General features: G+C 39.8%; 1 protein-coding gene across 1 annotated transcript; it reads left to right on the top strand.

Moving 5' to 3' along the window:
* Positions 1–66,645: 66,645 nt before the first annotated feature.
* Positions 66,646–121,440, top strand: PNPT1 (polyribonucleotide nucleotidyltransferase 1). Its single transcript, XM_032179134.2, has 27 exons — positions 66,646–66,826; positions 72,225–72,285; positions 73,478–73,552; positions 74,852–74,957; positions 76,088–76,137; positions 78,972–79,035; positions 79,130–79,177; positions 80,081–80,194; positions 86,822–87,008; positions 87,934–87,985; positions 88,604–88,661; positions 92,038–92,134; positions 92,893–92,995; positions 98,403–98,473; positions 100,182–100,218; positions 103,941–104,007; positions 104,091–104,180; positions 105,360–105,413; positions 111,264–111,370; positions 112,234–112,305; positions 112,398–112,461; positions 113,530–113,613; positions 114,242–114,325; positions 115,543–115,649; positions 115,755–115,810; positions 118,269–118,347; positions 121,357–121,440. The coding sequence occupies exons 1-27, from the start codon at positions 66,666–66,668 to the stop codon at positions 121,438–121,440; spliced, it is 2,232 nt and encodes a 743-aa protein (XP_032035025.1). The 5' UTR covers positions 66,646–66,665.
* Positions 121,441–122,121: the final 681 nt, after the last annotated feature.

The following is a 122,121-nucleotide window of genomic DNA, read 5'->3' on the forward strand; positions in this document are numbered from 1 at the left end:
TTAAATTAATGAAACCAGAGCTCAGGGCACTTATCTGTGGTTCCCAGAATTGTACTTTTTAGCAGATGGTTAACAACTTTACATTTTAAGATGGTATTTTAGCAGTCCATTAAAGCATTTAAATTCATTTGATTTGACAAGTATCATACCAAGCTAGTTGGCATGAGTTGTACAATAAAAGGCTTCCACCCATTTCAGAAAAAGAACAGTATCAGAGCATGGTCTACAGTGAAACTAGGAGAGTGATACATCCCATCCACGTCAAAGGTTTCTCCTCCCTTGACTCCAGAAATCCCAACATCTGGATTGAACTGTAGAGGATCATCCCTGGGTCAGCAAGTTAGCAAGTTTCTAAGCCCCTTCAACTAAAATGGTTCCTTGATGTAGGCTCTACAATGTTGTATTTTCTATGGCTGCCATAGAAATGATCACAAACACTGTGGTTTAAAATAACAGAAATGTATTCTGTCACAGTTTTTGGAGCCACAAGTTTAACATCAAGCTATCAGCAAGATTTGATTTCTTCTGGAGGCTCCGAGGGAAAAATCCATTCCATGCTTCTCTTCTAACTCCTAGTGATTGCTGGTAATCCTTGGAATTCCTTGGCTTGTAAGTGCCAATCACTCCTATTCTCTGCCTTGTTCTTTAGACCTCCTTCTTATCTGTGTCTTCTCCCCTTCTCTTCTTCTATAAGGACACTTGTCATTGGAGTTAGGGCCCATGCTAATCCAGGAGGATTTCATCTTAAGATCCTCAACTTAATTACATCTGCAAAAACCTTTTTTCCAAATAAGGTTCACATTCACATGTTGTAGTTGGACCTATCTTTCAGGGGATGACCACGCAACCTACTCTCGGGGCTGAAGCAAGACTAAAGCTAAAAAAAAAATGTGCAATTCTAATGAGGCAGTAATCTAAATATGACTAGAGCAAGATTTTTGCAGGAAAAAAAGGCAAATTGTCTTCGTTTTGTGTTGTTTCATGTTGTTTTAGTTGAGCATGAAGTCATAACTCTTTTTTTTCCAATACACAAAGAAAGAAAGGAGGTACCCACTTATTTAATTAATTCTGATGAATCGGTATCAGAGTCCCTTTGGGGGAACCAAGTTTAGGTGGCGGGAGGCGCTGATAATGGAAGTAGGTAGGTGAAGGAGGAAGCCTTACTAGGTATTCTAGGCACAGCACCAAGCTCTCCTGGGCATGTCAGGTCCATCAGCTCTGGACTATGTTGCTTTCCCTGCCCTCAGGTTTCCAATCTGGGTTTGCAAAGGCCTTCTCCAAAACTCAAGCTCATCCCTGAATCGCAGGGTACCCAACTAGCAACCTGTACCTGACTAGATGTTGACCTCTTGTATAATCCCTTGATTTAGAGTGCTTGATACTGAACTACATCCCTACTGGGATAAACCCATCATAGCGGCTCGAGGTGAAAGACCTAATCACTTTCCCCGACCATCAAATCCCAAACCTCATGTTTTCTCTTTGATCTGTAGATGCAATAGATTGTACCAAATTCAACAGATGCTTGCATGTTGTCCAGAACCTCTTCCTTTACACACTTCCTTGCAACTTGATGTGGAGGAAATAGCCAACCTTGGCTGAGAGCTTGGGAGACGTTACAAGGCACATGAGGCAGAAAGAAGCACTGCCAAGATTTCATTTCTGTTTGTGCTGGTCTCTACTGTGGTTTACAATGAAAAGAACAATTTTAAGAAGGTAAAGTTGGCAGAGCAAAACTGTGTCAATGGGCTACTTTCAGCTTTGCGGAGCACAGCTTTCTTTTTCTTTCCCTAGGGGTACAGTCCTCTGGAAGGTTGAAATTTCTCTCTGGCATAGTGCTTTACTAGAATCAATTGTGCATGTTTAAAATTGTGCTTTTAATGTTATTTTAAGTACCTGTTTTATAATTTCAATAAAACCACTCTCAAGCATGAGATAATGCTGATTAATGACACTTCTCTGGTATACCAAGAGCTCTCAGTTCTGCCTTGTGCCTCTATGCTCACCTGAGGCATCCCATTAATCACTGTTATGCCATAGTCTGTCCTATCATATTGCTTAATTACCATTTCTGTTACTCATTCATCTACTCTACTAATCCCCACAGAACAAATTCATCAAACCCTGGGGCTCTGAAGCAACAGTGTTCCTGGTCTTGCCAGAACCTGGCCCTAGAACCAGCTTCTTTAGAAAATAGGGGAGAATCCCAAGTCTCTTGATGCTCAAGAAAAACCAATCGTAATACATATTGTCTGCACATGGGAATCTTGTCTCCCTTCCTTTTTTACAGACCCGAACCTCATCTACCTTTCAAGGCTCAGCTAAATCTCTGCATCCTCCATGAATTCCTCCTTAGTTAAAGGTCTTATTGCCAATATCATAATCTATATCACTTAATTATTTTTATTCTATTCTTTGTGGCTTGTTTATAAATATTAATTCAGCGAGACTGTACATTTGTTTAGGACAGACTTCATGTTAAATTATCTTTGGTAATAATTAATAAAGTAAATAATAAATAAAAATAACACCAACTATTGTCTCTTCATTATATACCAGGAACTGGGCTCAGTGGTTTACAAGATTATCTCAGTGAATTGTATCAACGATCTTTGATGGAACCTCTTTTACTGTCATCTTCACTTCACAGAGGTAAATTGCCAATGTTCACATAGTTAATGAATAGTAAAGCCAGTGTACAAACCTAGGCAACCTGAGTCCAAAACCCAAGTGCTAAACCACTAAGCAGCACTGCCTCTTGTAACCTTCACAGTGCTGGGCAGTATGTTAATCACATTACTAATTACTAATTGTTTAACTTAGATGAAAATTCTTACTCTGCAGAGTTGAAAAAAGGAGAACAAATATGTGGGTCTAGAATAGAATAAAGACAAGAGAGGGGAAAAATTCTAAATCTGAAAGACAAAAATAACGGTCAGGTATTTGAAGTGGGAGAAAAGTATTCAAGAGACCAGGTATACAGAATTCTACCTTCTAGAGAGGATATTTCCATACAAAAATTTAAATAAAGTTTTGAAATTTAATAGTAGTATAGTGAAGCCATAATCTTCCTTGATAACAAACTTTTGTTCTAGGAGACCTAATATGAATGGACTAATAGATTAGAACCAGGATGTTTCATCACTGATGAAGTGAACCAGTCACTTCATCACTGACTTATAACCAACATCTATCAATCCTCTTCCCCATGCAATCAACAGGAATCATACTTTGCTACTTCTTGTGAGGACCTAAAGGCAAAAATGCAAGTGCTCTGTTCTCTTCCACCAAAAACTGTGCAGGAATATGTGCCAAAACACGAATAAACTTTCTAGTCCTGACAATTTATATTCCAATATTAAAATCATCAGGAATAACCATTTGTATTTCACAATATTTAAGACAGACATTCATTAAATCACAGAAGATAACTGTATAATACAATGTATTTTAAGTTTCTGAACCCTTATGCAAACTGTCTTACCATTAGGCAAAACAAGTTACATAGTTGTTAGGATAGGCTACCTGACAGAGGACTTCAATTTTACCAGCAACAACTCATATCCCATTTTTGTGCATATGTATGCATGTATATACACATAGGAAGAATTTTCACCAAAGTGTTTGTAGTGGTTATCTTTGGGAAATGGAATGTGGGATGTACTTACTTATATGATTTGAATTTTTATAATGATCATGCATACATTTTTACAAAAATAGTACATCTATAGACCTTTGGCTTGGGAAGTGGTTTAGACCAGTTGACCAGTTAAAATTAAAAACCTGCTTCAACACCTATGAAAAGAGGAGAAAAAAAAATTGAAAACCTGCTGGATATCTGGAACAGTCGAGGCCAGCATCAGACCCATATGCCTTATTATGAAGGTTGAGAGAGTGGGTTTTGTCAGGAATTATAGGAAAAGTACAAGAAGACTTTGACTTCTGGGAGTGAGCTGAGGATGGGAATGTCACCCAAAATGAGAAAGGACCTACCATGCAGAGTCAAGGAACACCATCGATTTGCTTTGCCTCCTTCGCATTGTTACATAAACCTGGAAACTGGCGTTGTCAGGAAAAAGGAAGTTAGCATATTTAAACTCTAATTCAGATTCCAACACTCATTAATCATAGAAATTTGAAAACTAGACACAGTGAGGACAAAGAGCACATTCTAAGTGAATACCAAAGGGACACTTACTATCTCCTTCCTCAATTCAATGCCTTTTTGCTTTCTTTGGTGTATATGACGACTGTTTGCTCATGCTCACAACAAAAGCACTAACTGTGCATAGAATCACTCAGTGTTTTGGTTTTATATTGCCTCTTCTGTGTATGATTTTTTTTCCTTAGCTAATTATTGTCTTCAGAACCGAACTACATTTCAGGAAAGAGCAGATTTCCTCACACCGGCTATAAGAGGGCGGGGCAACATAAGAGGCACTGGGTAAATACCATTTTTCATTAACACCTAGGATTTACTTTTTCGCATTCCTCCAAGGCACAGGAATGAGAAAAAGCAAATCAAGTGGGAGAATTCAATTCTACGAACAATTCCTGTAGCCCTAATAAGCGCACAGTATTGTGCTGTAGCCCTGTCCTACAGAGGTACATAAAAAGCTTTTCAGTCATTGTCATATAGGTCTTCAGAACACCCTGGTGAGATAAATAATTAGCAAATGAGGAGATGCAATAAGTAGCATAAGCCAGTGGAGACAGCTTGTCCTGTATATTTGGGGACTTGTGGAAAACGGAGGCCTCCTATCTCCCAGACTTATATTCTATCCACTTTGGAAAAGCTTCTCCAATTCCAATTTGTACCCTAAAATCTATCCCAAGAGTAATTTATTTCTAATTATTCCTGACATTGGCACAATTAGAGGACCTCTGAAAAATCTTCTAAACATTTGCCTCTTGTATATAAAATCTCATTCAGAACAGTGATTCTAAATGCAAGGAAATTTTGCTGATTATATCCCTACTTTATCTAAATTATTATTTGGTGCTCCAGTTTTCCATAAACTTTTCTTTAACCTCCTATAATCACTGTAGCTACAAAAAAGCCTTGGATTAGCTAACTTGTGCCATCTAAAGGTTATACTAAGAACTTCTTTAACCAAGAAAAAAATATATTCGCAGCAGACTTTCTACAAAATGAATTTGAAAAAATTGTTTTGCGTAAGGTTAAAATATAAAACAGGTAACAAGGGTTTGAGCATATGTTATTGATATTATTTCAAATTAAGATAAAGGAGAAAATCAAGAAACCTCTGAAAGTCTTAGCTTTATCAATTGTGGGATCTTAGGCAAATTATTTTAACCTCTGACCTAATTTCTCATTTATAAGACAAAAAGGCTGAACGTGATTTCAAAAGAAACCTGCTGATGTAATTTTTTAATTTTATGAAATGAAAAACTTAAATTTCTAAGTACGTGAAATTCAAGGAAATGGTAGTTTAAAAGCAGGTTAGTGTATTAAGACAGAAATGAAATAAGCTCAAAGATTTTACAGTCCTTTCTCTTCTTTTCAAATAAATATTGTAATTCACAGGATCCCACATATGTGTGTGTGTGTGTGTGTGTGTGTGTGTGTGTGTGTGTGTGTGTGTGTGTGTGTGTGTGTGTGTGTGTGTGTGTGTGTGTGTGTGTGTGTGTGGTGTTGTATATAAACACTTTGACAGATACTGGCCAGCTGTTCATCAAACGATTGCTTCTTTTCTGGGAATATGGTGGTGTACATTTTCCAGGCTCCCTCACAATTAGACTCTGACGATGTGATTGAGTTCTCGCCAAAGGAATGTAATTAGAAACATGTATGCCACTTCCATGTCAAGCCCATAAAAACTTCACATGGGCCAGGCGCGGTGGCTCACGCTTGTAATCCCAGCACTTTGGGAGGCCGAGGCGGGCGGATCACGAGGTCAGGAGATCGAGACCACGGTGAAACCCCGTCTCCACTAAAAATACAAAAAATTAGCCGGGCGTGGTGGCGGGTGCCTGTAGTCCCAGCTACTCGGAGAGGCTGAGGCAGGAGAATGGCGTGAACCCGGGAGGCGGAGCTTGCAGTGAGCCCAGATCGCGCCACTGCACTCCAGCCTGGGGGACAGAGCAAGACTCCGTCTCAAAACACAAACAAACAAAAAAAACTTCACATGTATGACCGTCCATGCTCTTCCTCCTTCTGCTGCTTGATGTGGACATGTGTGACAACTTTGAGAGGAACTGGATGTCCCAGTTACCACTTGGAGGAGATTCACCTATCTACCAGAAAAACCCATTTAGAATTGTATGTGAACAAGAAATAAACTTATTTTATGTGTTAGCCATTATATATCAGTGGCTTTGTTACATCAGTTAGCCTCTAATAAAACAAGTATTTTTAATTCAAATTGGCCAAGAGCAGATTTATGCCCCTTCTTTCTGGGATCCCCTTAAAAAAAATGCCAGATCTAAAATCATGTGAGACATATGACTTTCTAATTTTACTTGTGCTGTGAACTTAAATAAGAATGTGCAAATCTTGTCACCTCAAGAAAGAAAAAGAAGAAAGCACCATAAGCCATTTTAAATAGGATGACACAATCCGAGCTAAAAGGAAAGTAGAAACAGCCTCTAAGGTAGCCCTGAAGTGGCTCAGCGCCTAGTACAATGTCTTCTTGCACACAACTCATGTTCAAAAATATTTCTTGAATGAAGCAATGAATGAATGAATGAATGAATGGCTCACAAATCTAATTATTTCTGAAGTAGACTATGAAAAAAGGATCTATTATGTGTGCCATAGAATGGCTGGATTTTAAGGCATTCAGGACAAGACTGTTATAAGCAATATCTGTCAGTGCAAAAGAAAAATTCTATTCATAGTCGGTCATGGTGGTGGGTGCCTGTAACCCCAGCTACTTGGGAGGCTGAGGCAGGAGAATCACTTGAACCCAGGAGGCAGAGATTGTAGTGAGTCAAGATTGCACCACTGCACTCCAGCCTGGGAGGAAGAAAGAAAGAGAGGAAAAAAAGAAGGAAGGAAGGAAGGAAAGGAGGGAGGGAGGGAGGGAAAGAAAAGAAAGAAAGAAGGAAAGAAAGAAAGAAAGAGAAAGAAAGAAAGAAAGGGAAGGAGGGAGGAAAGAAAGAAAGAGGAGGAAGGGAGGGAGGGAAAGAAAAAAAGAGAGAGGAGGAAGGGAGGGAGGGAAAAAAGAAAGAAAGAAAAGAAAGAAAGAAAGAGAAAAGAAAGGAAGGAAAGAAAAAGAAAGAAAGAAAAAGAAAGGAAGGAAAGAAAAAGAAAGAAAAGAAAGAAGGAAAGAAAGAAAGCAAAGAAAGAAAGAAAGGAGAAAAGAAAAGAAAGAAAAGATTCTATTCATAATCCATACTCTACTGACTTGTTGGTCCATCAGTAAGCTGGGGTATTTGAACATTCACTCAATAAACCCAGCCTAAGCTTCCACCATGAGCCAGGCTGTGTTCTGCCCCCAGGAGTGCATGTCCCCTCTCTCTAGCGCTCCCCACTTGGGACCTGAAAACTTTTCAGGGAACCTCAGCAGGCTCCCAGCCTCCTCTGGGTTCTTCGGTATTATCACCCTCATGCGTAGAGTAGGACTGGCACAATGATTCAGAGCACAGACTCTGGAGTAAGAACACCAGGTGAAAACTTGCCTCTGAAATTATTATTGGGAGTTTGGGAAAGTTACTAAAGTTCTCCTTCCCTGTAAGTAGGAGTACTAACAACAACCACTCCTCTGGTTGAGGATTATTTGAGAAACTCCAAGTTTGGCACACTGCTTGGCACATACTAAGTTAAATCTCAGTGAGGCTTAGATATTATTTCTCTTCTTTGAGAAGATAAGACTTTAAGATGGTAAGAACTCGTTGAAATAACACCATAGAGCAAATCATAATTCCCAGGTTGTAGTTTCAGGACTGCTGCTAAATAGATATTTTAATGTCATTTAATGTCCCTGAGTCTCAATTTTCTTATCTTTTAAATGACAGGGATAGCCAGACAACTTGCATTTTTTCTCTCAGCTCTATGATTTCATGACTTATGTCTTACTCAGGTCTCTGTAACCTAGTGCTCGACACTTTGTTCTATTCATAAAGTACAGACAGACAATTCCATAATCTCCCTCTGACACCTACTACAATAATTTTAAGCCATGAGAGTTCACTCTTGGCATCTTTGCCATATGGGAAAATGTGTAAGAAAAGGCAGGTGGAGCCCAACGGGACTCCAATGCCCTATCAAACACCCTGAGGGCAGATGTTATGGCCAAGCGTGTGGGATCCACAGACACATCTGCAGAGAGCATCAGTATCTCTCACAAGTTGCCACATTCATCTCCTAGCAAAGTACCTCAGGCATAATAGTAGAATTCTAAGCACAGAAAGCACTCCAGAAATATCTGTTGCTTTGTTTATGTAGAATCTTCATTTTCTGATCCTAATGAACTGCATTTAAAGAAACTAGGGGAATAAGTATGTTTCTTGCTTCAAGCAAGGAATTATATAATTTGTTTTTCTAGAGCCAGCACATAGTAGATTGTCAATATGTGTGTATTAGATGAATTTAATCATTCTGAATCTTCTGGCCCCGTGTTGAGGAATTCAAGCTACTAGAATCTTAATTTAGGATTTATATCTCTCTTAATAAAGCTTGTGGTTTATCATTATAATAATGTGCCTCAATGAATCACTTCTCCCTGTGCCTGTGTCCCTTTTTCAATGTGATATTGCTGTTTCTCCGATGAAAAGGTGAGACTTTCCTCATGCCTTTGAATCTGGTCTGGCTTTGTAACTTGCTTTGACCTTTAGACTGTAATAGAGGTGACACTGTGAAAGTTCCAGACCTTCGACCTCAAGACTCCTTAGAGCTTCTACCTTTGCTCTGTTAGGACCCAGCCACCATGGAAAAAATCTTGGGGTTAAATGCCAAGGAAAGACTCTGTGAAGAAGGAGGTCCTACCTTTGCAATCATCCCTGTCAAGGTCCCAAACATGATGGTGAGGCCATCTTAGACTCTCCAGCTCCAGTAGAACCAGCTCTGTGAGGTAGTCTGAGCAAGACCAGTAGAAGAACTGCCCAGTCAATCTGCAGAGTCACAAGATACGTAAATTGTCATTGTCTTAAAACACTGAGTGTTGGGGTAGCTTGTTACACAGTAATAAGTAATCAATACAAAACTATTTCTGAACCCTAATCAGAACAGTCCCAAAATAAGAGGTTTTATAAAAATTTAATTATAACAGCAGTTCTATGAGACAGAGAAAGGGAAAAAAAGGGGCAAAATATTAAATACATAAAATACCAGATTAAGTCAATATGCAAATTATGCAGGAAACAAAATTCAGAAATTAAATAACACACTAAATCAATTAGTTTTGGGGCTCCATAGAAAACAGTTTCCAAACTGTAGATTTTAATTAATCCATTATTTATTAGTTATTACTCAGTGTTTTAGTTATCTATTTCTGCATAACAAATCACCTAAAAGCTTAGTGGCTAAAAGGATAATAGTCATATATTATTCTCATAATTTCTGGGGATCATGTATATGGGGGAGGCTTAGTTGGGCAGTTGTGACTCAAGGTGTCTCATAACTTTGCAGTCAAGGTGTATGTAAGGACTACAATCATCTGAAGGCTTGATTGGGGCTGGAGGATCCACTTCAAGATGTCTTGCTCATGTGGCTGGCAAATTTGTTCCTCTCCTTTTGGGCCTCTCCTTGCAGCTCTGTGTGTCTTCACCACATAGTAGCTGGCTTCCCCCAGAAGCAGAGAGATTCAAGAGATCAAGGCAGAAGCTGAAATGCCTTTTATAACCTAGCCTCCAAAGTCTAACATCTTCACATCTGTCCATATTCTATATGGGCACACAGAGCAGCTCTGACTTAATATAGGATGGTACTACACAAGGGCAAGGATTAGTGTGGATCCTTTTAGGGGACCTCTATTGCCAAAAAAAAATTGAGAGCTCATACTAAAAAATGCATATGCATCAGAATCATTAAAAATAATGTTAGAAAGTCAAATCAGAAACCATAAAGAGGCAAGAAGGGAACTATTCTGCCTGGGCCTTCAGGTAAGATACTTATTACAAGTCTACAATTTCTTAAGAAAAACCCTTGAAAGCAGATATGTTTCAGAATTTACAACTTTTTTATTCCAGAAAGGTTAGGAGATACATATACCATATATTACACAATACCCTCCAGTAGGGCCAGGAGCAACAATGTAAAACCAACCACATTGTTATTTATACAGCAAAATGTGTGAATCTTAAAATTACGTAGAATAAAGACTTTAAGTGGTCTCACAACCATTTAGGTCAGATTTTGACAACAAAAATTTTTTTTTAAGCCTGGGTTTTTAGAGCTTTTTGGATTTCTGAATTGTGGATAAGGGTTTGTGAGCCTGGAGAAGTTGTGAGCTCACAGATTCAGGACATATGGCTACAGATTGCCCTAGATTTCATGCATCTATCCCTATTTCCAGGCCTTGTTTCCCACCAATGCCCTTGTACTGCTGATCAAGTTTGTCACAAACTCAAATTCTCAAAGCTGATCCATTCATATTTAGGGTCTCCTGATGTCATATTTATCTGCCATAGATTTTGATCTGGAAGTTAGCTTTTCATAGTGCCGAGCTTATCCCCAGTCTCTGTTTTCAGGTTTGTAACCACCATTTAGCACTGACTGTGTGTTATCCATTGTATTGCCTAAAAAGTAAGATAGTTATCAAGTTTGAATCATCAATTTAACTGAGTTTCCTGACAACCAAGACAAAAAAGCATAGAAGTTGTTTGAGAGAAACTGATGTTTTCCTTACATCAAATCCTGTTAGGAATTTGGTCAAATGTACTATCATAAATACATACTTCTCATCTGATAATGACACATCCAAAGCAAGACACAACATCCTCAGAAGTCACAAAGTAAGGGATTATTCATTTGTATGAAATAAAAATATGAAATTTCTAAGCAGGGTTAAAAGACAACTGACAGACTTGGAAGTTTTACAGCATGTAAAATAAAGAAAGAATTAATGAGAACTCTCCAAGTTAATAGGAAAAGGACAAAAAAACTAGTGAACAGGAAATTCACAGGAAATACATTTAAATGCCTGATAAACACATGAAAAGATTCCTGACATTGCTAAGAATGAAGAAAATACAATTTTTTTAAGTGAAGTACTATTTTTTATTCATCAGATGGGTGGAAATTCAAAAGTTTGATAATATCAAGTTTTTACAAGGGTGTAGGGAATAGCACTCTCACACTCTTATCTGTGGACATATAAATGGTACAAACTTTGCAAAGGTTATTTTGGCAATATCCATCTCGATACAAATGCAAATATCCTTTAACCATTGATTACACTTCTAGGATTCTATCAGCATATGACATGGTTTGGCTGTGTCCCCACCCAAATCTCATCTTGAATTGTAACCCCCACAATTCCCACATGTCATGGGAGGAGCCCAGTGGGAGGTGACTGGATTATGGGAGTGGGTCTTTCCTGAGCTATTCTCATGATAGTGAATGAGTCTCATGAGATCTGATGGTTTTAAAAACAGGAGTTTCCCTGCACAAGCTCTCTCTTTGCCTGCTGCCATCCACATAAGACGTGACTTGCTCCTCCTTGCCTTTTGCCATGATTGTAAGGCCTCCCCAGCCATGTGGAAATGTAAGTCCATGAAACCTCTTTCTTTTGTAAATTACTGAGTCTCAGGTATGTCTTTATGAGCAGCATGAAAATGAACTAATTCAGCATATATCCACAAAAACACAAGTAGTAAGATTTTAACTACAGCATTTCTTGAAACAGTGAAAAATGTGAACAACTTAACTTTCCATTAATAGTGAAGTGTTTAAAAAAGAAACAACTGTGATATAGCCTAGGAGTTAGAAATCTATTGGCCCCTGAGCCAAATGTGGCCTATATCCTGCCTTTGTACTGTCTCCAAGCTAAGGATGGTTTTCGAAGAATTGAGGACAAGGAGGACAAATAAGAGAAAGAGAAGAAGGAGAGAAAAAAATGACAATATGTGACAGAGAGCTTAAGTGACCCAGAAAGCCTAAATATTTACTATCTGTCCCTTTACATAAAACATTTGTTATAACCATGAAGATGAAGGGAAAAATAGGGTAACTATGATTAACCTAATTGCCAAGCAGTGAAATTAACAAATTTATCCTATTCCTATCAGCTTTAAGGCTACTATGCCACTATCCGATAGCATTTAAAGATATAACTCTCTCAGTGCCCCTTTGAAAGTTTGCGAGGCATTTAAAACATAAGCCCCATTTAAAAACACAGACACACTAACTCAAAGTGGCTGTCTGTACTGATCACTATCGCTAGTGAGTGGTTATCTACGGCTCATGTCTCTCAGTTGACCAATGTTGATATCACAAAACCATAGTTTCACAGGATTAAGAGACCCCAGAAACTCGTATAGTTTGAATCTTAATCTTACGCCTGGATCCTCTTCAGAGTTCCTAACAAACAGCTGGCAAGAACTTACTGTGATGAGGGCCATTCCAGTATGAAACAACATTGAATGGGGGAAAGGTGCATGGAGGCACATACACCAGGTGCAATCAGAGACTTGTGAAATGTTCACATTTTGGTTTATTGAATGATTAATAAGATAGCAGACTCTAAACACCTAAAGTAAAAAGAGACTACTAAGGGAAGTTTTGTGGGAAAAATCTGTGACACTCACTACTTACTTCACATAAAAGCAATGAATAACCTGTTTCTGAAACTACAAGAATTAACCCAGGTGTTCTGGATGTGGTGATCTAGGGCCAGCATATGCAATGCAGGTGTTTTAAGTTCTGTTCGAGAGCACTACTATGCAAGGTCCTTTTATTTCAAAGATTTTTATTTATCATTTGTAGATTAGCTTCAGTGGTTGACTTAGAAGGTGAAGAGACAGATCATTCCCAGGTTGGGGAATGCAAAACTAAGTGATCCGTTAGAAAAGAGATATCTCTGACACCAGGACTTGCTTTGTTGTTTTGCAATAGGAAGAAGATTGCTCTTGGAGATGATTCTACTCCCAACTCCTGCCTCAAGGCACGCTTCTGCAACTTACCAGGTGTAACCTCTTAGCCTCTGTTACTTTTATCCATAAAGTAGGAATTTATACCTTGCCTGGCCAAAAGTGGGATTGAGGCGGATCACTTCATGAGGGCCTACCTGACAACAAGACCTATGATTCTGGCTTAAATTCCAAAGTCACCACGTTTTTAACTTTTTGCCACAAGACAGGAGCCATTCTCTCCCTGTTCTAATGATTTAGTAATCCTAAGCAAGGCAACAGGCATGAGTTATGCTGACTATTCATGTCTTCTTGATTCATGAGTTTGTGAATTTTAGTCGTAATCACTTTTCACCAGAGGTAGAGAATCTAGTAAAGTGAGTAGTAGTACGAAAACCTCAAACTGTATTCTGTTTACTCCATAAACAAACAAACAAACAAAAAAACATGGCTGACATTTTCTTACTCAATAGCACCTTGCCTGTAAAGATTGCTTTACAACTGACAAGATCCAGGCAAAATAAGCAGCCGTGTCTCTACTTTCACATGTGGAAACTAGTACCAGCTCTAGAACCCAGATCTCCTGGCACCTCTGAGAGTTATGTTTCCATTATTTTCACCTCCAGACTTCCATTAAATGATCCTGAACTACTGCAAATAAGAATTTAAAGACTTTCAGGGGGGAAAAAACTCAAAATCTATTCTAGCCACTGTGCTGAAAAGAGCATATACCTTCGAGAAAGACAGACATAGTGTTTCTCACTCCTAGTTACCTTAAATATAAATTAAATGAGGAATATGATACATCCCTCACATGGTAATTAGCAGAATTAAACAAGATGATATATGTAAGTGTAGGTAGATAGTGGATTCTCTATTAATACTAAATGCCTTAATAATCTCAGCATTCAAGAAATTCGACTTTAGGCCAGGTGGGGTGTTTCACACCTCCAATCCCAACACTTTGAGGACCAAGGCAAGAAGATCTCTGAGGCCAGGAATTCAAGACCAGCCTAGGCAATATAGTCAGACCCCCCCACCCCTGACTCCATCTCTACAAAAAAAAATTTTTTTAACTAGCCAGGCATAGTGGCACGTGCCTGTAGTCCCAGCTACTCAGGGTGGTGAGATGAGAGGATCCCTTGAGCCCAGGAGGTCAGTGAGCTGTAACCACGCCACAGCACTCGAGCCTGGGTAACAGAGAGTTGCCTGTCTTTAAAAAAAGGAAAGAAGGAAGGAATTAAAGAAAAAGAAAGAAAATAAATTCTACTTTATTTTGGGCTTAAATCTTTCCTGTTACATTTTTTTTTTCTTTTCACACTGTGGAAGATGTGTGTGTGTGTGTGTGTGTGTGTGTGTGTGTGTGTGTGTGTGTAAATCTTTAGTACCTCAATGTATTATAAGTTTTAGAGTATGAAGGGAGGCTGGGCATGGTGGCTCATGCCTGTAATCCCTGCACTTTGGGAGGCTGAGGCAGGCAGGTTGCTTGACCCCAGGAGTTTAAGACCAGCCTGGGCAACATGGTGAAACCCTATTCTACAAAAAAATATAAAAATTAGCCAGGCGTAGTGGTGCATGTCTGTAGTCCAAGCTACTCAGGGGGTGAGGCAGGTGGGTCAATTGAACCCAGGAAGTCAAGGCGGTAGTGAACTGTGATCGTGCTACTGCACTCCAGCCTGGGTGACAGAGTGAGAAGAAAGGAAAGAAAGGAAGAAAGGGAGAGAGAGAGAGAGAGAGAAAGGAAGGAAGGAAGGAAGGAAGGAAGGAAGGAAGGAAGGAAGGAAGGAAGGGGAGAGAGAGAAAGAAAGAAAGAAAGAGAGAAAAGAAAAGAAAGAAAGAAAGGAAGGAAGAAAGAAGAGATAAAGGAAATCTGAATATAAGCTCTACATCAAGTTAGCGATCCTGATCTTAAGCCTAGCATAGACAGTATGACACTATATAACTCATTGAGGACCAAGGCAAGAGGATCTCTGAGGCCAGGCATTTATGGGAGCCTCCTTGTGTCATATCAGCACACGGGAAGAGAAGCCCTGAATAACCAAGAAACAAACAAAAAAAAAGAGACCTGAATCACTTGCTGTTGGGTTTTTTGTTTGTTTGTTTGTTTAATAATTGTAGCAGATGAAAAAGTAGTGGAAAGATCCTAAAAGGCAAAATGCTACCCATTTGCATCTTATACAGCATTGTTTAAACTCTGAAAACAGGGGGAATTGATTCCTCTGCCCAGATTTCCCCTGATAGTGGCAGTTTAAAAACAAAACAAAACTGGACTTGACTCTCACAAAATATTTTTCTTAAAAGCCTTGCAAAACATCCTAATGGTTTTCAAAGGCCAGGCCTTAAAAGCAAAATGATTTTGCAAAAGCCAACTCTGGTTTTGTTGAAACTACCATGGCCAAATGAAAACTTCACCCATCTTTCATGAGTTAAAGAAGCAGCAGAGCAGCATACCAAGCAAATGGCAAGGCTACGGTCAATGTAACTTACATTGAGAAAATAATGACAGTTCAGATTTGAAGGAGCTCAGAGTCAAGCTTTATCCTCAAACAGAGATTCATTAAGCACATAGTGTACTAACCACAGCGTACTCTACAGGGATAAATTCAGAACTCTTGGCATATAAGATGTTAGGGCTGGAGCAACTCTGAACTTCTTTTATAAAGGCATGAAAAACATGAGAAGCATGCCTCTGAACCTGAGCCAACACATAAGATTGCCATGCCCTCCTGTTTGGGCAAGAAATTGAAAAACATTTAACCTTCGGATAGTTATCTGTCCTCATCATGTTATTCCAATCCGTAATATTCTGAAGATAGAAAACTAAAGCTAAAATTTGAGTAACTGGGAATAGGGTGAGGAAGACCCTATATCTAAACCCAACTTCACATTGCCAATTACTATCACTAATATTACTACTCTTACCTCTTCTAGCAGTAGACTTCAGCGGGTACTATAGGTGTATTTGCCAAAAAATTGCATAGATATGTTTTGGAAGAAAATACTGTGTTTGAGGAGCAAATGATATGAGGCAACAATGCTTGTTGGAAAAAACACAATGAAAAGAAAAAAGAAACAGCAATCCAAGGAAATTGAAAAACTAGGATAAACAAAGTGAGTGATGAAATCACATAGTGAGGAAATCCGTAAAGCAAGATTAGGACATGCACGCAGAGAAATAAATATAAAATGGAGAAGGGAAAAAGCAAAGAGCGGACATAAGAAAAATTTTTAAATGACAAAGGAAGAGAAAAGGGCATAGGAAGACAGGGTTAGAGGAAGTGAGGGACTAAGCACTTGTAGGACAAGAAGAACACACTTGCAAACATTTCAAAAGGCACCCAGGTAATGGCACAAAATGATCTTGGAAAATGTTTGTCTTTGAGATGTTTTACATTTGCATTATTTGGTCCTGTATTAATTGCAGCAAATAAGGTATTTTTAATTGTGTTCAAGTACTAGGCAATGTAAGTCAGACTTTTTAAACTATTAATGTATAATTATGCCTCGGAACTTTTTCCCCAATAAGCATATAAGCAGACGAAGTCAATATAAAGTTACTATGATGGAAAAATACTATGAGTATTAAGGAGTCCTGTGGGGGTAATTGTGCGTGAAAGAACACAAAAACACCTAAGCTTTCCCCTTGGAGAAATATTAGGAATTTCAAATAGAGGAGAACACAGTCTCAGTGTCAAGCAAGCTTAATATCTTGCCCTTATGCATAATAGGAGCAAAATTAGACTCATACTTAACTGGTCCGTTTCTCACAGAATAATTATTTCAGTCATACCATTCTAAAGTCATCTTAATACAGAAATTTTTAACACAGAAACTCAAAGACTGTAGCCAGTAAGCCGGCCACAATGGCACACATATGTAGCCCCAGCTACTCAGAGTATTGCTTGTGCCCAGGAGTTCGAGACTGGCCTGGCAATGCAGTGAGACCCTGTCTCTTAAATAAATAAATAAATAAATAAATAAATAATAAATAAATAAATACATACATACATACATACTGCAGCCAGTAATGTGAACAGATAAAAAAATTACAACTTCTAATAACATCTTCCCAAATTTTGAAGCCAGCTTTTCTTTTCTTATTTAACATCTAAAATGTTGTGGTATGCAGAATTTTGGCATGCATTTTAATCTTTGCCCCTGGGATTACTTCTATGGTTATGGTTCATTACATGGTAAAAGGATGTTAATGATCTAATGAAGGTTTCTAATCGGCTGACCCTAAAATAGAGAAATTATTCCGGATTATCCAAGGGGACCCCAAATAATCACATTTACCCTTAAAAGCAGGAGAAGAAGTCAGAGAGATGCAATAGAAAAGGAAGTCAAAAGAATTGAAAGTATGAGAAAGATGTAATGTGCTGTTGTGGGCTCAAAGGTGAAGGGGGCTGTGTAGGAGGCATGAGTAGGAACTGAATTCTGCCAACAATCTGAATAAGTTTGTGCTTTAAAATGTAAGTCCTATTATTATTCAGGTATGATGGGCCAAAAGATCAGAAGACAGTTGTCATTAAAAAGACAGTTTGTTACTCACAGCTGCCAAAAGGAGGGGGCACGCCACACCACACAGGGAAGCACCAGGGTTGGTCAGGACACAAGAGCCCTAATTGTGGTTCCCATAGGAAGAAATGGGTGAGGCAGAGTATGCAGGTTTAGAACTGGCTAGTTAGAAAAATTACATTGGGTTCTGGAGAATGCAGGTTTTCCCCACGTGCCTGGTACCTGGGCCCTGGGATAATAGAGCAAGTGGAAAGGGGTCCTGAGTGTGAGTCTGATAAATGAAGTGGTTAGGGTATGGGCTCTGAGTTTGCTAATTTGCATATGAAAGGTACACTCAAAGGCAAGCCATTTACTATCTCTAGGAATTGGCTAGCCCTAGAAGGTACAGGCACGGGAGCGCCAGCAAAGTCCCAGATGTCAAAGCATCAGAAATACAGAAATAAAAAGGCATGATTAATACCTTGGATACAGCTTGGATACAGATTCTTCCCAATAGCTGCCAAAAAGGAATGCAGCCCTACCAACACCTTGATTTTGGCTTTGTGAGATCCTGAGCAAAGAATCCATGCCATGCCATGCCATGCCAGACTTCTGTTCTACAGATCTGTGAGAAAACAAATGGATATTGTTTTAAGCTGTTAAATTGGTGGCAATTTGTTACGGCAGCAAGAGAAAACTAACACATATGCCAAATCTTCTTTGGGATATGCTTCTAATTAATTCTCTGGGCATAATATATCCTGAAGTACTTTCTGCCCTTTCACAGTTATAATCATACAGAAAAAGGCTAATTAGACAAGCTATGTTTGATGACTATTTTTGGCAGGCTTCCATTAAGTTAAATATAATATGAAAATTCTAATGCTATTCACCATTCGAGTATGGAGGAAAATTAAATAAAGATGTGCTTAGGAAATTACTTTGAGTTTGTGAAGCTCAAATTCTTAAAACTAAGTATTTGAAGGTTATGTGAGATATAATAAAGACTGATAATGCAGCACATGTGATTCATTCCTATTAGGCAAAAAGCTAACTGTATTAATATATATATTTAGCCACAACTTCAGATCGAGATAATGTCATAAATTCATGTTTTGGGCCACTCCCCACCCCAAATAAGTTTATAGCAATGAAACATAAAATAGAAATTGGAAAAAAAAATTCTAGCCAGGCTTACAAAAAGACAAACATTTCTGTGGGTCAGAAACCAAATATTCATTCATTCATTTACTTAACAAGCTTTTATTTAGCAACAATGTGATAGACATTGTTCTATACAAAGGATGCTGAGCTGAAGAGAATAAAGTTCCTGCTCTTAAGAAATTTAGGTTCTAACAGAAGAGAATTCTAACAGAAACACAAAGCAATAAACCGGTGGATGCAGTAGGCAAAGGCAGACAGGAATTTACATCCTTAAGGGAAATCAAGACTATCAGCATCCTATGTGAAGTAGAAGACCAAATCCAGTCACACTGCTTGAAATAAGAGACTAAGGTGGATCCCAGCACTTTAGGAGCCAAGGTGGGCGGATCGCCTGAGGTCAGGAGTTTCAGACCAGCCTGGTCAACGTGGCGAAACCCTGTCTCTACTAAAAATACAAAAAATTAGCTGGGCGTGGTGGTGGGTGCCTGTAATCCCAGCTACTTGGGAGGCTAAGGCAGGAGAATCACTTGAACCCAAAAGGCAGAGGTTACAGTGAGCCGAGATCACACCATTGCATTCCAGCCTGGGCAACAAGGGCAAAACTCCATCTTAAAATAAATAAATAAATAAATAAATAAAAGTATTCTAAATAAAGAGGCTTCCTAATGATAAAATTTCAATTCACCAGGAAGACAAAATTTTAAATTTGTACGCACCTAACATGGCCTCAAAATATGTGAAGCAAAAACTGATCTACAAGGATAAATAAAGGAATCCACAATCATACCAGGAGATTTAGCATACCTCTCTCAGTAAATGATAGAACATTTACTATCAATATTAAGACATTTAACATTGGCTGGGCATGGTGGCCCACACCTGTAATCCCAGCACTTTGAGAGGCCGAGGAGGGTGGGTCACTTAAGGTCAGAAGTTCAAGACCAGCCTGACTAACATTGTGAAACCCCATCTCCACTAAAAATACAAAAATTAGCCAGGCATGGTGGCATGTGCCTGTAGTCCCAGCTACTCAGAAGACTGAGGCAGGAGAATTGCTTGAATCTGGGAGGCAGAGGTTACAGTGAGCTGAGATCACCGCACTGCATTCCAGCCTGGGTGACAGAGCAAGACTCCATCTCAAAACAACAAAAAAAGACATTTAACATTAACATTAAAAAGATGACATTTCTTCCCCAATTTATGTAAAACAAACATAGAAAAATAAGGACAAATGATTTGAACAACACAATGAACAAACTGACTTACTAGATGTACCAGACATACATAGAACACTGAATCTAACTGTGGAATGTACACAAGAAATATTTACAAAAATTGCCCATATACTGGACCATAAAGCAATTCTTAACAAATTTCAAAGGACTAAAATCATACAAAGAATGTTCTATGACCACTATACATTTTGGAAAGATAACTACAAAAATTGCCATTTTTTGAGAAATTATGAAAGGGGCCAAAGAAAACAAATATTGAGAGAAATTAGAAAATAATTTAAATTGAATGATAATGTACAAACTTGAATACCAGAACTTTAAGATACAACTAAAACAATACTTAGAGGGAAATATATAACTTAAACTGAATATGTCAGGAAATTACAAGGACTAAAAATTAGTAAGCTAAGCATTTGTCTCTAGAAATTAGAAAAAGAAAAAGAAAATTGAAGAAAGCAGAAGGAAATAAATAATGAGAGAGTAGATAGATATTAAACAAAAAACAATGGAGAAAAGCCAATAAAGTCAAAAGGTCTTTCTCTGAGAAAAACTAACAAAATTGACAAACTTTTGGTGAAACTGATCAGGAAAAAATAAAGAAGGAATGAATAACAAATATCAGAGGTAAAAGAGGGAACCACTACTGATGCTACACACATTAAACAAATAATAAGAGCATATTATTGACAGGTTTTGTCAATAAATTTTAAAATTTAGATGAAATTTTATAAAAACCTAGATGAATATCATATAAAACTGATATCAGAAGAAACAGAAAATGTTGAATCCTATAAACATTAAAGAAGTTAAGTCAGTAGTCAAAGTGTGCCCACAAAGAAAACTCCAGGTCCAGATGATTTTACTGGTGAGTTTTAACAAACGCACAAAGAATTAATAATTCCCATTATATACAACCTCTTCCAGAGAACAGAAAAATAGAAAATACGGTCCAACTCATCTCTTATGGCTAGCATAATTGTGATACCAAAACCTAACAATGATATTATAAAGAAAAGAAAATTACAGGCCAACCTCACTTATGAGCTATGATGGTTAATTTTATGTGTTAATTTGAGTGGGTCACGGAGTGCCTGGATTAAACATTGTCTCCAGGTGTGTCTGTAAATGTGTTTTTGGATGAGATTAGCATTTAAGCCAGTGGACTCAGTAAAATAGATTGTCCTCCCCAATATGGTTAGGTATCATCCAATCCACTGAGGGCCTGAGTAGAATAACAGGTGGAGGAAGGAGGAATTCACCCCTTTTTTCCTGCCTTACTGGTTGAGTTGCCACATCTCATTTCTTTTCTTTTTTTTTTTTTTTTTTTGAGACGGAGTCTCACTCTGTTGCCAGGCTGGAGTGCAGTGGCATGATCTCAGCTCACTGCAGGCTAGCAAGCTCGCCTCCTGGGTTCACACCATTCTCCTGCCTCAGCCTCCCGAGTAGCTGGGACTACAGGCGCCGGCCACCATGCCTGGCTAATTTTTTGTATTTTTACTAGAGATGAAGTTTCACCATGTTAGCCAGGATGGTCTCAATCTCCTGACCTCATGATCCGCCCGCCTCGGCCTCCCAAAGTGCTGGGATTACAGGCGTGAGCCACCGCACCCGGCCTGCCACATCTCATTTCATCTAATCTCATCAGGCCTTCGGACTCAGACTGAATTACACTACCAGCTTTCCTGTGTCTCTAGCTTACTGACAGCATATTGTGGGATTTCTCAGCCCCTGCAATTGCATGAGCCATTCCACATAATAAATCTCCTTTTGTGTATATATTTGTTTTGTTTCTCTAGAGAACCCTAATATATGAGCATAGACGCAAAAATCCTGAGCTAATAGTTTGCTCTACTGGATTGGCAAATACAATCTAGCAACCTATAAAAATAGATCTTGATCAAGTTGGATTTATCCCATTTATCCCAGAAACGTATGGTTGGTTTAATATTCAAACATTAATTAATGTATTTAACCTTGTTAACAGATTAAAGGAGAAAAAAGTCATATGGTCATCTCAATACAGGCAGATAAAAGTACTTAATACACTTAAACATCTATTTATGATTTCATCAAATAAAGCTCTGTGCAAACTAAGAATAGAAGAAATAGTCTTTACTTTGATAAAGGATATTTGTAAAACCATACAATAAATATCATACTTAAATGCTGAAAGTTTTTCATTTGAGATCAAGAACAAGACAAGATAGTCTCCTATCACTGTTTCTAGTCAACATTTCGCTGGAGGGCCCAGCCATGAGGGAAAAAAAGCAAGAAATTAAAGGTAAGAAACTAAAGTAAACGAAAAAACATAATTATGATCATTTACAGCTGATAATGATTATATACAAAAATCTAAATATACATATAAATAAGTTGTTGGCATTTAGAACAAGGAAGTTTAGGAAATGTATTAGATAATAAATCAATATATAAAAATCTATTTATACCAGCAACAAATAGAAATTTTAATTTTATAAAAGATACCATTTACAATAGCATTAAAAAATTACCAATTACTTAGGAATAAATCTAATAAAGATGTTTAAGACCTTTATAGAGAAAATTATAAAACCTTGTTGAGAGACCTTAAAGAAAAGTAATACAGAGGAGACTGTCCAAGGATTGAAACAGTCAATGTTAAAAATATGCATTTCTTCCACAATTTATGCATAAATTCAATGCAATCTTATCAAAATCATAAGTTTTTATGGAATTTGACAAATTGCTTTTAAAATTAATATAGAAATGCAAAAAGCCAAAACAATCAAGACAGTTGTGTTAGTTTTCTAGGGATGCTATAACAAAGCACACCACAACCAGGTCACATCCAGAATATGAAGAAATTCCTCCAAATAACAAGGAAAACCAGGAGTAAAACTGGTGAAAAGACTTGAACAAACACTTCTCAAAAGAGAAAATCCCAACAACCAATACCATATTTTTAAATCTTCAGTGTCATTATTTTTCAGGGAAATGTATTTTAAAACCACGACGAAATACCACTACTCATCCATCAGATGAGCAAAAATATAAAAGTCTAATAATACAGACTACATTATACAAATGGAATTAACTGTATTAACTGTGTTGAGTTATCCAAAATATAGAGCATCAGAAACTTACATAATGTGAATGATGTAAATTGCTACAAATTATTTGAAAATGTGTTGCATTATCTAATCAAGTTGAAGATATGCTTACCTTATGACCTTGAAATTCTACCCCCAAATCTTTATCTTAGAAATTGTATGTTTAAATGTACCAGGGTATATGTACAAGAACATCCACAGAAGCATTGTTTATCATCACCCAAAACTGGAAACAATTCAAATGTCCATTAGCAAAAGAATGGATAAATAAAGCATGATCTTTTTTTTTAGAAACAGGGTCTCGCTATGTTGCCTCTCTCTGGCCTCAAATTCCTGAGCTCAAATGATCCTCTTGCCTCAGCTTCCTGAGGAGCTGTGATTACAGGAAGCTCCTCTCCACCCAGCAAGTGTGGCCTTAATCAGCAATGAGAAGGAACAATCCATAACTATAAATATTAATAGGAATAATTTTTTTTGAGATGGAGTTTTGCTCTTGTTGCCCAGGCTGAAGTGCAGTGGCACGATCTCTGCTCACTGAAACCTCCACTTCCTGGGTTCAAGCGATTCTCCTGCCTCAGCTTCCTGAGTAGCTGGGATTACAGGTGCCTGCCACCATGCCCAGCTAATTTTTGTATTTTTAGTAGAGACAGGGTTTCACCATGTTGGCCAGGCTGGTCTCGAACTCCTGAGGTAATCCACCTGCCTCAGCCTCCCAAAGTTCTGGGATTACAGGCGTGAGTCACCCATCTGACCAGGAATAATTCTTAAAATAAAGTCAAGAGAAGAAAAGAAAAGTCACACAGAGAATACATACAATAATGACTCCATCTATATAAACACCAAAAACAGGGAACACAAACTCTATTACTCAGGAGTATATACTCAAGTAGTCAGATTATAATGAAAAACAAGAAAAATACTTCTATAAAAGTCAGGAGAGTGATTTTCCCTGGAGAAAGAAAAGGAGTTTGGGATTGAGAGGACAATTGGGAAGACAGACACAGGAAGCTTCCTATGTGTCAATAATGTTCCATTTCCTTACCTGGGTGGTAGTTTTAATGGATGTTCACTTTACAGATATTTGTTAAACTATACATATGAGTTGTATGCACTTTTTGTATCCTATATTTCACAATATTTAAATTGTTTAAAAAAATTTTAAGCCCAAATTGTCTGGAAGAGAACAAACAAGTCAATCTTTTAGTCAAGAGAGAAGACTGTGATTTTGAAAAGAGACCCCTCTAAGTGCCATAAGGGGATATATCATTGAAGATTTTCTGAGCAGGGAATAATAATATCAGACTTTGCCTTCAGGAAGCTAGAAACAGGATGGTAAACAGTCTGAAGGCAAGAAAATTGTAGACAGATGGGGGCTCAGAATTGGATTGCATCTGTTAGAATTGGGTAGGTATGAGAGCTTTTAGGGAGATAAACTATATACAACTTAGCAACTCGTCAGCAGAGCAAAGAATAAGGCAGAGAAAAATTAAATATGGCTCCAGATCCCAATCCTAGGTGACTTTCATGGATGGTTCTATCATTAACTCAAAAGGGGGTCATGTAAGGAAGGGCAGATTTAAGCATATAGACGACAAGTTACATTTTATAACATAATGATGCAGAGGTACTAGAAAATATCCCACTGCTGATATTTTGCTGACCATTAAAATCATAGACCTGTTAGATACTGGATAAATATGGAAGAAAAATTGGGAGAGAGATTCATTTAGTAGAGAAGGCTGGGCTATATATACAGATTCAGGAGCCAACCACAGACAGCTAACAATGGATCCCCATAGACCAGATAAGTCCGAAATTGGATTAAAACGGGGAATAAGAAGAAAACAATGACAAGATCAGATCCTTGAGAAACAAAGTTTTAGAAGAAAGATGAAACAGAAAAGGGGCTAGCAGAGAGATGGGAAAACCAGGAAAATGTAAAGAAGCCAAAAGAGAAAATAAGTGATATGGTTTGGCTCTGCATCCCCACCCAAATCTCACCTTGAATTGTACTAATCCCCACATGCCAAGAGTGGGACAAGGTAAAGATAATTTAATCATGGGGGAAGTTTCCCCCATACTGTTCTCATGATAGTGGGTAAGTTCTCATAAGATCTGATGGTATTATAAGGGGGGGGTCTCCCTTTGCTCAGCACTAGTTTTCTCTCCTTCCACCCTGTGAAGAGGTGTCTTCTGCCATGAATGTAAGTTTCCTGAGGCCTCCCCATCCATGTGGAATTGTGAGTCAATTAAGCCTCTTTTCTTTTTAAATTACCCAGTCTTGGCTATTTCTTCATAGCAGCATGAGAATGGACTAATACAATGAGTTTCCAAATTTAGACAACAGCAGGGAAGAGAACTGAAAGTTCATTGTACTTAGTCACTGACCAATTCTTAGTCAACTTTATGAGAGTGGTTTCAGTAAATGTTTGGGGGCAAAAGCCAGGCTACAAATGGTTATGGAATTTCGGAATTCTTCTGGATTAAAATAGAGGATTCTTTCAAGACTTTTGTTAATGAAAAGGTGAACTAAAGGAAAGTAACATGAGAGATGAATAAAATCAAAAGAAAGACATTTGTGGTTCTAGTCAGATAGGAAAGCTACCACAAAGAAATTTTAAAGAAGCAAGATGGGGTCAGAGTAGATAAGTGAAGAAACAATATTCTGGGAGCTGGAAGAACACAAGCACAGGAACTAGTCTTTGAAAGGAGGAAGAACACACCCTTGTCTGAAGCAGAAGACCTTGGATATTAAAGTGTGCAATGTGAAAGGAAAAGTCAGAGACAAAAATGTTAGTAATAGGAAAGTATTTTTACTTCTAATGTCTTGTAACGAAGTCTAGTCTAGTCTAAAACAATTGGCCCCATAAACAAAGCAAACAGCAGATATTTAAGGGGAGAGATGCAAAATTACCAAGATAACAGCATGCCTATTTATGGCAAAATCAGCCATTTTCTCACATGGTTAGCATATCAGCAAGGATTGCCGCCTATCTGTAGACGGCAGAAGTTGAGGCAAAATTGCTTCCAAATAGGAACTTTACAGAAAGGATTCAAACGAGGCTTCACTATTTCAGGGCTTATGTTAGATAAAGTGTTCTTGCTTTTTGTTTTGTTTTGGTTTGTCTTTTTTGTGGTTCAAGATGTACTGTTCATGTTGCTCTCAGAGTTGAAGTCATCTGCAGTAAGTATCACATTGAAAAAGTGTTGAGGAAAACACAAAATGCTTGAGAAGGCCAGTGTGAGAAATATGAGAGAGAGTAATTATAGATTTCAAAGATTCTAAAATATCAGAGATGGCCTGTAATTACACCTGTAATTCTAGCACTTTGGGAGGCTAAGGCAGGTGGATCACTTGAAGCCAGGAGTTCAAAACCAGCCTGGCCGACATGGTGAAACCTCGTCTCTACTAAAAATACAAAAATTAGCCAGGCATGGTGGCAGGTACCTGTAATCCCAGCTACTTGGGAGGCTGAGGCAGGAGAATTGCTTGAACTCAGGAGGCAGAGGTTGTAGTGAGCCAAGATCGCACCACTGCACTCCAGCCTGGGCGACAGAGTGAGACTCCATCTCAAAAAAATAATAATAATAAAATAAAATATCAGAGATGGTGAAAACAGGAAAGTCATCCAATCCATCCTTATAGATATATGTTTGGGGAAAATGAGGCCTAGAGAAATGACTTACCAAAAAGCAAAGTTTGAACTATAGGGCTATCAACACATAGGACAGTGTTCTTTAAGCCTTACCATATTGCCATGTAAAATCAAAGTTCTTTGGAGCCCAATTCCTTCTTCGTGAGTTATGTAATACATGCATAGGAATGGAATCCTAGCATGAGCAGTAAAACAAGCATTTCTCATGCTTTCAAATGCAAGTGAGGTACCTTGGATTATATTTCTTTTGGTCTTGGCCAGACTTTCTGGTGTGGGGGGTTGGGGAGAGGAACACAGTATTTCTTTTTAAATTCATTTAAAAAGTTAGAAGTGTTGTAGGGATAAATTTAGAAGAAAAAATTGCCTAATAGTATAGCATTTTATATTAAACTGGTGTTTTAAAAAATACTTCTAGCTTCCTAATTTCTAAATTAATCAAGAGCTCACTTTGCATTAGATAAATTAATCCTAAGAACGGCTAAAATAAATGTACTTATTTAATCACAGAAGTTATTAAGATACTATTAAGACATGGAAAAATTTCAAATCTCTTGCTAATATCAAATCACATTATTAAGTTGTTTTGATAATGAAGTTTAAGTGCAGCTTGAAGACAAGACTAAAAGGATAAAGAAACACTTCACTAGTCTTCTACCACATTTTAATCATGCCAGAGAATAGTGAAATCTGCTAATATGTGTAAAATAGCCAAATGAGGCTAATCAATTCATAAAAATGAGGAAGCCACAGAAAATATCTGTCTACTTCTCATTTACAGAAGAGCAATCTGAATGTATATCTTAGGAAAAATTGTAATTAGAAAAGGCCCATTTTCTTAGTTACCCATTGTAGATTCAAATGTGAAGAATTGTCAAAAATAATATGAAGGCAGCTGTTTCCAATTATACTTATTTTGACAACTGAAAATGAGTAAACAAACCAAAAATATTTTAATATTTTAATCAATGTAGCTTCTTAATACTAACCAAAATAATTATGCTTTATATTAATGTATAATTTAAGAAACACATGTTAATGTTTAAATAGAAAGGAATTATTTTCCTAAGTTCTCAGAAATTCATTTTTATACAAATTGAGGTAAACAAATTCAGGCAGACAAAGTATATCTTCATAAACACAAATATTCCAAAGAAGTCATGCCCAGTCTCTAAGTCAGATATTCAAATTCACTCAACACAAGTTCATAAAATGTTTCCACAATATTTGTTATTTGAAAGATAAGTCAAAATAGAATGTCAATACAATAATAGTATAAATGTGACTCAACTCTCCTAAATATTTTCCATTCTGCCAAAGGTAGATTTCTACCCTAATTCTTAAAAAAACAACAAAAACAAACAACAAAACTATTTTATAGTAGGAAAACAACTTTCTGACTTTCTGTTTGGAAGGAATGTTTTGTCATATATCAAAACAAACAGATAAATAATAAGGACAAGGCAAAAAGAAGGGAAACATAAGCAAGAGAATTAGTTGTCAATCATATAAAAGAGCTAGAATAATACTGCAGAAACAATACAGGAATCTGGGTTTTTCTTATCTAGACTGCTATGAAATATTTGGAACACCATTTAAACATTTTGTATTTTTTGGTTAAAACATCTTTCTAATAAGGACCCATCCTTCTTTCATTCCAAACCTGCATTTTTCTTTGAAGCTTTCATTAAGACCTTTCAATAGAAGGAACAGGGATTTTTCTCAAGAGAAAAGAAGTAAAGATTCAAAGGCAGCTCTAACCTTATATATAATATACTATGGGACGCTAGAAAACCTGCCTGCTCCCAGACAGGCAGGTTCAATCAGCCTGACATCACCTAAAATTTCCACAAATTTGTTATATTTACAGAATTTCTTTGGGGATCAGAAATTAATTCTAAAAGATTCCTGTTATTAAAGTGCAAAATGGTATATTCCTGCTATTTATCTTTCCAGCAAGCTAGCTGGCTATGCCTAGCTTGGAGCAGATACATAAAGGAAGGGGACACTCAACTGTTTCAGGTCAGTGGCCGGGCACGGTAGCTCACACCTGTAATCCTAGCACTTTGGGAGGCCGAGGCAAGCAGATCCGCTGAGGTCAGGAGTTCAAGACCAGCCTGGCCAACATCATGGTGAAACCCCGTCTCTATTGAAAATACAAAAATTATCTGGGCATGATGGCAGGTGCCTGTAATCCCAGCTACTCGGGAGGCTGAGGCAGAAGACTAGCTCAAACCCGGGAGGCAGAGGTTGCAGTGAACAGAGATTGCGCCACTGCACTCCAGCCTGGGCGACAAAGCGATACTCTGCCTCAAAAATAAATAAATAAATAAATAAAGGACTGTTTCACGTCAGTGGCTATCCATCCTTACCAAGGACAGTAGGGTGAGGAAGAGATCCAGAGCAAGGGGTATGGTCTAAAGGCAAATCTGTGGGGGCTTTGAGAGGGGTGTCCTTAAACAAAGCCATATGGGAATAGTCATGTTATACCAGAAACTTGGGGACAGTAAGAGAACTAAAAAACACCATTTTCCTACTTTACCATTTGATTTCCTAAATATTTTTCGTTGCCAGAGGTAGCTTCATTCACAGCATAACGGTATTGGTTGAATGTACCAGAAAAAAGCAACATGTTACCGTACTGTAAGTTTTGTGTTTCTCCATATTTGGAAAAAGGAGCTGTTTCTTCATATAAATCTGTGCCTTGTTTTCTGCCTTTGAGTAATAATTCTGCTTTTCCCTAATTCCTTATCTGCCTAGTCCTGCAGCAGGTCAGGCGTAAAACACAGGACCAGTCAGGATCATTCCACCTTAACATTAAACAATCAGGCCAAGGGCAGGAAGGAGCCAGGAGTAGCCATCCTTGCATATTTCTAAAGCGAAAAGCCATGACTTTGCTTATTTAAAGTGTCAAGCCATCTCATGGACTAACATTAGGATCAAAACCAGATGGTTAGCCTGTTTAAAGATTACCCTGTTTTTCCTAAGAAAAAATAACCCTAGTTAGCTTAAAAAACTATAATCTAATTTTTATCTTAAAAAAATAAGAAGCTCTTGAAAGTAAATTATTTCACACACAGAGACCCAAAAACACCATAGTTTACTTGGGTGGAAGGGAGGGGAGGGAAAGAAAAAGAAAAGAGACATAAATTGAGGTTTGTGTGGAGCATAAGTAATTTGAACCCTGGACACGGGCATAGATCTTTACCATTAGTAATTCTTCTGCTATTCCGGGGGAGAGGAGAGATAAAACTAGGGTTGAAAACAATTCAGGATTGACCAGAGATTAAAGCAGTAATTCCAATGCGGGTGGGGGATCAGATTCTGAAATACTGGAAAGCTTTGTTTTCCTCACCCTGTGTCTTGGAATCGCCGGATCAGAAGTTGGCAACTCTAGATTAAACATCATAACAGCTGGGATGAGGAAACTCTTCACAGAAGGGCCACCCCAAAAGTCAGGAATGAATAAATGCTAGAGGAATAAACACAAGGAAATCCCTCAGGAAAACATATCTGGCCACTGGGTGGGTACAAGCTTTGTGTCATATTTGGTATGCACTGGAATTTTTTTTCCTTTAAAATAAAGACTTTTTTTCCTTTCAGAAAGTTTTCTCATTTTTAGATATTCACCCATCTTTCCTAGAAACTTCACTTCTAAGTATATATTGCTTATAAGGCTTTATTTTGAGGGGACCTCTGAGGCCCTTCAAGTGATGTGAAAACAGAGCACTTAGAAAGTATAGCAAGGTGGGAACCAAACCCATGAACAGGTAGTCAGAGACCCTGGAAAACAATCCTTGGTCAAACAAGGATCAAAATCAAGGGCAGAGAGAGGGTCTAGAAAGATAATAAAATATCCTTAATTTAGCTTTTTAACCTTGAAGAGAAATCCAGAAAAACAAAGCTTTCTATATAGTATGTGCTTTTCCCCCATTGAACAATGAATTCTCTAGGTAAATGTCAGAGAAATTACCAGAATACCTTCACTTCAAGTTGCCACATAGACAGATACATTTCTTCTGTATACTAAGGAAGAAATAGAGCTCTAGGCCAGGTGTGGTGGCTCACGCCTGTAATCCCAGCACTTTGGGAGGCCGAGGTGGGCAGATCACCTGAGCTCGGGAGTTTGAGACCAGCCTGACCAACATGGAGAAATCCCATCTCTACTAAAAATACAAAATTAGCCGGGCTTGGTAGTGCATGCCTGTAATCCCAGCTACTTGGGAGGCTGAGGCAGGATAATTGCTGAACCCGGAGGCAGGATAATTGCTTGAACCCGGAGGCGGAGGTTGCAGTGAGCCAAGATCACACTATTGCACTCCAGCCTGGGCAACAAGAGTGAAACTCCATCTCAAAAAAAAATAAAAAATAAAAAATAAGAAAGAAAAGAAATACAGTTCTAATACAATAATACAATAGTTGACATTTGTATTAGACGTTTTTTTTTAACTGACTTTAGGGGAAAAAAGTCACTGGAATATGGCACCAAAACATCTTCTCTGGAAACTTAAAGAATCTAAACTAATTATTGGACAGGGCTACCTGGAAAATCTAGGCGAGAGCTCCTTTAAGCCAAGGAAAGACCATATGTTTTTGAACACTATCTTGGCAGTCAAGCATATTCTGCATGTGGATTATGCTTCTACCAGTAGCCGTATCTGTGATCTCAGGCAAGTTGGTTAGCCTCTAGAAGCAAAGGGTTTCTCAGCTATGAAAATGGAGCTAATACTAAGCTCCTCAGAAGGGTTGTTATGAGAATTAAATGAAATGATGTATGTAAGCTCTGGTACAAGAAAAACAAATAATAATAAAGCTAAACGGTATCTAGTGATAGCTGAGTGTCAGGCACTGTTTACCCGTATTCTTAATTTAAACTTCACAGCAATCCTATATTACATGCTATTAGTAGCCACATTTCACAGATGAGGAAACTGAGGTTTAAGTAATTTGTCTGTGGTCCATTAGTTAGGAAGTAGTAAAAATAGGTCCCAAATCCAACTACTCTTACCCACTATGTAACTACTACCATTCAATACTCATCAGTATACCCCCAGTACCAAGCACAAGCCTAGCATATTAGGCATTCAATAAATAATGTCCTGTATTGAATTTAATCTCTCCATATTACTTAGCACTGAGACTGGCAAGCAAGTGAACTGTCCAGGCCAGGGGCAGTGGCCCACGCTTGTAATCCCAACACTTTGGGAGGGCAAAGCAGGAGGATTGCTTGAGCCCAGGAGTTCGAGACCAGCCTGGGCAACACAGTGAGACCTCATCTCTACAAAAAAATCAAAAAATGAGGCAGGAGGATCACTTCAGCCCAAAAGGTGGAGGCTGCAATGAGCTGTGATCGCACCACTACACTCTCACCTGGGTGACAGAGCAAGACCCTGTAAGAAAGAAAGAGAGAGAGAGAGAGAAGAAAGAAAGAAAGAAAGAAAGAAAGAAAGAAAGAAAGAAAGAAAGAGGAAGGAAGGAAGGAAGGAAGGAAGGAAGGAAGGAAGGAAGGAAGGAAGGAAGAGGGAGAGAGGGAGGGAAGTTAGGAAGGACTGTCCAATCAACCAAATAAATTGTATTCATATTTACAATACCAAAAGGCATGCTTGTCATTTTCTTCATTGCTTTTATTTTTCTTAAGTGAACTGAATGAGAGTTTGGGTAATAGAGTACACTCTAATGTTCATGAATGTTACAAGAAAACTATAGAGCTGGCAAGGTGCAGTGGCTCACACCTGTAATCCTAGCACTTAAGAGGCCAAGGCAGGCAGATCATTTGAGGTCAGAAGTTTGAAACCAGCCTGGCCAACATGGTGAATCCCCGTCTCTGCTAAAAATACAAAAATTACCCGGGCATGGTGACAGGTGCCTGTAATCCCAGCTACTGAGGAGGCTGAGGCAGGAGAATTGCTTGACCCCAGGAGGCGGAGGTTGCAGTGAGCCGAGATCACACCACTGCACTCCAGCCTGGGGGATAGAGTGAGACTTCATCTCAAAAAAAAAAAAAAAAAAAAAAGAAAAAGAAAACTACCAACCAATATTGCTTATGGAAATAGAAATAAAAATCATCAACAAAATACTAGCAAACCAAACCCAGCAACATATAGAAAGAATTATATACTATGATCGAGTGAGATTTATCCCAGAAATGCACAGCTGAAAATCAATGTGATAATCACAAATAGCCTCAAAGATATGACATGCAGCATTTTGTCATTTTACTAAGAAGCAGATTTGAATCACACACAGCACGAGACTGATGTGTGCAGGCAGGCATAGGAATGTGTTTGGTGTGTGCACTGAGAAAGGGCCCACTTGGAAGGCAGATTTGCCCTTTTCTATAGGTCATTATCTTGGTAATAATTCCTATGAAGTTGTGGCGGGAGAGGCTTCTTTGTGGAAAACTGGGCCTGAAATGTAAGCCAAAGACAAAGCTATAGCAATATTCATGAATTTGGGATTCAAAAGAAGATGGGGAAAATCCCTAGTAGATATCATATGGAATTTGACAACCATGAAAACTAAAATCAGATCAAGTCAGAACCACCCAATTGGAAGACCAAATAAATTATCTAACAATTACCCAAAAATTCGGACGCAAACTTTCAAAATCCAGTTCCTCTTTCTTATAATTTTTCCATGGTTGTTATATAAATATGATATATTCATGATTTCCTATTTATCTTCAGAAACTTTTAAAAAAACTGTTACATTTTTGCATTTTCCAAATAGCACAAGGAATCAGACATCAAACCAACCATAATAAAGGATTTAAAACGGACATAAAGAAAATATGAAATTGCTTTGCATTGTAACAAGAACTTAACCACATTCCAGGGTAAATATTATGTTCCCATCCAGAATATCATAAGAGTAAACTAATGGCTCAGAAACAACATGTGTGATCTGACTAAATTAGTGTTACTATGGCAACGTGATATTTTCAATTTCCTGACCCTTAAAGTTAATTTCAACACAGCAATATGCTGTGTTTTCCATTTTGCTGCTATAGTTTAGTACAGTAGAAATGCACACTGCAAATCAAAGTTATTTAACACTCTAAACTACAACCAGGAAATAAAAGTAGGAACAACTATATTCTCTTAAAAAGTTCACTCATATGTCATCTATGGTTCATTCCATAACCCAAGTCCTCATCTGGCTTGTCTTTATTTTTCCCAACAGTTTGCTGGCAGATTAACAAACTCAAAATAAATAGAATTTTTCCACTATCTAATTCTGAATTTGGCAGAGGAACTCAATGATGAATCTATTCCTACCTCAAAAAATGTTTTCTTTTATACATTTCACTCACCCATACTCAAGTCTGTAGACTAGAGGAATAACATAACTTTATTATGGGGGTGTTTCTATCATGTTTTTCAGGAATAAGTCAAATGCAAATTAAATCATAACATCTGAAATTTCAAATAGGAATACTCAGTTTTTCTACCATTTTCCATTTTGGATTTCTTCCAGGCCATCTGAGAGGAAATCTCACAGGCTTTATTCCTCATATCCTAACCTAAGAAAAACCCCTCACAATAGCAGGTAGTGCAATGGCTCACAGCTTTACCTATCCCACAACTCGATCCTGTTTAAAGTACAAATGTTTCGCAGCCCATACAACCTTGTAACTAGCTAACTTACGCAGGACTTACAATAGTAAAATAATTAAAACAATTTTTCATTATTTCCTTCACTGTGCATAAGTAAGTGAAGGATTATAGCTATCCAAAAATGCTTTCTCTAGTCATTTTTTTCTCATTTTTTCTATTTAAACTTAGTCCCAGTCACTCTCCACCTACCAAGTCTACTTCTATTACAAATCTTTTCAAAAGAGCCTTAAAGCTTTTTCATTCTAGTTTGGAATTAATACCAAGGAAGTGACACAATGTGAACCACCCTGCTTGTTCCACGTAGGTTCCTGGAAACAACTTATAATTTCTATTTGGAAAGAGACAAACCTAGATTATACATGGGCTTTTACTGTGGAATCAGTTAACATTTCTGTGTCCCCAGGACATTATTTCAAGGGGATTTATTAATTTATACTGCATAATGCCTCCAAAATTAAGTTTACCAAAATCACGTCACTACCCTATGCAAAAACCTTGAATGATCTTTCTTCCTCCATTGCCTACAGGCTAACATTCCAAAAGGCCCTCCACAATCTGGCAGCAATTAATGATGGGGACCCTACTTTACTCTTGCTATCCAGACTCTCTCTTACAACCAGGGTAGGGAGAACTTAAAATTTCTTTCCAGCAGGATGTAATATGTGCTGTGGACCAGGGAAACTGTGTATTGTGGTCCATCTACTCTTCCTAATGAGCGTTTTATTGAAGTTACCCAGTTCTTTATTCACAATTCCATATTAGTTATGTTAGAAGTGGAGGCCAGGCGCAGTGTAATCCCAGCACTTTGGGAGGCCAAGGTGGGTGGATCACAGGGCCAGGAGTTCGAGACCAGGCTGATCAACATGGTGAAACCCTGTCTCTACTAAAATACAAAAATTAGCTGGGTGTGGTGGTGGGTGCCTGTAATCTTAGCTACTCAGGAGGCTGAAGCAGGAGAATGGCTTGAACCCAGGAGATAGAGGTTATAGTGAGCCGAGATGGTGCCACTGCACTCCAACCTGGGCGACAGACTGAGACTCTGTCTCAAAAATAAATAAATAAATAAATATAAAAAAGTTTACTGCTTGGCCAGGCACAGTGGCTCATGCCTGTAATCCTAGCACTCTGGGAGCCCGAGGCAGGTGGATTACCTGAGGTCAGGAGTTTGAGACCAGTCTGGCCAACATGGTGAAACCCCATCTTTACTAAAAATACAAAAATTGGGCCGGGCGCGGTGGCTCACACTTGTAATCCCAGCACTTTGGGAGGCCGAGGCGGACGGATCACGAGGTCAGGAGATCGAGACCACGGTGAAACCCCGTCTCCACTAAAAATACAAAAAAATTAGCCGGGCGTGGTGGTGGGCGCCTGTAGTCCCAGCTACTCGGAGAGGCTGAGGCAGGAGAATGGCGTGCACTCAGGAGGCAGAGCTTGCAGTGAGCCGAGATCGCGCCACTGCACTCCAGCCTGGGTGACAGAGCGATACTCCGTCTAAAAAAAATAAATAAATAAAAATACAAATACAAATACAAATACAAAAATTAGCTGGGCATGGTGGTGCATGCCTGTAATCCCAGCTACTCGAGAGGCTGAGGCATGAGAATCACTTTAACCCAGGAAGAGGAGGTTGCAGTGAGCTAAGACAGCACCATTACTCTCCAGCCTGGTTGACAGAGTGAAACTCTGTCTCAAAAAAAAAAAAAAAAAAAACTTAACTGCTTAATCTGCTAAAGTTGAGGGTTTTTTGTCATGCAGCAATAGATAACCAATACATCCAGGTAGCCATCTAACAACCAAGAACACCAGGCTGAAGGTAGAGAGGGCAGTGAGGCTCACATACAAATGGAGCTACAACCCAAATTAACCCACTCCTGCACACTTTACCTCCAGTTCTCTTTAGTTATATGAACTAATAAATGCCCTAATACCTGCCAGTTTTCCAGGACTTGCAAAGGATGCTGTTACAGAATTTCTTTGAGGGGGACTCAGTGTCCCCAAAGGTGACTTCCCAGCTACCCTGATCTCTGCTCATTTGCTCATGTAGCAGCCCTTTAGTCTTTGCCCTCTTATTCTCACCCATCCTTCATGGCACCATTTGAGCCTCACCTTTTCCAATCAGGCAACCAGTGCAAGAGGGTCTCTAGGTAATCTAAAGTCAAACATAACCTTTGCTGTCACTTTGATTCACTTGGCACTTGTCATATGCTGCCTATCTTTAATGAGCATACGTTTATCTAGAGTGTCACCACCTTGAAAGTAGGGAACTTTTTTGTGTGTGTGAGATAGGATCATACTCCATCACCCAGGCTGGAGTGCAGTGGCATGATCATGGCTCACTGCAGCCTCGACCTCCTGGGTTCAAGCGATCCTCCCACCTCAGCCTCCTGAGTAGCCGAGACTACAGGTATGTACCACCAAGCCCAGCTAATTTTTTGTATATTTTGTAGAGACAGGGTTTTACCATGTTGTCCAGGCTGGTCTCGAATTCCTGGACTCAAGTGATCCACCTGCCTCAGCCTCCCTAAGTGCTAGGATTACAGGTGTGAGCCACTGTACCGGCCAGGACCATTTTTTATATACTCTTTCATTCCTATGGTATTTGCCATGGAAGGTACTAATTGAATACTGACTGTTTGATTGTATCTATCGGTCTATCAGTCAGGATTTCTTAGCATCCTGGCAGGTCAGATGCCAACACATCTGCTGGGGCAAAAGGAAAACTCAGAAGAAAAGAGGAGGTTACCTTTTTTTTTGGCCCACGTTTTCTTAATTTCATCACTTGGATATGCAATAATTTTTAAAATGCTGCTTGGTTCCTGATAACATCATCCCATAAGACTTTCTGCATATTTGAAAAGGATGCAAAGCTATCCATAAATATTGGTTATTATATTTATATATATGGAGAGAGGCATATGTAATGTCTATTCTACACAACCTGAATTCAGTAGAGCACAAGTATAAAGTATCCTTTTTCCCCCCAATACTACCTTAACCATGCTCCACTGAACCTCCCTTTCTCACCACTTTAACAACATTCTGGGCAGCTCTCACAGCTTTGAAATGAAGAAGTCCAATCCTCCCTTCCTGTAGATAGCTCAGGCATTTGTGGCCAGGACCTGAAATAGAAAATGGGTGCAGTCTCCACCTTCCTTCCCTCTTGAGTTGTGGGATTTGGGAGTGGTGGCTTGTAGTAGATGTAGAGACAGAAAGGAACAGGGTCTCATTCAGTGCTGCAGCTGTGGTCTTCTCTTGGCTGGTGCTGTCGATTAGTCTCTGTGTGGTGGGTGTCCCAACACTGGCTCTTCCATGGGCTACATTAGAGACTTGCAGGAGTCTCCCCAGGGCAGAGTTTCCTGCTGTGGGAGCACCCTCCACCCGGCTCTTCTACTACTCCCTCCGTTGCTTCCCCTGGCATTGCCCCCAACTCCTTTTGAGTAGAGTACTGGCAGGACAACTCAAGTCCGGCTACTTCCATGGTGGCTTCTTGACCACTGGAATGCCCATACAGCACTGTCATAGCACCAGATGGGTGCAGCCTGCTCCACTGCCTCACTTCTCTCTGCCTCATTATCTCAATTCTCCATTCCCTTACTCTCATAGGCACTGAGGTCAGATCAGCTGGTGTGAGCTAAGAAATAAGATGTCATTCTTCTCATTTAATCCCACTCTCTGTAGGTGGTCCTCAGGGCACCCAGTCTTTGGCTTCATAGCAGGAGCCACTGTACTTTTCACCAAAGACTTGAGACTCTCATCACATGCCTGTCTTCCTTGTCTAGTCAAAAGTGTAAATAGATTGGGCATGAGGAGTGGTTGAGTCTCAGATGATGATTAGGGGAATGCCCAGTCAGTTTGCCTGATGCTTACTAAATCCTGGAGGAGGTACTTGGCCTCCAATACGCAGAATATGAGGTTCTTGGTGCCACTTTGTCCTTAGCTTTGGATCCAAGTCACCAATTGCCCACTCCACATTCTGAGACACATCTCAGAGAAAAGGAAGCTAGTGTGGTGAAAAGAACTGGATTCTTGCGTCTGCTCATCAGTGTCAGCTAGCATAGTACTACTGTGGGAGTCTTTAATTCTCCATGTCCCTATTTTCTCATCTGTAAAATGAGAATACTATTTGCTTAACCAATCAACGTCATACATACACGATGTGATACTATCCTAAATATATAAAATCATATTGATTTTATTTAATATTTAGGTTGTGTCTATAGAAGAACATCCAGGAAAAAAAGTCAGTTATGCCAGTTTCTTAGCACTGATGTATAACGCTAGCTTGTCACATATTATGTAAGAGGTAATAAGACTATTGTGTGGATTAAATGCGATCATGCATGAGGAAGGCTTGGCATAGAGAAAGTGCTCAATTAATATTATCCATCATTATTGTGTTTATCTCTGTGACCTTAGATAAGTCATTTAAGTCCTCTGAGTCTCCATTTCCTCATTTTAAATTGAGGGTAATAATAGAGTTCTCAGGATTCTATGAAATCATGTTATCTGGAAGCAATTGTAAATTTCTTTGTAAATGTTAGATATTATCTATGAAACAAGGACATTGAACTTTTAAAGTATTTTCCTCTTCTAAAATGCTATGTGTTTACTAATTGGTGTTACAAAGAAAGAAAAGAAAAATGTTTCTTTTTCAACAGAGTGTGTCGGAGTTATTAAAAAATAAAATCAGCAAACATTGCCTCATTTTATCCATGAACTCACAAATTTTCATAGATAGTAAGAGACTGGTCTTTCTTTCTATCATACTTTCAATTCTTATCTGTTCTCCAAGATATTTTATGTCCTCAATGTATATACATTTCAAGCACCATCACATAACCTAAAACAGAAAGGAAATTATTTAAGATACAATGGAAAACTACTAAAGAATCAATCAATAAAACTTAGTTATAGGGGTTACTTATTCTAATTCTTGGCATCTAAGACCTTGATGGAAAACTTTCTTTCATCCAACCTTTAAATATGAATATTAATCATATCACAAAGATATTAGCTCCATTTTGGAAATTCCAAATTTTAGCATATTCCTTTCTTGTTGAATAAGGTATAGAGTATATTCAAACACTAGGGTTTGGGTGGGTTCAGTGGCCCAGGCTTGTAATCTCAACATTTTGGGAGGCCAAGACTGGAGGATCACTTGGTCCCAGGAGTTCAAGACAAGCCTGGGTAACATAGCAAGATCCAGTCTCTATTAATAAATAAATAAATAAATAAATAAATATAAATAAGAAAAATTTAAAAGTTGACCATTTATAATTCTATATATGTAATGTGATACCAAGTGCTATTATGGTCTTCGAATACAATGTGAAATAATTGAATCAACCTAGCTAACATAAACATCACCCCACATATTTAACATTTCTTGTGGTGAGATCATTTGAAACGTATACTGTTAGCAATTTTGAAATGTACAACGTTCTATTATTAACTATATTCACCATGATGTGCAATAGATCTCAAAAATAAACATATTCCTGCAGTGTAAAAAAAAAAAAAGAATAACACACTATTGTTACAGGCAACAAAATGGATGAATAACTTTGAGTAAAAGAAGCCAAGCATAAAAGGTTACAACATAGTGTATGGCTTCATTTGTAAAGGTTTAAAACAAGAAAACCGAGTCTCTGATGACAGAAGTCAGAATAAAGGTTTTCTTCCTGGGGTGATATCTGGAAAGGCATAGAGGGAGGGGCTTCTAAATGCTGGGCATGTTCTATTTTTTTATCTCACTGTTGATTACATTAGGCCTATTTCATTTGTGAACATTCCTCAAAATACTGATGATTTAAGCACTCTTTTGTATGTACACTATACATCAGTAAAAAGCTTATTTTATTAAAAAAAGAAAAAATTTAAAACTAAAGTTTGTTTTTAAAATAATCTATGTAATTTACATTCATTGGCTAGTCTGTCAAAAAATATCTTGACTACCTCAGCACAATGAAATTTGAAAGAAACATAAATCTAAGTTTCTATTGTCACAACATATCATAATTATTTATTGCAATCTTTAAGTACAAAATTGAAACAAACTCTACAATGTCCGCCCTTAACGAATAAAGTAGTAGTTAACATATTTTGACTACTAAAGTCATTCAGACTCACAGTTATTTCTAATTATTAAGCTTTGAAACGGGAGATTATCTTGGAAACAATCAATTTTAAGTTTTAAAGTTAGCGCCTCAGTGGAAATTTAATTAGCAAGTGGCTCCATTTATCTATAAAGCAAAATATCTTTTGAACAACCTTCTCTACATATTTTTATGGACCTTTGCAATTGAGAAGGGCTTTCTCATGCATTTTTTTATTTAATGTGTGAGATTCTTTGGGAGAGAAGCAGAGTAACTAAGGAAAATGAGGCTCAGTGACTTGCTCGAGATCAGAGGAAATGGTAAAGCAAAAAGCAGAACCCGGGTTTCTTCAGTCCCAGAGCAGGAATCCTTCCACCCCAACAGGCTGCTTCAGACACCCATGGAGTTATCAGAAATCCTGAGAGAACACCTCATCTATCCCCGGACATCCACCAGTTAAAATCACATCCAAAATAAATAAATAATAAAATAAAATCATGTCCAGTGTGGAAAAAATGCTTACAAAATTCTTCATTTACTTATTCACTCATTCAAAAATGATTTGTCGCGGGCGCACTATGTGTCCAGCATTGTGCTGGCACTTGGCATCAGGTTGTGAGTAAACCAGACACAGCTCCTACTCTCCCAGAGCTTGCAGTTCAGCCACGGACAGAGACAACTCACACCATCACACAGGTAAATGTATAATTACAGACCATGAGGAACGCTGTCCAGAGTGAGCACAGCACGCTTTGAAAGCGTCTAGCAGGGAGACCTCACTTTATCTGAAGCATCAGGGTGGGCTGGGATGGGAGGAAAGGGTAGGGAAAGAAGGAGCAACCAAAGCCAGAGAAAGCCGTGCCCGGCCAAGAGAATCACATCTGAACAAGCCCTGAGGCAGGAAGGAAAATTGAACGTGCGTTATGATAGCAATTTTATATAAGCAAAGGGGGAAAAGTCTAGCAGGAAATACTCCAAAACATTAATGATGTTTTCCTCTGGAGAAGGACTGGCGATGTTCATTTCCTCATTAATGCTTTATTGAATATTGCAAATTTTCTGCAAATAAAAATATAAGCTTTGTGATCTGGAGGGGAAAAGAATAAAAAATCTGGCTCAAAAGACTCCTGTGTGAGAAAAGAAGGGAAAATAGAACCCTCTCCTAGCCACTCCAGAAATCCAGGAGCTGGAGTGTGAAGCTGGAAGTAAACAGTACAAGAACATAATTCACTCTGATGATTTTTGATTTTTGATTATTTTTATTTTATTATTATTATTTTATTTCATTTATTTATTTATTTATTTTTGCCTAGGCTGGAGCACAGTGGCAACAATCATAGCTCACTGCAGCCTTGAAAACCAGGGCCCAAGCGATGCTCCCACCTTGACCTCCCAAAGTCCCGGGATTATAGGAATAAAGCCACCAGTCCCAGCCCACTTTGACAATTTAAAAGGGTCCTGAATACTCAAAATGTACAAAGCTTTGCAAGAAAGGGAACTAATGTGTATCTAGCCCTATCATGTGGCTAGAACTACCCTATAACTCTACAACATTTCCTGGAACAGTAATATACAGATAATTGTGCCTTATTTCCACAATTTACCTTCTGATTGTATTCCTTTCTCTCACACTAACTCTGTTAGATGATCATTATCACCCACATTTTACAAATGAGAAAGAAAGTGAAATTTAAAGAGAGGTTAAGTAACTTGCTCACAGTCAGTCCTATTAGGTGGGAGAGCTGGGATTAAAAGAAAATCCCAGGCTGGGGTGCAATGGCGCAATCTCGGCTCACTGCACCCTCCACCCCCCACCCCACCAGGTTCAAGTGATTCTCCTGCCTCAGCCTCCCAAGTAGCTGGGATTACAGGCACTTGCCATCACACCTGGCTAAATTTTTGTATTTTTAGTAGAGATGAGGTTTCACCATGTTGGCCTGGATGGTCTCAAACTCCAGACCTCAGGTGATCCACCCGCCTCGGCCTCCCAAAGTGCAAGGATTACAGGCGTGCGCCACTGCATCTGGCCATAAATTCTTAACTGACTCTCAGGGTGCTCTCTATATGTGAATGGTCTATGGACTGGTGCCCCTGCTGAGACTGGTGAAAGACAAGTTCTCTTTAGAAACTTGAAGCAGGTGGAAAACCACCTTGACCCTGACTGCCATTTGCCTAAGGGTCTGAGACCTAGCCTAGAGGGAGTCTGTTCCTGATTCTTAGAGAGGGCACTAACCAATAAAACCTGGGCTCTGATTGCCCAAAAGCAGTTTGCCTTGTAAAAACCAAGTATCTAGCCTAGTGGGTCTCAAACTGTAGCATTCATCAGAATCACTCAGAGAAATTGTTCAAATGCGGACCAATGGGTCCACCCTCAGAAGTTCTAATTCAGTAGGTCTGGGGTGGGGCCCAAGAATTTGCATTCTAACAAGTTCCCAGGTGATGCTGATGTTGCTTGGTGGGGGGACTGCCACTTTGAGAATGATTAGCATAGTCTAATGTAAGGCAGGACTCACAAGACTGTCAGCACCTTGCACCAAATTCTGAAACTGAGAGTTTATCTCACCCTGGCCATCCCACCCCACCTCCACCTTCAATAAAGTGGTTCTAGAGTAGGTAAATAATGGAGAAGAAACTGTGCCTCTCAAACCTGCGATGAACCAGGACCAGAAATGTTTGCTGGAAAACAAAAACAATTGATTTGGGGGATGTTGGAAGTTGTTTTTTTTCTTTTTGGAGGGAGTTTTGATTGCTGTCATTTGGGTAATTATTTTTAATATGAAATGAAAAACAAGACACCCCAAGCTTTAAAATGTTGTTGCTACATTAATCCTAAAATGTTAGTTAAGTTCACCCACAAATATAAAAATTAAAATTCCATTTTACAGTTTGAGTTACAAAGGAGGTCCCCAAAAAAAAAAAAAAAAAAAAAAAACTGAAGAGGGGAATTAAGCAACACCTGAGCGCCCTCTAGTGGGAAATGAATTCTCCTAGTGTCCAAAGGCTGTAGTATGCTAAACAATAAATGAGATTTCCATTATTTTCTTTTAACCCTTTGAAGCTAGCAAATGGTTTGTGCATTAAAAACAAATATAAATAAAAATAGAAGAGAGCTAAATTTTAGATCGTGTAAATATCTGTTACTCTTCAAATTTTCACCCACTAGTTTAAGCATCCATTGATGATTCTTGCTTGTCCCAATTATTTATACTGGCAGAAAGTATCTTTACTTACATTATAGAATCCAAAGCACTTTAACAATATATTAATTTATTAATATAGAATTCTAGAAAACTCTTGAGATTACCTCAGGTTGTAAATATTATGCTGGTCTCATTTGAAAACACGTAAGACTTTTGTAAAAATCACTGGTCTTGTGGCCGGGCATGGTGGCTCACGTCTGTAATCCCAGCACTTTGGGAGGCCGAAGAGGGTGGATCACCTGAGGTCAGGAGTTCGAGACCAGCCTGGCCAACATAGCGAAACCCTATCTCTACTAAAAATACAAAAAGGTAGTCAGATGTGGTGGCGGGCACCTGTAATCGCAGCTACTCAGGAGACTGAGGCAGGAGAATCACTTCAACCTGGTAGGCAGAGGTTACAGTGAACCCAGATCATGCAACTGCACTCCAGCCTGGGCAACAAGAGCAAAACTCCAACTCAAAAAAAAAAAAAAAAAAAGAAAAGAAAGAAAAAGAAATAACTGGCCTTGTTTCCGTTTACTTCACATTTCGTAAAGCTAACTTTTGCACTTTGTAAGGTGTCTTGACCCACTACATGGATCTCTCTGGATTCAAATTAGTACAGCACGTACCTAAATGTTCAGAGCCAGATCTAGGGGTTCAGTATAAACCTGTTTTTCTATTAGACACCTTTATTTCTATAGAGGCAGTACCATCTTCTCAATCCCTTGTAATCCAACCATCTTTAACCTTTGACCTGAGCCACACTCTCAAATGCAATAATTTCCCGCTCTTCTTCGTCACTAGTCCCTCCTCTCCATTCCTGTTTCTGGCATCCTGGTGTAGTGTCCTGACTCCTCTCTGCCTTTAATTTTTCTACCTCTAATGTATCTTATATAATACCTGAGATTATTTTTCCTAAAGCGTAGTCCCATTCACAGTATTGCCTAATGCGAAGCCCAATGCTCATTAGAGACAGAACCCCAAAGCCTTTGAGGACTTGGCTCCGACTTACCATGGCAGCCACATCCTCCTTATCTGGCTTTAGCTTACTCTATAGTCACACAAACAGGAAGTCTCAGTTGTTCCCAAACAATATCCTGAGGGTGATTGTGCCTTCACTTGGACAATTCCCTCCCGTCACATCCCCATATCCAAATCTTACCAATCCTTCAAGGCCTAGACCAATCCTTCTCTATGATTCCATCTTTCCTAATTCTGCAAACCAGAAATTATTTATCCTCTTCTGAGTCCTATTTTTATTTTGTTCCTCTGAGTTCTATTTCTGTTTCTCTGTGTCATTTATTACTTTCAACCTTGTGTTACAGGACAAGGTGGTTAACAAGCACCTCAGACTTGGCATGACCAAAAACTGACACCATGGCTGGGCGTGGTGGCTCACGCCTGTAATCCCAGCACTTTGGAAGGCCAAGGCAGGTGGATCACCTGAGGTCAGAAGTGCGAGACCAGACTGGCCAATGTGATGAAACCCCGTCTTTACTATAAATACAAAAATTAGCCAGGCGTGGTGGCGGGTGCCTGTAATCCCAGCTACTTGGGAGGCTGAGGCAGGAGAATCGCTTGAACCCGGGAGGCGGAGCTGACAGTGAGCCGAGATCATGCCACTGCACTCCAGCCTGGGCAACAAGAGCAAAACTGTCTTTAAAAAAAAAAAAAATGACATCATCTTCTCTCACACTCTAAATCTCTCAGAAACCTGGGAGTCATCCTGGAGTCCCCCCTTCCCCTCAGCCTTTACTGTAATCATAAACCAAATTCTGGATGCCCTGAACATCTCTAACATTCACACCCATTCTGCCGTCTTGCAATGCCCTAGTTCTTGTCATCCTCATCACTTACGGAACTACAGCAACTAGTCTCTTTCTTGTCTTCTGATCTTACCCCCTCAAGTTCAGCCTCCGCACTACCACAGGAGACATCTTTTGGAAATTCAGACCTTTACATCTCTCTCCTACTTAAACCCACCTATAGTTCTCCACTGCCTACAGAGTGCAGTCCCGGATCCACAGCACAGAATCACCCATCCTCTAGTTTTGCATCTTACCACTTTCCACCTACAGTTTACAGTACAGTAATAGCAAACTGATTCCAGTTCCCTAAACACACTCTGCTGTTTTACAATTCTCCACCTCTGTTCTGCCTGGGCTGATCTTCCCTTCAAGACCCCTCTTCCAGAACCACCCCCATTGCGTTACCCCAGGAGTGCTAGTCACACGGGATACAATGAGTCGGGCCAGGAGCGGCCTCTGGCATCCTCAGCTCCACTTCTGTACCTGGTGATGTCATTCTGGTTGAGTTCAAAATTCATCTTTCTCAGGAAGCTTTCCTGGAATTCTTCAGCAAGCAGAAGTCTGTGCACAGGGCTTCTATCATAGCACCTTGCCATGTTTTTTTGTTTGTTTGTTTGTTTGTTTGTTTGTTTGTTTGTTTGTTTTGAGACAGTCTAGCTCTGTCGCCTAGGCTGGAGTGCAATGGCGTGATGTTGGCTCACTACAACCTCTGCCTCCTGGGCTCAAGCGAGTCTCCTGCCTCAGCCTCCAAGTAGCTGGGATTATAGGCACCCACCACCACGCCCAGCTAATTTTTGTATTTTTAATAGAGATAGGGTTTCACCATGTTGGCCAGGCTGGTCTCAAACTCCTGACCTCAAGTAATCTGCCCACCTCCGCCTCCCAAAGTGCTGGGATTATAGGCGTGAGCTACCATGCTGGGCCACCATGGTTTCTTTTGAAGCTACCTGGCTATGTGTTTGTTTCTTTCACTACCAGAGTTAAGGGCAAAGTCCATGACTTACTAATCTTTATAGCTCCAACTCCTAGCCCAGTGTCTCATACATTCAATAAATGTTGGTTAAACTGAAATGTTATGTTCATGCCATCTCACTTTCAGGACTGATTTGCTAGAGAGGAATTCTGACTTATAGTACATATCTTTACATCATCTATAGTCATCATACACAAAGCTGGCTAAATATTAGAATCTCCTGAAGAGTTTTTTGTTTTGTTTTGTTTTAAATATAGCTTCCTGGGCCAGGCACGGTGGTTCACACCTGAAATCCCAGCACTTTGGGAGGTCGAGGCAGGCAGATCATTTGAGGTCAGGAGTTCGAGACCAACGTGACTGACATGGTGAAACTCTGTCTCTACTAAAAATACAAAAAAATTAGCCAGGCGTGGTGGCACACACCTGTAGTCCCAGCTACTCAGGAGGCTGAGGCAGGAGAATCGCTTCAACCTGGGTGGCAGAAGTTGCAGTAAGCTGAGATCATGCCATTGCACTCCAGCCTGGGTGACAGAACGAGACTGTCAAAAAACAAAACAAAACAAACAAACAAAATATATATATATGGGAATTGAGTGTATTACAAAGATGCCATTTCATATCATGGGGGAATGGATAGCAACCATTTCTCCAATAGTGCTAATTTTCATAATTTCCCTAGGACATAATGTGATCAGTAGTTTAATAATTTGATTGTGATACAGAACCAACGCTGACTACATAGACAACATGTATACAAAGCATAGGACACAGAGCCACTTTGCTGGAATGAGTGGCTACTCTCAGGTATTTATTCACCTGGGCAATGCGTTTGCTCTTACATTTACCTTTGATGTTTATGAGGTATGCTGCAAGTAAAATTGCCAGGTCAAGGCCAAAGATTAAAGAAAAGAATAAGTGGAGGGAGTGGAATGTAATGAAAGTGAAGAAGTTTATTTTGTCAGTTTTAATATAATTTATTATTTTTAGCATCTAATAACTAAATATATTTATATTCAAAATTCCTTTATTATTGAAACCCCTGCAGCAAAAATAACTTTGATATTTCCCCTCTAAAAATTCTCTAACTCCTAATTTCCTTAGTCTCCGGAAACAATGGTTTTGATAATATACTTTTCATAGTGATAAGTATCTTAGGAATGATACTATTGGCTTACAACAGAATAAGTTATATTTAATAAATAGTATTGCCTGACCTTATGGAACTTACAGATGAAGGGAAGAAGAAACCATTAAACAACATCAACATGACCAAACTTTAACTCACCTTTTTTCTCCCAAATCCAGACTTGTTCACATCTGTTTAAGAGAAGCATACCATGTCTTACTTGACTCTAGCCATTACATATTTCTGCAGCCTCATCTCTTGCCACTTTTTCCCTCAAACGTTCCTTTCCAGGCCACGCGCCGTGGCTCACACCTATAATCCCAGCACTTTGGGAGGACGAGGCAGGTGGATTACCTGAGGTCAGGAGTTCAAGGACAGCCTGGCCAACATGGTGAAACCCCATCTCTACTAAAAATACAAAAATTAGCCAGGCATGGTGGCAGGCACCTGTAATCCCAGCTACTCTGGAGGCTGAGGCACAAGAATCACTCAAACCCAGGAGGCTGAGGTTGCGGTAAGATCGCGCCACTGCACTCCAGCCTGGGTGGCAGAGCAAGATTCCATCTCAAAACAACAACAACAACAACAACAACAAAAATTCCTTTCCAGACACAATAAAATCACTTCACTTTTCTCACTTCCTGGTTTTTATATATGTGTTGCCTCTGCTTTAATCACCCTTTTCTACCCCTTTGTCACTTGCCTACTTAGCAAGCAGCTCTTCACCCACTCTAGGAAGCTTGACTTGACACCCTCCTCACTAGTTTTTGTTGGCCCCTTATCTCTCTGCTCCATATGGCGCCCTGCAGTATGCCCATCATAGCTGCTACTACGCTGAATTGTATTTATCTGTTTACTTCTCTCCTTCACCACCAGACTATAAACTCGTTGATGGTAAGGATTGTGCCTATAATGTTTACTCTTATACCTCTAGGCTTAACACAATGCCTGGGACATGGTAGGCATTCAATAGTTCATTGGTTAAATGGATGGATGGATGAATGAATGAATGAACAGTGTGATAAGTGTTATAGAAAAAAATTATCAAGAGTGTCAAGATCACCTTCAGGTTTGACGATTCACTGGAAGGACTCACAGGGACTCAGAAAAGCTATTACACTCAAAATTATGGTTTACTACAGCAAAAGACTGCAGACTTAAATTAGCAAAAAAAAAAAAAATACATAGGGCAGAATCCATGAGAAACCAAGAACAAGCTTCCAGTTGTCATCTCTCAGAGGAATCTCACAGAGAGCACTTAATTCCCCCAGTTAAACAATGCGTGATAACAAGCACAAAGTGTTGCCAACCAGGGAACCCCACCAAACCCTTGGTTCAGAGGTTTTTATTGGGGTCAGTCATATAGGTGTGGGATACCTGCATGACCAACTCTAGTTACTCTATCTCCAGCCTCCATCCAGAGGTCAAACTGATACAGTGTGGCCCAGGGCCTCAGTCACACAAAAACAGGCATTCATCATAAATCACATTGTTAGCATAAACTATCCACATAAACCAAAGTCTCAGGTACACAAAGGCAGTCTTATCAGAAAGGACAGTTCAAGGTCTCAGAGGTTACCTCCCAGGAACCACTCAAGGACCCTTCCTGAAGACCTTCGGAATGTGCAGAATTTGAGGAACCCAGGACTACTGAGTTAACCGTTTGCTTATTACAGAAACTCGGTAGACTGGAGTAGGCTAAAGCAGGCCTCCCAACAGAAACATCAGCTGAGCCGCACACAAATGTAGAAGCAGCATGAGCAAAATCACTGAGGCACAAGTGAATATGGCTGTTTGGGGGACTGAAAACTCGTTCAGCTCAAGTCTCCTCTATTACAGATCCTCAAGTTTCAAGTCCCTATGACCACCCCTCCCCAACCTGCGTTTATCTTCTCTCTAGGCTGTCTTTTCAAAATACTGGATAAATGCTCCTCAGATCATTCCATATTCTTCTTAATCTACTTTTTGTAGCATGCAGAATTTTATGCCCCTTGTCTCACAAAGCATTTCTTTCAAAATATGGTCTGTATCTATTTTGAAACTCAAAAAGTATTTATTATTTTCTTTCTTCTTTTTAACAATCTCTCCTGGGGCACTTAAAGTACCCTAGTTACTTCCTAGGTTGGGGAGAATGGTAGGATAGCATAAAATATTAGGAGAGAGGAATAAGTTTATATCTCAAAATATAGTCTCATTATACTCATATGTCTCCTTGCAAATTTCTCAAGAGAAAACAGAGTCTCACCGGGCGGGGCGGCTCACGCCTATAATCCCAGCACTTCGGGAGGCCGAGGCGGGTGGATCACCTGACGTCAGGAGTTTTAGACCAGCCTGGTCAACATAGTGAAACCCCCTCTCTACTAAAAATGCAAAAAAATTAGCCGGGTGTGGTGGTGGTCACCTGTAATCCCAGCTACTTGGGAGGCTGAGGCAGGAGAATCGCTTGAACCTGAGATATAGAGGTTGCAGTGAGCTGAGACCACACCATTGCACTCCAGCCTGGGCAACAAGAACAAAACTCCACAAAAAAAAAAAAAAAAAAAAAAAAAAGGCCGGGCGCGGTGGCTCACGCCTGTAATCCCAGCACTTTGGGAGGCCGAGGCGGGCGGATCACGAGGTCAGGAGATCGAGACCATCCTGGCTAACACGGTGAAACCCTGTCTCTACTAAAAATACAAAAAATTAGCCGGGCGAGGTGGCGGGCGCCTGTAGTCCCAGCTACTCGGGAGGCTGAGGCAGGAGAATGGCATGAACCCGGGAGGCGGAGCTTGCAGTGAGCCGAGATCGCGCCACTGCACTCCAGCCTGGGTGAAAGAGCGAGACTCCGTCTAAAAAAAAAAGAAAGAAAGAAAGAAAGAAAGAAAACAATGTCATATATCACTTGAATTCCCAGTTGCACATTGCTCATGAATTTATATTAGGCCAAGTCTGCACAGTCATGCTCTACAATTAAATAAAATGATAAATGTGAATAGTGCTGCAATGAACATACATGTGCATGTATCTTTGTAATAGAATGATTTATATCCCTTTGGGTATATACCCAGCAATGGTATTGCTGAGTCAAATAGTATTTCTGGTTCTAGATCTTGAGACATGGAATCAACCCAAATGCCCATCAATAATAGACTAGATAAAGAAAATGTGGTACATATACACCATGGAATACAATGCAGTTACAAAAAGGAACAAGATCATGTCCTTCGCAGGGACATGGATGGAGCTGGAAGCCATTATCCTCAGCAAACTAACACAGGAACAGAAAACCAAACACTGCATGTTCTCACTTATAAATGGGAGCTGAACAATGAGAACACATGGACAAATGAGGGAAACAACACACACTGGGGCCTGTCAGGGTGTGGGGTGGGGGAAGGGAGAGGACTAGGAAAAATAGCTAATGCATGCTGAGCTTAATAACTAGGTGATGGGTTGATAGGCACAGCAAGCCACCATGGCACACGTTCACCTGTGTAACAAACCAGCACATACTGCACATGTACCCTGGAACCAATTAACGTTAAAATTAATTTTTAAATGATAAATGTGAAAACAACATACTGCCTACATTCAACATATTTGATAAATCATTATTGAAACCAAACCCCAATATTTTAAGCATCATTTCCAAATTTACCTCTTCATCAAAAGGGATAACAATTTCAGTGTGTGTAGACCTCAAGTCTTTCTCTTTTTTTGAGAGGGAGTCTCACTCTGTCACCCAGGCTGGAGTGCAGTGGCATGATCTCAGCTCACTGCAACCTCTGCCTCCCGGGTTCAAGCAATTCTCCTGTCTCAGCCGCCCCAGTAGCTGGGATTACAGGCACCGGCCACCATGCCTGGCTAATTTTTGTATTTTTAGTAGAGACAGGGTTTCACCTTGTTAGTTAGGCGGGTCTAAAACTCCTGACCTCAGGTGATCCACCCTCCTTGGCCTCCCAAAGTGCTGGGATTACAGGCATGAGCTCAAGTCTTGAGTGAAGTATACTTTCTTAACGTCCAGAGTATTTTAAAAATTTAATTAGGAGGTCATTAGGCTGAAACAACTCTGGCACCTTGGGTCCCTTACTAATAAACCAAAACCTAACTCAATGTCAACAGTAAAATGAAACTTAAGCTTAATCAATCAGAAACCACCAATTAACCTCTAACTAGGAACTTTCCACTTTAACCAATCAAATATTTTCTTTGTCTTGCTTCCACAAACACCTTATAAAAGTTTTCCCATCAAACCCCCCTGGTAGAGTCCTGGACTGCTTGAGGTCTGGTGCTGCCCAATTCATGAATCTCTGCCTGCACAAATAAATTCTTCCAAATTTTAATGTGCCTAAGTTTATCTTTCAACAAAAGCAACCAAATTTTACAAAAGTTAAAAACTAAAACTAGGCCGGGTGCAGTTGCTCACGCCTGTAATCCCAGCACTTTGGGAGGCCGAGGCGGGCGGATCACGAGGTCAGGAGATCGAGACCATCCTGGCTAACACAGTGAAACCCCGTCTCTACTAGAAATACAAAAAATTAGCCGGGCGAGGTGGTGGGCGCCTGTAGTCCCAGCTACTCGGGAGGCTGAGGCAGGAGAATGGCGTGAACCCCGGGGGGTGGAGCCTGCAGTGAGCCGAGGTCGCTCCATTGCACTCCAGCCTGGGCGACAGCGAGACTCTGTCTCAAAAAAAAAAAAAAAAAAACTAAAATTTCCCACAAGAAAATACTGGGGCAGGGAGGTAAATTAAACTGGGCTATGTAGCTAAAGCCAAAACCAAATTAAACAAGGCCTAATGAGAACCAGGCAGAGGCCTAAGAGAAATCTCGTACACCCTTTTCATCCTGGCATTGCTTTGCTTAAGAGTCCATCAGAGTCTGTATTTAAAGGGATAAAACGTGAACAGATTTACTAAAGAAATTGCTGTGCTTTCTCACATAATGATATAGGCTCCATGCATGGTTAGTGGTATTGAGAATGATGCATATGAGAACCAGGAAAAAAAGAGACAAGGATTGCTAAAAGAAAGAGAAACTGCAAATGTGGGTGAATTTCTGTGGACTCAATAATTTTTGAAAGCTATATGAGAGACTGAAAAGGACAATAAAATATTAAAGTTGACCAGGCACGGTGGCTCATATCTGTAATCTCAGCACTTTGGAAGGCCGAGGCAGGCGGATCACCTGAGGTCAAGGGTTCAAGACCAGCCTGGCCAACATGGTGAAACCTCGTCTCTACTAAAAATCCAAAAAATATTAGCTGGGAGGGTGGTGCGTGCCTGTAGTCCCAGCTACCCGGAGAGGCTGAGGCAGGGGAATTGCTTGAACCCTGGAGGCGGAGGTTGTAGTGAGCCAAGATTGCACCACTGTACTCCAGCCTGAGCAACAGAGGGAGACTCCATCTAAAAAAAAAAAAAAAAAAATTAAAGTTGATATTACTGCTCAACTTCAAAGCCATCTCTCTCATAAGATTGATTCACAAGAATAAGCAGAGGCTTTATTTATTTATTTATTTTGAGATGGAGTCTCACTCTGTCACTCAGCTGGAGTGCATTGGGGTCACTGCAACCTGTGCCCCCCAGGTTCAAGCGATTCTCCTGCGTCAGCCTCCCAAGTAGCTGGAATTACAGGCACCTGCCACCAGGCCCAGCTAATTTTTGTATTTTTAGTGGAGGCGGGGGGTTTCACCATCTTGGCCAGGCTGTTCTTGAACTTCTGACCTCATGATCCACCCGTCTCAGCCTCCCAAAGTGCGGGGATTATAGGCATGAGCCACCCGGCCCAGCCCTAGAGGTTTTATTTTAAATGTAAACATTTCAAAGACTACAGCATGATCTTGGACATCATCTCTTTAAAAGAAAACAAGCTGTGAGAAGCTAAAAGCTTGTGATTTTAATGAGGGTTAATGATGATAATGTCAAGCTTCTTTGCATATAATAGTCCATTTATTACAACAGCTCATGCTTGTCTGCTGAGCCACCTGTTTCATATCCAAGACACAGTAAGCATATTTTAGTAGAAAGTCTTAAGTTACTCTAACATTCTAAATTTGGCTCAATGTTATCATCTTACACAATGAGCCAAAATTCAAATGTATAGATTGCTTCTCTCCCAATCAGACTTATGCCAATTGTCAAAAGAAACCAGAGAAAATTGGGTGAAGGATGGTTTCCACATTATCACTGAGCTAACATTAAAGATAGCCTATTCCAAAATCAGGTCAAAGACATAATTATTCTGTTAACAAAACACAGAAACACAGAAGAATGTTAAGGAGCAAGAGAAAATGTTAATATGTTCTGAAATTCCCACTAGCATAATTGACCAAAACAATTCCAAAATTCCCCAAATTTTAATTCACATTAATTACAAATGACAAACACAATTAATATAAACTGTAATGGTCTAAACTAATTTGACTAAGCATGCAATGCAATGTTGGCAAGGTCAGGCTTTTGTGCTCAATTACTGTTCATTCATCCTGATTTTAAAGAAACTGTTTTGTTTTGTGAGAAGGAACAATGATCCCACTATCCTAAGAACAATTAACCAATGTGAAAAGTTAGACAACAATCCAGTGGCATGGGGTGTGGAGGGGGGCGCTGCATTTAGTTAAAATCTAAGAACACACAAGTAAACACCAAAGACTACTTGTGAATTGATTCTGTTTATCACAAATCAGTAAAACTTTCTCTGTAGCAGTTTGTGACTGAGTTGCATGTACGAAAGCATCAGGAGTGTGGTCAGCACAGGAAAAATCTATTCCCTAGGAATAATGACAATGTTGGGTGGTGGTAGAAGTAGCAAATAACCAAAATGGTCATTGGCGGTGGCATGACACAGAGCAACATTCATGACACTGAGGGTCTAGACATTGAACCTTGCTGTTTTAAGATCTGGAAAAATTAGGGGTGGTCCTCTTTGGAGACAGACCCTTTCTGATTCTCTTGTGTTGGAATGAAGGAAAAGTTCAGGATACCAAGAGACAAAAACAGGCTGAAAGAGGTTTTTACTATCCCTTATTGTCAATTAAAAACAAAAAAAACAAAAAAAACTGCAGCAGCAAGTATCATCCAGGCATATCTAATCTGCTGCTACCTTCTGCCTTAAAGTGGGAGTTTTTAGTTGTCCAATTGGTCCAGAACCCCAGAACTGTGCAGTTTGTTCGTTCTTAGGGAAGATACAGAAGAGATATCTGCTACCTGCACCAGCAGAGCTGGGTGACCGTTCCAAAGGAGGGAAACGTTCTAACCTCGGTTATTGCTTTCCTCAGAGCAGAAACTGTGGGCCAGCGGTGCTATCTAGTCACAGCTTTCTTACTGAACCCATGACAATGAGGAATAGGTGTGTTTGTTTCTTAAAAAAAAAAATTAAAAAGTAAAACACAAAAATTAAGTAAGAAAGCATAATTTTTAGATAAATGCTTACTTTTCACGGACAATGAAAAGAGCAGTAGCAGATATATTTTCTGTATCTTCCCTAGGGACAAACAAACTGAGCAGTTCGGGGGCTCTGGACCAATTGGATAACTAAATGTGTGAACGTACTCTTCCTTGATTTTCCCAAGTACACAGTCTGTATTCTGGATAGTGCAGCGGTGTCCGTTACATATATAATCCCTATAAAAATTCTGTGCAATTGACATTGTTATGACATTCACACTCACCAGTATGTTAAACTTTTTTAACTGCAAATGTCAGAAGCCCAGTAAAAATTAACTCGGCAAAAAAAAAAAAAAAAATCCAATAATTCACATTTCCACAAACAAACCAAATGTCCATCAACTGATAAGTGGATAAAGAAAACATGGTATATCCATCCAATGAAACACTATTCAGCCACAAAAAGGAAGAATGTAGTGATATATACTATAACATGAATGAACCTTGAAAACAACCACCACCTTTTTATCCTCATTGCTATAATTTAACATTTGATCCATTGGTCCCACCATTTCTCACGATTCATCAACTTTCTCTTGGCTTCATGTCCACAGCACCTTGTCTAGCCTAGATTTCATGGTCCCCTCCTTATAATCACTCTTCTGCAAACATCCATAACTCGTTTGCCTCTCTCTCCCTCAGTCGTCCTTGCCTAAGGTATTAGTCAGCTTGGGCTGCCATAACAAAATACCATAAACTGGGTGACTTAAACAACAGAAATGTATTTTCTCACAGTTCTGGAAACTAGCAGTCTCAGATCAAGGTCTGACAGAGTCTGTCCTTGGAAGAGGCTCTCTTCCTGGCTTGTAGATGGCTGCCTTTTCACAGTCCTCACATGATGAGGAGAGAGGAAAAGCCCAAAAGCTCTCCGGTGTCTCTTCTTATAAGGAAACTAATCCTATCAGAGCTCCTCCCTCCAGATTTCATTAAACTTAATTACTGCCTTACTTCAAACGCAGCAACATTGGGGGTTAGAGCTTCAACATACAATTTTTTTTTTTTTTTTTTTAGACAAGGTCTTGCTCTGTCACCCAGGCTGGAGTACAGTCACTCAATCTTGGCTCACTGCAAACTCCACCTTCTGGCCTCAGCCTCCTGAGTAGCTGGGATTACAGGCATACGCCACCGCAGCCAGTTAACTTTTTTGTGTTTTTGATAGAGACATGGTTTCACCATGTTGGCCAGGCTGGTCTCAAACTCCTGGCCTCAAGTGATCCTCCTGCCTCAGCCTCCCAAAGTGCTGGGATTACAGGCGTGAGTCACCGTGCTGGCTGAACTTCAGCATATGAATTTGAAGGGTGGAGGAACACAATTAGTCCATAGCACCTAGAAAACTCCAACCCCAGATGAATACTACCATTCACTTTTTCCATGCCTGCACCAAACAGGTACAATTTGCTAGAAAAAAAAGTCACCCAACTGAATAGACTGGTTTCTCTTGAAATTCATGATCACAAACTTCAAAGGGCATGTAGCAAGGCACGACTGTCTAGCAATCCCACTGTGTTTCTTGAGTAGACTTACTCTTCCATCCCCCAAAATAACTTCCTCCCTTAACTTCACATACCTTCTTTACCCCTTACTCTCAGCTGCTCCCCTTGCCTCAAAATTCACTAGAGACTGAAGCCAAATAAATTTTTCCCATCCTCCCTTAAGCAAATCTTCTAATTCACCTGCATCTGGCTGGGCATAGTGGCTCATGCCTGTAATCCCACTACTTTGAAAGGCAGGTGGATCACCTGAGGTCGGGAGTTCGAGAACAGCCTGGTCAACACGGTGAAACCCCATCTTTACTAAAAATACAAAAAAAAAAAATTAGCTGGGTGTGGTGGCACACACCTGTAATCCCAACTACTAGGGAGACTGAGGCAGGAGACTAGCTTGAATCCAGGAGGTGGAGGTTGCAGTGAGCCGAGATCGTGCCACTGCACTCTAGCCTGGGCAACAGAATGACACTCTGTCAAAAAAAGGAAAGGAAGGAAGGAAGGAAGAAAGGAAAGAAGGGAGGGAGAGAGGGAGGGAAACTAATTCACCTGCATCCGTTCTCAGCCTTGCACTCTCTGCCATCCCAATGCAAGAAATTTTCCTCCTCCTCTGTGTATAATCGGATGTTGAATGAGCACTGAATGGTCTCAGAATTTGAGTTAAGGCTCTAAAACTGAAAACAATGAGTAATAATTGCCCCAACACTCTACAAAATCTAAGATAGCAGAATTAGTCCATAATTATCAACTCCTATCACTCATTCCAGCCAAAAGGCAGAATAGTAGAAATTTGGAACACAGACTGATGGGAGGCATTGAGGTAGACAGTTGCCAGCCTAGTTAGAAATGATGGTGACATTTTTCTCCCCTCTCTGTGGAGGAAGTCAGAGTCCCTCTTGCCTATCTTCCCCTCCAAACTAAGCAATGGGAGCCCAAGAGAACCACAGTAGAGAACGAGGAAAAGACTGGCATCTCCCTCTCCAACTAGACATTTATTAAGCTGTACAATAGTCTTATGCTATCATGAGTTAGAAGCCAAGCCCAGGCCCAGGAAGAGAGTTATCAGGAAGTCTTGCCATATGTCCCCTAGAGCTAGACTAAGCCTTAATAGAGTTTAAATCCATTTTTTGATGTTTGATTCCTGATCATTTTTAACGCTCACCACTTTCTCTTCCCCTTGTGGCCCACATCTGGGCAAGCTGATAAGAAAGCTCAGGTGCTCCGTCCTTTGGCACTCGTGGGAGATTCTAACCACAGAAGCCTCTGCCTACCCATACGCAGAGACCATCACCCCACCCCACCCAATTACCAGAAGAAAAACTCCAAGCCAATCTCCTTTTCCTACTCTCTCAAGTCACCTTTAGACCAGCTTGTGAAGCCTGTCCTGCTTTCCCCCAAAAAGCCTCATTATGAAAGAAATACACCTGACCGGGCACAGTGGCTCATGCCTGTAATCCTAGCACTTTGCGAGGCCAAGGCAGGCAGATTGCTTGAGCTCAGGAGTTCAAGACCAGCCTGGGCTACATGGTGAAACCCCATCTCTAATAAAATACAAAGAATTAGCCAGGCGTGGTGGCATGCGCCTGTAGTTCCAGCTACTTGGGAGGCTGAGGCAGAAGAATTGCTTGAACCCAAGAGGCAGAGGTTGCAGTGAGCTGAGATAATGCCACTGCACTCCAGCCTGGGTGACAGAGCAAGACTCTGTCTCAAAAAAAAAAAAAAAAAATACACCTTTTCACACCCTTTTGACGTGTGTGTATGACATCATCAGTCTTGACATCGAATTAGAATGTTGGGTGCGGGTCTATCCTGCTATTGCAAAGTGGCCATACCAGGAACATTTAAGAATATGGACACTAGTGCCTGCTTCCCACAGAGAATTTGGAAGACAGAGGCTACCTGAAGCCACCAAATGGCAGAGCAAGAATAGAGATCAATGTTTGAAACAAGCTATAATTTTACCTGTTAGGGGGACAAGGATGTATGAGTTTGTGGTCCAAGAGAACCCAAGAAATCCATTTTGAAGGTACTTCACCTAAGAGAGCTAAGAGCCAAGACAAGAGGATCTCAGCAGTAAGAAGCTGTGCAATAGGGCCGGGCGCAGTGGCTCATGCCTGTAATCCCAGCACTTTGGGAGGCCGAGGTGGGCGGATCACCTAAAGTCAGGAGTTTCAAGACCAGCCTGACCAACATGGAGAAACCCCATCTCTACTAAAAATACAAAATTAGCCAGGACTGGTGGCATGCACCTGTAATCCCAGCTACTCGGGAGGCTGAGGCAGGAGAATCACTTGAACCCAGGAGGTGGAGGTTACTGTGGGCCAAGATCGCACCACTGCACTCCAGCCTGGGCAACAAAAGCAAAACTCTATCTCAAAAAAAAAAAAAAAAAAAAAAAGCTGTACAAGTACAATAGACCACCAGGAGCAGAGGCTGGGAGAGTCACAAAAGATCACCCAGAGAGCACTCACACTGGGAAACGGCATTAGTTTGGCAGTCCTAGCAGAGGTCACCCATGTAACCCACACCTATAACCCATATCATGGCCAGATTTTGGATGTCTGTAGCAATGGTAGAAATGGAAAACATCCAGTGTTGGTCAAAGAAGAATTCCATTGGCTCCAGAAATTGAATTATTGCATTCCTTCCTCTATTCTATTATCCTATGTCCCAATCCTGGAAGAGCCATACAAATTATGGAGGCAGGAGGAGGCAAAAAAACAAAACAAAACAAAACAAACTTGTGAATGAAAAAATTAGACTCTTTCTTCACCTTCCTTAGTAGAGAGGAGAGGTCTTGAATTGCATGAGAGGCCTGTGGCTTCTGCTTAAGGTGTAGAAATCTGGAAAGAGCATCCCACTCTTAGAGCAACAAAAACAATCACAACAGTAGCAACAACAAAGCCAGACCATCGGAAAATTCACAACTCTTCTTGAGCACATCAGAGAACTGAAGAGACAGAACAACCTACTAACCGGAAATCTTAGGAAAGACGGGCACCTGCAAAGAGAGCTGGGACATGAGCTCTTGCCACCTGGAGCAGTCACCACCAAACACTGGCAAGAAGAAGAATTCAACCAAATACTTTAATTGCTAAAACCTGAGTATGGGCTATTACTGTGCACTGAATTGTGTCCCTCCACAATTCATATTTTGAAGGCCTAATCCCCAATATGATAATGTTTGGAGATGGAGCCTTTGGGAGGTAATTAGGCTTAGATGACGGTGTGAGGGTATCTTCATACAGGGATTAATGCCCTTATAAGAAGAGACCGGGGAACTTGCTCAGGTTTTCTCTCTCTCCCTTCCTTCCCCTTCCTTCCTTCCTCCCTCCCTCCTTCCCTCTCTCTCCTTCTCCTTCCCTGCTCTCTCTTTCCCCCTCCCTCTCTGCCTCTCTCTCTCCCCTATAACCCTACTCTGTCTTTCCTTGTAAGGACACAAAGAGAAAGTGACCAACTACAAGCCAGAAGAGGACCCCTACCAGGAACTGGATTGGCCAGCCCCTTGATCTTAGACTTCCCAGCCTCCAGAAGTATAAGAAATACATTTCTGGGCCAGGTGCAGTGGCTCATGCCTGTAATCCCAGCACTTTGGGAGTCCGAAGCGGGCGGATCACAACGTCAGGAGTTTGAGACCAACCTGACCAACATGGTAAAACCCCATCTCTACTAAAATACAAAAATTAGCCCGGTGTGGTGGCATGCACCTGTAATCCCAGCTTACTCCGGAGGCTGAGGCAGGAGAACCGCTTGAACCCGGGAGGCAGAGGTTGCAGTGAGCCGAGATCACTCCACTGCACTCCAGCCTGGGCAACAGAGCAAGACTCTGTCTCAAAAAAAGAAAGAAAGAAATACATTTCTGTTGTTTAAGCCAACCAGTCTATGGCCTTCTGGCTCAAGCTGACTAAGAAAGCTACCCAGAGAATATAGAACCCCTGGCGACCACAGACACAAGAGGAATTTGCAATCACTCAAAAGCTTGTCTCCATGGACCTCACTGGACCTTACAAAAAAGACTCAGGTAAGAGCAAGAATCCTGAGAGCGTCCCTCGTGTTGTAGGCCTGGGGAAGGGGGACACAGTCACTGTGGGAAAGGCAGAAGCCTCACTGGATGCTTCTTTCCCATCTCTCCAAAGGAATAGAAGCCTTAGGTGCTGTGGGAAGGCAGCAAACACCATTAGCCCAAGACATTGTGAAAAGCAGCCAGGCACAGTGGAGCATGCCTGTAGTCCCAGCTACTCCAGAGGCTGAGGTGGGAGGACCCCTTTAGCCCAGGAATTTGAATACAGCCTGGGTAACATAGTGAGACCCCCCCTCCCCCAAAACAAAGAGAGAGAGAAAGAGAGAAGGAGGGAATAAAGGGAAGGTGGGAGGGTGGCAGAGAGGAGGGAAAAGAAAGGAGAAAGGTGAGGGAAGGGGAGGGGAGAGAGGGGAAGGGAGCGGAGAGGGAGGGGAGGGGAGGGGAAAGGAAGAGAGGGGAAAGGAGCGTTAGGGGGAGGGGAGAGCGGGGGAGGGGAGGGGAGGGGGGGGGGGGGGGGGGGGGGGGGCAGGGGGGGGAGGGGGGGGGAGGGGAAGGGAAGAGGAAGGGAAGGGGAAGGGAAGGGAAGGTGAAGGAGAAGGCGAACGGGAAGGGGAAGGGGAAGGGGAAAAAAAAGAAAAAGAAAGAAAAAGCTGTGGAAACTGATTGCAGCTCAGGGAAGAAACAGAACAAGACTCTCTACCCCTGGGGAAGGGGCAGAAGGAATGCTGGGCTCAGAACGACAGCTGGGATGGGGGTATGAACACAGAGAATGCCACCAGCACTGAAGACCCTGAGACACAGGGCCTGCCTGAGACTGTGGGTTAATCAGAACAACAGACAGCACAAGCTCCTGACTTCCCACCTCCAGGCTAACAAGCTGCTAGTGACAAGTAACAATGACTTCCTGCTAGGAGAGAGTATGGAGAGGCATCTCTGAGGTGTCTCTGAGGTGGCAAGGGAAGCAGGGAACAGATTGCATACTCAAGTGAATTCTGAAGAGAATTTTAGGAAAGTACTAGTTACAGAGTGGCAAGCAGATTCCAGGACTAACAAGAGTGCTGCAGCACCGAGGCACTAGCAACCATGGGGAAGTGTTAAGGCCGGAGCAGCAAGGAGGAGAAGCAGAACTGGAGTGAGAGCTGGAAGCAGGCAAGCAGGGCCTGCCTGGTAGGAGCCACAGTGAAAGAGAAACATAGCCACTGCCTCGCCATGACGAATTATGGCTTCCTAATTTTTAGTGTGTCTCTCCTCTTGTATCTCCTGCTGGTACTTTCCATTGGCTGATCCAACCAATAGCCAGAGGGCCAGGGAGCTGGGGTGTTGCAATCCATAATGATCAGTTCCCTGGGGCACAGAGCAAAGCCAAGGAAGGTAGAGAATGTATGGATGGGAGCAAATGGAAAATACCTAGCATAATACATTCTCACACTTCTCTTGCATCAACACAACGCTGGCTCCAACTTCATAGCCATGCAGCCTCTCCCTCCTCAGGGTTCACACCAGGCCCTCTTCTCTTTTCTCTCTACTCTCTCTCTCTAATCTCTACTCCCACAGTGATTACTTTTATATTTATGTTCCCCTAGTCCTCTCCTCTGCGTCCTGCACTCAGATCCAACTATCTGCTGACAGCTACACTCTGGTGTCTCAGATATTGCATTTCTGACCCATCTGAGCCTATTGATGGTCTTCATTCTTCTCTCTCTGTATCCAATTCATCAGCAAGTCTGATCAATTCCACCTCTAAAATATATTCCAAATCTGCCCATGCTTTCTTCTTGTCACCCCTGCCACCACATCAGTCCATGCCACCACATTAGTCCTAATCACAACATTTCTCTCTTGTCCTCCTCTGATCCATTCTAGACCTGGCAGCCAGAGGGGACCATCTTAAAATGTACGCTAGATCATGCTACTTCCCTGTTTAAACTTTCTGCTGTTTTCCCAAACCCCTTGCTATGCTCTGCCTTCCTCTTCTACTTCATACCCACCTGCTTACTACTCTCCTGCTCACTACTCTCTAGTGACACTGGCTCTTCCACATCCTCAGAGAAGCCAAATTCTCTCCTGACTTGGGGCACCCCTCCCGCTACAAGTCATGCTCCTGCCTGGACCCCATGTTTCAGAAGCTGTCTTCTTCTCGTCCTTCAGATTGGCTAAAATATCTCCTCAGGAATGCATTCCCTGGCCACTGTTTTTGAAGTTTCTTCTCTCTCCATCCCATTATTCTCTTTTTACCTAATTTATTTCCTTCTTAATATTAACCACATTACAATTTATCTGTTTATGTTTGATTGCGTTTTTGTCAGTCTCTCGTTAGAATGCAAGCTCCATAAACCACATTCTAATTTATCTGTTTATATGTTTGATTGTGTTTTTGTCAATCTCTCGCTAGAATGCAAGCTCTGTAAAGCAAGGATTATGCCCTATGTTTCTCTTGACATCTCTATGGTCTCAAGCCTAGCACAGTGCCTGGCATAAAGCAAGTATTCAATAAATATTAGAGCACCTTATCATGCTTTCCATGTGCCAGGGACTATCCTTAGTTTCATAAAAATAAGACTGCATTAAGTCCACATAACAACCCTGGGAGGTAGATATTTACTATCATTCCCATTTACAAAAGAGGAAACTGAGGCATAGAAAGGGTGTGTATCTTATCAAGAGTCATATGTTTAGGAGGGGAAAGAGGTAAGATGCAAACCCAGGCAATCTGATGGCAGAGCCAGCACTTTTAACCACTATGCAATACCTATTCCCACATTCACTTCCATAGATGAATTAATAACTACATAAATACATTAATTAAGTGGAAGGACAGACATAGATTGTATCCATAAGTCTGCCTAGGGAAGTAAAGAGGATAGTACTGAAGACTGAGTTTGTTTGATTGATACGTGTGAGGAGTATGTGCCAAGCACAGAGAATCATATCTGCAAAGCCATAGAGGCAGGAGAAAGTGTTGCAAGGGAACAAGCAGTTCAGTTTACTTGGAGTACAAAGTGAAAAGAGGGAGGGAAGAAAATAGGGTAGTAAGAAAAAGTTGATGAGGCCAATAGGAAAGGAAAGTTTATAGTCCATACAAAGCAGTTTAAATTTTATCCTTAAAGACTTAGGAAGCCACTGAAAAAATTTAATCAGGATGGAGACACAATTCTATTTGTGATTGAGAAAGATCCTTCTGGTAGTGGTGTAGCGCAGACTTTCTTAAAGTTGAGTAGGCTACATTCTTTCAAGAGAAACATTTTTTCCTGAACACTTCAGGGTCCGCTGATACTTTTAATTATAATGTTACTATATAACAAAATATAACTTCCATATTGTTACAGCTTTTAGTCATAAAAGCAATATAAATGTATACCCTGTCTAAACTAAACTACAAATTAAATCAAAGTATAGTTAAAGGGCCAGGCTCTGTGGCTCAAGCCTGTAATCCCAGCACTTTGTGAGGCCAAGGCAGGCAGACCACCTGAGGTTGGGAGTTGGAGACCAGCCTGGCCAACATGGTGAAACCCCGTCTCTACTAAAAGCACAAAAATTAGCTGGGTGCGGTGGCGCACGTCTGTAGTCCCAGCTACTTGGGAGGCTGAGGCAGGACAATTGCTTGAACCCAGGAGGTGGAGGTTGCAGTGAGCCAAGATTCATTGTGCCCAGCCTGGGCAACAGAGCAAGACTCCATCTCAAAAAAAAAAAAGTAGTTAAGCATAATTTAATGCAATGGTGTTTTACTTAACGTAGTTGCTTATTCAGAGCATGCAGTGGTATTAACTATTTTGATGCAGGTTCATTGGAGTTTGAAGAAAAGGGAAAAGGAGAAGTTGCTGGTGGATTTAAGTTGGATCATTTTTAATGTCCTTCAGCAGTCATAGGTAAATAAATCCCTTTTAAATTATATTTTGGCTGTTAAACTATACTTGACATAACTCTACTTCCAGAATAACATCTCAGACTGAACCTCATGGATTATAGCTTCAATAGTAACAACTACAAGAATTTAAACTTTTAATATTTTTCTTTCTATGCTAATCTAAAAATGCTTAATATAAACATATAAACGTATTCTGTATCATCTATATCTTCATAACAAAGCTCTGCTACAAGATTTTAGTGCCTACATTTGCTTTTGAGTTTACGATCCAATTACTACTATTTGAATTACATCAGATTTGTGTGAGGAAATGGGGGTGGGGGATTCTTAATAGGTATATGCTGCTTTCCGTCATTTCTGGCTGGATGAAAGCTAACCGATTCAAGGAGTTCAAGGAGTTCTGAAGAAGAGAAAAATGTTCAGAATACCTGGAAACTGGAGGAAGAATTAAGAAAAGGCTGGATAAGGTTGGGCGCGGTGGCTCACGCCTGTAATCCCAGCACTTTAGGAGGCCGTGGTGGGTGGATTGCCTGAGGTCAGGAGTTCCAGACCAACCTGGCCAACATGATGAAACCCCATCTCTACTAAAAATACAAAAAATTAGCCAGGCATGGTGGCGGGCGCCTGTAACCCCAGCTATTCGGGAGGGCTGAGGAAGGGGAATTGCTTGAATCCGGGAGGCGGAGGTTGCAGTGAGCTAAGATCGCGTCATTGCAACAAGAGTGAAACTCTGTCACGAAAAAAAAAAAAAAGTCCGGGCGCAGTGGCTCACGCCTGTAATCCCAGCACGCTGGGAGGCAGAGGCGGGTGGATCAGGAGGTCAGGAGACCCAGACCATCCTGGCCAACACGCTGAAACCGCATCTCTACTAAAAATACGAAAATTAGCTGGGTGTGGTGGCACGTGCCTGTAATCTCACCTACTCCGGAGGCTGAGGCATGAGAATCGCTTGAATCCAGGAGGCGGAGGTTGCAGTGAGCCGAGATCGCGCCACTGCACTCCAGAGCGAGACTCCATCTAAAAAAAAAAAACAAACAAAAAGAATTAAAAATGTTCATCCGTGATTTAAAAAAGAAAAAAGAATGATGAGCTCTAAACAGACAAATGATTTGGTGGCAAAGCAGCTGACACCTTGCTTTCATGAGCTATTATTACTGATTTGGGATTTCCATTCCAATAGAGGGATTACCATTAACTTGGTTTATAGATTTTTAGTGTTAAAGCAGTTTTTGCGTCTTCTCCCTTTTACTTTACTGTGAGTTGCCACAGAGTTTTCAAGACCAATCAATCTACTGAAATCTCTCACGAAGAACGTTCAAGCGATTCCCCTGCCTCAGCCTCCCGAGTAGCTGGGATTACAGGCATAAGCCACCATGCCCGGCTAATTTTGTATTTTTAGTAGAGACGGGGTTTCTCCATATTGGTCAGGCTGGTCTCGAATTCAGGTGATCCGCCCGCCTCGGCCTCCTAAAGTGCTGGGATTATAGGCATGAGCCACCGCGTCCAGCCAACGTTTTTAATTCTTAAAACTGTGTTTGAATGAGTGTTGGGTTTTTGTTGTTTGATTTTCTTTGGGGGAAGGCGGTTACGACCTTACACAAAAAATATACATCATAATTTGAAAATGCCCATTGGTTCATTCAAGGAACAACATAAAGAATTTCTAACAGAATGGATTAATGGGGTGGAAGAAATTTATCCACTCTCTAAAAATTTTTCGAATCTCAAAAACTTTTTTTTTCATTTTACAAAATATTTACTTCAAACAGTAGCTGGCATTTTGCATTTAAGAATTCGACCAAAAGTGACAGAAATATAAATTGCTAATTATTAGCAATGGAAATGAAAATGAATCAGAAATGACAATAAAGATTTCTAAAATTACAAGTCGATGAAAAATGAATTTACTGTAAATTGGTTAACACAAATCGCTGCAGTAACATATCTGCTATGTGAAATTTATAAAATAAAAACCAGCGCGGAGAAGGGGAGAAGGAGATCTCTTTCCAAGGCCCACCACGCAAATTCTAATTCTTAGTTCACAGAGCCAAATAATAATAATGTGTTGTTCTATAACTTCTAGTATTAAAAGTAAATATAAATTTACTCTGCATATTAAACATTTACATTATTCTAGGACTTCTCCTTTAAATTACGATAGTACACACACAAAAACCTTATTTATCTAATTGCCTTTCGTTGTCACATAAAGACAAAGATCGTTTACAACATAATCGCGTTCTGATAGGTTTGACCCTCCCTAGTCTTCGTAGAAGGTGGCCAAGGTTTCCGTTACCCCGGCGTCCCTCGCGCACCGCGGAAACGAAACTGCATCAGGCTCCGCCCCACGGTCTGCGGAGTGAGCCAGTCAGGGCACAGCCTGGGTTGATCGCGTGCCGGGTGTCATGGCGGCCTGCAGGTACTGCTGCTCGTTCCTCCGGCTCCGGCCCCTGAGCGATGGTCCCTTTAGTCTGCCAGGGCGGGATCGGGCACTCACCCAGTTGCAGGTGCGAGCACTATGGAGTAGCGCAGGGTCTCGAGCTGTGGCCGTGGACTTAGGCAACAGGTAAGGAGTGACGTGCGTTCACTGTGTTGTCATAAGGTGTCTTGTCCAGCCAGCTTGAGCGTATTTATCTACCAGGGTAGAAACCCAGTATCCCAGGTCTATTTAATCTCTCCTTACCCTAAACCTGAATTCCAAATTTCCCTTTCCGGGTTTGGAATGTGTCTCCTCGGACCCTCCTTCCCGCGCTATGTCGTGCCCTCTGTTGGTGTGTGGCGGGCTTCTTTGCTCCATCCGACTGTGTCCGTCCACCTGACTTCCGATCTCTTTACTTTCCGGGACCACTGGGCTCTTAAGTGGAAAACATTCCACCTAGGGATAACGAGTTGACGCGGATGTATCATGTCATCCAATGTAATTGATTGCCTAAAGTGTGGCCACTATGACCCTGGGTTAGGAGGAAAAGGAAAAGTCAGTTTTTTGAACGCCAGTTATATGATCCTCGCAATCTTTTTAAACCTGTCGTAAAGGTACTATTACCCTCATTTTATAGTTAAGACTACAGAGGCTCAAAAAAGGTTAGATAACTTTCTAAGAGTCAATTAAAAATTTAGTGTTATGGGACTAGGTGGTTTTTGAATTTCTGTTTCTTGCTTACAAAGCCCGCACTTTTTTTAGGGGACCGTTTTAAAAAAAAAAAAAAACACTTATGCTTTAATCGTTTTTAGAATAAATGGAATTGCTAATGCAAACTTCATATATCTAAATTTTTTACGTGTACTTTGAAAGAATTTTGACCCCAGTTTATACAAAAAGCAAAAAAATCATTTTGAATCCAGGTCTCCCACTCAAACTTGGATAAGTGATTGACGTTGAACAAGTTAATTCACCATTTTCTTGTGCAAAGTGTGGAGACTGGATTCCTTCAAGGGTCTGCAAACTTTTTCTATAAAGGACCAGATAATATATATATTAGGCTTTTTGGGGTACACACTGTATGTGTTTACAAACCCTTTAGAAATATTTTAAAAAACGGCCAAGCACAGTGGCTCACACCTGTAATCCGAGCACTTTGGGAGGCTGAGGTGGGTGGATCACCTGAGGTCAGGAGTTCGAGACCAGCATGGCTAACATGGTGAAACCCCGTCTTTACTAAAAATACAAAATTAGCTGGGCGTGGTGGCAGGCACCTGTAATTCCAGTTACTTGGGAGGCCGAGGCAGGAGAATCGGTTGAACCCAGGAGGCAGAGGTTGCAGTGGCCGAGATCGTGCCATTGCACTCCAGCCTGGGTGACAAGAGCAAAACTCTTGTCTCAAAAAAAATGTGTATATATAAAAACATTTTTAATTGTAGAGTAGTACAGAAATAGGCCACGAGCTGTAGTTGGTTGCCCCTAGACTAGGTTTTCTCTAAGGCTCATTCCATCCCCAGCATTCATTAATGCTGATTTTTGAGGGAGAGGACATCTAGTCCATTCTTCAAGGACTGCACGTGCTTCGAAGAAATGCCCAGAACATTTCATTCAACAGACACATACTGTAAGATAGGCACTAGATACTCAAAACAAGGTGCAGCTGCTACCCTCCATATTTTCCATAAATAATCTACTTTGACTCTTTCATTTATTAGTCAACGTGTTCCTCTTTTGTAGGTAGTTCTTTTTAAACTTGTGTCATGTATTGAAATAACTAGACTCATAAAATATCATACCTGCTGGATAAATTCTTTCATTTTTGTCTTGTTTGCCATTGGCAACATTTATTGAGTGACTACTATGAACCAGGCACATTATATTTGTTATCATATGTATTCTTTACTGCATTCTGAAGATTATATAATTATTGTAGGTGTTTTTCAGATAATATATTTAATGCTCACAGTAACCTTGGAGGCAGGTGTTTAATTTTCATTTCAGCAAGCTTTTATTGAGCATCTACTATGCATCAAATCACTGAGGATATTCAACAGAATATGCCACAGTGGGCAAAATGCTAAGGCAGTAGCCCCATTAGTAGAGTAGAACTGTAGCTTTCACAGTTTTTCTTCCCTGTGTTTTGGGCCCACTTCAATCTAGTTAAAGATCCTCCACTCCCCTTCACAGAGATCACTTAGGTATTCAGAAGTCACATTGGTAGACAGAATGCCAGTTCCTGGTAGGTTTTGAGAAGTACTGGTGGCATGTTACTCAGGGTTAAACAAAATTTCAAGATGTCAAATTTACGTTTGCCCCATGAAACCATTACTTAATACTGATTTCAGCTATAGGTTGTTGCAGGTCTGTGATACTACACAGTGTGACTGGTTTTGAGTATCTCATTCCTTCCATCTACTCCACGTATTAATCCAGCATCAGCCTCCTCTCTGTACTGCATTCCCATCAGTCAGAGGAGACCCGTTTTGTTGTAGGCTTTCATCATTACAACATCTGTGTTGAATAAATAGAAACCCAACTAGAATTTCTCAAATATTCCCTGATTTAAAAAAAAAACTAATATTTCAGAGTCAAGAATTTGATACTAGAAAATCATTGTATTTACTAACATATATTAAATGGACACACTTTGTTCTGACTTTCAAACTTAACAAAATGAGTCTAACTGAATAGATAAATATGCTTTTCATTAACTCAGGCTTCTGGCAAAGGTATTTAACAGGTGAAAATATTAAGGGTTGTTCCTTCATCTCTTTGGTATGTGAAGGACAGAGTAATCTTACTTGGAGTAGGGCATTGGGCCTGTCTACATGCTTGTGTTTGGTTTGTGCATTTTCAGCACCAGACTATGATAGAATGTTGCCAAAGCTGAGTTCATGTGACAGAGCATCTTCCTCTGTATCTTCAGGGGTCAATGACTTGGTTTCATCTCAAAACACCTTTTGATGAATCTTGAGCTCTTTGACAAGTTTTGCTGGTCTGTTTCAAGACCTCAGTAACCTCTTTTTGCATTCTCTGCTGAAACTGGGGAATAAGGCTAATAGTGCTACCTATTTCATGTATATAAGATGGCTTTATTAAGATATAATTCACATACCATACAGTTCATTTAAAGTGTACAACTCATCTGGGAGCAGTGGCTTATGTTTGTAATCCTGGCACTTTGGGAGCCAAGGCAGGAGGATTGCTTGAGTCCAGGAGTTTGAGACCAGCCTGGGTAACATAGTGAGACCTCATCTCTACAAAAAATTTAAGAATTAGCCCAGCGTGGTGGTGCACACCTGTATTTCGAGCTACTCGGGAGGCTGAGATGGGAGGATCACTTAAGCCTGGGAGGTCAAGGCTGTGGTGAGCTGTGATGGCACCACTGCACTCCAGCCTGGGCAACAGAGCAAGACCCTATCTCAAAATAAGTAAATACAGATAAATAAAGTGTACAGTTCAGTGGATATTAGTATATTCAAAGTTTTGCAGCCATTACCACCATCAATTTTAGAACACTTCTATCACCTTAAAAAGAAATTCATTAGTAGTAGTCACTTAGCGTTCCTACCCAGCCCCAGGCAACCACTAATCTACTTTCCATCTCTGTGGATTTGCCTATTATGAACATTTCTTACATGGAAACATAGTCTTTCGTGACTGCCTTCTTTCACTTAACATAATGTTGTCAGTGTTTATCCATGTTGTGACATGTATTAGTACTCTGTTCCTTTTTATTGCTGAATAATAATCAGTTGTATGGATTATACCACATTTAGCTTATCCATTCATCAGTTGATGGACATTTGGGTTGTTTCCATTTGGGAACTATTATGAATAATGCTACAAGGAACATTCATAACAGGTGTCAAGTGGTATTCATTGTGATTTTGATTTGTATTTCCCTGATAGTTAATGATATTGAGCATATTTTTATGTACTTACTGGCCATTTGTATGTCTTCTTTGGAGACATGTCTGTTCAAGTCCTTTGCCAAGTTCTAAAATTCTGTTGTCTTTATTGTTGAATTATAAGCATTCTTTAAATATTCTAGATATTAACACAAGTCCCTTATCAGATATATGGTTTGCAAATATTTTTCTCTTAATCTATGGCGTTTCTTTTACTTTCTTAATTAAAGTTTTAAATTTTGATGAAATCAACTTACCTATTTTTTTCTTTTGTCACTTATGCTTTTGATGTCATATTTAAGACTTTGTATGGCCCAAGTCTCTGAAGATTTACTCCTGTGTTTTGTTTCTAAGACTTTTATCGTTTAGCTCTTACGTTTGGGTCTAGGATCCATTTTGAGTTAATTTATGAAGATTCATTATTTTTTGCATCCACTTGTCCACTATTGCCTCAAAAGACTACTCTTTACTCATTTAATTGAAGATTATTCTTTCCCCTTCTGTTGAACATGAGGTCCTTATAGGCAATATTTAGAAGTTTATATTTTGTCCTAAAAGCATTGGGAGAAATTCTAGTTTGTTGTTGTTGTTGTTGTTTTGTTTTGTTTTGATACGGAGTCTCACTCTGTCGCCCAGGCTGGAGTGCATTGGCACAGTCTCAGCTCACTGTAACCTCCCCCTCCTGGGTTCAAGCAGTTCTCTTGCCTCAGCCTCCGTAGTAGCTGGGATTATAGACACGCACCACCATGCCCAGCTAATTTTGATATTTTTAGTAGAGATGGGATTTCACCATGTTGTCCAGGCCGGTCTTGAACTCCTGACCTCAGGTGATCAGGCCTGCCTCAGCCTTTCAAAGTTCTGGGATTACAGGTGGGAGACACCACGCCCGGCTAAAGGATTTTTAAGTAAGGAAACAATCCTGTTTGTATGTTAAAACATTACTGTAGTCAACAAGGTGAGAGATGATAAGAGACTGTACTAAGATGGTAAATGGAGCCAGGCACAGTGGCTCACACCTGTAATCCCAGCATTTTGGGAGGCCAAGGTGGGAGAATTGCTTGAGGCCAGGAGTTCAAGACCAGCCTAGACAATATAGTGAGATCTCATCCATACAAAAACTAAAATTAGCCGAGTGTAGTGGCGTGCACCTGTAGTGCCAACTACTCAGGAAGCTGAGTTGGAGGATCGCTTGAGTCTAGGTGTTCAAGGTTACAGTGAGCTGTAATTGTGCCACTACACTCCAGCCTGGGCAACAGAGCAAGACTCTGTCTCAAAAAAAAAAAAAGAAAAGAAAAAGAAGATACAAGGCACAATGACCCAGCACCCCCCCCCCAAAAAAAAAATAGATGGTACATGGGAATTAACATTTAGGGAAACAGTTCTAACTTCTGAACCTCCAAAATACTTTCCTGTTCAGATCAATCCTGTGCCTTGGTTTCTGTATTCTTCTTTAAGCCACTCTTAAATTCCACTTTTACTTTTGATAATGATCATGGATTCTGCCCCTTTTTGTTGGTGGAGTGGGTGGGTGGGGGGTTTACAATCTTCCCTTAGAATCTTTTATTATTTTATACTAAGCAGGAATTGTACAGATGACCTAAGTCTTCTTGTATTGCATTTTTATTTTTAAACAGGAAATTAGAAATATCTTCTGGAAAGCTGGCCAGATTTGCAGATGGCTCTGCTGTAGTACAGGTAAAAAGTCCAGATTTTTAAAATTCATCTTAAAAATGGTTATGGAGACTCATAACTAAATGTGTAACTACAACATCGTGTAACTACTTAGAATTTTGGTACTGGAAATTAATTCAGCTACTACTAAGATAATTTCTACTGTAAGAATCATTCCAGACAACCAGAGTCCAGAGTGCTGCATGTATTAAGTGACCTATTTTTTTTTTTTTTTTTTTTTTTTTTTTTTGAGATGGACTCTTGCTCTGTCTCCAGGCCGGAGTACAGTGGTGCAATTTTGGCTCACTGCAACCTCTGCCTCCCAGGTTCAAGCGATTCTTTTGCCTCAGCCTCCCGAGTAGCTGGGACTACAGGCGTGCACCACCACACCCAGCTAATTTTTGTATTTTTAGTAGAGACGGGGTTTCACCATGTTGGCCAGGATGGTCTCGATCTCTTTTTTTTTTTTTTTTTTTTTTGAGATGGAATCTCGCTCTGTTGCCCAGGCTGGAGTGCAGTGGCGCGATCTCGGCTCACTGCAACCTCAGCCTCCTGAGTAGCTGGGACTGCAGGCACCTGCCACCACGCCCAGCTAATTTTTTGTATTTTTAGTAGAGTCGAGGTTTCGCCATGTTAGCCAGGATGGTCTTGATCTCCTGACCTCGTGATCCGCCTGCCTCAGCCTCCCAAAGCTCTGGGATTACAGGTGTGAGCCACCGCGCCTAGCCTGGTCTCAATCTCTTGACCTCGTGATCCACCTGCCTTGCCCTCCCAAAGTACTGGAATTACAAGTGTGAGCGACCGTGCCCAGCTGTATTAAGTGACCTTTAACATCCTTTCCAAACTTGGGCTTCTGTTTTATGTGTTAATAAATTCTGCTGTGCTTTTCTAGAGAAAGTGATTTTGGTATTTTCTTCTATAGTAATAATTGGGGAATTTTTCCTTATGTATAGCCACATAAGAAGTAGAGAATAGTATTCAATTCATTGGATATGACTAAATTACCTGTTAATCTTTCCTTATTTTAATTCCATAGCTTTTGAAAAGCTCAGAGATCAAGATTGGACTACTTGTGAATATTTTTTATTTCATAATCATGTCATAGAATTAAATATCTTTTCTTGAGTTTAACTGGAGTAAGGATTTATTCAGTTGCTACTTAGGTGCTAATATCTGATTTCAAAGGAACTTACCAATGTTGTTCTTTATGTTTAAGTCAGGTGACACTGCAGTAATGGTCACAGCGGTCAGTAAAACAAAACCTTCTCCTTCCCAGTTTATGCCTTTGGTGGTAAGTATTTGCTGATTTATCTGAACTGTAATATGGTCTAAGTAAGTGTAGAATGTATAATATTTTTGTGCAGTGTCTGGTGAGTGGAAAATACAGACTCGCACAACAAAGAATTTTTCCTAGTTTTTTGATACTGATTCATTAAAAGAGTATAAACTGCTTCATAAACAAATACTAGGATTAAGCATACTTTAGAATTTGGAATGTCCAGGTGCGTAAGTTGACAAGAAGATTGGAAGTGCATGAGTACTTTGACATTGAATAAGCAATGAATTCATTGCACTCATAGTTTCCCTTCAGTATGACTCTTCAAGTACAGTCAGCCCTCCATGTCCTTGGGTTCTGCATCCATGGATTCAAGCAACCATGGATCGAAAATGTTGGGGAAAAAATTGCATCTGTACTGAATATGTACAGACTTTTTTTCTTGTCATTCCCTACACAATACGGTATAAAAACTATTTACGTAGAATTTACATTGTATTAAGGATTGTATGTAATCTAGAGATGATTTAAAATATATGAGAGGATATACATAGGTTATAAACAAATACTGTGGTGTTTTACATCAAGGATTTGAGCATCCATGGATTTTGATATCTGCAAGAGGTCCTAGAACCAATCCCCCAGGGATACCAAGAGACAACTGTATATGTTTAGTAATGAGCTCATTAGAATTTTATAGCTCCCTTCTATTATGAAAAGGGGAGTACAATTATATTTAACAGAGTTGATACCAAAGAAAGCAATGTTTGACTTGATCAGAATGAGCATCTGTGGCAAATAGTGAGTCTTCCACTCTTACTGTTGAGTAGAAGACTTTTTTTTTTTTTAAGAGACAGGGTCTTGCTCTGTCACCCAGGCTAGAGTTGTTCAGTGGTGTGATCATAGTTCACTGCAGCCTCAAACTCCTGGGCTCAAGCAATCCTCCTACCTTAGCCTTCTGAGTAGCTAGGACTATGGGCACAGGCCATTGTGCTCAACTAATTTTTTTTTAATTGGGAGTAGAGACGAGGTCTTTCTATGTTACCCAGGCAGTTCTAAAACCCCTGGCCTCAAGTCATCCTCCTGCTTTGGCCTCCCAAAGTGCTGGGATTACAGGCGTGAGCCACTGCACCTGAACGTTTTTTAAAATCACTTTGCAGAAACATTTCTATCAACTTTCCTCTCCCCAAAAGATACAAAATGCTAAGTAAATAACATTTTCTACTCTGAGTCTAGACTGTGTTGTTAGCAACCTCAGGAGAATTGTTTCTGCAAAAATAATTATATGAACTTTTTTTTTTATTGCTGCTTCAGGTTGACTACAGACAAAAAGCTGCTGCAGCAGGTAGAATTCCCACAAACTATCTGAGAAGAGAGATTGGTACTTCTGATAAAGAAATTCTTACAAGTCGAATAATAGGTAAGATATTAACATAGAGGCATTCATCTTCTCTGATATGCCTATGTTAGCATCTCTTCTCTTGCATCTGTGTTCTACAGTGTCTTAAGTTTTCCTTCATAGCATTAACACCACCTAAGATTATTCACTCTTTCTCTTCCCTCACTCAAATGTGGGCACTATGAGAGAAAAAAGCTTTTGTTTCTTCACTGTTGAATCCCTAGTACCTGTTATACTGCTTAGCACAGAATAGGCATTCAATAAATATTTGTTGACTAAATGAGTAAATCTCTATTGAGCATGTGAATTTTTTGGCCCATACCTCTACTCTGTTGAATCTATTCCTCGTACATTTTTTCATGTTCAGAATAGTAATTCCTAAACATTACATTCATCAGCTACTGAAATATGTCCATAATCTTTCAAATCGTTAACATCCCTACATATTGTGGGATCATGTGCAATTTATAGCTCTTCTACCCAGAAATTGCTTTTTTTTGAGATGGAGTCTTGCTCTGTCACCCAGGCTGGAGTGCAGTGGCACGATCTCGGCTCACTGCAGCCTCTACCTCCCGGGTTCCAGTGATTCTCCTGCCTCAGCCTCCTGAGTAGCTGGGATTACAGGCGCCCACCACCATGCCTGGCTGATTTTTGTATTTTTAGTAGAGATGGGGTTTCTCCATGTTGGTCAGGCTGGTCTTGAACTCCTGACCTCGTGATCCGCCCGCCTCAGCCTCCCAAGTGCTGGAATTGCAGGCGTGAGCCACTGCGCTCGGTCAGAAATTGCTACTTTATGTATATTTATATACAGTCTTCAGACACAAAGTAGCAAGGAAGCATTTTCTTTTGGCCTGCTATTGGTCTTAAGTCTCTTTGCTCTGCTTATATATGTAACTGTTGCCTATGGAACCAGAATGAAAAATTGCTCCCCAATCTTTATTGTTAATGTGCTCCTTCTGTGTTTGTTTTTGTTGTTAGGGCATGGTATGTAATAATGGAAGCACTGACATTTATCTGTGTCCCTCTTAGTAAATCAGTCCAAGGGGATTTTTCTTGAAAACATTGAATGGCTATCTATATTAGTTCAAAAGTTTTGAACTGTAAAGCAACTCTGTCACTATGGTTTAATGTCTTTTTCTTTCTTTTGGCAGATCGTTCAATTAGACCGCTCTTTCCAGCTGGCTACTTCTATGATACACAGGTAGATTCTGCTTTAGGTTTTTTAGTTGCCAGATCAATCAAAAATTACTTAATGAATCTCTGTAATATTTCCTAGACTAAACATTATAAAGAACTTAAGAATTTTTTATGATACTGTTATATTTTATATTAAGTTTTTGAAAAAAGATAGTACCTTTTTTTTTTTTTTTTTTTTTGAGACAGAGTCTCACTGTGTCGCCCAGGCTGGAGTACAATGGCACGATCTCAACTCACTGCAACCTCCACCTCCCAGGTTCAAGTGATTCTCCTGCCTCAGCCTCCTGAGTAGCTGGGGTTACAGGCACGCACCACCGTGCCCAGCTAATTTTTGTATTTTTAATAGAGACCGGTTTTCACCATGTTGGTCAGGCTGGTCTCAAACTCCTCACCTCGTGATCCACCCCCCACCCTCCTTCGGCCTCCCAAAGTGCTAGGATTATATGCGTGAGCCACTGTGCCTGGCGAAAAGATAGTACTTTTAAAAAGCTAACATTTATTCAGTGTCTGTTTGAGTTGACACCCGTATCTGAGTAGGAGTTAGCCAACCAAGGTGTGTCAGGGAAGCATTGAAAGCCCAGAGGCAGGAAAGAAATTAGTGAGTTTAAAAAGAAGATCAGCGTGACTAGAGTGAGTGGAGACCAGATCAGGCTGGGAATAGGACAACCAACGTAACTAATTTTTATTACCTAATTTTATTGCTGGATCCTCTGAACCTCTACTTTATTATATGTTAATACTTTCTGAATAATATTTTTTTTTAAGGATAATGACACATATGCTTAAGTAACCATTTCATTCTTTTGAAATAAATAAATACACCTTGCAAATATGCCTTTGCAAGAATATCACAGCCTCAGCCTCAGGAAGTTTTTTCTGTGTTTTTTTTGTTTGTTTGTTTGTTTTGTTTTGAGTCAGGACCTTTGTTGCCCAGGCTGGGGTACAGTTGGCATGATTATGGCTCACTGCAGCCTCAAACTCCTGAGCCCAAGTGATCCTCCAAACTTAGCCTCCTAAGTAGCTGGGACTACAGGCACAAACCACTATACCCAGCTAAGTTTTTTTGTTTTTTGTAGAGAGGGGGTTTCACTATGTAAGCCAGGCTGGTCTCGAACTCCTGCTTTCAAGTGATCTTCCTGCCTCAGCCCCCCAAACTGCTGGTATTACAGGCATGAGCCACCACACCCGGTCAGGGAAGTTTTTTTCTTAAGTGCATGACATGGGCACATTATTGCAGTATAAAGTTTGTTTCATCTATGCTTATAAACAGAAATTTTTTTTTTTTTTTTGAGACGGAGTCTCTCTCTGTCACCCAGGCTGGAGTGCAATGGTGTGATCTCGGTTCACTGCAATCTCTGCCTCCCAGGTTCAAACCATTCTCCCTGCCTCAGCCTCCTGAGTAGCTGGGATTACAGGTGCCCGCCACCATATCCGGCTAATTTTTTTCTATTTTTAATAGAGACGGGGTTTTGCCATGTTGGCCAGACTGGTCTTGAACTCCTGATCTCAAGTGATCCCCTGCCTCAGCCTCTCAAAGTGCTGGTATTATAGGCCTGAGCCACTGCACCTGGCCAACAGAAATTGTTTGTTTGTTTTTTGAGATGGAGTCTCGCTCTGTCGACCAGGCTGGAGTGCAGTGGCGCAATCTCGGTTCACTGCAAGCTCCGCCTCCCGGGTTCACACTGTTCTCCTGCCTCAGCCTCCTGAATAGCTGGGACTACAGGCACCTGCCAACATGCCCGGCTAATTTTTTGTATTTTTTTTTTAGTAGAGATGGGGTTTCACCATGTTAGGCAGGGTGGTCTCGATCTCCTGACCTCGTGATCTGCCCACCTCAGCCTCCCAACATGCTGGGATTACAGGCACGAGCCACCACGCCCAGCCTTTTTTTTTTTTGAAACGGATTTTCGCTCCTGTTGCCTAGGCTGGAGTCCAATGGAGTGATCTCAGCCCACTGAAACCACTGCCTCCGGGTTCAAGTGATTCTCCTGCCTCAGCCTCCCTAGTAGCTGGGATTATAGGCGTGCACTACCACGCATGGCTAATTTGTGTGTTTTTAGTAGAGACGGGGTTTTGCCATGTTGGCCAGGCTGGTCTTGAACTCCTGACCTCAAGTGATCCTCCTGCCTCGGCCTCCCAAAATGTTGGGATTACAGGCGTGAGCCACCATACCTGGCCTAGAAAATATTTTTATATGATAGAAATAGCTAACATTTACTGAATACTTGCAACATGCGAGGACTGTGATAAGTGCTTTACCTACGATATTTATCTAATTCTCATAGGAACCCTTTGGGAAGATGCCATTATTTTTCGCATTTATTTATTTATTTAGAGACAGATTCTCACTCTGGCACCCAGGCTGGAGTGCAATGGCGCGATTCAGCTCACTGCAACCTCTGCCTCCTGGGTTCAAGAGATTCTCCTGCCTCAGCCTCCTGATTAGCTGGGACTACAGGCACCAGTCTCTACACCGGCTAATTTTTGTCTTTTTAGTAGTGACAGAGTTTCACCATGTTGATCAGACTAGTCTCAAACTCCTGACCTCAGGTGATCCGCCCTCCTCAGCCTCCCAAAGTGCTGAGATTACGGGCGTGAGCCACCACGCCTGGCCTGTTTTTCCCTTTTAAAGATGAGGAAGCTTTTGAGGTTTAAGTAATTTATCTAATGTCAAGCATTTGGTTAAATGATAGCCAAAATTAAGAGGTTTGGCTACAAAGCCCCTGCTTTTAGCCATATAGTGCTCTGGTATTTTAGGCCAAGATGTTAACCTAAATGATAACCCTTCCAAATCAAACAGATTATTTTAAGTGCTTCAAATTTTTTCCCTTTTACCAGGTTCTGTGTAATCTGTTAGCAGTAGATGGTGTTAATGAGCCTGATGTCCTAGCAATTAATGGTGGTAAGTATAAAAGTAGGGATTAAAATTATCAGTGTTGATTTTTTTTAAAGCAATGAAATTCTAATTTCAGCCCTTATTTTTCTCCTTTTTTAAGCTTCTGTAGCCCTCTCATTATCAGATATTCCTTGGAATGGACCTGTTGGTAAGTTAGGATTTAAAAGTAAGAAATCATATGTATATTTTTTTCATTAAGTAGTAGTGACCATGTTACAGCAATGGCATATGGCTCTGATTTATAACCTCTTCATGAATTGAACTAGATGACATTCTAAGTCTCCTTTCAGGTCTTTCAGACATTTTCATCCTTGTCTTGGGTTCTGTTTCTAATAGCATATGTTACAGTGTTACAGATTTTATGTCCCTAGATATTTTGACCTCATAATTGCCTCTTTCTGTTAGAGGACTTCTTTTTTTTTTTTTTTTAACTGGGAAATTATCAGAGTATATACTCCTTCAGCATGAAATTAATGTAACTTACAGCTGTTATAAGTTCATAATCATGCAATATAAAAATGGCTCATTGAGTAAATAATTATCAAGTGTCCTAGGCAGAGCAGGCCCTAGCAATACAACGATGAAAGATGCAGTTCTTGCTTTCAGCATAAAGGAGACAGATAATTATTTATAATCAGTGTTATTATAAAGACATAGAGTACTAAGAATATGATAGAGAAGAGCAGGTTTGATTTTGTGTGGTCAGGTTGTCAAGGAGGGCTCCTCAGAGTAGTCATTGTGTAAGCTGAACCTTAGTAGGATCTGGTGTTAAGCATTTGCCTTAGAGAGGATACTGACTAGACCAGGGGACAAACATGAGCATAATCCCAGAGGTGTGGAAGAAGTGGTATATTTGAGCAATTCAGAGTGGTCCAGTGAGGCCAGAAGGTAGGGTGGGGTAGGATGTTCTGTGGGTCTTAAATACCATGGTAGAAACATGGATTTTATTCTGTGGTCACAATCAAAGATGGGGTTGAAGCCATGACTGGAATAATGTCTTGAAAACTGGGAATTTCCATTAAATAGTTGCCAATATTCTAATACATTTCAGGGGCAGTACGAATAGGAATAATTGATGGAGAATATGTTGTTAACCCAACAAGAAAAGAAATGTCTTCTAGTACTTTAAATTTAGTGGTTGCTGGAGCACCTAAAAGTCAGATTGGTAAGTTGTTTTAAATACCACATTTGTTTTGGATTTTACTTTCAAGTTCTGGCTTCTTAAACTGAATTTAATCTCTGTGTATGTTTTGTTGGTAGCCATAAAAATTTTTGTTGTGTTTTGTCTCTGTCCTGTTTTTGTAATGTTTTATCTCTGTCCTATTTTTGTAGTGCTCTTGCTTTGTGTCAAATGATACCTAAAACTACAGGATTGTATTCAATTTTATTTAAAATATACAAAAATATTTACCAAGATCATTTCAGTAATTATTTTTAGACTAAATTTTAATTAAAATTATTAAAATTATAACTAATTTTTAGTCTAAAAATAATTTCAGTAATTATGTTTAGACTAATAAGTTATTAGTCTAAATAACTTAGTTTAAAAATAGAAGTTCTAAGTCTGGTAGTAACCATTTTATTAGTTTAAATATTATAATTTAGCTATTTCATTCTAAGTCTGCTTGGTATCCTCTTAAGAAGTGACCCATTTCTACTAGGTGGAAAACTGGTAATAAAATAGAAGAAATGCATTGACCATGGGCCATTTTCACTTACTCCTTGTGACAGAAATGTCATACTTGCATACTTGCATACGAAAATCAGGTCCTTGTTCTGTGGAAGGAAAATGGGCTTTAGCAGTCAGAATGACCTGGATTTGAAACCTGTCTCTGCCACTATAATCATGTGATCTTGGACAAATTATTTAAGGACTTTTATTGTTGGTTTATTCTACTATGTGATGTTTGATGTGTGGGACTTTTTGACATAGGGTCTTCTGATGTGGGAACATTTTGATGAAACAAAACTATTCAACTTTTTCTGCTTTTTTGTGCAAGTAATATGTGAAACATCTCATTTCCAGCTGCTTCTTCTGGTATGTTAGCCAGTGATGAAGTTAAAATTAGGTTCTGTAAATTAGAAAAATCCCCACATATTAGTTGGGGGTTGTGTTGTCAAACCAAATAAATAAGACTTAAACAAGATGGAAACTTTGTTTTTCTCTCAGGTAAAAGAAATTCAGAGGTGGTAAATCTAGGACAGTGATAGTGGTTACATGACATCTTCAGAAATCTAGATTCCTTTTAGCTTTCTCCTCTGCTATCCTCAAGATGTGGCCTCATCTTCATGCATATGAACTGGCATGAAGAGCTCTGGCCAACTTACCTGACTTATAGGCAGGAGGAAGAAAAAAGAAGGGAATAGCAAAAAGGTGTGTGACAGTTGAGTAAGTCAACCTGCGTTTTAAGCAACTTTCCCAGAAATCCCCACACAGCAGTTTCTATTTACATCTCATTGAGCAGAACTGTGGCACATGACTATACCCTTGAGTGCAAGCGAGGCAAGGAAATGATTTTTGTATTCTGCCTCCAGAAGATGGGATTAGTACTGTGAGTAACTATCAAAATGTAGAGAGGATATTCCAAAGAATGGGGAAGCCGTGAGTAATAGATGATGTCTACCTCATGTTTGAGCATCTCGGAGCCTTGAGCAAAGTATTGGTTTCCTGTTCATCTGAATTTTTGCTGAAAGTTACAGCGTTCGTTTATTCACTATTAGTAAACTAGTCTTATTACTTTACAGGGTAGTTACGAAGATAAGAGTCAAGATTTGCAAAGTGCCCAGCATGTTACTGGTACCTAATAAGCATACAGTTAATACCTGCTACTATCATTAAGACACAGAAGTGGCCGGGCGCGGTGGCTCACGCCTGTAATCCCAGCACTTTGGGAGGCCGAGACAGGCAGATCATGAGGTCAGGAGATCGAGACCATCCTGGCTAACACAGTGAAACCCTGTCTCTACTAAAAATACAAAAAAATTAGCCGGGCGTGGTGGCAGGCACCTGTAGTCCCAGCTACTGGGAGGCTGAGGCAGGAGAATGGTGTGAACCTGGGAGGCGGAGCTTTCAGTGAGCCGAGATCGCGCCACTGCACTCCAGCCTGGGCAACAGAGCGAGACTCTGTCTCAAAAAAAAAAAAAAAAAAAAAAAAAAAAAAAAAAAAAAAAGACACAGAAATAAACCTGCTGCAAATTGGTCATATAGCCACTATCTGCCTTAGAGTTTGAACCCTTCTAATTGTTAAGTAGACATTAGAAGAATGAACTAATAATCTTTTTTTTTTTTTTTTTTGAGACAGTCTCGCTCTGTTGCACAGGGTGGAGGAGTACAGCAGTGCGATCTTAGCTCACTGCAACACTGCCTGCCAGGCTCAAGTGATTCTCCTGCCTCAGTCTCCCAAGTAGCTGGGATTATAGGCGTGCACCGCCACGCCCAGCTAATTTTTGTATTTTTAGTAGAGACGGGGTTTTGCCATGTTGGCTAGGCTGGTCTCGAATTCCTGGCCTCAAGTGATCTGCCACCAAAAGTGCTGGGATTATAGGCGTGAGCCACCGCACCCAGCAGAACCAAGGAATCTTTGCTGCACATATGGCATGCCATAGAAACCCCATAGGCTGACTTCCAGCTGGCTCTTCTCACCTGTTGCTTTCAGGAGGGAAGAATGAGACTCTAGAGTGCATAAATTTCAGAGAGTAGCCTTGGGTAGAGGGAGGCTGAGAGTGATTCAGAACCAACCTGTAAGGAGATGGTTTTCAGGAATTACCAGCCTCCATTTTATGACTTTTGTATCACTATTTCCATGCAGCTATTCAGCCAGCTCTCTCTGCTTTCATAAAGATGCATCAAATATGCATTTTAACCCCTTGTTTACCTGTTAAAGTTAACATTGGGTCCAAGTGAAATACCACCATCATGGAACTTCCATGATACAAAAATACAAAAAAGTAATTGCTACTATTTCATTATTAAAATATTTAGTCATTTAGTCATCCAAATCTTTTTTTTTTTTTTTGGAGACCAGGTCTCTCTCTCTTGCCCAGGCTGGAGTACAGTGGCACGATCTTGGCTCAGTGCAGCCTCCGCGTCCCAGGTTCAAGTGATTGTCTTGACTCAGCCTCCTGAGTAGCTGGGATTACGGGTGTGCACCACCACACCTGGCTAATTTTTGTGTTTTTAGTAGAGACAGGGTTTCACCATGTTTATCAGGCTGGTATCAAACTCCTGACCTCAGGTGATCCACCCGCCTCGGCCTCCCAAAGTGCTGGGATTGCAGGCGTGAGCCACCACTCCCAGGCAGTCATCCGAATCTTTACAGTATAATCTTATAGGGCAAGAATAATTCTCCATGCTGTCAGCTGCTGGATAACTTCAACACCAACATTCTGAACAGTACCATTTAGATGCTTGTTTTCAACTGGTATATTTAATATCACTATTATTTCTGTATGTGAGAAGATATGTCAGGAAAAAGTATACCAGTAACATATTTTTAGAAGATATTTTGGGTCTAGAATTTATAGGTTCTTCTTTTTTTTTTTTTTTTTTTTTTTGGTTGAGATGGAGTCTTACTCTGCCACCCAGGCTGGAGTGCAGTGGCGCGATCTCGGCTCACTGCAACCTCCACCTCCAGGTTCAAGCGATTCTCTTGCCTCAGCCTCCCAAGTAGCTGGGACTACAGGTGTGTGCCACCACACCTGGCTAATTTTTTAATTTTAGTAGAGATGGGGTTTCAACATGTTGGCCAGGCTGGTCTCAAACTCCTGACCTCAGGTGATCCACCTGCCTCGGCCTCCCAAAGTGCTGGGATTACAAGCGTGAGCCACCACGCTGGGCCTATAAGCAATCATTTTGACAAGCTTTTATGTTTAAATTTTTAGCATCGATGGCAGTGTTGTCCAGTAGAACTCTGCAGTGAAGGGAATGTTTTATATCTGATCATGTGGCTACTTAGCACTTCAGATGTGGCTAGAGTAACTGAGGAACCAAAATTTTAATTTTGTCTAATTTTAAATAATTTAAATGCAAGTAGCCATATGTGGCTAGTAGTTACCATATTGGACAGCACAGCTCTGTAGACTCAACTGTAAGGAGTGTTCTTTCTTTTTTTTTTTTTTTTTTTTTTTTGAGACAGTCTCACTCTGTTGTCAAGCTGGAATGTAATGGTGTGATTATACATCACTACAGCCTCAAACTGTGGAGTTCAAACGATCCTCTGTCCTCAGCCTCCTGAGTAGCTGGGAATCCAGGCACATGTCACCACACCTGGCTAAAGGAATTTTCTTAGAAAGTATTTTTTAAAAGGAATTGCATTAAAGTTTAATGAGTGAAAACAAAATTTATTTGGGGGGGTAACCATTTTTCTTTGTCATATTCTATTTTTTTAATTTTACCGTTACTTTTATTAGATATAGCATCTCATTATATTGCCCAGGCTAATCTCCTGGCCTCAAGCAATCCTCGTGTCCTGTCCTCCCATAGCACTGGAATTACAAGCATGAGCCCCATGCCCAGCCATATATATATATTTTTTAATCTGGTTCTCAACTCTGTTGTCCAGACTAGAGTATGAGTATAGTGGCGTGATCATGGCTCACTGTAGCCTAGCTTCAAACTGCTGGCCTCAAGTGATCATCCTGCCTCAGCCTCTAGAATAGCTAGGATTACAGGCACACCACCACAGATGAGTTTTTTATGTTCTAGCTTTTATTTTTTTAGGGACAGGACCTTGCTGTGTTGCTCAGCCTGGTCCCAGACTGCTGGCCTCAAATAATCCTCCCACCTTGGCCTCCCAAAGTACTGGGACAATAGTCGTGAGCCATCACACCTGGCCACATATTTCATTTTTAAAAGCAATTTATTGAGATATAATTTACACCCATTAAATGAATTTTTAAAAATCTCTGGTTTAATCCTGTCAAAGTGAGAGGATATTCTGGAAATACAGATGAGAAAAAGAATGTAGCCATCTCAGTATCATGGTATCAGAAGAAATTTCTTCAGGCCTGGTGCAAAATACGGAAACCTTATTTCCCTTTACCCTCTCCCATTTAGAATGCAATTGTTATCATTTTCTTCTACAGTTAGAACCATATCAGGCACTGTTACAATTTTTGCTTTTGCTTCAACTGTCAAACATAATTTAGAAAACTCAAGAGGGAAAGAAAAGCTTATTGCTCTGTATTTACTCTTTTTCTCTCTTTATGTATTTATTTATTTTTGAGATGGAGCCTCATTCTGTCGCCCAGGCTAGAGTGCAGTGGTGTGATCTCAGCTCACTGCAACCTCCACCTCCTGGGTTCAAGTGATTCTCATGCCTCAGCCTCCTGAGTAGCTGGGACTACAGGTACCCACCACCACGCCTGGCTAATTTTTTTGTATTTTTAGTAGAGACAGAGTTTCGCTATGTTGGCCAGGCTGGTCTCGAACTCTGACTTCAGGTGATCTGCCCACTTTAGCCTCCCAAAGTTCTGGGATTACAGGTGTGAGCCACCAGGCCCAGCCTCTATATTTATTCTTAGTTTGCATACTGATTTTCTTTCTTTTCTAACAGTCCACGATGTCTTCTCATATTTTTTCATTTCTGTTTAGAAAACTTCCTTTAGCTATTTCTAATGCAATAGAAAAAATTATATTGGCCTGGCGTGGTGGCTCACGCCTGTAATCCCAGCACTTTGGGAGGCTGAGGTGGGCGGATCACAAGGTCAGGAGATCAAGACCATCCTGGCTAACATGGCGAAACCCCATCTCTGCTAAAAATACAAAAAAATTAGCCAGGCGTGGTGGCGGGTGCCTGTAGTCCCAGCTATTCAGGAGGCTGAGGCAGGAGAATGGTGTGAACCCAGGAGGCAGAGCTTGCAGTGAGCCGAGATGATGCCACTACTGCACTCCAGCCTGGGCGACAGAGAGAGACTGTCTCAAAAAAAAAAAAAAAGAAAAAAAAAGAAAAAATTGTATTATTCAGTCCTTTAGTTGGCTTACTTGAAACAGGATCACTGCAGAGATTTTCCCATCTGTGCAAGAATTAGACAATGTGAGAATTAATTGTTAAACAGGAAATATTTATTAGATTCCTATTGTGTTACATATTTTTACATTTTATTTAAAATATGTATTGCCAGGGGTGGTGGCTCACGCCTGTAATCCCAGCACGTTAGGAGGCCGAGGCGGGCAGATCACAAGGTCAGGAGATCGAGACCATCCTGGCTAACACAGTGAAACCCCGTCTCTACTAAAAATACAAAAAATTAGCTGGGCATGGTGGCGGACGCCTGTAGTCGCAGCCACTCAGGAGGCTGAGGCAGGAGAATGGCGTGAACCTGGGAGGCGGAGCTGGCAGTGAGCCGAGATCGCGCCACTGCACTCCAGCCTGGTCAACAGAGCGAGACTCCGTCTCAAAAAAAAAAAAAAAAAGTATTAAAAACAAATGCACTTGTATACTTTAAAAGATTTAGTTTTTATTTTATGTGACTTATAGTTCAATAAAACTTACTTTTAAAATAAATACATAATTTCTTTTTTTTTTTTTCTGTTTCATTTTTTATGGGAAATCCCTCCTTAAACTTAAGGAGAATATAAACCTAAATACAGATATCAAGGTGTCTTTATTCATTTACCACTGCTTACATTTGGGAAGTATGTTGATTCTGAGGAAAGAAATCAAGGTGGATCTATCACTAAGAAGTAAAATTGATCCATAATATTTATGTCATGTCATGGTATTTGAAAATGTTGTATTACTGAGAGCTTCGATGGCAGTCATTTTTTTTTTTTCCTTTTTCCTTTAAATAGTCATGTTGGAAGCCTCTGCAGAGAACATTTTACAGCAGGACTTTTGCCATGCTATCAAAGTGGGAGTGAAATATACCCAACAAATAATTCAGGGCATTCAGCAGTTGGTAAAAGAAACTGGTGTTACCAAGAGGACACCTCAGAAGTTATTTACCCCTTCGCCAGAGATTGTGAAACATACTCATAAGTAAGAACATCTGTGCAAATGAAAATATGAAATTGTCATCAGATTTAATTTCCTCATGGGAGAGAAACTTCCCATGGAAGCACTGCCCATGCATTACTTCATAAATAGCACTTTTCTGTTTTAAGAGTCATTCCCATAAATATCTGTTTACTCATAAATAGCTAAATATCTGTTTACTTCATAAATAGCACTTTTCTGTTTTAAGAGTCATTCCCGTAAATATCTGTTTACTCCCTTAAGAAGGATAAGCCCACATCACTCTTGTAAGACCTGACTTTGAATCTGAAATGAAAGAGTGTGTTTATTGGTCAAGATTCAGGTAATCACCACATCTCTCCACGTCTGGGAAAAAGAGAATAAAACATAAGATATTTGAATATCTAAGGAGACTGTTGGAATTCTCAAAAAGAAATCAGATGTAATCACTGTTTCATGTCCAGTGCTTAGAACGTTAGGCAGACACTCAGTAAATGTAAATGAATCACTGGAAAATTATTTTATTTGAAAAAATTGAAAAGGTTAATACTTTCCCTTAATGTCAGTTGCACAGCCATGAGTTGGAAATTAAATTAACTCTTCCTAGCAAAAGAGTTTCATGTGATAATGGAGCCTAAATGGGTAGAATGAAGAAAGGAAGAGGTTAAAAAGAGTATGTGAAAGGTGAAATTAATTGAACAATTAAGAAGAAAAGAACAGGATACCACATGTGGTTTCCCCTGAGAGGGTGGGAGAAAGAAATGTGTTCTATACCATAAATAGTAAACAGATTAGCAATGATAAATAGCAATATAAATTTTTAATTCTTTCTGAAGTATTTATTAAAGTTTTAGCTGATTATTATTAAATATTTCAGTTTTGTTTATAATAGAAACTGCCTCATGTTTCCAGATATTATTGTGCTAACATTTATTTTGTGCTTAAATAGACTGGCTATGGAGAGACTCTATGCAGTTTTTACAGATTACGAGCATGACAAAGTAGGTATACCTGAGTTTTGTCTTCTATAATTGCCCTAGGAATACATTTTTGTCATAACTCATGTAATTTTCTTTATGAATGCTAGTCCTATTTTTATTAAAAATCTCTAAATGAAAAGCTAACAAAAGCCTAATTGTTTCTCCGTTCTTTTGTTTTGTTTTGTTTTTGAGACAGAGTCTCTCTCTGTTGCCCAGGCTAGAGTGCAGTGGCATGATCTCAGCTCACTGCAACTTTCGCCTTCCAGCGATTCTCATGCCTCAGCCTCCCAAGTAGCTGGGATTACAGGTGCACGCCACCACACTCAGCTATCTTTTGTATTTTTAGTAGAGATGGCCATGTTGGCCAGGCTGGTCTCGAACTCCTGGCCTCAAGTGATCTGCCCACCTTGGCCACCCAAAGTTCTTTTCTTTTTAATGTAAGTTTTAGGGGAGTGTACAAATGTATTTGAACGAATTAACATATAGTATTTGTCATAAATCAAGAATCAATTCTAATATTTTAAAGAATATTAAAGAAATCTGAGTAATTCACAGTGTGTTCATTGTATAATAATTAGAAAACAGAAATATTAAATGTTGTCATGTATATGTGGTAACTGAACCTCAACTTTCTTTTAGGTTTCCAGAGATGAAGCTGTTAACAAAATAAGATTAGATACGGAGGAACAACTAAAAGGTAAATTTCATTTCATTTTATTTTATTTTATTATTTTGCTGAGGGCAGCTTTAATAAGGCATGGCCTGACTCTTGCTTCTTGGGATTAAAGGTCAAAGAGGAAAGGCATCACATCTGTAAGCAAAGAAGAATTCAAAGGACTTTGAACTTTACAGCTGCTGTTCCCTAGACCTAGAATGCTCTCTCATAGCAGGTGGTCTTCTTCTAACCCAAGGTTCAAATACCACCTCTTCTCCAAAGCCTCCCCGAACTGTTTCGGGGAAAGAGGAAGTCCCCTTTGCACAGAACCGCTATTACTATGTTTTTTTTTTAATTTTAAAAGCATTAAAAGAAATAATAGACTTTTTTTTTTAACTTTGGTTGAAGATCTCAAGTAAATGTTACTCTCATTGCTTCTCAGCTTTATTGTCAATAAACTTTTAATAATGATAGCTCACAGGGTTACTGGTAAATTAACTTCTATGAATGTAGCTAGCACTACATTTGATGCAGAGTAGGTACCTAGTAAGTGTTGAATGTGAATGTTCCTGATCTTTTCTGAATCAAACTCTTACCATACAAGAAATGTAACCTGGTATCTTGTCATTTGAAAACCCAAATATATTATTTTAAATTCTTGAGTTCTTGATCTGTGAAATTGCAGTGTTAATAATACCTGGTTTATGGGGATTAAATGAGTGAATCATTTACATCTGCGCCTGCCACACAGTAAGTGTTCAATAAATGTTAACTGATGCTATTCTTAATACCTAGTGGAATCATAAGATACAGAACTTAGGTAATTTAGCTCTCCAGTAATTATTAAGCAAAGGATCTTACTGTATAATATCAACCTCTGGCCAGGCGTGGTGGCTCACACCTGTAATCCCAGCACTTTGGGAGGCCAAGGCAGGCGGATCACGAGGTCAGGAGATCGAGACCATCCTGGCTAACACGGTGAAACCCTGTCTCTACTAAAAATACAAAAAGTTAGCCAGGCGTGGTGGCGGGCGCCTCTGGTCCCAGCTACTCAGGAGGCTGAGGCATGAGAATGGCGTGAACCCGGGAGGTGGAGCTTGCAGTGAGCCGAGATCGCGCCACTGCACTCCAGCCTGGGCGATGGAGCAAGACTGTGTCTCAAAAAAATAAATAAATAAATAAATAAATAAATAAATAATAATAATAATATCAACCTCACACAAACTGAATATAAATGAAGTATGACATAGTTTTTGTTAATTTTTCTAATAGACAAATATACTCTCACATGAATATTTATTTTAAGATAAAAAAAAAAAACTGGCCAGGTGTGGCGGCTCATGCCTGTAATCCCAGCACTTTGGGAGGCCAAAGTGGGTGGATCACTTGAGGTCAGGAGTTCAAGATCAGCCTGGCCAATATGGTGAAACCCCATCTCTACCAAAAATACAAAAATTAGGCGGGCGTGGTGGCAGGCGCCTGTAATCCCAGCTACTCGGGAGGCCGAGGCACGAGAATCGCTTGAACCTGTTAGGCAGAGGTTGTAGTGAGCTGAGATCACCACTGCACTCCAGCCTGGGCAATAGAGCAAGGCTCCATCTCAAAAAAAAAAAAAATGCTGTTAGCATTGATACTAAGGCCATTAATTGTAATTGTCATTGAATAAGTTTAGTCCTTTCTCACTACGTTTCATCCTATTTGGTAAGAAAGAAATTTTATAGCGAATATTGTCTTATTTTAAAAGAAAAGTGACTTTGTTTGTATTATACATAGTAGAATATCTTCATGACCCTCTGGGTTGATAGGATATTTTAAACGTTTTGGTACTGATTGTTTTCCTTTCCAAGTACAACTCAGTTAAAGCAGAAAAGATATTAAAGTCTAATATTAAAAATTATTCTTATCTGAGGAAGATACAATCTAATATATCTTTCTATGACCATTTCTTGTGTTTTGGTTACTTTGAAGTTATGTTTGATAAACCATACACATGAGAGAATAGTACTTAAAACTTGGCATAAATTAATTGATAGGGTAGAATAGTTTAACATCTAAACCCTAAGCTAAAAATAAAATAAAATAAAACCATAAGCCTTTGAGGCTGACAGATCTGTATTCAGGTTACAGCTGTATCAGTTACTACCTGTGTGGTCTCAGGCAGTTTACTCCACCTCTTTGTTTTTTATTTATGTTTTTTTTTTTTAAACTCATTGGTTATCTCTTACACAGTACTTCACCCCTTTAAGCCTCAGTTTCTTCTTCTGTAGAATGGGAATAATAAAATTTAGTTCATAAGTTATTATGAAAGTTAAAAGCATTAAAAAACCAATAAAGTGCCTGGCTCATGAAAGCGTTCGACAAATATTAGATAGAAAACAGTTTGTAGGGATTTATAATATATTTTTAAAATTTTTCCCCAATTTGCAGATTTAGATTAAAGGCAAAAGAGTGAGGGTGTCTACTCTTAAAACTGTCAGTTAGGCCGGGCACGATGGCTCATGCCTGTAATCCCAGCACTTTGGGAGGCCAAGGCAGGCGGATCACCTGAGGTCAGGAGTTCGAGCCCAGCCTGACCAACATGGAGAAACCCCGTCTCTACTAAAAATACAAAAATTAGCCAGGTGTGTTGGCACATGCCTATAATCCCAACTACTAGGGAGGCTGAGGCAGGAGAATTGCTTGAACCCAGGAGGCGAAGGTTGCGGTGAGCTGAGATCATGCCATTGCACTCTAGCCTGGGCAACAAGAGCGAAACTCCATCTCAAAAAAAAAAAGACTGTCAGACCTTTTCCATAAAGGTTGGCTGGATTCTTCTGGTAACATAATAGAAAAGGGAACTAATGGGCCGGGCGCATTGGCTCACGCCTGTAATCCTAGCACTTTGGGAGGCCGAGGCAGACAGATTGCCTGACTTCAGGAGTTCAAGAGCAGCCTGGGCCACATGGTAAAACCCTATCTCCACTAAAATACAAAAAAATTAGCCAGGCGTGGTGGTACATGCCTGTAGTCCCAGCCACTCAGGATGCTAAGGCAGGAGAATTGCTTGAACCCAGGAGACAGAGGTTGCAGTGAGCCAAGATTGCGGCATTGCACTCCAGCCTGGATAACAGAGCAAGACTTTGTCTCCAAAAAAAAAGAAAGAAAAAGGAACTGATTTCAAAGCACTGTCATTCAGTCATTCAGGTAGAAAGCAAACTAAGTTCACAATATCAACACAGTTGTGGTACTTGGTACTTGATGTGTCACAGTTGCTTGAGAACATTTAATTTATCTACTGTGTTTGCCTGAGGACTAAACGTTCAGAGTCATCTCCCTTGGTTGATTCCTGTAGTTAGTTGATTTTATGCTATGAACTTTAGAGAAATCCTATTTCCTAAAAAAGTAAAAATCTTTGTTTTGGTTTGTCTTTTTTCTATAGAAAAATTTCCAGAGGCCGATCCATATGAAATAATAGAATCCTTCAATGTTGTTACAAAGGAAGTTTTTAGAAGTATTATTTTGAATGAATACAAAAGGTAAGCATACCCTTTTTTGTTGAAATTGAAGTATGCACTGTCTCCGCAAGTTGCCTTGAAAATGGAAACTTGATCAAAGAAAGTTTGTTTTTTTTCAAGTGAACAGTAAAGAATTATAATATTTGCTGTATAAATGGACACCTATTGAAGAAAAAGTACGTGATATGTGACCATCTGTCTTGGGCCTGGTGTGTAAAGCAGTGCCTGCCAGCCCTGACTGCACTTCAGGATTATCTGTAGAGGTTTTTTGTTTGTTTGTTTGTTTGTTTGAGACAGAGTCTCGCTCTGTCACCCAGGCTGGAGTGCAATCTCGGCTCACTGCAAGCTCCGTCTTCCAGGTTCACATCATTCTCCTGCCTCAGCCTCCCGAGTAGCTGGGACTACAGGTGCCCACCACCACACCCGGCTAATTTTTTGTATTTTTAGTAGAGACGGGTTTCACCGTGTTAGCCAGGATAGTCTCGATCTCCTGACCTCGTGATCTGCCTGCCTCGGACTCCGAAAGTGCTGGAATTACAGGCGTGAGCCACCGCGCCCGGCCTACCTGTACAGCTTTTTAACAACACAGGAATATAGGTTCAACTTCAGACATTCTGATTAAGTGATATTCAGGATAGTGCTCAAGTATCTATTATTTTTTAAAGTTCCACAGGGGATTATGATACACAGCTGAGATTGAGAACTTCCTGGGAGAGATAAAGACGTGATTTTTCTGTTTCCAGCATTACTTCATGTACTTATTTCCTATATCACTATAGGTGCGATGGTCGGGATTTGACTTCACTTAGGAATGTAAGTTGTGAGGTAGATATGTTTAAAACCCTTCATGGATCAGCATTATTTCAAAGAGGACAAACACAGGTAATTTATATAAAAAGCTCTAATTATTTGCTGAATTAAGATTGTTTAATTAGATCTAATAGAAGTACATTAGTAGATGCTGTAGGTTTTGTCATATGGTATATATTATTTATTTAAATTAATATCTGGCAGTTCTTGTTTGTTTTGTTTGAGACAGGTTCTTGCTTTGTCACTCAGGCTCCAGTGCAGTGGCACAATCATAGCTCATTGAAACCTCTAATTCCTGGACTCAGGCGATCCTCCCACCTCAGCTTCCTGGGTAGTTGGGACTACAGGCGTGTGCCACTCTGCCTGGTTAATTAAAAACTTTTTTTTGTAGAGACAAGGTCTTACTATGTTGCCCAAGCTGGTCTCAAACTCTTGGCCTCAAGCAATCCTCCTACCACAGCCTCCCAGTGTTCTGGGATACAGGCATGAGCCACCACGCCTGGCCTTTGGTGTGTTTTCTATGTAATTTTCACAGTTTTTTTGAGGTATAATTGCTATTCAATAAACTATGCTGTTTAAAATGTATGATTTGGTAACTTTTCACAAGTATGCAACTGAGAAACCAGCCAAGATAATGAACAGGCCAGGCATGGTAGCTCACACTTGTAATTCCAGCACTTTGGGAGGCCCAGGAGGGAGAAATGCTGGAGGCCAGGAGTTCGATGTTGCAATAAGCTATGGTCATGCCATTGCACTCCAGCCTGGACTACCGAGCAAGACCCTGTCTCTTAAAAAAATTTAAAAATGAAAAAGATAATGAACATATCAGTTACCCCCAAGAGTTTCCTCATGCCTTTTTGTAATTCCTTCTTCCTGCCCCCTACCTCCTCAAGAGACTACTGATCTGCTTTTGTCACTATAAATTAGTTTGCATTTTCTAGAATTATCTGGTATTTCTGTTGTATCTTTCTTTTAATATTGGGTATACAAAATTGAGTAACTCAGACTCCACTTTGTGGCATATTGTCATTGTTGACCTGTTCAAGGCCCTCATTTGTTTTCTCCATTTAGCCTCTACAGTTCTATACTTTTTCTATTCTTTATTCTTTACATAGGCACCCACTCTTGTATTTAACAGGTAGCCTTCTGGTTCTCCTTCTGTTCGTTTATTAATATTTACCTACATCTGTATTCATTGTTCTGTGTACCATATTATGTTTTATACTCCTTTCCCACATTGTTTCTTTAATTCTATCAATCCGATAGGTACCAAGTAGTAACTTTTTGCTTTAATTTGTATTTTCCTGATTACTGGTGAGGCTCAGCATTATTTATATAACAGCCAGTCAACATGGTCACTGCATAAACCATGCCCTGGGGAACTGCACACCTCCAGGGCACTATTTCACATGGATGTTGTCCCCTAGAGTTGTGCAGTGTGGTGGCCCTGCCTCAGGTTTGCCCTTTTATGAATTTTCTGTCCATATCCTTTGGCCAGTTTTTCTTTTTTTAATATGGTTTATTGTATTTTACCTGCTATTTTGTAGTAATTTCTTAAGTGTTTTAAATATTAATTCCTTTTGGTAACAAACTTTATATATATATGTTTCTTTTATTTATTGCCCTTTAACTTTGCCTGTGGTAGTCTACTATGTTTAGAGTAAATCTGAAAACTTTAGTTCTGATATAAATTCTTCTGTACCTCAGTTACAAAGTTACTCACCTTCTTTTTCTAATAGCTTTCTAGTTTTAGCTGTCAAATTTAGACCATTAGTCGATCTTTGAATTTATTCCTACATGTTGTATGAAATGAAAACCTCCATAGTGAGCCAATTTTACATTATTTACTAATACTTTATTTTTCTCAATGACTTGTGATGTCACCATATGATAGTCAAAGTTTATAAATACATTGTTAAACTATATCCTTTTTCACTGTTATGTGAATTTTCTAGGCCACTGTCAAACTATTTTAATTATTATGATTTAGGGGTATATTTCAATATCTGAGAAGCCAGCCATCTTCCCTGTTTGTTTAATTCCCTCAAAATTATCTTAAAATTTAGATACATTTGTTCCTTTATTTGAATTTTAGTATTATATCAAGTTCTCAAAATATCCTTCTAGGATTTATAATTATAATTGTACTAAATTTTTATATTAATCTGAGAGAAGAATGATACTTTTATAATTTAAGCTATAGTCTACAATGAATATAGTCAGTGTCACCTTTGATTCAGGTTTTCTTTTATGCTCTCTAGTCAAGTTTTTTAAATACCTTTATAAAGATGTTCTGCATACTTTTGTTGTCCATTGTGACAATCTCTGGCTTTGTAACTGTAGTACTTAGTCCATTCATGTTAAATTTAATCATTGATATGATTGAATTTACTGTCATTTTATTATTTGTTTTTCTTTTGCCCTTCTGTTCTCTATTTTTTTCTTTCAGCCTTCTTTTTGAATGAATTGAATAGTTTTTATAATTTTATTTTAATTTGCCTATTTATTTTTTAGCTGTACCTCTGAATTATTTTCCAGTGATTACTATAGAAATAACAGTATACATCCATAACTTCTCACAACTTTTTATTTATATATTTTAAAAAATTTTTGTAGAGTCAGGGTTTTGCCATATTGTCCAGGCTAGTCTTGAATTCCTGGGCTCCAGCAGTCCTCCTGCCTTGGCCTCCCAAGGTGCTGGTATTACAGGCATAAGCCACCATCCCAGGCCCTCACAGTCTTTTTAGAGTTAATTTTGTACCACTTAACATAAAATGAAGAAACTTTGCAACCATTTAGGTGCATTTCCTGCCCCTTCTATCCTTTATATTGCAGTTGTCTTATCAGTTACATCTACATGTGTCATAAACTCCCACAAGGCAGTGTTATAACTTTCATACAATCATGTATTTTAAACAAGTAATAAGAAAAAGGCTTTTATATTGGCTCACGTATTTACCATTTCTGGTGCTTTTTATTCCTTTCTGAAAATCCAAGGATGGATCCAGTATTATTTCCCTTCATTCTGACAAGACTTCCTTTAATATCATCCTATGAGTTTTCTTTTTTTGGGACGGAGTCTCGTTCTGTCGCCCAGGCTGTAGTGCAGTGGCGTGATCTTGGCTCATGGCAAGCTCTGCCTCCCGGGTTCACGCCATTCTCCTGCCTCAGCCCCCTGAGTAGCTGCGACTACAGGCGCCCGCCACCACGCCCAGCTAATTTTTTTGTATTTTTAATAGAGACTGGATTTCACTATGTTAGCCAGGATGGTCTCCATCTCCTGACCTCGTGATCTGCCCGCCTTGGCCTCCCAAAGTGCTGGGGATTACAGGCGTGAGCCACCACGCCTGGCCCATCCTATGAGTTTTCTAATAACAAATTATTATCTTTCGTTTTTCTGAAATGTCTTTATTTTGCCTCTGTGTGCAAAGAATCTTTTTGCTGGTATAGAAATTCTGGGGTGAGCCTTTTTTTCTTTTAGCACCTAAACTTGTTTCAGTGTTTTCTTTTTTTTTTTTTTTGAGACAGAGTCTTGCTTTGTCACCCAGGCTGGAGTGCAGTGGCGTGATCTTGGCTCACTGCAAGCTCTGCCTCCTGGGTTCATGCCTATGCCATTCTCCTGCCTCAGCCTCCCAAGTAGCTGGGACTACAGACGGCTGCCACCACGCCCGACTAATTTTTTTTTTTGTATTTTTTAGTAGAGACAGGATGTCACCATATTAGCCAGGATGGTCTCGATCTCCTGACCTCATGATTCGACAGCCTCGGCCTCCTAAAGTGCTGGGATTACAGGCATGAGCCACCGCGCCCAGCCGTTTCAGTGTTTTTTGTTCTCCATGTTTTTCTGATGAAAAGGACCCATTCAAATCATTGTTCCTTATCTATTATTATTTTTTTCATGTGGGTGCTTTCAAGATTTGCTCCTTATCTTTGGTTTTCAGCATTATGATTGAAACGTGTGGTTTCCTTTGAATTTATCCTGCTAAAAGTGTCCTGAGCCTAAATCTGTACATTGATGTCTTTCACCAAACTTGAGAATTTTCATCGATTATTTCTTCAAATATTTTTTCATGCCTCATTCTCTCTCTTCTTCTAGAATTGCAACTGCACATGTTATTCTTTTGATACTATCCCATAGGTCACTGCAACTATGTTCTCTTTCCTCTCTTCTGCAAATTGGGCAATTTCTGTTCATTCATCTTCATGCTCACTGACTCTTGCCATCTCCTTTCCATTATGAGATACTAAAGTTTTCAATTCTAGAATTTCCACTTATTCTTTTTTATGTCCTTTGAGTATAGTTATAATAGCTGTTAAAAATCTTTTGTCGCCGGGCACGGTGGCTCACGCCTGTAATCCCAGCACTTCGGGAGGCCCAGGCGGGTGGATCACGAGGTCAGGAGATCAAGACCATCCTGGCTAACACAGTGAAACCCCATCTCTACTAAAAATACAAAAAAATTAGCTGGGTGTGGTGGCACGCACCTGTAGTCCCAGCTACTCAGGAGTCTGAGGTAGGAGAATCGTCTGAACCCAGGAGGTGGAGGTTGCAGTGAGCTGAGATCGCGCCACTGCACTCCAGCCTAGGCGACAGAGTGAGACTCCGTCTCAAAAAAAAAAAAAATCTTTCGTCTGCTAATCCACCATATTAATCAACTCAGAATCAGCCTCCATTCCTGGTCTTTCTTCTTGAGAATGGGCCCTGTTTCGTGTTTCACTGTAGGTTGTTTTCTGGATGTTGTGAATGATACATTGTAGATTGTCTGGATTATGTTACGTCTCTACAAAGAAGACTGATTTTCTTAATTTATTTTTCTTTTCTTCTTTTACTGAGACGGAGTCTTGCTCTGTCGCCCAGGCTGGAGTGCAGTGGTATGATCTCGGCTCACTGCAACCTCTGCCTCTTGGGTTCAAGCTATTCTTCTGCCTCAGCCTCCCAAGTAGCTGGGACTACAGGCACACGCCACCATGCCCAGCTAATTTTTGTATTTTTAGTAGAGACAGGGTTTCACCGTATTGGCCAGGCTGATCTCGTATTCCTGACCTTGTGATCCGCCCACCTCAGCCTCCCAAAGTGCTGGGATTACCGGTGTGGGCCACCATGCCTGGCCTGATTTTTTTTAAATTTTAAGCAGGCAGCTGTATTGGCTGAACCTGTATTGAGGCTTCCTCAGCATACTGTCATACATAGTTCTTAAAAATATTGCTTTCTCTTCCTGGCTTCCTTCCCCAGCATTCCTAGAGCAGTGCTTTACATATGTAGTCTATGTGATGTTAGAACTTTGGATTATTGAGGTTTACACATAGTATGAATATTTATAGAATAAATAAGTGTTTACTGCAGTTAGTAGCATGGCAAGCTTTGTGTAGGATGTACTTATCTCATTTTTTAAAGAGTTAGTTGGATTCTTCAAGTATTTTTAGTTTTCATCTTTGTGGTTAGTATATTAAAGCCTGAGGATTTCTTTTTCTTTTTTAGGTGCTTTGTACCGTTACATTTGATTCATTAGAATCTGGTATTAAGTCAGATCAAGTTATAACAGCTATAAAGTAAGTTATGTTTTTATGATGTTTGTTGTGTTTTATGATGTTCTATTATGTAATTAAAGCTTATGTGGTATATTATTAATTATTGTTACTTTTTTTAACCTGTGTTTTTGTACTTCATTTTTCTGTTTACATCATCATGATTTCAAAGGATTTTGTGTGTGTGCTAGATTGTCTTCTAAATCACTGATTTGGAACAAATATTAGTAAAGCATTTAATTCTTTAATGTGAGTATATTTAGTTTGTTCTCTGTCTCTAGAATGATTTCTTAGGACAGACTTCCTTGGTAATCTTGAATGGATTGGTTTTTCTATTAGAAACAAGAGAGCAAATGAATACACGAAAGCCCCCATTGCTGAAAGTAATCTGGAGGCTGTTAATGAAAAACCTTGTTAATGAAAAGCCTTGTCGAATCCCAAGCCACGTTGTGATTTTGGCTGTCCTCCTCTGCCCCTAAAAAGTCAACAGTAAAATCATGCTAATCAATTTTGATGATAAGAATCTGTATTACAGGCCAGGCGCGGTGGCTCACGCCTATAATCCCAGCACTTGGGAGGCCAAGGTGGGCGGATCTTGAAGTCAGGAGATCAAGACTATCCTGGCTAACACAGTGAAACGCCGTCTCTACTAAAAATGCAAAAATTAGTGAGGCGTGATGGTGGGCATCTGTAGTCCCAGCTACTGGGGAAGCTGAGGCAGGAGAATGGCGTGAACCCGGGAGGTGGAGGTTGCAGTGAGCCGAGATTGCGCCACTGCGCTCCAGCCTGGGCGACGGAGCGAGACTCTGTCTCAAAAAAAAAAAAAAAAGAATCTGTATTGCAGTCCTCACCAGCATTATTGCATAGAGTCTTGACACTCATAGCCAGTTCTTTATTTTCCTCAGTGCCTAGTAGGGCTACTTCCTGTTCCTGGTTAAGGGTCTCAGAAGACCACAGGGCCCGGCCTTCCTTTTCCTGCTGCCCAACTGATGAGGATAATTCCCAGTAGCCGCTGTAATTGTTTTCCATGTATCTGATAGAATCGACAGTGCAGCTATGTGTGTGAAGGTGGAATGCAGAACACTGGGCTTGGTCAGGGTACCTCCATATATTCTAGTCTTAGGTCTATAACCTGTGTAAATAAAGGGGCACACATCATCACTCAGCCACACTGGCCTTTGGTTTCTATTTCTTGTCAAATGAACTGGGCCAGTGACCTGCTATAATCCTCTCTGGCTCGCAAACTCTGTGATTCCTTTAGTCCTCTGAAGGAGTTTGGTTTTTAGATTTCTTTTTCGAAAGCTACAGTTTATGATCATGCAGATTTTGCCCCATCCCAGGACTTTTTCTTCATTTCACATATTGACTGGCAGAAGCATTGTAGCTCTGAGATTTAACTAAGGTGGGTATAGCATTTAGGATTCTCTCAGTAGTTATTAATGCTTAAAAATACATCTATTGTCTTGTCTTAGTATTCAAATCTGGATATTTAAGGACTTATATTTAAAGTAAAATTGGTTTCCTAAATCTGTACAATTCATTCATAAGCCCCAGAAGAAAATATCATCTCACAATCATCCTTCTAATCAATTCTTTGGTTTTCAGTTTCAGTCTGATTTTTCATTAACACCTAGTTCTTTTGTAAAATCCCCTTAAATCTGTTTTAGTTGTGTTTTGAAATAAATATGTTTTTTCCCTATGATGTTTTTAATATTATGCCTTTTATTTTTAGTGGGATAAAAGATAAAAATTTCATGCTGCACTATGAGGTAAGGTGAATTTTTTTCCTCAAAATTTTATTTTATTTATTTTTGTGAGACAAGGTCTCACCCTGTTGCCCAGGCTGGAGTGGAATGGTGCAGTCTCAGCTCACTGCAACCTCTCCCTCCCAGGCTCAAGACATCCTCCCGCCTCAGCCTCCCAAGTAGCTGGGATTACAGGCTTGTGCAACCACAATTGGCTAATTTTTCTATTTTTTTCTAGAGATGGGGTTTTGCCGTGTTGCTCGGGCTGGAACATTTTATTTTTAAAAACTTCCAGGATACAGTAAGGTTGAAAGAACTTTACAGTGACTCTCCATATATCCACTACCTGAGTTTTACCAATAATATTTTACTTTTCTAGTTTTATCATATGTCTATTAAGATCAATTTGGGGCTACTATTTTATTGCTTACAGAAGGCATGGCAAGCTTTGTGTAGAATGATAAGTAGAGAGAGATATAAGTAGTAATTTTAGAGAGTACTGTAGCACTCTCTAAAGTACTACTTTAGAGAGATAAGAGATAAGTACTTTAGAGAGATAAGTAGTATTTTTCTAACCAACAACTTCGTGTTCTAAGTCATACATAAAACTTAAAGAAAGTATAACAGACAATATCGTTTTAGGTAAAAAAAAAAAAAGTCATGCCTGTGTATACACGTGTGTCAAACAAAAGTAGAGTTTTTTAAATACCTCAACTGACAAATCACCTGTTTGCTCATTGAAATGTTCATATTTATACTCAATTGATTAGTAGTAAAAGATGAGACATTTAATATTAAGTTACTTTATATGAGATAATTATAGATAATTGAGTTTGTGATTGACTTTATTCACAACAAATCCTAAGGGACCAGACCTAATATAAAGTACTTTTAATTTTATTATTTGAAGAATGTACATGGAGAGCAGGGCATGGTAGCTCATACCTGTAATCCCAGCACTTTGGGAGGCCGAGGAGGGAGGATTGCTGAGCCCAGAAATTCAAGACAAGCTTGGGCAACATAGTGAGATCCTGTCTCTACAAGAAGATCTAAAAATTAGCCAAGCATGGTGGCATGTGCCTATAATCCCAGCTACTCGGGAGGCTGAGATGGGAGGATTGCGTGAGCCCAAGAGGTTGAGAATGCAGCAAGCCATTATCACCCCACTGCACTTCAGCCTGGGCAACAGAGTGAGACCCTGTCTCAGAAATAAAAAGAATACAACATGAGAGACTTATGTAAAGTAGCAAGTCATTTCGTTTTTGTATAACCGTTGTTGGCTGCCCAGAATTCCAGCATTTCACTCTTGCTGAATCTGCTGTAATCAATAGAGAACATTTTTTTGTAGAAAGTATATGCTACAGAATATCCATAAACATCGAGATTCATACAGGGCTTGAATCCCTTGTAAATATCCTGTTCTGGATATACCCTGGTGCTACAGAAGCCAGAGAGGAATTGTAATTGAGTAAAGCGGGTTCTTTGTCATGAGCTGGAGAGCACGTGGCAGTCTTAAAAGGGCAGCTGTGCACAATGGAGGTCTAGCTGATTATTGGGTAAGGGGGTTGGGGAGGGAACTGGAGAAGGATATGGGCCATGGGCCATTATTGCCATATTTTATTTTTGTAAATCTCTTTATTATAAAATAAAGCAGAGGTACTGAAAACTGTATAAAACAAAGGATGGCTTATTAAGTTTTTATAAGGCAAATACCCTTGTAACCACCACCCAAGTCAGGAAATTTAACATTGCCAGCCACCTCAAAAGCCCCTCCGTGTTTTTCATCCCAATCTCAATACCCTTCGTCTCTTAAAAGTAGGTAACTACTCTCCTAAGTTTTACAGTAATCATCTTGGATTTCCTGGCTCCATTTTTAGATACTATAGTTTAGTCTTGTTTTTTTCTTTAAAACGTTTGGTATTTCCTTTTTTGTTTCAGTTTGTTTGAGACAGAGTCTCACTCTGTCACTCAGGCTGGAGTGCAGTGGCACCATCTTGGCTCACTGCAACCTCCACCTCCCAGGCTTAAGTGATCCTCCTGCCTCACTCCCCCAAGTAGCTGGGACTACAGGCACCACCACACCCAGCTAATTTTTAGATTTTTTACAAAACGCGGTTTTGCCACGTTGCCCAGGCTGGTCTCAAACTCCTGGGCTCAAGCAGTCTGCCTGCCTCAGCCTCCCAAAGTGCTGGGATTACAGATGTAAGCCACTATGCCTGGCCTGATATTTCTTTAAGTCTTTTTAGATCTATACATTTCTCCTCCATTACATTCTATCTATTGAAGCCCCATAGCAATTTTACTTATAGTCTCCTACAGTGTGGGTGTTGCTGATTGCACACTCGTGGTGCAGTTCAACATGTTCCTCCATCCTCTCTATTTCCTGCAAATTGGCTGCTAGATCCAGAGGTTTAATCAGATTCCTGCTCCATCCACTGCTTTTAAGAGCAGTGGCTCATGCCTGTAATCCCAGCACTTTGGGAGGCCAAGGCAGGCGGATCACCTGAGGTCGGGAGTTCAAGACCAGCCTGACCAACATGGTGAAACTCTGTCTCTACTAAAAATACAAAATTAGCCAGGCATGGTGGCACCTGCCTGCAATCCCAGCTACTTGGGAGGCTGAGGCAGGAGAATCACTTGAACCCGGAAGCGGAGGTTGTGGTGAGCCAATATGGTACCATTGCACGCCAGCCTGGGCAACAAGAGCAGAACTCCGTCTTAAAAAAAAAAAAAATTCTTGTTAATCTGGAATTACAGATATTTGGGGGAAATTTTTTTTTTTTTTTTTTTTAACAGGGTCTCTGTTACACAGGCTGAAGTGCAGTGGTGCAGTCTCAGCTTACTGCAACCTCCACCTCCTGGGTTCAAGCAATTCTTGTGCCTCAGCCTCATGAGTAGCTGGGATTACAGGCATGCGCCACCACGCCCAGCTGATTTTTCCATTTTTTGTAGATACAGGGTCTCACCATGTTGGCCAGGCTAGTCTCAAACTCCTGAGCTCAAGTGAGCTGCCTGCCTTGGCCTCCCAAAGTGCTGGGATTACAGGCATGAGCCACTGTGCCCGGCCTGAAATTACAGATTTTTATGGGAAGTCTTCCTATTGTCAAATGATCACAACTAATTCGTATTTCTTCAAGGTAACATATCTACCAAATAAAACCGTTTGCAACCACTGGCTAAAATAAAACCCTTATGGAAAAGAGCTGTTTCCTCCATACATTTTTGTCATTATGTTTTGCTTGAGAAATACTTCAAAATATGCAACTTTCCCTTTCATGTATTTTGTTTCATATCTGAAAAAGGTAGTGGAGAGAGATAACTAAAAAGTATCAGTGTAAATTAAATTTCAATTTAGTGAAATAAATGTGGGCTTTGCTATGAAAAAAAATCTGTGATTCTTCAATGTGTGCTTTTTAAATATGTACATATTTTTACTTATTACAAAAATATAACATTTTATTATTGTTAATAATTTAAACGTAATGGAAATTTATGGTGTAAATCCCCATACCCATCCAGTTCCCACATCCTAATCCATTTACACACTTGAAATAGCTACTTTTAGCAATTTGGTATGTATGTTAAATTTATATTATGCATTTTCTGTATATTTATGAATGTACTTTTTTAAAAAACAAAAATGAGATTCTACTGTTCTATAAGTTGTTTTATTATTTTGGTAATATAACTTGTACATCTTTCTATGTCAATTGTATATGTGTGTTTGTGTGTTTTTTTTTTTTAAGTTTCCTCCTTATGCAACTAATGAAATTGGCAAAGTCACTGGTTTAAATAGAAGAGAACTTGGGCATGGTAAGTACAGGTCTGTAAACTTACATGGTATTCTTACAGAGACTTAATACATTTTTTACTTATTGTTTTCTACTCTAATTTAGGTGCTCTTGCTGAGAAAGCTTTGTATCCTGTTATTCCCAGAGATTTTCCTTTCACCATAAGAGTTACATCTGAAGTCCTAGAGTCAAATGGTATGGTATTGAAATACTTCTTTCATAGTGGAAAAGACCATATTCCCTATTCTATTATTGTTTTCAAATGTAATGTTACATTTTGTTTATTACTACAGAACCCAAGTTTATTGCAAGAGAAAAATGTATTGAGTTAATCATATACTTGTCTTAATCTCTGTTCTTAGCTAATGAGTTGTTTTGAAAACAATATAAAACAAATGTTTTTTTTTATCTGTTACAGTAGATCCAGTTTGGCTTGTGTCTTTATTTGTACAAACAAACCACAGAACAAGGTTAACAGAGAGAGGAAGGGCCAAAATAGAGTGATCATTAGGCAGGAGATACCTGTCACATATCCACATGAATAATAAGTGTACATCACAGAGGGAGTCTAGGCCAAGAGGTCACATTTAAATAAAAAATTAGTCCATGGGTCAAGGTACAGTGCAGTCATTAAAGGCAGAAAGGTCATGGAGTTCTTAAAGGTGTAACAGACATAATTCAGATAGTCACATATTTTGATGGGAAAATACCAAGGTAAACTCAGAATTTAAACTAAAGACTTTGTGGTTCTCTACTGGGTGTGACTAAATTAATGGGCTTATGAGAGTGAGAGAGCCAAAGCCCTATATCTTTAACTACTTCTGATAAGCAAGAAAAAAGATATGCCCTAGGAAGTCTATTAGAATATCTGTAGCAATACTGCGCAATAGAACTTTTTGTGATGGGCTGGGCGTGGTGGCTCACACCTGTAATCCCAGCACTTTGAGAGGCCGAGGCAGGTGGATCACGAGGTCCAGAGGGTCTAACATGGTGAAACCCTGTCTCTACTAAAAATACAAAAAATTAGCTGGGCGTGGTGGTGGGCTGAGACTCCATCTCAAAAAATAATAATAAAATAAAACTTTTTGTGATAATAGAAATCCTCTTTATCTGTGCTATCTAGTTGAAGAATTAAATTTATTTTAATTGATTTAACTTTAAGTCACCACTTATAGCTAATGGCTACCATATTGGACCTTGCAGCCCTGTAGTTTATAGCTTAAAAGACCTTGCCTTAGGTGCTTTTAAAAAGAGGAAGATACTATTGAATATTTGTATTGTAATTGAATATTTATAAGGAAATAACCAATAGTAACACTTTTCTACATTAAAAAAAATCAGTATAATATAAAGCAGTTATTTTTCTTTCTATAGGGTCATCTTCTATGGCATCTGCATGTGGCGGAAGTTTAGCATTAATGGACTCAGGTAAAAGAATTATGTCTCAAAACTGCTGATATTGCTCATGCCTGTAATCCCAGCACTTTGAGAGGCCAAGGCAGGAGGCTCACCTGAGGCCAAGAGTTTAAGACCAGCCTGGGCAACATAGCAAGACCTCATCTCTACAAAAAAGATTAAAAAAAAATGCTAACCTTTTATACACACCTGTTAGTATAAAATGTAAGATTTCTTTAAATTTGGATTTTAGTAAAACTCAAAGTCAGATTACAGATGACCAAATCAAGCCAGAGTCAAGATGGTTGAAAAGTAGAGCTTCAAATATCCAGATACCTGCTGGAATTCTTATTTTTAGCTGAAAGCAGTACACTGAAAAATTTTTATTTGCTTTGGTGACCTAGTAAACTTTATTTCCTTCCAAAAGTTAGAGAGCTCCAGAATTGATTCCAATCACCAAGGAAGTTTTGATTAATAAGTACTATTAGGAATCATAAGAGAAAGCAACTGTAATCTTTCAGTCGATTTATACAAGCCAAGAGAACAATGCCACTCAGGCATGTACACACAATTTTAGGAAGGCGGGACTACAAATGGTTCATTGTAATCCCCAGGTCTGAAACGCCAAAAACGAAAGCATTATGCTAGGAGATTTTTTTTTTTTTTTTTTTTTTTTTTTTTTGAGACAGAGTCTTGTTCTGTTGCCCAGGCTAAAGTGCAGTGGTGCAGTCTCGGCTCACTGCAACCTCCGCCTCCCGGGTTCAAGTGATTCTTCTGCCTCAGCCTCCTGAGTAGCTGGGATTACAGGCGCGTGCTACCACGCCTGGCTAATTTTTGTATTTTTAGTAGAGACGGGGTTTCACCATATTGGCCAGGCTGACCTGGAACTCCTGACCTCGTGATCCACCCACCTTGCCCTCCCAAAGTGCTGGGATTACAGGTGTGAGCCACCATGCCTGGCCGCTAGGAGATTCTTAAAACCAATTCGTGCCAAACTGTCATCAATGCTGCTATTCCAGAAGAAAGAGAGAAGGAACCTAAAGACACTAAAGAGGCCACAGAAGGAGTTCTCTGGTAACTTAACACATTTACAGTACTGGCATGAAAGATAGAAAAGAGGGCCGTAACAAAGGATGAAATGAAAACATGGTTTGAATATATAATAATATTATCTAGAAAAATTAAAACTAAAAACAGGCCAAAGCAAAAAATGCTAAAGGCACTTTTGTAATTTATTCAGTAAAGGAAAACATAATCTGTTTTTGTTTTTTTTTTTTTGAGACAGAGTCTTGCCGTCGCCCAGGCTGGAGTGCAGTGGCGCGATCTCGGCTCGCTGCAGGCTCCGCCCCCCAGGTTTCACGCCATTCTCCTGCCTCAGCCTCCCGAGTAGCTGGGACTACAGGCACCCGCCACCTCGCCCGGCTAATTTTTTGTATTTTTAGTAGAGACGGGGTTTCACCGTGTTAGCCAGGATGGTCTCGATCTCCTGACCTCGTGATCCGCCCGCCTCGGCCTCCCAAAGTGCTGGGATTACAGGCGTGAGCCACCGCGCCCGGCTGAAAACATAATCTGATATTTAAGGTAGCTGGTAAAATACTGCTGCTGCTATTTTCATCTTCATTCTTTCACTCTACAAATCTTTACTTTGTGGCACCTATGTGCCAAGCACTGATCTAAGTTCTTAGGACATGGTGATGAACAAAACAGTCTTAGACTTCATGGCACTTGTGTTTCTCAGTCTTCCAAATCTCATACTGGAAAACACTGAACAAATCTTGAAAAAGGTAAACTGAAAAATAAACGATGACATCATAGGAGAGTCTTTACCTGCCATTTTTAAATGAATTCAGATCTTTTTGTCTAGACAAAAACTCATCCTTGATTATAATGAGAACTTCAGGATTAGATTACTGAAGTATGATGGCAGTCATTGAGAAATCGTGGAGACTAGTATCCCAAGGACAGAAAACGTTCTTCTTATTGGAAGAGAAGAAAAGTATTTTCTATAAAGTATAACCCAATGAACTTGATCGTGACCCTCAACAAGACTCTTAGGAACTTATAAAAAGAATGGTTTATAAGTAGTTTAGAAAGGAAAGGGGCCAGGCACAGTGGCTCATGCCTGTAATCGCAGCACTTTGGGAGCCTGAGGTGAGTGGATCACTTGAGGTCAGGAGTTTGAGGTCTGCCTGGCCAACATAGTGAAACCCCGTCTCTACTAAAAATACAAAAATAAGCCGGGCGTGGTGGCCCATGCCTGTAATCCCAGCTACTTGGGAGGCTGAGTCAAGAGAATCACTTGAACCCAGGAGGCGGAGGCTGCAGTGAGCCAAGATCGTGCCACTGCACTCCAGCCTGGATGACAGAGTGACTCTGTCTCAAGAAAACAAAAAAAAAAGGAAAGGGACTACAGAAAGAAGCCAGAAGGGACTTCTCCAAAATAAGTCACGCCATAGTTAATTCACGTTCTGTTTTGAAGAAATTACTGCATTTGCAGTAGAGGGTATTGCTGTTGCTGTGATGTATCTATAATTCAGCTTTACAGTTTATGATATCTTTATGATATCTTGTGTAAATGATGCAGAAATTTAGACTAGATAATAGGTGCACCATTCATACTGGTTAAGGGATGAGCAAAGGGACTGCTTAATCTGATCAACAGGTCAGAGAAGGATCTCAAGTTGAAGATTTGAGGATGCTTATTTCAGCCCTGTCTCTTTCAATGTTGACTTGACTGAGAGCACTGGCCTGCCAATAAAAATACTGCCAATAAAAATACTGATTAAAAGGAATGGGTGACTGACAAAATTGAGCAGGAAAAAAAAATATGGAGCTTAATAGTTTAAAAATTAAATTTGAAGTATTAAAGCCAAAAACCTCAAAAAAATTAAATTTGATAAGAATGAATGTCAAGTCCTGTGGGATGGGCTGATACAAGGTATACAGTTCAATTCCAATATGAATTTGAATTGCTTGAGTAGGGCTTGCCCTGCCCTAAGTCAGGCACTGTCCTATGCCCTGGGGATACAAATTGTACCCAGTTTTTGAAAAAGCTTAAAGGTTTGAAAACAAAAAGATACTAATAGATTGAAGAGGTAATAATACAAATATGTATAAGGTTGATTGATGAACTAGGCTGAGCATAATTGGCTGAGAGAGACTACTACATTTCATCTGATTTTAAAGGCTGAATAATTGTTGAGAGGCATATTAGGAGCAGGGCCTGTATTTCACATGAAAGGACCAGCATGTGCAAAGTTAAGAAGTTACAGTGTAGTGTGTTTCAGGAATGTATTCAAAAGAGGTGTTAAGGTAATAAAGTAGAACCATATATTGAAGGTTATTGTTATGCTAAGGAGTTTGGACTTAAAGCCAGCATTTTTCCAATTCAGTATTCCATGGAATAGTGTTCCACAGGACATTGATTATTGTATACCATGAAAAAGTTTATTCTGTTCTAAAGTAAGTTTCAGCAGGGTTAAGCAGGTTTATTTAATGTGGATTAAATAGACTTTAATAAGCTAATCCGAATACTGACTCTCTAGGAATAGGACATGTAATATTTTTCCAAATTTATTTGATCACAGAATATGTACAAAATTTCCTGAAAGTAGGCAATGGGGAACTTGAAGGATTTAATGGAAAGCAGTGGCGTGATTTGAATCTGCTTTTGTTTTTTCCAAATAGTTTTTCCCAGCTGAAGTGATGAATAGCCCTGAGGAATGAGATGGGAGAGACTAAGAAGCAAAGAGAGAAACTAAAATCTGGGAAGCCAGACAGGGAGATTGTTGCCAGGGCAAGAAATGATGGGGACTCAGACTAAAAAGTAACAATAGGTATTTTAATATTTAGGGTAAAGGACTGCTTTCTAAAAAATAAACAGATCTTTGTGACTTGATGGGATATAGGAAATGGGGAAAGAAATGTTGATTCTGGCATGAGTGTCTTAGTTGCTTTCAACCAAAGAATGCAGGAGGAAAAGGATTTTTTTATAGTGATTCAATTTTGAACATATATGTATTTCTTTCATCGCCATCATTATTATTATTTATAGAGACGAGGTCTCACTGTGTTGCCCAGGCTGGTCTCAAATTCCTGAGTTTAAGTGATCCTCCCATCTTGGCCTGCCAAAGCATTGGGATTACAAGCATGAGCCACTGGGCCTGGCTCAATTTTGAATATATATTTAAGGTGCTTTGGGGACATTTAGCTGGAGATGTCTGACAGGGAGTTTACTAATACAGGTCCGGGGTTTAGCACAGAGAGCTGGACAGGTAGGATAGATTTTTAAGTCATCAACATTATAGATGGTGGTTAAAATCATAAGTATAGATGAGGTTGCTTAGAGAAAATGAAATGAGATCCACACTCCTTTATACCAAAGTAAATTCCAAGTGATCAAAACTTAAACATTTTTAAACAGATGAAAGATGGTAGGTTTTATCAAAATCTTCGAGAAGAAATGCTCTGCTAAGCAAAACCCAGAAACCATGATTACGTAAACTAAAAATCCTACACAGAAAACTAATGACCATAAGCAAAGTCAATGAACTAGGAAATAAAATATTTTATATTTGTATGTTATTAAACATAATATTTTATCTTTACCTTTTAATAAAGATCTGTCCATATTGAAAGAAAATCAGTAATAAAAAGACTGCCAACCAAGTAGAAAAGTGTTGAAGGCCATGAACAGGGAGTTCTCAAAATAAGACTTATAAATAGGTTTATGAACATGAAATAGTTTTCAACCTCAGTCATAGAAAACAAGTCAGATTTAAAATAACCATTTTTTACCCTTTAAATTGAGAAAAATCAAAAGATTTGACAAGAATTAATAAGAATATAGAGTAGCATGTACCTTCTTACACCACTGGTAAAAGTTTAAAATGCTATGTCTTTAGAAGGCAGTTTGACAGTCCAACAAACGTAAATGCACATACCTTTTGACTCATCAATCGCACTTCTGTGTGTGAGTTATAAAACATACAGGGAGTACTATGCAACTATTCAAAGGAATAAAGTACAGCTTTGTGTGGTGGTATGTGTCAATATCCAAGACATGTTATTAAGTGAAAAAGGCTAGGTGCAGAACAGTAAATGCCTACAGTCTGCCGCCACGAGTAAATAAAACAAAAGATTGTATTTACATTTATACTTGTGCACAGAAATTTTCTGGGAGGATACACTAATGTTAGCTGCCATGGGGAGGTAAACTGAGGGGTTCAGGCTGGAAGAATTTACCAAATAGATGCTTACTTTCCAACAAAAAGAGAATAAGACACCTGAAGCAAAAAAGCAAAGCAATGGATAATTTAAAAGTTATAAAGTTTGCTATTGTTAGAGAAGTTCTTGCTGGATATAGTACTTGTTTACATTGTTTTAGGGAACTTTATTATATGTTCAAAAACAAATGAAGTAGTCAGATGACCTCTTAAGACTTCCAACTCAGCTTCGGTGATTGTCAATTTAGACAACAATATCCATTTACATTAAAAATAAATGTCTGCTGGGCGTGGTGGCTCACGCTTATAATCCCAGCGCTTTGGGAGGCTAAGGCTGGCGGATCACCTGAGGTCAGGAGTTCAAGACCGACAGGGCTAACATGGTTGAAACCCCATCTCTACTAAAAATACAAGCAAATTAGCCAGGCGTGTTGGCGGGTGCCTATAATCCCAGCTACTGGGGAGGCTGAGGTGGGAGGATCGCTTGAACCCAGGAGGCAGAGGCTGCAGTGAGCCAAGATCATGCCACTGCACTCCAGTCTGGGCAACAGAGCGAGACTCCCTCTCAAAAAAAAAAAAAAAAAAAAACCTGATAGATAAATATTTGTTTTAGGCTCATGTACACATTACCCACAGAAGTTCTTTTTCCCAATTATAGGGGTTCCAATTTCATCTCCTGTTGCAGGCGTGGCAGTAGGATTGGTCACCAAAACCGATCCTGAGAAGGGTGAAATAGAAGATTATCGTTTGCTGACAGATATTTTGGCAAGTATATTCCCAGTTTCAAATATTTAATAATGAAGACTAAAAATAAATAATAAAAATTAAAAGATAAAAACAAATAATGGTGAAGACTATATGTACTTTGCACGTAGCATATGCTTAGAAGAGTGCTGGTATTTGAAGAACAGGTACTTGTTCTTCCCTTCCTCCTCTGCATGTTCACCTTGTATCTATAGGATATGAATTTAAAATAGGTATTATATTAATAGTAATAGGCCAGGCACAGTGACTCATGTCTGTAATCCCAGCACTTTGGGAAGTCAGGAGTTCGAGACCAGTCTGGCTGATGTGGCAAAACTCCATCTCTACTAAAAATACAAAAATTAGCCCGGGCATGGTGTCACATACCTGTAATCCCATCTACTTGGCAGGCTGAGGCAGAATTGCTTGAGCCCGGGAGGCAGAGGTTGCAGTGCACCAAGATCGTGCCACTGCACTCCAGCCTGGGCAACAGAGCAAGACTCTGTCTCAAAATAATAAAATAAAATAATAAAATAAAATAAATAAAAATTACTTTTAAAAAATAGTAATAGTTATCCTTAAGTATTGCAGTAATACACAGTGTAAGTGTTCATAATGGCTCACTTTAGGATGATCATAAATTCATTCTCAGGCATTTATGAGGGAAAGGAATGATCTAAAAATAAAATGATGTTTCTGGTGAAAATAATTGTAGCTTAAAAAGTCACAAATTGGAAGTGGTAGTTAATATAGAAAACATTGCTTTGTGTTTGGACTTAGGATATGGTTTACTTCTAAAGCTGTTTTTTGAAATGTTTCTACAGTGAATATGTTGACTTTTGATTTTGTTTAAAACTGTGTCATAACTTTTTAAATTCCTGAAGGGAATTGAAGATTACAATGGTGACATGGACTTCAAAATAGCTGGCACTAATAAAGGAATAACTGCATTACAGGTATTTTTAAAACCCATTTTGTTTCATTTTTGTAACATTTAAATAATGCCATGAGTCAATATTTATATAATTGTTTGACTTTTCCATATTAGGCTGATATTAAATTACCTGGAATACCAATAAAAATTGTAATGGAGGCTATTCAACAAGCTTCAGGTGAGCTAGTGTGCGTGATTCTCCTTTCATTCTTTTCCACTTTGCTAATGGGAACTACAGTTCTCATTAGGCTTATTATAAAATATTGCTTTAAAAAGTGGAATTTCATATAACTTACATCAAGAAGTACTGGCCAGGTGTGTTGGGTCACGTCTGTAATCCCAGCACTTTGAGAGGCCGAGGCAGGCAGATCACTTCAGGTCAGGAGTTCGAGACCAGCCTGGCCAACATGGTGAAACCCTGTCTCTACTAAAAGTACAAAAATTAGCCAGGCGTGGTGGTGCATACCTGTAATCCCAGCTACTCAGGAGGCTGAGACAAGAGAATTGCTTGAGCCCAGGAGGCAGAGGTTACAGTGAGCCGAGATCACGCCATTGCACGCCAGCCTGGGTGACAGAGGGAAACTGTCTCGATCTCCTGACCTCGTGATCCGCCCGCCTCGGCCTCCCAAAGTGCTGGGATGACAGGCTTGAGCCACCGCGCCCAGCCGAAAGATGTTTTTTGGGTTTTTTTTTTTGTATTTTTAGTAGAGACGGGGTTTCACCGTGGTCTCGATCTCCCGACCTCGTGATCCGCCCGCCTCGACCTCCCAAAGTGCTGGGATTACAAGCGTGAGCCACCGCGCCCGGCCCACAGAGGGAAACTGTCTCAAAAAAAAAAAAGAAGAAGTACTAAGTAGCCAGGCATGGCATGGTGGCTCATCCTAGCACTTTGGGAGGCCAAGGCAGGAAGATTGCTTGAGCCCCAGGAGTTCAAGACCAGCCTGGGCAATGTAGTGAGATCCCATATCTATTTTTAAAAAAGAAGAAGAACTAAGTTTTTGGGACGCATGAATAAACATCAAAGTGGGTTACCAGTGAAATTTCAATTTTTACAAATTAAGCAACTCTCTTTAAGGTAGGATTTATGGAGAAGAGAATATGAGTGAATTTTCAAGGTAATAGGGATGTGGAAAGCTTCAATTATTAAGCTACAGGGTTTAGATTGTATACCATAAAAACTAAGAGTGCAGTGTTTCAGATCATACTTGTTTTATGTAGTTATAATTTTTGTGTTTTTCTCTTCTAGTGGCAAAAAAGGAGATATTACAGATCATGAACAAAACTATTTCAAAACCTCGAGCATCTAGAAAAGAAAATGGACCTGTTGTAGGTAATACATTAAAATTTTAGTGATCGGCCGGGCGCGGTGGCTCACGCCTGTAATCCCAGCACTTTGGGAGGCCAAGGCAGGCGGATGACGAGGTCAGGAGATCGAGACCATCCTGGCTAACACGGTGAAACCCTGTCTCTACTAAAAAATACAAAAAATTAGCTGGGCCTGGTGGCAGGCGCCTGTAGTCCCAGCTACGCAGGAGGCTGAGGCAGGAGAATGGCATGAACCCGGGAGGCGGAGCTTGCAGTGAGCCAAGATCGCGCCACTGTACTCCAGCCTGGGCGACAGAGCAAGACTCTGTCTCAAAAAAAAAAAAAAATTTTTTTTTAGTGATCATGGTAAGATAAACATTAATATATGAACGAATATTACTGCTTTTACATTGTTTTTACCCAGTGCACAAAACAAAAATATTTAAAATACTTTTGTACTTAAAAATGCTTTAAATTTTAGGGAATATTCTTTAACAGTTTTCAGTAATTTTAATCATCTACTTTTCTGTTTTATAGTAAAATATTTTTATATATGTCTAGGTCAAAAAAAAAAAATCTCAAGTGACCATGCCATGTTTTAGGTTCATGTATGTAGTTGAATTGTTTATATATTTGTCTGTATTACATTCCAGAAACTGTTCAGGTTCCATTATCAAAACGAGCAAAATTTGTTGGACCAGGTGGATATAACTTAAAAAAACTTCAGGCTGAAACAGGTAAGAGTTGTATGAAGTTTGGGGTTTTTTAATTAAATGCTAGACCATGAAAGTTTGCTATTTCATCTCTAGTATGTTGCTTTAAATATATATTTATTTGAGAAATGAGAGAAAGACCAGGAGAAAAGGATATGACATGTCTTGACTGTGAGTTTTCTGTGTGCCTATTAAAAAATTAGCAAATGATCATTCTTAACTATATTCAAGAAGGATTACAAATAATTCATCAGGACTTTTTTGCAACATTTTATAGTTGAACATCTAGAATAATTTTTAGTTTTTAACTTTAGAGGAATTATTACTTAGTTATTTCTTTTTATTCTGATACTTTCACTTAGTTTTATTTATACTCTTTTATTTAAAGAGTATACAAAAAAATAATATGCTTTAATTTATTTTTCCTGAAGCAATATTTGAATTACCTCGTACTTCAAGGTTTGAGGTTATTGCAAGAGAGTGAGAAGCAGAGTCACCTTAGCCATTTGCTAACATTGAGAAACTGATGTGATTTTGTCCCTTATTCATTTATTCACCCCTCCTAAGAGTAAGCGGGAGAAAGAAAAAAGGTAAGGAAAGGGTTCTATTATAGTTTCTACTCGTAATTAAGAGAGCAGAACCAGACTCTCCAAAATTTGTATAGATATATTTGATTTCACCAGATGGTAAATTTCAAGAAATCAAGCATATTGGCTCACCATTGTATCCCCAGGGCCTGCCTAGTATAATGCTAGGTACCTAGCAAGTATGCAGAGTGTATTTGTTGATGAATGAATTCCTTCACTCCTAAAGTAATGATTAAATACAGCATAACTCCACCCAGCTACTAATAGGTCCCTCCTGTTCTCACATCTATTTTTAAGACTAGTTTCCACTGGAATGAGCAGGTTAACTTTTTTTTTTTTTTGAGACGGGGTCTTGCTCTGTCACCCAGACTGGAGTGCAGTACACAATCACTGCTAACTCCAGCCTTGACCCCTGTGCTCAAGTGGTCCTCCCGACTGTGATTCCCATGTAGTTGGGCACATGCTACCAGGTCCAGTTAATTTTTTAATTTATTTTTTGTAGTAACAGGCTTTCCCTATGTTGCCCAGGCTGGCCTTGAACGCCTGAGCTCAAGTGATCCTCCCACCTCAGCCCTCCAGAGTGCTGGGATTACAAATGTGATCCACTATACCCAGCCAAGTTAACTTTAATATGTTACATTATGTTTTTAAAAGGTGTAACTATTAGTCAGGTGGATGAAGAAACATTTTCTGTATTTGCACCAACACCCAGTGCTATGCATGAGGCAAGAGACTTCATTACTGAAATCTGCAAGGATGATGTAAGTATAGATCATATTAATTATGTATCATATAGCTGTATTTGTTTTTTCTACTTTTTGTTGATGTTTTCTTTATGAATCTTATGGCTTATTTTGCACTTACAGCAGGAGCAGCAATTAGAATTTGGAGCAGTGTATACCGCCACAATAACTGAAATCAGGTAATATCAAGTAATATACTATGCTGAGCTTTTTCCTTTATTTCTTTAGAGACAGGGTCTCACCCTGCCACCCACAGTGGGATGCAGTGGTGCCATTGTACCTCACAGCTGCCTTGAACTCCTGGGATCAAGCAATTCTCCCACCTCAGCCTCCTGAGTATTTAGGACTACAAGCAAACACCACTACACGTGGCTGATTTTTTTATTTTTTTGTAAAGACATGGTCTCACTATGTTGCCCAGGTTGGTCTTAAACTCCTGGCCTCAAGCCATCCTCCCGCCTTAGCCTCCCAAAGTGCCAGGATTACAGGCATGAGCCACTGTGCCCAGCCCTGTTTTGGTTAACAGATTCCTATTATAATCCCAATTTAATTTTACATTTACTTTATTTACTTTGAAATCATAAGGTGTTTAGATTACATGCCAATTGCCATGTAATCATTACTTTTTAAGGTATAGTATATTTTATTTTCGATATCATTTTATAAAATTTCAGTAACAGTTCTGTGGTTTTAATTATGATAGGTTCTCTTAACTGAATTCTTTTTTTTTTTTGGGACAGAGTCTCGCTCTGTCACCCAGGCTGGAGTGCAGTGATGTGATCTCGGCTCACTGCAAGCTCCGCCTCCCGGGTTCACACCATTCTCCTGCCTCAGCCTCCCCGGTAGCTGGGACTACAGGCGCCCGCCACCACACCCGGCTAATTTTTGTATTTTTAGTAGAGATAAGTTTCACCGTGTTGGTGAGGCTGGTCTTGAACTCCTGACCTTGTGATTCGCCGCCCCCCTTGGCCTCCCAAAGTGCTGGGATTACAGGCATGAGCCACCGCGCCCAGCCAACTAAATTCTTCAACCAAATTTTCTACTAGTAATTGGCGAAACCCCAAATTAATTTTCCCAGTAAATATTAAATAGGCCCAAAATAGACTTAGCAATAGTTCCTTCTTTTTTTTTTTTCTTTTGATGGCTTATTTTAAACATATCTGAATGCTTAATTGGCACATATTTTTAAATCCAATTTCAGCCAGGCACAGTGGCTCATGCCTGTAATCCCAGCACTTTGGGAGGCCAAGGCTGGTGGATCACGAAGTGGGGGGTTCGAGACCAGCCTGACTAACATGGTGAAACCCCATCTCTACTAAAAATACAAAAGTTAGCTGGGCATGGTGGTGCATGCTTGTAATCCCAGCTTCTAAGGAGGGTGAGGCAGGAGAATTGCTTGAACCTGGGAGGCAGAGGTTGCAGTGAGATGAGATCGCACTACTGCACTCCAGCCTGGGTGACAGAGCAAGACTCCATCTCAAAAAAAAAAAAAAAAGCCAATTTCAATCTCAAAGCATTTTTTTTGACCAGCTAAAAGAGCCTGTTTTTTTAGGATAAGAAAATCCCTTTTTTAAGAAAAAAGAAATTATCAAATGTAGCAAAAATGTTCAAAGCTATTTGAAATAAAATAAAAGGCAATGAGATAATTTGTTTAATATTGCAGGTGAAAAATAAGAAATGGGATGGCGTATTTTCATGGACTAGAGAAAAAAGGGAAGATTAGTTTTTAAATGAAATAAGTATCCCATTTTACCTGACCACCTTCCTTAAATCCTTACCTTACAGGTTAATCATGTGATATTCTATACTATTTTTAAAATATTTAATGTCATTTCGAAAATTTTTGGAAAATCGAGATCAGCCTGGCCAACTTCGTGAAACCCCGTCTCTACTAAATATACAAAAATTAGCTGGTCATGGTGGCACATGCCTGTAATCCCAGCTGCTTGGGAGGCTAAGGCATGAGAATGGCTTGAACCTGGGAGGTGGAGGTTTCAGTGAGCCCAGATGGCACCACTGCACTCCAGCCTGGGTGGCAAAAAAAAAAAAAAAAAAAAGTTTTTGGAAATTTATGAAGAGAAATACAGAAAGACATATATTCTAAAAGTTTTTTTTGTTGAGGCGGAGTCTCGCTCTGTCGCCAGGTTGGAGTGCAGTGGCAGGATCTCGGCTCACTGCAACCTCCACCTCTCGGGTTCAAACAATTCTTCTGCCTCATCCTCCTGAGTAGCTGGGATTACAGGTGCGCGCCACCATGCCCAGCTAATTTTTGTATTTTTAGTACAGACGGGATTTCACCATGTTGGCCAGGATGGTCTTGATCTCTTGACCTCGTGATCTGCCCGCCTCGGCCTCCCAAAGTGCTGGGATTACAGGTGTGAGCCACCGCACCTGGCTCTAAAAGCTTTTTTATTGCATGTTTTTTCTTTATCTTTTCTTCATTCTTTGATTCACATATATTTATTTATAGGGTATGTTTTCAGTTGAAAAGTGTACTTTTTATAGTTCTAAAATGTGCTAGAATGGGTTTCTTTTCATTTTTTACTTTTTCCTCATATGAAAACATAATGTTTTATTTGTCAATGGGTATACAGATACTTATTATTTTAACCAGGCTTATTATTTATTTTTTTGTAGAGATACTGGTGTAATGGTAAAATTATATCCAAATATGACTGCAGTACTGCTTCATAACACACAACTTGATCAACGAAAGGTAAAAAGACAGATGTTATTGTTATTATTTTTATAACTGCCTTAAAACACCGTATTGAAATTACCTAGGTTGGTAAGAATTATACACTTTGCCTACTACTAGCCTAAACAGAGAAAACAAGTGGCAGAGATGCTGCTGGCAAAAAGTATTACATTGTTTAGCATTAAGAAAAATTGGCTGGGCAGGGTGGCTTATGCCTGTAATCCCAGCACTTTGGAAGGCCGAGGCCAGTGGATCACAAGGTCAAGAGATGGAGACCATCCTGACGAACATGGTGAAACCCAGTGTCTACTAAAAATACAAAAATTAGCTGGGCGTGGCGGCGTGTGCATGTAGTCTCAGCGACTCGGGAGGCTGAGGAAGGAGAATTGCTTGAACCCGGGAGGCGGAGGGCAGTGGGCCGAGATTGTGCCACTGCACTCCAGCCTGGTGACAGAGTGAGACTTTGTCTCAAAAAAAAAAAGTGTCTGTTTTACGATATATTAAAATATAAAGCCATAGACAATAAAATAGTATATTACCGGCCCGGAAATAGATAATCCATGCAACAAGAAAACAAAAACCAGAAATAATATACATGGGATTATAATATATGCTAGAAGTTGTATTATAGACAGTGAATAAAGATTATTTAATAAATTATATTGGTACAGCTGGTTATCTTAAAACAGGATCTCTATTCATTTTCATACCTAAATCCTGTCTGGATCAAAGAGCTAAATGTGCTTTTTTAAAAAAGGTGGTGGTGGGAAAAGATAATCTTGTTGGGGCAGGAGAGTTTACTAGAAGAAAATTGGATGTTTTAATAAGATTAGTAGTGGAGAACTCCTCAACATGATATCAAAGCCAAAAAAGTAAATAAATTTATAAAATTTGACCCCATAATATTTTAATTATATGGCAAAAATTTCAATAAGGTTAACAGATAATCAGCAATCTAAAGGAAAAACGCTTATAACATACAACAGAAGCTTAATTTACAAAGGGCTTTTATCAATCAGTAAGAATGATGAATATCAATAGAAAAATAAGTAAAGAACATGAACAAATTATTTTTATAAAAAGCCAGGATATTTAATATCAACAGCAATTTTTGAAATGCAAAAGTTTTAACTTTCAGATAGTTTAAAATTCTCAGTGTGTAGAAGAGAAAAGATGGACATTTTCATACACTGTTGACGGGAGTGTGAATTGGGACAAACTTTTTAGAGGGTGTTTGGTAAATGTCTATGGACCTAGACATTGTAGGGTTTTGTTTGGAGAGGATAATTAGAGTAGATGAATTCATGATCTGTGCTACACTGCAACTTATTTTTTTTTCACCTTTTTATTTTGAAAAGTTTTTAATGTACAAAAAAGTTGAAAGAATAATACACTAAACCCTCATGTATCTTTCTGCTATATTCATCAATCATTAACATTTGCAACACTGGAATTTAAAACAAATTATTGTCTTTAGGTGATTGTTTAAAACTATATAGTTTGAAACTTAACGGTATGCTTAATTTATTGATATGAAAAGATGTCCTTGGGCCAGGTGCCGTGGCTCGCGCCTGTAAGCCCAGCACTTTGGAAGGCCAAGGTGGATGGATCACTTTAGATCAGGAGTTTGAGATCAGCGTGGCCAACATGGCAAACCCCCGTGTCTACTAAACATACAAAACATACAAAAAATTAGCTGGGCATAATGGCGTGCACCTGTAATCCCAGCTGAGGCAGGAGAATCTCTTGAACCTAGGAGGAGATTGCAGTGAGCTGAGATCATGCTACTGTACTCCAGCCTGGATGACAGAGCGAGACTCCATCTTAAAAAAAAAAAAAAAAAAAAAGATGTCCTTAAGATATACAGTAAGCACAGAGGGTCCATTTTTATAAATGCAGTACACATACACTAAATAGACATCTGAAGGGATACTCATTGGAATGTTAGCAGTAGTTATCTACAACTTGAGAGGGTTTTGAGACAGGGTCTTGCTCTGTCACCCAGGCTGGAGTATAGTGGCACGATCACAGCTCACTGCAGCCTCAGCCTCCCAGGCTCAGGTGATTCTCCCACCTTAGCCTCTGGAGAAGCTGGGACCCCAGGCAAAAACTGCTACACCTGGCTAATTTTTTTGGATTTTTTGTAGAGGTGAGGTTTCTTCTTGTTGCCCAGTCTGGTTTAAGCAGTCCTTCTACCTTGGCCTCCCAAAGTTCTGGGACTACAGGTGTGAGCCACTGTACCCGGCCTGTTTTGGATAATTTTTCTGTTCTTAATACATCTATATTTTAAATCTTTATAATTAACTGATTTTTTTTTTTTTTTTGAGACAGTGTCTCACTCTGTCACCCAGTCTGGAATGCAGTGGCACAACCTCAGCTCACTGCAACCTCTGCCTCCCAGATTCAGGCAATTCTCCTGCCTCAGCCTCCCGAGTAGCTGGGACTACAGGCGTGTGCCACGACACCCAGCTAGTTTTTGTATTTTTAGTAGAGACAGGGTTTCACCATGTTGGTCAGACTCGTTTCCAACTCCTGAGCTCCAGTGATCTGCCTGCCCCGGCCTCCCAAAGTGCTGGGATTACAGCCGTGAGCCACCATGCCAGGCTAACTGATTTTTTTTTTTTTTTACGGATTCTCGCTCTGACACCCAGGCTGAAGTGCAATGGCGCGATCTCGGCTCTCTGCAAGCTCCGCCTCCCGGGTTCACGCCATTCTCCTGCCTCAGCCTCCTGAGTAGCTGGGACTACACGTGCCCGCCACCACGCCCGGCTAATTTTTTGCATTTTTAGTAGAGACGGGGTTTCACCGTGTTAGCCAGTATGGTCTCAATCTCCTGACCTCCTTATCCACCCGCCTCGGCCTCCCAAAGTGCTGGAATTACAGGCTTGAGCCACCGTGCCTGGCCACTAACTGATTTTTTTAATCAGAAAAACGAATAAAGCTTGAGGAAAAAATGTGTACTTCCATGGACACTACGTAATTATGTACAACAACTAATAGATTAACATTTTTTTTGTGTGTTTTCAGATTAAACATCCTACTGCCCTAGGATTAGAAGTTGGCCAAGAAATTCAGGTACTTGTATTCCACCTTTTAGCCTTAAAGTTGTAAATTGTTCTTGAAGCTTCCATTTTTTTTTTCAAAAAGTTGAAAGAAGAGTCACCATCTATGATGTTTTTTATTTATATGCAGTACTTCATTTTTAATCTTAGAATTGCTTGAACAGACTCATTAAGGATTTAAGACACAATTCTTTCTCTCAAGGAGCTTGCAACTTGGCCAAAATGGTAGTCACCCTTAGTTCATTTAAAAAATACATGAGCATGTTAGCGTTAGCTATGCAGACTCCATGATTTGGAGACTGACATAAGAACTCTGATAAGGTAACTTTTTGAAGTCTTTGAATGTCATCTTTGAGGAGGTGAGACTTTGTTTCTCCACTACTTAAAGTTTTTGAGCTTGGTAAGAGCCATGTTATTCAGGCCTAGAATTCGTATAAAAAAATTGGCCCTTTCTTTGTAGTCCTTTATGAGTGGATGAAAGAAGTCATTGCCAGTCTGTTTTTTCGAGCTCCACCACATTCTCTTTCACTTACGCTAATACCCATGACCTGAGTAACTAAGGCTTCTGGTTTATTCCCAATCTGTAGTCTTATTGTCCAGGTAGCCTCCAGGGGAAGATGAGTGCTAAGATGTAGTATCATCTCTGTATAAGGTTGATTTTTTGGTTTATTGTTGTTGTTGTTGTTTTCACATCAGAAGGAACTTTAAACCTTCCGCATTTGCCCCTGAC

Source organism: Hylobates moloch, unplaced genomic scaffold (assembly GCF_009828535.3).
Source record: "Hylobates moloch isolate HMO894 unplaced genomic scaffold, HMol_V3 SCAFFOLD_15, whole genome shotgun sequence".
NCBI classification, from domain to species: Eukaryota; Metazoa; Chordata; class Mammalia; order Primates; family Hylobatidae; genus Hylobates; species Hylobates moloch.

What these genes read in the sequence shown, in the direction of transcription:
- PNPT1 (XM_032179134.2), top strand. Translation starts at nt 66,666, where the DNA reads ATGGCGGCCTGCAGGTACTGCTGCTCGTTCCTCCGGCTCCGGCCCCTG. An exon ending in AGCACCTAAAAGTCAGATTG is followed by an intron (nt 80,195 to 86,821) that starts GTAAGTTGTTTT and finishes TCCTTTAAATAG; the next exon opens with TCATGTTGGAAGCCTCTGCA. An exon ending in TACGGAGGAACAACTAAAAG is followed by an intron (nt 88,662 to 92,037) that starts GTAAATTTCATT and finishes TTTTTTCTATAG; the next exon opens with AAAAATTTCCAGAGGCCGAT.